Source organism: Euphorbia lathyris, chromosome 9, assembly GCF_963576675.1.
Source record: "Euphorbia lathyris chromosome 9, ddEupLath1.1, whole genome shotgun sequence".
Lineage (NCBI taxonomy): Eukaryota > Viridiplantae > Streptophyta > Magnoliopsida > Malpighiales > Euphorbiaceae > Euphorbia > Euphorbia lathyris.
This window is the reverse complement of record NC_088918.1, coordinates 51,068,468-51,212,646: the sequence shown is the minus strand read 5'-3', so window position 1 is coordinate 51,212,646 and position 144,179 is coordinate 51,068,468. Positions and strand designations below refer to the sequence as shown.

At 37.1% G+C, this 144,179-nt stretch overlaps 6 protein-coding genes across 7 annotated transcripts; 3 read left to right on the top strand and 3 right to left on the bottom strand.

Moving 5' to 3' along the window:
• Positions 1-1,555: 1,555 nt before the first annotated feature.
• On the top strand, positions 1,556-10,828 carry LOC136205776 (AMP deaminase). Its single transcript, XM_065996556.1, has 20 exons — positions 1,556-2,137; positions 2,905-3,077; positions 3,279-3,462; positions 3,872-4,050; positions 4,150-4,201; positions 4,315-4,442; positions 4,534-4,713; positions 4,912-4,979; positions 5,063-5,205; positions 5,520-5,581; positions 6,366-6,479; positions 6,897-7,037; positions 7,944-8,096; positions 8,367-8,420; positions 8,496-8,606; positions 8,703-8,876; positions 8,955-9,035; positions 9,605-9,703; positions 10,274-10,391; positions 10,469-10,828. Exons 1-19 carry the CDS (start codon positions 1,780-1,782, stop codon positions 10,340-10,342), a joined length of 2,523 nt encoding a protein of 840 aa, XP_065852628.1. The 5' UTR covers positions 1,556-1,779; the 3' UTR covers positions 10,343-10,391; positions 10,469-10,828.
• A 31,851-nt stretch (positions 10,829-42,679) lies between these two features.
• On the bottom strand, positions 42,680-46,165 carry LOC136207479 (protein SCO1 homolog 1, mitochondrial). The gene is made up of 7 exons (XM_065998731.1): positions 45,900-46,165; positions 45,605-45,784; positions 45,385-45,475; positions 44,565-44,777; positions 43,932-44,021; positions 43,699-43,831; positions 42,680-42,978 (listed from the first exon to the last, which is right to left on the bottom strand). Exons 1-7 carry the CDS (start codon positions 46,059-46,061, stop codon positions 42,864-42,866), a joined length of 984 nt encoding a protein of 327 aa, XP_065854803.1. The 5' UTR covers positions 46,062-46,165; the 3' UTR covers positions 42,680-42,863.
• An 18,311-nt stretch (positions 46,166-64,476) lies between these two features.
• Positions 64,477-67,526, bottom strand: LOC136207450 (uncharacterized). Its single transcript, XM_065998700.1, has 5 exons — positions 67,310-67,526; positions 66,969-67,049; positions 64,972-65,033; positions 64,832-64,890; positions 64,477-64,741 (listed from the first exon to the last, which is right to left on the bottom strand). Exons 2-5 carry the CDS (start codon positions 67,043-67,045, stop codon positions 64,724-64,726), a joined length of 216 nt encoding a protein of 71 aa, XP_065854772.1. The 5' UTR covers positions 67,046-67,049; positions 67,310-67,526; the 3' UTR covers positions 64,477-64,723.
• Positions 67,527-92,384: 24,858 nt separating this feature from the next.
• Positions 92,385-94,136, bottom strand: LOC136206588 (protein trichome birefringence-like 3). Its single transcript, XM_065997699.1, has 4 exons — positions 93,960-94,136; positions 93,473-93,710; positions 93,025-93,396; positions 92,385-92,947 (listed from the first exon to the last, which is right to left on the bottom strand). The coding sequence occupies exons 1-4, from the start codon at positions 94,108-94,110 to the stop codon at positions 92,455-92,457; spliced, it is 1,254 nt and encodes a 417-aa protein (XP_065853771.1). The 5' UTR covers positions 94,111-94,136; the 3' UTR covers positions 92,385-92,454.
• A 14,965-nt stretch (positions 94,137-109,101) lies between these two features.
• LOC136206018 (bifunctional monothiol glutaredoxin-S16, chloroplastic) lies at positions 109,102-119,614 on the top strand. Its single transcript, XM_065996915.1, has 2 exons — positions 109,102-109,538; positions 119,004-119,614. Exons 1-2 carry the CDS (start codon positions 109,146-109,148, stop codon positions 119,505-119,507), a joined length of 897 nt encoding a protein of 298 aa, XP_065852987.1. The 5' UTR covers positions 109,102-109,145; the 3' UTR covers positions 119,508-119,614.
• A 3,314-nt stretch (positions 119,615-122,928) lies between these two features.
• Positions 122,929-133,121, top strand: LOC136206178 (GEM-like protein 1). Of its 2 annotated transcripts, none has more exons than XM_065997133.1 (4): positions 122,929-123,434; positions 123,532-123,636; positions 129,832-130,103; positions 132,741-133,121. In XM_065997133.1, exons 1-4 carry the CDS (start codon positions 123,146-123,148, stop codon positions 132,918-132,920), a joined length of 846 nt encoding a protein of 281 aa, XP_065853205.1. In that variant the 5' UTR covers positions 122,929-123,145; the 3' UTR covers positions 132,921-133,121. The 2 variants fall into 2 exon arrangements, with proteins under 2 accessions (XP_065853205.1, XP_065853206.1); XM_065997134.1 differs by having other exon boundaries at positions 122,932-123,434; positions 123,535-123,636.
• Positions 133,122-144,179: the final 11,058 nt, after the last annotated feature.

Genomic DNA, 144,179 nt, shown 5'->3' with positions numbered 1-144,179 from the left:
TAGCAACACTTTGTTATTATCCCTAGCCTGTCTAATACCAAGGCCACCCATACCTTTAAGTTGGCAAACCTCCTTCCAAGGAACAATATGAATTTTCCTTCCCTCCACCGAGTCCCCCCCATAGGAACCGCCGATTGATTTTATCTAAACCGTTGAGAACTGGTTCAAGAAGACAACAAGCTTGCATAATATGATTGGGCGCCGCACAGTTCACTGACTGAATCAAAGTAAGACGACCTGCAAGAGAAAATGATTTTGCCTTCCAATTAACACTCTTATAATTAATTTTGTCAAAAACATCATTGAAAGACGTCTTAGATACTCTATCACTATGGAGAGGAATCCCAATATTAATTGAGTTTCACAAGTTAAAAGTGTTATGAATTATTTGAAAGTGTGATTAAAATTCTGGTTACATGTTAGTTTGTCCATACATTTTGTAATTACAAACCAATTGTGGGATAAAAATGCTCTTAACATAGTTTTAATTATAAAATTTGATTTGAAATTATATATGATACTACAAACAAAAGGAATAGATTAATGTTTTTAATTTAAAGGGATAAGATTCAAAAATGCCTCTAACGTTGGTAATTAAGAGCAATAATACTCTTAACGTAAAAAATGGTACAATTAAGGACCTAACGTTGACAACTTGGTTCAAATTTAGACAAACTAACAGATCTTCAATATACTGTTAAAATTTCCGTTTGAATATTTACTCTTCATATCTTGCAGCCCATGAAAATTCTAAATGAATTGTAACCTCATCGATTTACCAAATTTAAATGTTTAAACCCTCACCCCAATCTCTTCATCCACAAAACCTAAGAACACCAAAACCATCCATTTTACTTTTTTTTCTTATTCCACTTCGATTCCTTTGTTGTAATCGATTCCTTTCAAGTGATCACTGAGAAGAAGGAAGAAATTGGCCAGGAAAGAAACCAGCACAATGAAAAATGGTAAAGTTTGATGCTGGGTAAAAGAGAAGAAGAAGTCAGTTAATTTGGACAGTATACTAGTTTCCTGTGTAAGAGCTGGGAAAAGTTTCAAATTAAGAGATGATGAAATTAAACAAAAAAAAAAAAAATAATTGGGCTTTGTAAGTTTTTTGGATTAAGAGATTTGGGGTGAGGGATTTGAAAAGCTAAACTTGGGATTCTTTCACAGATGTAATCCATAGATGTAGAATACGAGGTACAGATAACTTGGGATTCTTCAACTTGATACAAACGGAAATTTTAACAGTATATTAAAGATCTGTTAGTTTGTCTAAATTTGAATCAAGTTGTCAACGTTAATTGTACCATTTAAGTCCTTAATTGTACCATTTTTTTATTGCTTTTAGTTACCAACGTTAGTAGCATTTTTATACTTTATCCCTAATTTAAAATATGATAATAGTAAGTAAAATTCATTGGAATGAAGACTAGATATTTACTAACTTTGAAAAACAGAAAAAGGAAAACACTGGTAGGGATAGCACTAGTTATTTATTTTATCCCGCATTCAAATGTTTATTTTATTATTATAGAAAAGCTAATGAGAGAAACAAGAGAGAGAAAGCGAATATGTCCTCTTGTGTGTTTAGGCTATAAATATGGCAAAAAGCCGCAGTACACACGAACATAAGAGAGCTACTGAGTTTTCCCTCATTAGCTCCACTGTTTCGACTTCTCAGTTAACTCACCTCACCTGTATAAAACAAACAAGCTTCTGCTCTCTAACAAGGTTACTGTATTCTATATACGGATATTGTTGCAGAGTAAGAGACCTATGGATGCTTACACGGTGCATCTAGCCATGGCGGCGCTTGTCGGAGCTTCCTTGGTAGCAGTATCGGCGTATTATATGCACCGGAAAACCCTAACTCAGTTGTTGGAGTTTGCCAAGACGGTAGAGAGAGAAAGAGACGATAACTCGGATGTAGACTCGCCTCAGCATTTGAAGAAGCGCCGTGGACACGGGAAAAAGAAGGGGACCGCATATTATCGCCGCGGCTCTGCCTCCCTTCCGGACGTGACGCTCGTTTCTGGTGGCGGCGGAGGAGTGGATGGAGATGAAAAGAGGAATGGTCCGATGCATGTCGATGGGATTCCGCCTGGATTGCCCAGGCTTCATACTCTGACTGAAGGTACTCCGGAGTGATAAAACTCCGCTTGAATTCACGGCTAAGATATTAATTAAACTGTTTTGTCATGGGAATTGATTCCAGGTATATTCTATTGGCTGGAATTTCTGCAGTGTTGTGTTCCAATTTGCAACTGTTGGGGGTTCTACTCTAGTGGATTGTCGTAGTATTTTTGCTTCATAAACGATGTTGGACTTCCATGATCATATCATGGGTATTCAGGCAAAAGCTGTGTTATTATTCTGCAGCTCAACTATTGAATTTAACATTGCGAATTCCCCTGCTTCAAGCTCTCGTTTTCCTCCCTTTTTTGTTTGATTTGAGAAAAACATTCTGTTATGGGAGAAGAAATATTCACAGAAATTGGAAAGAGTAGTTATTGAGCCACAAAAACTCAAAGCAACTTCCAATCTAAAAGTAAAAACAGGTTGATGTGGGTGAATCCTCTGTTATGATACTTGGGCTAGAACTAGCTTCTTAGAGCATTTTCATCCAAACAAAGGCCATTTGGGAATCCAAAGCTAGGACTACTGATAAGAACAAATTGGAGGTTCACATGAAGTCCATTTTGGCACTTTATAACCAAACACACTATTTCTACCATGAGATGAACTTGTTATAATTGTACCTTTCTGTTAATGCCATATAGTTGTCAGGGCATCACTCTCTTCATACGATTTCGGTTAAACTCAATATGGCCTTAATTTTCTTGTGAGAATGCACAATTGTTCTATTTCTTTCTGATTCAGTGTAACATCTTTCATTTATAGGAAAAGCTACTAGCCTTCCTAAGAGAAGTGGAAGTATTATTAGACCAACTTCTCCAAAATCTCCTGTTGCAAGTGCGAGTGCCTTTGAAAGTATTGAGGGATCAGATGAAGAAGATAACATGACTGACAGTGCGAAGCTTGATACTGCATATCTGCATACTAACGGAACTGTTGTAAGTTCATATGTGCTTATGCTACATGTTCCTTATTTGCACGATAAACAAACCTCTCACTTCTCTTAATAAGCAAATCTCTTTGACATATTCACACGCAGCATGTAAAAGCAGTGGTCATGGCATGATTTGCTGTCATTTTTTGTTTCTTTCTTGCATATTTTGAAGCTTTATATGATTACTTTTGAACCTCTTGTGCAGGGATCCGAACACATTAATTCCATTCCCAACGGGGAGCAGTTGCCTATACCTGCCTCAAGCATGATTCGATCCCATAGTGTATCTGGGGACTTGCATGGTGTTCAGCCTGATCCAATTGCAGCCGATATTCTCAGGAAAGAGCCAGAGCAGGAAACTTTTGCAAGACTTAAGATTGCTCCTCTAGGTATTGACAGCCTTCTATTTGTACTTGTTCTGAAAACTGAACTAGCTTGTGTTGAAGGTTTTATCATACTTTGCTTCAAGTATTTCCAAAAATGCTGTGATGTCCTGTTATTTACTATGCATATCAATTGCAAGATAATAAATTTAGGTATCACAAAGAGAAAGAGCGCATGTCTGTCTATAATGCAACTAGTTTAAGCAATGTTCGACTTGTCCTACCTTCATGAATGATCTTTGTCTTTATTTGTGGTGATCTTTGCTTGGAAATTTCTTTCTTGTAAGTTCACAAGAAGCTTCCAATGGGGTTTCTGTGCTCAATTGGAAACTAATAGTTTGCCCTTTTTCCTTTTTATGTATATTTTAGAAATCAATACCTTTTTTTTTCCTCATTTGCATTTTTCATTATACAGAGGTACCATCTCCTGATGAAGTGGAGGCCTATATAGTACTTCAAGAATGCCTTGAAATGAGAAAAAGATACGTATTCAAGGAGGCAATTGCTCCATGGGAGAAAGAAGTTATTTCTGAACCTGGCACGCCAAAGCCTAATACAGATCCATTCTTCTATGCACCAGAGGGAAAGTCTGACGTGAGTCTGTATATTGGATTGAACCTTGTGGACTGTTACTCCAACTTCATACTTATTTCTTGTTTTTACTCATACTCAAGTTTTCAACTTTTTGTGCAGCATTATTTTGAGATGCAAGATGGGGTCATTCATGTGTATCCAAAAAAAGATTGTAAGTTTCAATATCTCTTCCTTCTTTGTTGGTTATTAGTGATTAATGAAATGCCTCATGGCGGGGATATTATTTTAATTTTAATTTTTCTATTGTTCTTTCTTCTTTTACAGCTAAGGAAGAGCTCTTTCCTGTGGCTGATGCAACAACCTTCTTCACTGATTTGCACCACATACTTAGAGTTATTGCGGCTGGAAATATCAGAACTTTATGTCATCATCGGTTGAATCTTCTAGAACAAGTATATATCCCTCTATTTAGTAGTTTGGTTAGTTACATTGAATGCTTGTTCTTAGTGGATGTGATAACATACTTATTTGAACAATTTTCAGAAGTTCAACCTTCATTTGATGCTTAATGCCGATAGGGAGTTTCTTGCTCAGAAAAGTGCTCCTCATCGTGACTTCTATAATGTTCGGAAAGTTGATACACATGTTCATCATTCAGCATGCATGAATCAAAAACATCTTTTAAGGTTTATCAAGTCAAAGTTGAGGAAAGAGCCTGATGAGGTATCAACTTATTTTCTTGTGTTGGGAGCTATCAAAATGTAATTAGCTTTTTTCTGATAATTTGGCAGATATTCTGAACTTCTTTGAACAACATAAAAGATATATTTTTTTTTCTACACAAATCATTTAAGGTTTAGTTTTTTTAATGCACATAAAATTGAAAAAAAGATTCCTGAACTTCATGTCTCATTTTTTCAGGTTGTGATATTTCGGGACGGGACATACTTGACTTTGAAGGAAGTTTTCGAGAGCTTAGATTTGACTGGGTGAGTGTTAAAAACCTTGTATTATCTCTTGGTAGTGAATTATTTTCTCAGAAGCAGGTTTAACAACAAAATACTTTCAACAGTTATGACCTAAATGTTGACCTTCTGGACGTTCATGCTGACAAGAGCACATTTCATCGTTTTGATAAGTTCAATCTAAAGTACAATCCGTGTGGACAGAGTAGGCTCAGGGAGATTTTTCTTAAGCAGGATAATCTTATCCAAGGTACTCCTTTCTTGTTTCTTCATTGGGATATTGCCTCTGTCTAATTGTTGAAGTTAAAACTAAAAAAAGTAGCTATTTCTTACTTCTTTTTTATTTATTGTTGTTGTTACTGGGTAGAGGTTAGTGGTTGAGTTGTTGAAAATTGTGGTGCCAAAACTGAGTTTCTTTTTTATGTTTTCCATAAAATTTTCACTCTCTTATGGCATGATCATTTTATTTTCACCTTTCTTATAATTTCTAGACTTCTTCTCTTCGGTTGACTTGCATTGTTTTTTTTCTCAATAATATGGACTTCTTTTTTCAATGATGAGCAGGACGTTTCCTTGCTGAGTTGACACAACAAGTGTTTTCTGATCTTGATGCAAGTAAATATCAGGTACTTGCTTTTCCTGCTCAAACATAGTTTTTATTGATAGATATAGATTCTATTTTGTTTAGTAGGTATGGACATCTTGGATTTTCATCGTCAACATTCATATGCATTTATTCTTTTATTTATTTATTTTATAAATTTTATTCACTTCTTCTAGTGGATTTTCCATGACCAGTGGTGAGGTGCTTACATTCATTACCTATTCTTATTATTAATTTGTGACGAACTTTGAAACACATCCAGCATATATTGGTTTGAAAATTTAAGAGTATGCTTTTATTAATTTGTGATCTTGCTTGCTTTTAACCTGATCTAATAACCAATGGAAAGGTAGCTGGTCTAGTCCAGTAGCTCATCTTTTTAATGTGCGAGTCCGACTTCTGTTCCATGGTACAAATGGTATTTATCATTATTAATTTTCACCAGCCTCCTGGCATCAGGCATCAAGCTGGATCCTCAGGAAATATGAAATATGCATTGGTGATATGCTTTGTGACTTCTTGATCCACTGCATTTACATTTATACACTCGTTTTGAACATTATCAACTTTTGTGTTGTGACTGCATACTCTGAATTACTCAGCCACAGGAGACTTTTAGAAGCTCTCATATTTCTTCTTTTCCTATTACAATTGAAACTTACAGTATCATTTGTTGTATTCAGTAATGCAAAGTATTTGTCATGTGCATCAATGCATATACGTCTTGAGGATTCTCTATATCATGTTTGTCTATGGGTGAGCTTGTTGAGGGTTGCTTATTGCTGTATTGATCTTTCTGGCTGCAGATGGCTGAATATCGAATATCTATATATGGCCGGAAGCAAAGTGAATGGGATCAATTGGCTAGCTGGATTGTGAATAATGAATTGTACAGTGAGAATGTTGTTTGGTTAATTCAGGTATCAATATCAATACGGTCAACCTCTGTTTACAGTAGGTTCATGTGTGATAACTGTATTCACAAACAAAATTCCTTCCCACTACTCCCTGATTGATATTAAATGTTATATGATCAGCATATTTTAAGCATGTCTATATGCAACTCAACATTCGTTATGATTCATCAATAATTTGAGTTAGTTATTTCGACATTTATTTTCTTTTTCTTGGACAAAAGTTTTGCAAGTTCCATTGCTTTGTTGAAGAAGGCAGCTAGTTGGAAACTAACTATTTATTTATTTGAAATGCTGGCATCTGGTATAGTTCTGGACAATAATGAAGATGGAAGCTAATTGTTCTGTTCTTATCTTTTGTTGAAGAAACACTTTTAGCCTTCTATTATAGGTTCCTATTGTTAACATCTTGATCCTTTTCAGCTTCCAAGATTGTACAATATCTACAAGGAGATGGGGATTGTGACATCTTTCCAGAACATTCTAGACAATATCTTTATTCCGCTATTTGAGGTTACTGTAGACCCAGATTCACATCCTCAGTTGCATGTTTTCTTGAAACAGGTTTGCTATTTTTGTTTTCTTCAATATTATATATTTTTTACTGCTTTCGAAGGGTGTAAACAGTATGTTTCGTATATTGATTTGCTATGCTTACCATCATGCTTTATTCCCAAACCTGGTACATCTTTGGAGAGCTATCTATAAAGCTGATTAAAACCATGGGAATCGATTTACAACTTCAGATAGACTTGAATGCAGATGCTTCTTTTCCTTTTCCTGCTGCATGTTTTCATTTATTTGTTGATTACATTATGTGGATCCTTTCCTACCCCAACCAAACCGTGTACACATACTTATTACACACACATATGCACACATACACAGAGAGAGAGAGAGAGAGGGTGGAAAGCCTAAAGGCCTGAAAAGAAGGATGGTGCAGGAGTTCATTGCTTGGGAAGGCCTGGAAGAGAGAGAGAGAGAGAGAGAGAGATGCCATCATAATTGAGAACTCTACACACTAATAAGCTAGCAAACCTTTTCATTAATTAAGAAGCATTATTGGGCTTCAGAACTTGCCTTTTTTTCTGCCATTAGGAGGTTCTCTTCGCCTTTTCTAAAAATAAAAAGTAAATTTCGAGATGGCAATTTGAAATCTGACATACGGCCATAGAGTAATAGTGGAAGAGTTTAGTTGACACCATCAGGTAAGGCTGCAAGGGAATTGAGACCTGAAGTCGAAAAGGAAAAAAAAAAGTGAGCTAGACTTTTCAAATTACACATCACTGAGGCTTTAAATGATTTAGGTATTGAGAGTATTCTTTCCTTTCTTCTCCCTTTCATTCTGTAACCTCGTCCTTTATCCCAAATATTATGTGGTTACAAGGTCTGTGCCTTTTTCTTTTTCTTTTTCCTTTTCTCTTCTTTTCTGATTGAATTTATTGACTTAGGATGTCACTGCATTCTCAGGTTGTTGGACTGGATTTGGTTGATGATGAAAGCAAGCCTGAAAGACGCCCTACCAAGCACATGCCTACTCCAGCTCAATGGACCAATGTGTTCAACCCTGCATTTTCATATTATTCCTATTACTGTTATGCCAACCTGTACACATTAAACAAGGTGTGTCTTTCCTTTGAGAACATTCCATACGCTATAAGCTGTTATTTTCTGGGGGTTTATGATGGTCAATTTATCTTCACTTTCTTTCTCAAATTCGTCCCTTTTTGCCATTGTCTTACTTTCTTAACTCAATAGATTATTATTCCAATATATTGCGGAGCACTTCCATTTTCCAGATTTAACTTATAAAACTAGGAATTTTAGTAGACGAATTAGTGTAATTGTTTCAAATACTGTTTGCTCACCATCTATTATGATTTTGTTTTAAAGCTTCGTGAATCAAAGGGCATGACAACTATCAAATTCAGACCACATTCTGGGGAGGTATTAATGAAAGTTCCATTCTTCATGTAAATATCTGAACGTTGAATCCGGGACTTACATGCTCATCATTGTCAGGCTGGTGACATTGACCACCTTGCTGCAACATTTCTTACGGCTCAGAACATAGCACATGGAATCAACTTGAGAAAATCTCCTGTGCTTCAATATTTGTACTATCTAGCTCAGGTAGATATTTTCTCCCCTCTTAGGGTGGTTACAGGTGTTGCAACTTGATTATCTGTTATGATATCTAATAAGCAATTCTGTCTTGTTTTTTGTCAGATTGGTCTGGCAATGTCTCCTCTGAGCAACAATTCCTTGTTTTTGGACTACCATCGGAACCCATTTCCTATGTTTTTCCTACGTGGTCTCAATGTTTCCCTTTCAACAGACGATCCTCTCCAAATCCACCTAACAAAAGAACCTTTGGTTGAAGAATATAGCATTGCTGCTTCTGTAAGCTCTTTTATTACTCCGTAAGGCTTATACTTTTTAGCTTTTAATGTTGAAATGGTAAAAATCTTTTCCCAACAGGTATGGAAGTTGAGTTCGTGTGATCTTTGTGAGATAGCCCGGAATTCAGTCTACCAATCTGGTTTCTCACATGCTTTGAAGGTACGTGCTTTGTCCTGGCTAGGTCCAAGGTGCTAAAATTTGTAAAATCTTCTGGCCCTATATCATCAATGACAATAAGATGGGTTGCAAACCGATATTGAATCGTGTCCTTTTGGCTAATTCTGCCAAATCCTTAGTAATAATGATGGTATGATGATAATGTAATACAAAGATAAGTTTGTAAAAAAATTAGGCAGATGGTTTTGGCTGATTAGGATCATCCCTGGAGAATGGTGAATTTTCTTCAACATTTTGATAATCTGCTCAAGTGGAACAGGCATCTGCTTGTTTAACTGCTGCAATAACAAATTAAATTTGCCAAATCATAAAATTTGATTGCAGGTTTAAGGTTATCGATGCTATGTATTTTTTTTTTGTTCATTTGGAAAATGCTTGTCACCATATGATGATATTAGCAAATGGTTCCATCAGTTGGAGTTGCCTAAGCAATATGATGTTATGAAGTTCCTTTTGGCATTTGAAAGTAATGCTACATTTCTATTGTATCTAGGCGTTTTTGATGGTGTATGCTCTGTTGGCTTATGACAAACTTGTGAATTGTGTTTCAGTCACACTGGATTGGGAAAGAGTATTACAAGAGAGGACCAGATGGAAATGATATTCACAGGACAAATGTGCCTCATATTCGGGTGGAATTTCGTGATACGGTATAGAAACCCTTTCTTAACTGTCTGGTTTTACTTGAACAATTTGGTGCCATCAACATTCACGCTTTAATCTCGCTTTTTTTTTCATTAGCTTATTTTGGTTCCCTTACATAAAAAAATTCATATACCCATATAATTATATTATAAAGACGTATTCAGTCTTTACTAAGAATATTTCAATACAATCAAATAATCTTGTAAAAACATTTTAAACCTAATATTTTCTTTTTGTCATTGAATGTTTGATGGATGTCTTCATGAATTGTTTGTAGATTCTGATCATTTTTTATATTTGGTTATTGTTTTTATTTTTATGTTTGGGGGATTGATGTATTGCCAATGATTGATATATTTTTGTATATCAAGTGAGTATACTAATTTTTTTAATATTATGTTGCATGATTTTAGTGTGTTATAAAGTTTAAAATTTTAAAATTTGAGGAATGAGGATCCCCACGGGAACATGGATAGGGATTCCTCATCTGAACGGGGAAGCAGTCAGCATTCCCACCCCACCCCATTTGCAATGGTGTACAAGGAAGTAACGAATATGATGCATGTGTGGTGCAGATATGGAGAGAGGAGATGCAACAGGTATACCTTGGCAAGGTCATCATCCCTAGAGAAGTAGACAAGTAATGGCAAGTAATTGCTTCTTCTGGAGTCCATTCTATAAAACATTATAAAGGTGATGTAATGTAATCTAAGATTATGTCATCTCATTTTCTGCAAAATTGACATGACATTAATATTAAGCTGTTTCAGGAAGTGAGCTAGCTAGATGTTAAAATTTTGCAAAGGTATACACAACCTCGGGCCATCGAATGAGAAATGGTATGGTTGAATCAACACAACACCCCAAGGGAAGTTGAACAAGGTTACAACAAAGACTGCAAATTTCACACGCTTACTGCATGGAATATACTGAAATATCCGGCTGTGCTGTGCTGTGCTCTGATCTGATGAATCAATATAAATATAAGGTGTAGCTTAAGTTTATATTATATATTATACCTCATATAAAATAATGAATTTTGTGGCGTTAGTCTGTAATCTACGACACTTGAAGAATTTACTATTTTCTTTTATATGAATCGGCTAATAAATGTGATAATTTGGTCTCTAGTTGGTGTTGCATGGGAATCAACAAGAAGCATCTGTAGAATCTTTCTTGGACAATTTTTATTTTGTAATTTTCTTTTCGCAGACAAAAAATTGATATTGGGAAGACAAGCAAGTTTTGGGTTTACTTAGAGAGTATGGTTGGGGGAGTGTAAATTACATTGGTGGTTTACAATTTTTACCATCTTTTATGTTTTGGTGTATAACTTCTAATTTTGCACATAAAAACTATACAACCTTTTGGTGATCTCCCACTGTACAACCGGTAATCTTCCCATTTAAAAACGTGGAATCTATTCCTTATACAATTACTAAAATACCTTTTTATCTCTTATGCAATTAATAAAATGCTCTTATTCCATTCCTTCATTTTCTGCAACTCATTTCTCTCTGTAAGTCCTACTGATATAAACAAGAATTATTGGCACTGCACAAAACAATTTTGGGGATTCCAGTTTTTATGTTGATTCTTATGAGCTTAAGTACAAGTTTACAGTTACTGGCGTTATAACCAAGGACAAGCTCTCTAGTTTGATCAGTATTCCGGTTAAGATTTTATTTATGTGGTTTAGCATTGTTGAAGTGATTCGCGATGATGACGAGCTCAAGTTTTTGGTAAGGATCGCTATTGCTAATTTTGATGTTTCTAATTTCACAGAATCTCCTACTTGTGGATGTGGATTCGACTATGATTTTCTGAATTTCAGGATGATTAAGTGTAATCATAATGTGTTTTCTTCTTACTTGTTTAAGCTACAACTGCTCTTTAAGTTTGTCCCTTTAAAGGCAACTGAACATTGGTTCCACCAAAGTCCACTGGAATCCACCAGTGTCGCCAGAGCCATGAATTTTAAAAAGAATATTGTTGCTGCTGTTGAACATTGACGTGATAAGCAATTGGATCCAAGAAATTGCTGCAGTGAAATGCACTTCTTTTTTATTAATGGAGTATTTGAAAAGAAGACATTGAAAGCTTTTGAGGGAGAGAGAGAGAGGAGTCCGAGAGAGAAAGGGAAGGATAGAGAGTAAAAAGTTGGAGAAAATGAAGGAAAGAGATAAGAGTATTTTAGTAATTGCATAAAAGATAGATGTATTTTAGTAATTGCATAAGGAGCATTTTAGTAATTACATAAGGAGCGAGTTTCATTCTTTTAAGGGAAAATTACAAAATTGGGTGAAATGGGAGACCCATTTACATTTTTAGACCCATTAGCAACCAACTTACATACATAGACTGATTCATTTTGTAATACCCATAATACCCTTCATATATATAACAAACTATCTACCATATCTTCTATCTCTTCTGCTTGCTCTCTCCATTCTCTACAACTCTCTCTCTCTCTTATTTTCATTGAGATCCTTCATTTGAACACCTCAATCCAAGCCCAAACCTTGTCATGTAAGTATTATGTTAGTTTCACATATTTAAATCCCTTTTAACTTGTTGTTGTTGTGTTTTTGAAGTTAGAAATTAGTAAAATTTGTACTTCAAGTTATTTTCGGTAACTGGCGTATTTCGCAGATTACGATTTTTCTTCGTGAAATCGTAACCTTCGAAGTATGGAAGGATATATATACATTTGTGTATGACACGAATTCGCACACATCGCGAAATACGCAGAATTCACAGATATTATGTATGTGCGAATGCTGCGAATTCGCAGATGGAATAAATGCGAATTCTGTGAAGTGTATGCTATTTCATTGTTTGACACATTATTTTTTGGTTTCCTTGTTGTTTATCATTGGTAGAAGCATGTCATCCGACCATTTATTGTGTGTGATTACGTGGAATGGCCGGTGGAAAACCATTGGAAAAGCTATGACATATGGGGGGGGGGGGGGTGAATCGAAATTGCTTCGGATATCAACGGGAATCAGCTTGGAAAGCGTCAAGAGAGAGTATACACTTCTTCTCGTGTTGATCCAACATCATTTGACATGCGTATGACTATGCAGATAACTTACGGTCCAAACAAAGTTCTTGGGGTAGTAGTTCCAATTGTTGATTCAAGTGATGTTGAGTGTTTTTTAGATTATTGTCGGATGAATCCAAGCGATGTTATCCCACTGTATGTTAATTTTGAATCACGAACAATCCAACCGTGAGCCATGAAGATAGAGAATGTTATTTATTCAAGTTGTGATGCCAATTCCACAGCCGAATTGGACACAACCTCTGAAGTAGACACAACCGTTGAGCTCCGAACGCATCGGCTAGGAAAAGAAAAGATCATTAAGTTCAATATTGCATCCAATCCTGGTTTAGATGATATTAGCTCAAATCCGGTTTATCGTTCGGAGGAACAAATGTAAGAAGATGACATTTGGGGTCATTTTGATACAGAGGAAACGGTAAATGATGGACAACCTACCCCTCCGAGACAATCGCATTGCGGAGCTGTTCCCCAAAGCAATGTATTGGCAGAGGATGTAGAAATAATAAGGAAGAGGACTGATCCATTTCGGTGGCCCCTGAGATCCATGATGCACCTAAGTTTACTATTGAAGATAGTTCATCAAAAGGGGTCATCGGTTTAAAGGTACACGACATATTCTCCAACAAACGAGAATTGCAAGATGCACTAGAAAAATACACAGTTAATAACAGGTTCGAATGGAGAGTGTACAAGTCTAACAGGTCCATGTTTGAAGTTAGATGTATACATGATGATGCATGTAAATGGCGTGCTAGAGGTATTGCGATGCCCAATTCAAGTATGTTTAGGCTCCGAAGAATGGATACAATGAACAAACACACATGTTCCAGAGATCAAATGTTACCACATCACAGGCAAGAGGGGAAACGAGTGGCTGGCATACTACTTGCGGATAAGTTTGATATCGAGAATAGAGTGTTTAGACCAAAGGACATTGTGAAAGATTTTGAGACACACTATAAAATAAACTTGTCTTACATGCAAGCTTGGAGGCTAGAAATTGGCCGATAGAAGATCTGATGGGTTCACCAGAAGAGTCATATATGCTGTTACCGGACTACTGTGAGACGTTGAAAGCATGCAACCCATGTACGATAGCACATATTCAAATTGACGATAATGATCACTTTCAGTACTTCTTTATGGCGTTTGGTCCTTCACTTAGAGCTTTTAAAGAACACATTCGCCCTGTTATTTGTGTTGATGGAGCCTTCCTAAAAGGTAAGTATCCAAGACAATTGTACATTGCAGTTGGAAAAGATGGTAATAACCAAATTTATCCTATTGCTTATAGGGCTGGACCAAACGAGAGCAATGAGGCTTGGACTTGGTTTATGACCAAGCTCAAAGAATGTATTGGGGACATAGATAATTTTATCGTCATCCCTGATAGGTACAAAGGAATTGACTATACTCTGAATTTAGTGTTTCCAAATACAATACATGGATGTTGTTGTCAACATTTGAAAATGAACGTGAAGGCTAAATTCAGGTCAATTAGAAAGATAGGCAATGTGTACTGACGAGCTGCTAAAGGGTACATGGTTTCAAATTTTATCGAGGCATTCGCTCGACTCCGGCAGCTACATAGCCCAACAACAATATATCTAGAGCAAGCTGGTATCTAGAAATGGTCGCATGCATATTTTCATACCCGTCGTTATAACATAATGACAACAAACATTGCAGCAGAATCATGGAACACGGTTATGGTTGAAGGAAGACGTTTGCCTATCACAATGTTGATAGAGTACATTAGAAGTACTGTCCAACGATGGTTTTACTAAAGACAACAATCAGCTGGTACATATTTTATATGTTATATCATTTTGGTAATTTGGATGATACATAAATACATTACCTTTATGTTTTCATTTTCAGGAGCACGAGAACATCATCTGTCGGTTTGGGCTGAACGGAAGATGAAGAGTCATGTTATGAAAGCTATACCCTGTACATTCCATGGAATAAACCAACACACATTTCAGGTTGGGGACTGAGGGAAAGGGGGAGTTGTTGACTTAAATGCAGATACTTGCACGTGTAGGAAATGATAACTTTCTCAATTTCCTTGTAAACATGTATGTTAGTTGCATGCGAGAATCGACTCAATAACGCATACCAATGGGTCGATAATTGCTACACCAACAATGCGGTTAAATTAGCTTACGCAGAGTATATCAACCCAGTCGAACCCCAGTCGGAGTGGACAAACTGTGACCCTCCAAGGAAAGGTCTTCCCCCTTTAAGAGGTCCTGCACCAGTTTGACGACCAAGAAGTCAGAACAGAAAACCGTCACAAGGTGAAGACCCAGTGCAAGATTATGTAGCCGATGCGGGAATAGTGGTCATAATAGGTTGAATTATCATCAATCGTTACCAAATACAAGTCAAACTCCAAGTACAATAACAAGTTCACGAAGTTCTAGGACTTCGCACAAATGACGTGGTTTGTAGTTGTGAGGTTTGTATTTGTAAGAGCAATCTTTCTTGAGTTTTGTAAGAACAAGTATCATTGTGATTTGTAAGATTAAGTATTCTTATGATTTTGTAAGGTTAAGAATTCTTATGTTTTTGTAATTTTAAGAATCCTTGTTATTTTGCCAGCTTAAGAATTCTTATGTTTTTCTAAGATTAAGAATCTTTAAGTTTTTGTACCAACAACCAACAACCACTTCGCGAATATTTATACCAGTTCGCGAATTTAAAATCTGCGACTTCGTGAAATCGTGTGTTTGCGGAACAGAAAGTTTTTTGCGAACCCAAAGTTGTTCGTATATCCATATTTAACTTTGCAAATTTTGAAGTTCACGAAGTAATCAATTCGCGAATATATATGCCAGTTCGTGAATTGATATATACACGAATAACATCTTGCACACGATATAGCTGTACAAACAGACACATTTCCAAAAAGACACCCTTCCAACAATACATATTTATACAAATATTTACCACTGTAATAGATACACTCAAAGCTTATATAGTTTACCCTGATAAAACTCAAGTATTACACGAAACCTTAGAAAATCTCAATCAACCGGATCTACTTCAGACACTTGTCTACTAGCTGCTAACAGTTGAGGAAAAAGGCACACCAGCAACCCATAATCGTTCGATCTTGTTCTCTGTTGTGGAGTATCCGGTAGCCTAGTCCATCCTATCCGGTTCTTGGCATTTTGACCCTTCCACCTTATGGTTTTAGCAATGGCAACTGTAAGTACGGCCATGGGCCTCTCTAGTACTTGACTAAGCTTCTCCTCATTGTCATTGGAAAGACAACTATCGTATATGTACATATGCATATTCATTGTCATGAGCACTCCTAATACCCAGTGATTTCCTTTAATGTTGATTGGCATGAATATTTGTTTCAAATCCTTCCATGGTCTCATACAATGTCAACTCTTACATTGATCGTACTGCATACGTGGGTCATATCCATATTCTGTGACAGTTGCATGTACCCGGTGAATTGGCTATCACATGTAGTCCAGTCCGTATCTAATCCATATTCGACCGATTGGCGCCGCAATAAATAAAGGAAGGCATCGATGTGCTAATTCAAGAAATAAGACATATATGACTAAGACATATTCATCAAAAACAAATACAAAATCACATAATGAAAGCAATATTACCGTCCCATCCCAATAAGTTCCGAGAGTCTCAGGTTGTATGAACCACTGGAGTTCCGGATGTAGAGGTTATGTCCCTCTAATAGGCCTTGAAGACTTTGTGTTGCAGAAATTTCTCCAAACCTCATACGTGCACAAATCCGATGCTCTAGGAACTTCGGGACTTGGTGATACGACAAGAGCCATGCTCTGAGATACCGTATTATCTACCTTCTTAGGCACCTTAATAGCCACCTTTTTAGTTGCCTTTTTTTTCTTCCCCTCAGTGTAGGGTGTTGTTATATTTTGTTATCGCTTCCTTTGTCGCACCGCCTTCAATGGCTGAGGCGCATCCTCGATCCTTTGAAGCGCAACACCTCTAGGTACATCGATGGCGGCTTGTGTGTTGTCGCTTAAACTTATAGTTTCTTCCTGCCAAAACATAATGACCGACCACAGTTTAAGACACATTTTTAAAACATTAAATGTATATAAACATCTTAACTCATATACCTGTTCGGGGATCATTTCTTGTGGTTCGGTGTCATCACAGATTTCAATCACCTCTCCACACTTCTCTTCTTTCCTATTATCCTCCCCACATTTATCTTCTTTCCTCCCCTCCTTCTTCATTCTTATACTCCCCACATTTCTCTTCTTTCCTCTCATAAGCTTCCTTAATATCCCTATCAGCCAACTCTTTCTTCCTTGTATCTTCAGCAACGTTCTCCTCCTTACCCACCCCCTTCTAATTTCCCCCACAAAGTCTAAATTCATATACATACCACCTCCATCACGCTCTCCCATCCGATCTGCCTTAATCTCAGCCCTCAACTCCGCCATCAACTCTTCCTTCAACTCCACCCTCAACTCCTCCTTCAACTCCACCCTCAGCTCATTCTTCAACTCCACCCTCTCCCGCCTATTAGACTCACTTAACTCCGATCTCATCTTTCGCACCAACTCATCCGCCAATTAATCTTTAAGTTCAACCTTCAACATCTCAAATCTCTCCCACATCCTTGCATTCCTTTCTTCTTCCTCATTTGTCTGTTCATCCACTTCATTCTTCTTCTTACACCTCTTCTCATTTCTAATTCGCTCCTCCTCATCCATCTCATCATCCTCTTTATCCTCATTTTCCTCATCCTCTTTGCCTTGACTGCCTACAATATTCTCTTCCTCATTGTTCTCATCTTCTTCACCCAGCTCGGACCCCTTATAAGGTTCGAATAACACATCAAGGTCTATGGCTTTCCCATCTAAATAATCCTTGATTGGCGCATACTAATCGCACTTTGCCTCGTCTTGCTCGATAATAAGTTCAAATGCTGGCACATCAGCTGACTGAAAACATGTAAGCAAACTACTCCATAAGCACATATTACTTATATCCAAATCAAACATTAATTATGTACACCAAACATATGTACTTACATTAAAAAATTCGCAGCTTCTGTGAAAGTTATATTCTTTGCACTTATCCACCGACATATACGAGGGTACACGGTCTTCTGTCTCCTTATATAGTATTTATGAGGTGCACGCCATATCTCCAATATCCAAGCCTACAAAGTATTAAATAAACATCAATACAGTTGAAATCTAACATGAAGTAAATCAAATGAATATAAGAAACATACCTGGAATGCTTGTGCCCATGAAGGTGATATGGGACGACCTTCTTCTTCTGTTGTTGCTTGTGGAACTCCTCAAATGCCTTCATCCTTGATGGAACGAATACAGCCCGGTCCATCGTCTTGTACATCTCATCCTAAGCAGGCACACCCCATGGAAACGAGTTAAACATAGTGGGGAAATCAGTTAGGTTGATGATATTGTCATTAATCGTTTTCAATGGATCGGTGGTGAATAGGAACCGATGTATAATGAACAACATAGCCATGGCCACCGCATCATCGTTGTTTTTCTTCGCCCAATTAGTCTATAAGAAGGTCTCAAATATATTTTTGTGATTTATGCTCGGTCTACCTCCGAAGTAGAGATTCCTCAATCTGGTTTCCCTTTTGTAATTACTCACCCGCTTGAAATTTTCCCTTCACGCTGACCGAATTTCACTTCAACCCCATTGATGTTGAGCCACATCTCTCCGTATTTTTCATTTTCCGGTTTGATCTCCCTTGTAAGAACCCCATGGCATAGAGGAGTGGACAAGGAATACATATCGAAGTCCACAAAATGCCTGAGGCATGTTTTCCTCAACATGTCCAACTGCACTGTTGATAATTTTTCTTTCACTTTCTTCATCACCTCAGCATCAGAACAAATTGTGATAGTAGCCTTTGTGTCCAAGGTGTAGGGGTACCTGAAAGTGATGCCTTTGGTACTCTTCCTATCTGTTGATGTCCTCTTCCTCTTTTTGGATTCAAACTTAGAATGATCAGCCTTCAACATCACAAAGTAGTTCAAATTAGTCAAGTACATAATAACTTCGCGAATATGAAATTTGCAAATTGAAAAGCTCATTCGCGAATTAGCATATATGGGAAACCTATCTCATATGCGAAACCTATATCAGATGCCTATGCCAGTTCGCAAATGTGATTTTCCTTCACAGATTGCGATTTTCGTGAAGTAAAATCATATTCGCGAATTGGTCGTTTCTGCAAAATTAAGGCCACAAAACTGATTTTAACTATTTCTAAGTATCATTCTTACAAAACAAAGCTATGAACTAACGATAAACACAATAAAGTTGTAATCCCTACTAATAAATTGCAGGAGAAGTAAAAAACCATAATATAGAAAGAGAAGCATTAAAATCTATTCAAAAAACGCAAAATAACATACCTTCTTGACGGTTCTTGCCATTGGAATCGGTTTGGAAGACGCTGGAAGAAGAAATGTAAAGATTGGTGGTGTTGAAGATGCTCTTGGTTTGAGTTTGGCATTGGCGTTTCGAATTCGCAAATGTTAGATAGTAAGGCGGGGTGAAAAATGCCTAAGTTCTTATATATAATATGAAGGGCATTTTGGGGAAGTGGCCAGGGTATAGTCTATGTATGTAAGTTGGTTGCTAATGGGTCTAAAAATGTAAATGAGTCTCCCATTTCATCCAATTTTGTAATTTTCCCTTCTTTTAAATGGTTAGGATGAAAAATATTGATGACGCACGTTGACTTTGGGTTAATCAGTCACAATTACCTGATGTACACTCTAATGGGAGGTCACCAAAAGCTTGTATAGTTTTGTATGCAAAATTGAAAAGATTATATATCAAAGTGTGAAAGATGATAAAAATTATATACCATGTATGTAATTTATCCAGTTGGAGGATCAATTTGTAATTTGTTGGACACTCCAAGAGTTGGTGCAATAACTCTCGCTAGCTTTGAGCCTTGAGGAAATGCATGCAGTGCAAGTGGAACGTGTGGCAAGGGGTGTAGGAAGGACGCACTTGCTGTGGCACACATGAAGCGTGTTCGACGCTAAAAAAATCTGAAGATTTGGGATTTTCAGTGGATTTCTCGTTTGATTATTGTCTCCAACGTAATGCAAGGCTGCAGAATATACAATCAACTATACAAAATTTCATTTTCTTTAGACAAATGATATATACAACCCTTAGGGTTGTATATAAGCATTAATTCTCCATATATTTTCAATAAAATAAAATAAAATCTTAATTCTAAAGCATTTATTTGTATTGGAAATATAATTAGTTTACTAGTTTTTATGAGTATTTAATAATTTAATTTTTAAGTATTAATAAATTTTATTATAAGATTATCTTGAAAAACTAAATTAACACTAAATATAGTAATTTGTGGGGTTTTATTTACAGCCCTTAGGGCTGTAAATATCAGGACCCTTTTCTTTATTCAAACGGTAAACTTTGGGAATAAAATCAATACAAAAATCCTATTAAATTCAATTAAAAGGTTAACTTTTTCAAAAACCTATAAATACATCTAATTAAGCTCGTAACAAATCACATTGAATTTCAATTTTTTAATATTTAATTTCAAATAAATCCCAATGAATACAGTCAATATTAAACTCTCATAATTTATATTACGTTTTTAGTTTTCTAATAAAATTAAATAAATTATTCATATAAACATTTATTTGATTAATAATAAATATTAATAGCTATTTTTTATTTAATTTATATTAATTCATTAATTTTAGGCATAATACCCACTTGGCCCCTTAAACTATTTAGCCAAATTCAATTAACCCCTCATTCTCCTAAAAACAACAAATAAGTCCATGAACTATTCAATACTCACCAATCAAGTACAAAATGATAGAAGAATGGCAACAACAGATTTTTCCTTTCTAATTCTCTCCTATCTCCCTCTGTAGAATGAAAAGTTGCTTCTTTCACGTCGTCAACTGTTGACGTTGAGTGATTTTTTTTTGTATTCGTTTTTTAGGGTGAATTAAGATGTGGGTTTATTGAATTTCTAGTTTCCATCGTTTTTAGATTAGGGAATTCAATTGAGTTAGGAATTTGCAATCCTTGAGAGCACAAATTGCAAAAGCAGTTAAAACCAAAAAACAGTTATTGGGTTTTGGTGCATACCTTTTCATATGCTTTTCTTGTTATAGTATTTTATATTATCAGTCGAATCAACATTGCCTATTGTTTTATGCTTTAATTGAATCTACAACTGCTTATTTTATTTCCTCCGCATATTCTATGATAATTGGTGAAAATATTTCCTTTCTATGTTTAAAAATCTGTATCAATATGAACGTTTATTGTTTGGGATGATTGCTTAATTGTTTTTGGAACAAATAATTCTTGTGAGAAAATGATTGGTTTGTTCATGTGCTGCAAATATTATCCTGATGCATGCACAAAGACACACATGTAATATAAGAAGCATTCGGAGCTATTTTATATTTATAGATTAACAACAAACAACCTGTATGATTTAGGCATTCTCATATAACTTTAGAAAATGTTAAGAGGAATCTGTCTTTCCTTCCTCTCTTAGTTTTGTGCTTGATTGGTGAGTATTGAATAGTTCAGGGATCTGTTTGCCGATTTTAGAACAATGAGGGGTTGATTGAATTTCGCTCAATAGTTCAAGGGGCCAATGAGTGTTATGTCTTAATATTCTTATTATGAAATATGTTAATTGATTAAAAGTAATGCAAATAAAATATTATATGGTGTGTGAGATGCATTGAATAATGTTGATTGTGACTAACTATAAGAGATGATTTTTGATAGAGTTGTTAGAAATTGATGATATAGAATGGTTGGAGGGTGTGGAACCTCCAACCATTAGGAATGCTCTTAACCTAGTGGTTGAGAGCATACCTATGACTAGGAGGTCATGAGTTCATTTTTCTTTCTTCTTTAATGTAAGCGCATAGTATGTAATTTTTTTTTTTAAAAAAAAAAGTGTGTAAGAAGGGATAATAAGATCGCACGTGTTTCTGTAATTGTATTGTGTATGAAAGAAAATTTGTTGCCTTCATTTCCCTTTCGTTAATTTACTTTAATAGTATTTCTCTTTGCAGGCTTCGTAGTTTGCGAAAATGCGAAGTAAAATTATATGCGGGAAGTATTATCCTGGGAAAAATGTACAAAATAATAAAAAATAGAGTGCCAAGTGTTAGGCAAATTCCGCAAGTGCACGGTTTCGCTTGTAGTAATAAAAGATATCGATCCACAGGGAACGCTGATTAACTACTATAGTGGATTTAACTTATAAATTCGTTTTCTCTTGGTTTACAGAGAGTAAATTTGATTTGTAAAATGGTTTTGTTTAGAGAGAATGATAATAATATTTAAATTATATTTCCTAAGTTTCTATTCCGTGCATATAGCTCGGGATACATACAAATTTTATAAGTTTAAACCCAAAAACACTTTCCAAACTTACTGCAGTTGCATTAGATAGAAATATTTAATCCAATCTCTCGATCCGAGATTAAATAACTTGGATGCTTTTAGATAGATAATTCTAATTCCTCGACTTATCGTAGTGAATTAGAATTAAGAATTAAAAACGAAACAAGTGGATCATATCATACAATTATCTTTTTATGAACTAAATCTCTTCTAACTTCATAAAATGATAATTATGCCTATGTCTTGCTTAAATGGATTTCCCTAGAATATTCATAGAAGCAGTGATAGAATCAGATGATGAACATAGAATAATTTGCATTTTGATTGAATTGTAATTTTGATAAACAAGTGTTTGACAGAGTTAATGATTTGTCAAAAGTAAACAATACATAGAATAAAGACTATAACAGATGAGAGTATAGGGGTTGTGAATCCTTTTACTGTCTCTGTAAGGTTTGTCAGGCCTCTGGGCGTCTTTTTCTTTGTATCTTGTAACTTGTATCTCGAGGAAGTGTATCTCTCGATCTTGCTTCTTTCAATGTTGGAAATAGAAGCTCAGAAACTGTAGAATCTTCCATGCTTTCTATAACTTTTCTATATTCTTCTTCTTTCTTTCTCTCTCTGTATATGTTTATATCAGAAGAGTATCCTTTTTATAGTGGATGAAGAACCATGTATCTTCAAGATGATAACTCTTCAAGTGTTGTCATGGAGAGTCATAACTCATAGTGAAGAAAGATGATGATTCAAGATGAAAGAGATGTATTTAGATTGAAGAATCATGTCCTTTTGCAGTGAAGACGTCGGTCACGAACGAGACAGGGGTGTCACGTTCGTGACTTTGCTTTGCCATGCAAAGTTGACGGATCTGTCTGTCACGATCGCGACATAGGTCACGATCGCGACAGATGGTCTTCTATCTTTTGTGAACTATTGGGCACGATCACAAATGGGACTGGAGCGTCACGATCAGGACTGGTACTTTTGCCCTAATTTGGCTCTTTTCTTCTGTCTTTGATCTGTTCCTTGCTGATATTCCTTCATATTGAGCTTTTAAGTGTTTCAAACCTATCTCTGGAGAAATCATAAACAAACAAGTGAAATCTTTCCAAAACCTATCCTAAACTAAGCTAAATGCATTAATATAAATATGAATATGCATGCATAAATACGTAAATTAAGGACTTATCACCAAGTTTGTGAGAAGAAAGATTTTACGTATATATGAGTCGATAATTAAAAACGGAGTGCCAAGTTCGCAAACTAAGAAAGAAACGAAGAGAGAATGAAGGAAGAGTAAGAAATTTCTAAGTTATATATATATATATATATATATATAAAGGACATTTTGGAAAAATGACAAATAAATAGTCTAGATATGTAATGACTTGAGTAATTGGTTTAAATATGTAAATGAGCCTCCTATTTGACCAAATTTTATAATTTTCTCTTAATTAAAAATTAAAAGAATTGAAATGAACTTCAAGAAAATAAATGGAATTAATAAATGAATATTTTTTTCAATTATAAAATGTTGACTTTGATGAAATTAAATGGTTAGTATAAATTTTCTAAAAAACATGCATGGAATTTAGGGTAATTATCATTAAAGTTTACAAAAGTACTAAAAGGTAAGAAAAAGTTTAATTTATTTTAATAAAATTATTTAAGTTTGATTTTGTTTCAATAAAGTCACTTTGAATGTTTTTTAGTTATTTTTTCGTCGAAACTACTGACATGGCATCTCAACGTCACGTCAGCGCTATCTAACAACAACAACAAAGCCTTAGTCTCGAAATGATTCGGGGTCGGCTAACATTAACCATCATATAAAACCGTGAAATCAAGTCGTGTCAGTGACATAAATTCTCTCCCTCCACTCTGTCCAATCCATTACCATATTTTCCTCAATCCCCAATAAACTCATATCACTCTTGATCACCCTCTTCACAGTTTGCGTAGGTCTTCCCCTACCCCTCACCATTACATCCATTTTCCACTATTCAATCCTCCTAACCGGCGCATTAAGCGCGTTTCGTCTTACATGGTCAAGCCACCTTAGTCGGTTTTCCCTCATTTTATTCTCAATAGATGTAACCCCTACTTTTGTCCTAATTATTTCATTACTCACCCGGTCCATTCTCGTATGACTACACATCCATTTCAACATACGGATCTTCGCCACCGACATCTTATGAATGTGACAGTGTTTTACTGCCCAACACTCCGTACCATATAACAATGCAGGTCTAATTATTGTGTGGTAGAATTTATCCTTCAATCTATTAGGCATATTGGGGTCACAAAGGAAACCCGTAGCACTCTTCCACATCGACCAACCAGATTTAATCCTATGAGCAACATCTCCATCTACTTCTCCATCCGTTTGGATAATAGACCCTAAATACCGGATGCAATCCGAGCCCTGAACAACTCTCCCATCTAGGGTGATTGTCTGTGCCTCCCTACTCCTATCGTTGTTAAACTTACATTCCAAATATTATGTCTTACTTCGGCTCAATTTAAAGCCTCTATATTCCAAAATTTGTCTCTATAGTTCCAACTTCCTCTTCACGCCTTCTTTCGTCTCATCAACCAACACAATATCATCAGCAAACAACATGTACCATGGTATACCATCTTGAAGTGAACTCGTTAGTTCATCCATAACGATGGCAAAAAGAAATGAGCTAAGTGCGGAACCTTGATGCACTCCAATTGTAATAGGGAACTCTTCAGTCTTCCCAACACTAGTACGTACACTAGTGCACACTCCCTCATACACGTCCTTTATGATGTCAATATATTTCCGCGAAATGACTTTCCTTATTAAGGCCCACCAAAGTACTTCCTTTGGTACCTTATCATATGCCTTCTCCAAGTCAATGAAAACCATATGCAAGTCTTTCTTCTTATTTCGATAGTGCTCCATTAATTGTCTCATTAGATGGATGGCTTCCATAGTTGATCTTCCCAGCATAAAGCCAAACTGGTTTTCCGAGATCTTCATCGTCCTCCTTAGCCTTTGCTCGATCACTCGCTTCTAAAGTTTCATACTGTGAATCATTAATTTGATTCGTCGATAGTTGGCACAATCTTGGACCTCACGTTTTGTTCTTATACAAAGGGATTAGGATACTTTTTCTCCATTATGATGACATCTTATTGTTTCTCCAAATTTTGTTGAATAACGTCGTCAACCATTCATTTCCACTCTCTCCCAAACATCTCCAAATCTCAATAGGGATGCCATCAGGTTTTACTACTTTCTTCAATCTCATCTTATTTAAAGCCATTTTGACTTCACCCTTTTGAATTCTCCGCATGCAGTCATAATTTATCATATCGTGAGGGATACTTATATCTCCAAGATCTTGTCTGCGATCTCCACTAAATAAGTCATCAAAATAGGACCTTTATCGTGCATTGATATCCTTATCTCCAACTAGGACTTTTTGGCCCACATCCTTCACACATTTAACTTTTATGAGATCTCGCATCTTCCTATCTCTCATCCGAGCAATTCTATATATGTCTCTTTCCCCTTCCTTCGTATCCAATCTTGTATACATATCCCAATTCACCTTTGCTCTAGCATCTCGTATGACTTTCTTTGCTTCCCTTTTAGTCTCTTTTTAGTTTTCGTAGTTCTCATCACTCCTGCATTTTCCCAATATTTTATAGGATTCTCGCTTACTCTTTACTGTTTGTCGTACTTCTTCTGTCCACCAAGATGTGTCCTTACCCGGTGGCATGCTACCTTTAGATTCCCCTAGAACTTCCTTCGCTACTTCCCTTATACTATGCTCCATCTTAGTCCATATCGAATCTATATCTAAATCCATATTACAAGTCCAAATATCTTTTGTGGCCATCTCATCCACAAATTTTTGTTGGTTCTCCTTTTGCAGTTTCCACCACTTAATCTTAGTCTCCACTTGTGGTGTTCATTTTCTTATACATCTCATACTTCAAAAATCAAGTACCACTACTCTATGTTGGGTTATTGTACTCTCACCAGGGATCACCTTACAATCAATATAACTCTTTCTCCAAGCACTCCTTACTAGGAAGAAGTCAGTTTGGCTCGCATTACCGCCACTTCAATAAGTCACTAAGTGGGAGGTTGTTTTCGTAAACCAGGTGTTCATGATATACTCAAGTCATAGGCTAATGCTTAATTTCTATCTCTAAAACCAAAACCTCCATGAACACTCTCAAATCCATCTCGCCTAGAACCCACATGTCCATTGAGATCACCGCCCACTACCATCTTCTCATCCCTAGGAACCTGTTGCACCACTTCCTCCAAGTCCCCCTAAAAAGCTTGTCTTATAGAGACATCTAATCCTATTTGTGGTGCATATGCACTTATGACATTCACAACCTCATCCCCTATCACAAGCTTAGCACTCATAATTCTATCGCTCTTTCTATACACCGCTACTACATCATCAATATACTCCCGATCAATAAGAATACTTACTCTATTTCTACCCTTATCCTTTCTTGGGGTAAATTACATACGTGGTGTACAACCTTTACATGTTTTTACACTTTGGTGTACAACCAAAAAATTTTCACACTAAAGTGTACAACCTTCTAGTAACCTCCCACTAAAGTGTACAGCCGGTAAAAATGACCGGTCAACGCAAGTCAATGGTGCCATGTCAACATTTTGACCACTATAAAAATCAAACAGTCACACCCCTAATATGGAATTACTACAATATCCCCATGCCTTCCAAATTGGAAAAAAAAGTAGAACCCACACTCTCTCTCCCTTCATTTTCTGTATTTCATCTCTCTCTCTCTCTTTCCATTTCTTTCTCTAACTCTTCTCTCTAAAAGCTTCCATTGCCTTGTCTCTTTTACATAAGAGGTGAAAAAATAAGTAAGAATGGTGAAAAAATAAAAAAAGAATAAACAAGAATCCTGGTTGCAGCTGGATTATACTAAAAGACAAGCTTCATTTGTTTGTTGCCGGAGATAAATCTCACATGGATTTGGGATCAATTAAACTAACACTGCATATCATTACTTGAATTAATTTGTTTTTTCTTCAACAAAATTAATAAACCAGTAAAAAAAGAAAAGAAAAAAATGTTTACCAAAATGTGCTTTCTTATTATGATGAGTTTAGAAAGGGAAATGACATTTTGGTGGGGTACTGAATTAAGCACATGATTTGCGTCATGGAAAGAGTGATTATTTGTATGGGTGGAAATGTGGGAATTGAAAATGTAAGCATGCAACTGCCTGGTTCGTGTGCAGTTCACCACTCTAAATTTGGTCTTCTTCATCAGCTAGACGAGTCCGTATTCTTTGAATTCAGTCTGTAAATGTAATTGCCCCATAAATTTCTAATAATGAAATGGTATGAAAATCAAACCTCAGGTTGTCAAACCGTCGTTAATTATAAGTAGTGTTTTGGGAAAAAGTTTTTAGGAATGATAGAGAGAAAAGTTAGAGAGAGAAAGGGAAAGATAGAGAGATTGAAAGCTTTTAGAGAGAGAAAAAGAGTTAGAGAAAGAAATGGAAAAATAGAGAGATGAGAGGCAGAAAATGAAAAGAGAGAGGAAATGGGTTCTACGTTTTTTTTCAATTTGGAAGGGATGGGGACATTTTAGTAATTCCATATTAGGGGTGTGAATTTTTTACTTTTAAAGTAGTCAAAATGCTGATGTGGCAACGTTGACTTGCGTTGACCGGTCATTTTTACCGGCTGTACACTTTAGTGGGAGGTCACCAGAAGGTTGTACACTTTAGTGTGAAAAAATTTTGGTTGTACACCAAAGTGTGGAAACAGGTAAAGGTTGTACACCACATATGTAATTTACGCTCCAAAACTGAGTACCAAAGCTTATAACCCCAAGGAGCTATCTCTCTGGCATTGGCTCCAACCCACTTGGTTTCTTGTAGGCACATTATATTTATTCTCCTCCTCTTCATAACATCTCCAATTTCAACTAATCTTCCTGTTAAAAGTCTATGTTCCATGTTCCAAAGCATAACCTACTACCCTACCCTTACAATTATCATTACAGTGGACTCAAAAGGCAACTGGAATGTTTTCAATGAAAGAATAGGCAATAATCATTAAAGAAGCCGCCAAAACGCAAGATCCTAGAGCCATTCCCCAGCTGACACACCAGCGCAAACAGAAAAGGCTTTATAAAAACTCTGAAAAAAATACAAATTGGAAGATAAAAACAACCAAGTACACCTCCCACTTAATGGTTTATTACAGAATCCTGAAAGAATGTCTTAAAGAGCAGATAGTGGGACATATAATATCAGGCTAAACGATATCACACGCATGACATCATCACTACTCTCATTATGGCACAGGCCCACGTGTAATTTCAGGGATCTTAAAATGACTGTCTAATTTGGACGAGTCTAATAGTATAAAAAATTTCGAAAAACGAGATTCGAAATGTCGGAAAAATGTATTTTAAAGAAAAGAAATAAAACAATTTTCTCTATCATCTCTTTCCTTTTATTTACAAATTTGTCACCTTCCCCTTTTTAATTATCATCAAAACTACGCAGTTTTGTTATGTCACACAATAAGCTCATTGCCACACCTAGATCCCTTGTCACACTGGATCTCACCCCTCTCGCGCTCTCTCTCTCTCTCTCTCTATATATATATATATATATATATATATATTATAGGGGTGAGATCCAGCGTGACAAGGCCTTAAGTTGTGACAAGGAGCTTATTGTGTGACATAACAAAACTACGTCGTTTTGGCAATAAAATTCAAAAAAAAAAACACGCGTCAATTCTCCTCTGTTCCTCACAGAAAAAACGCGCGAATCAAAGATCATTCTTCAACAAACTTGAGCGATTTTATTCTCTCATAATCATCGATCGATTTCAAATCTCTATAGAGATTAAACTCTGATTTTCTTCTCGGTTGAATTATCGATCGATTTTCTACTCTCAACATTACTGATCGATTCTCTTGACATCAACATTATCGATCGATTTCTCATCTGCATTCATATAATTCAATCTGAATATGGAATACGAACACCAAAATATGGAATCTGAAGACCACAATCAGTGCAATATGGCACACAGCACACCATCATCTCCAGGTATTTTGCTTATATCTGAAACTTTACATTTATCTGATATATATGGATTTGTTGATAATAGATTTATCTGAAATTGATCTGATATATATGGATTTCTTGATAATAGTTGTTCTAAACTTATTCTCAAACTTGAAATTTATCTGATATATATAGATTTCTTGTTCCATGTCACTATATCATTTGTTCCAAAATCTTATATTATTTGTTCAAAGTAGATATACTATTTGTTCCGAACTAATGTACCATTTGTTCTAAGTACATATTTCTCCTTATATATGAAACTTTACATTTATCTGATATGGCTGGATTTGATGATAATAGATTTATCTGAAATTTACCTGATATATATGTATTTCTTGATAATAGTTGTTCTAAACTTATTCTCAGACTTGAAATTTATCTAAGATATATAGATTTCTTGTTCCATGTAACTATATCATTTGTTCCAAAGTAATATATTGGTTGTTTAAAGTGGATATACTATTTGTTCCGAACTAATATACCATTTCTAAGTAGATATTTGTCCTAATATCGATTCTCTTACATGTTTTGTAGATTTGCTTACGCCTAGTTACTCTTCGACTGCAATTGTACCTTACACACCAGAAGTAATTACAAGACTCAGCCCTAATGGAATAAAATTATGGATTCCTAATTGTTCAAATGAGTTAAAACCTGCTCTTGGAATGATATTTGAGAATTATGATAAAGCTCAAGAATTCTACAAATCATATGCATGTGCTGCTGGATTTAATAGTAGGATATCAACTTCAAGAAAGAAACAAGGTGTTATAAAAGAACAATTTTTTGTATGCAATAAAGAAGGTTACAAATATCACAAAAGAAAAGAAACATCTAGTGATATAAAAACCAGAAAAAGGACACTCAGTCGCGTAGGATGCAGAGCTAAAATGATTATCAAACTTTCCGACAATGGAAACTATGAAGTGACACAGTTTAAAGAAGAACATAATCATCTTCTATACACTCCATGATGTGTACAATATCAAAAAGAGGGCAGAAACACGAACCTTCTACTAAAAAAGATGGTAGTTAATAATGCAAAGGTAAAACATCTTCTTCATAATATTTATGCATTATAAATACTAAACTGTTTACTTATAGAATTTTGCTCATTTCATCTAAAAATAAATAAATTCTGATTTGGTTGAACAGATGAATGTTGGTCCTCTGAGAACTTATAGACAAGCAAAGGAACTTTATGGAGGATATGAAAATATTGGTGCATCGAAGATAGATTTTAAGAACTTCCAGAGAGACTTGAAAGCATATATTAAGGATTCAGATGCACAAATGTTTGTAGATAATTTTTAGAAAAAAAGGAGTTATGGAGTGCATTATTTTTCGAATTTGAAGTAGATCAAGAAGGCAGACTCTGTAGAGCTTTATGGGCAGACCCTGTATGTATAAAAAACTACGCTCTTTATGGTGATATGGTCTCATTTGACACCACATATAGCACAAACAGGTACTACATAATAATCTTTGACATAAAATTATTGCTTTCTGTCATTCATATACTGATTTTGCAACACAAAAATTGTCTCATGTTCTTCAAACAGAAAACTTATTTTTATGTCACAATGAACAAGTATAATATGATATTTGGACCATTTACTGGGGTTGACAACCACAAAAAATGTATTACATTTGCATCTTGTTTCGTGGCTAACGAAGATATTGCATCATTTGAGTGGGTTTTTAAAACATTTCTCAAAGTAATGGACAACAATGAGCCGACTTGCTTGATAACAGACCAAGATCCAGCAATGATAGTTGCAATAAAAAATGTTTTTAAAAAAACAGAACACAGATTTTGCATGTGGCACATTATGAAGAAGATGTCAGACAAAATAGGTACGAAAAATCATTCTATGCTATTTATTTCCTATTATCCCATTCAATAAATACAATGTTCAAACAGAATACATGTGTTGTTCCATATCAATACATAAAATGTTCAAACAGAATATATGTGTTGTTCAATACGCATACATTCATTTTATTCTAAACTCTTTTCTTACTAATACAGGAAGACAAATAATGCAAGAAACAGATTTTATCACAAAGATAAATTCTTGCGTGTGGAGTGTAGAATTGGAACCATAAGAGTTTGAACAAAAATGGATGGAAATTATTTTGGAATTCAATTTACAAGAACATGGATGGCTGAAACACATGTATGATATAAGATCTACATGGATTCCTGCTTATTTCAGAGACTCATTCCTAGCGGGCTTAATGAGAACAACCTCAAGGTCAGAAAGTGAAAATCACTTCTTCACTTCCTTCACAAAAAGTCATTTAACTCTCATTGAATTCCTCCTCCGGTTTGAGGGTGCAATGGAAGCACAAAGACATGCACAAGGAAAAAATGACAATGATTCTAAACACTCAATACCTATGACTAAAACACCAATTCCTATCGAAAAGCATGGATCAGAAGTATTTACAAGAACAATCTTCTATGAATTTCAAAAACAAGTGATAGATGCTTCATTTAATTGTGGCGTTGATGATATACAGAAACACACTGACAAATGCAGAATCACTATAAGGGAAAAAGGAAAAAAAACAACACATCAGGTTGTTTATGATACAGAGAACAGTGACACAACATGTTCGTGCAAGATGTTCAATAGAGCAGGAATTCCCTGTAGACATATGGTGCTCGTATGGAAGGATAGAATGCTGCAAAAAATTCCAGACCAGTATGTGCTAAACAGATGGAAAATATTACCAGAGATAACATTGCAAAATAATGTTATAGAAGAATGTGCTAGAACAATGGGAAAGAAAATAATGTTGAATAACTTATGGAGCGAGATTCACATGACTGTGTGTTTGGCTGAAGGGGATGAAGAGGACCTAAATAATCTCACAAGAAACATTCAATCATTGAGGACAGAGCTGGAAGCAAAGAAAAGAAAGAACATCAACAATTCTACTAAAAATCAAGACATAGAGATGTTGGTAGGAACAAGTCGGCCCTCTGAAGTTCTAATCAAAGAACCTAAAATTTCTAAAAACAAGGGAATTGGGATTCAGCTTACAAACAGTGAGAAAAGATTAAATAGAGAAAAGAGAAAGCAATTGAACAATCACAGAAAAAACAAAGGATGTGCAAAGGATGTCACCAATTGTGCAACCACGATATTTGAAACTGCCCAGAAAAAGCAAAAAGATAAGGTAAAATCCCTATGTCTAAACGTTCTTTCCTCTAACAGTATATTTTGTTATTTGACTTCACTTGAAAACCTGAGATTTATTTTCGAACAACTTGTTATTATATGTCTTCATAATACATTTCTTAGAATAATTACTCAAAAAGGCTGTAAAACAACACGTTCCATATAAATATATCATTTGTTCAAAATAATTATATCATTTGTTCCGACTTAATTTATGATCTCGTCCGAGATAATATATGATTTGTTAAAAGAACTAGTGTTTACACTAAAAATATATGAACATCAAAAAAAATATAGCAGTATAAAAAAAGTTAACTTCTACAAAAATAAGTAAAAACATAATAAAAAAATATATCATTAAATAAAAAAAAACACAAAAACAAAAACAATTGTTCACAATAAAATAAAAAAACATTAAAATAAACCATCATTAGGACCCGTAATATCATTGTTATATTTCTTAATCTGGTCCTTCAGATTCATCTTCACTTCCCTCAGCTCCTCCTGCAACTCCACCTTCTCCTCCACTTCTTTCTCAATGAAACACATCATTGATTCACAAAATAAAGATATGAAAGCCTTCATACCCTTCAGCTTCTTTATGATGGAGTCAATAACCCCTTCCATAAAAGTTTCCTCCATATCTTCAATAACTTTAAATAACTCATCAGGAATTTCACTCCGTTCTTTAGATACCAAAGGTTCAACAGGAGAAGAAGACCTCGATCTCTTAGACGAACTGGAACTGCTTCCTGACATATTTCCTTCAATCCAACTTCTACTAAAAAAATACGATCAATAAAGAGAGCAATACTATTTATAGAATTTTATTTAGTCTTTTCAACTTCCTACTATAAAAAACGGTTTCTTTAATTCAAATGATTATCTATTGGGAAACTCAGCAGCTTTAATTTATTGAAACTCTTCAAATTCTACTTTGCCTGCAATGAAACCCGGCTTTTCATTCAAACTAAATGTATATTGGGAATTTCAACAGTATTAAAATTATTATGTATATGAAATTTTTTATAAATGCAAACTAAAATAAATCTGTGAATAAGTCTATTAAACTATTGGTATTATTTCATATATTAATTAAAATTTAAGTAATAATAAATTATCAGAATCAGACATTATTTCCTCATTTATTTATTATTGGAAAGGGGATGAATTAAAATCATATTAAAATAAATCTGTATTCATTTTATTAACAATTACAACTTTAATAAAACATATACCATGTATTATTTATATTGAAACAAAACAGTGATTACTTATTGATCCTTTATTACTAAAACAAATGTAACTATATCATTTCATTTTCTTTTTTACAGGATGAAGCCTCAAAAGCAAACTTAATGATCCATTATATATACTCTTATATTCTACCAACGGTATACATAATTTTTTGCATTCCTTGAACAATATTGTTCAATCCCAATACATATGTTGTTCCTGATTAAATATTACATTGTTCCATCAGAAATAGTTACATTCTTTTTATTTATTTTAATGTGATCTAAATTCATTTCCCATTCCAAGATAATTAGTACTATGGTACAACACAATTTGTTTAATAAAATGATGTTTATTAAATGAATGATGTATATAAAGTGGTTGTGAGTCTAAACCATTGAATATGCTCTTATATTGATCCAAAGGTATACATAAATTGTACAAATTGTTTAATATAACTATATCATTTGTTCCAACTTAATGTACCATTAAGTGGTTGTGAGTATTGAAAAAGACTGTAGACTGAATTCTACCAAATTGTGCCACTTGTTGCACGTAACTATATCATTTGTTCAATTCCATTAACTGTAAAATGAATGTACCATTTGTTCCATTCCATTAACTGTATTGTTCCATCTTAGTACATATGTTGTTCCGGAATAAATATTACATTGTTCCATTAGAAATAGTTGCATTCTTTTTATTTACTTTAATATGATATAAAATCATTTCCCATTCCAACATAATTAGTACTATGTTCAAACACAATTTGTTTAATAAAATGATGTTAATTAAATGGATGATGTATATAAAGTGGTTGTAAGTATGAATCATTGGATATGCTCTTATATTGATCCAAATGTATACATAAATTGTACAAATTGTTTAATATAACTATATCATTTGTTCCAACTTAATGTACCATTAAGTGGTTGTGAGTATTGGAAAAGGCTGTGGATGAATTCTAACAAATTGTATCACTTGTTCAATGTAATTATATAGTTTGTTCCGAATGAATATACCATTTATTCCAATTAAATGCAACGTCTGTTCCAAATGAATTATATCTGCTAAATATTGAATATATTGACATTTGTTAAGAATAAACAAATATAGTTTGAAAAACCTTTTTATATATAAAATTTTATATATAAATTCTAAAGTATATTTACAAATTCTAAAATATATTTACAAATTTAAAATACAAAATATCTTATTCTAAATTTAGTCCAGCTCCAACAACCCATTCTTTTGACTTCTTATCAATTTCTTCTATAAACTGATTTATTGGATTCAAAATAATGCTCCAGCAATAAAAAATTCTAAGCTTTCTAAAATCTTTTCCCTGCAAAAAAAATGATATAATAAAATAGAATAATAGTAATACAAACTATTACATAAAGAATTAACAACATATACCTTAGAATTCTTTGTCAATCCAATATTCCACCCCTTCACACTCTGACCAATGTATGTTTCCATATGCTTCAAAAGAAAAATACCACAATCATTGTGGTTATTGTTGCTTCTCCACTTCATCCTCAGGATTTGCACTTTGTATGCACACATTTGTTTTAATGAAGAAGCATCATTTTTTTAAAACAAAATGAGCATAGGATTTTAACTACAACAAACAAATCAGAAAATATGTTATTACATATACAAAAAAAAAACAAAGAATGAAGTAAATCATGTTACAACATACCAATTGTTCTGGACAATCATCATACTTATCACCACGACTGATTTTTCGAGGGAGTGTCATATTATCCAATATTTCAACAGTCTTCGAAAGATTGTTGACAACAATCAGATAAAAATGTGCATGAGAAATAACAGGGAAAAACACCTAATAAACACCAAAAAACATTAGTATCTCAATACATTTTACAGTATTCAACAACTGTTGTTCCACCATAAAACTTACCAATTCAACATCAGCCAAGTTTTTAAATTTGAAAAAAAGAAAGTTCATTCTGAAGCCTTTCCTTAAAATTATATTCTCTTGATCTACTAGCTCCAGAAAACAGAAGATTCTACAAAATAATCAAAACAACATTTAGCACAACAATTATTTACAAAATGAAAACAAAAAACAAACTTACAAAGTTAGGAAACATACAAAAGCATATGTACTGAAAAAAAATCCTTTCGGTTTTCCATTATATTTATTCAATTCTTCAGTGTTCAAAATTGAACTCCAAGTATCCACAATATTATTGACAATATGATCATGACCAGACAGTGATAAAATCTCCCGTTTATTAATAAAGGTTTGTCCATCACTGAAAAATAAATCACTTCAAAACAAGGAAAAAAACTATCAGTATATGCCAAAATAACATATAAATTCATATAACAAACATAACTTCAACTTCTTACTTGCTTAAATCAGGACTCAGTGCAAATTCAACAATCCTCCTTTTACGACTATCCATGTTATCCATCCACTTTGGATGCCGAGAAATAAATGGAGAACGGAGGTACTTAGATTCCTTAACAGTCCTCCTTACACGACCTCCTCCACCATTTTCATTATCAATACCACAACTCAAAATAATATCTCACAAATCTCGACGTAATTCATTCATCACATCTACATCATAAGATGACCTCCTAGCATACTTATCCCACTAAAAAACATATCATAATTAAAATCATGCATCAAAACTATAACTTCAACATGTCATATATTAAAACTAATTGTTCTAAAAATAAACACCAATTATTCAAAGAAGAAACACCAATTGTTCAAAGAATAAACACTTACAATATTGTCAATTTTCAACACTTTCTCAGACACTATATCATCTATATACTTCATTACATAATAGCCACAACTTTTTGTATCTTTCTGAGATGGAATATTCTGCAAAATAAAATACAAATAACTTAAAAACAAATAAAACAAAAATACACAAATATACATACAAATTAAACACATACCACAGGGCAAATCCATTTTACCAAAACATTCTCATGATAAAAAGAAATAATAGATCTGCAAAACAAATTCATATATATGTCAAACTATTACATTCAATAAATAAAATACATTATAAAAGAGCATTTGATTATTAAACATACTCATCAACAACATATCTCCATTGATCATTTTCCAACCCCAAACGAGATTTCAATGGATCCAAAAGAAAAACACGTTTCTGATCAAGATCAACGACAGTCAAAGTCCAATGATAACTGAAGAAAACAACCACATTAGTAAAACTATAATACATTTTTAAACAAATAAAATAAATCATCAGTATAGACAAATAATGCATACTCTTTGTTTCGCGGTATCAGATACAAACATTTGTTGCCGCACTGTTCATATCTCTATGTCAAAAACTTGATCTTCTCCCCAATCGTATTAACTCTTTCAAAATGATTAGTTATGTTTGGATCAACAAGTGAGAAGTTGATATCCAATCTATCATTATTCACAATCACATCATAAAGGTGCCTATACAAAACAAACACAAAACATATACAGTAAACATGTCATTCAAAAAAAATAAAACAATATAATCACTAATACAAACATGCAATTATAGATAAAAAAAAATACCTCATGTAATACAAAATTGGGCCACACCCTATTGCAGCTAGATCAGCCAATTCATGAATATCCTTCCTCAATATAACTGCTTTCACCGGATGACCAAAAATGTAATCTTCAAACGTGGTAAAAAATGTCCTCCCATGACATAAATAATTGTTAGCCCATCTACACATATCGGCAAATTCATCTAGAACATCTACAGGCAAACACTCCAGGTCTATATCATCATCATCATCAGAATCAGACACCTCTGACTCAATTGCATCATCGATATCACTGGGGAAGATATAAAACAACTCAAATATATAACAAAAAAAAATGTTCCACACATATACAAGAAACGTTCCAAAAAATTGAACCATTTGTTCAACAAATAATAACTTACACAATTTCATCATTACGATCAACAAACTCATCACCTTGATCTTGATTTACACAAACTAAAGCAACAGCTCCAGAAACTATATCAGCAACCCTACAAACAAAATAAAACATCAATTAATCCACAAATATTAATTGACATGTTCCAAAACAAAAAACAGGAATTATGCAAACATAATAAATTACATTTCAGATGAAACAGATTGATCAGCTAAAGACTAGCTTAACAACTCAAATTGAGGAGCAGAATTCATCTTTATTTTCAACCTCAGACCTTCAGATGACCCTACTTTCCCTCTAACTTTCTTCACTACTCCTCTCTTCTTCTTCTTATTCTTCTCCTTCTCTGATCCTCCTCTCTCTTTTTCTAAACCTTCAGCTATCTTTCTCTGTACCTGCTTGTTATATTCTTCATTAACAACATTATATTCTTCCCAAAAGCTAGGCAGATTAAAAAAATCATTATCCTCATCAGATTCATTAGAAAATCTTCCCGAATGCTCACTTGCTGGCATTCGCTCAGAACGCTGGCTCATCCTCTCTTCCTTACTCACTCTGTACTTAGTAAAAATATTTTCAACAAATGTATTCATCTGTACAGGTAAGTCATTCTCGTCAAACATATTTTCAGCTTCATCAACCAATTTAAACATATCAGTTACAGCATTAGCTAACTTTCTAGCCACTGATTTAAATCTGAAAGTGAATTCCTGCATTTATAAAAACACTATTTACTAATTTATCAAAAACGAAACACAATCTTCTATATAAAAGAAAAACACAGATGCATACCATGAAGTAACTGGGACATCCAGAAACTCCTTCTTGAGTATCTTCTTCTACTCATTCTTCTACATGCTTCTTCTTCTTCTTCTCTTCTTCTCTCTTCTTCTTCTTCTTACCTTCAACGTTAGGGCCTTCACATTCTACCTCTACTTCAGATTTCACTAATCTCTTCAATACAATTCCCTTGCCAAAATCACTAGCATTTTCCAACTTAATTCTCTGACAGATTAGAACATTATTCCATACAGAAGTTAGTGGAAAGGAACGTGGCCTCAAATCAACCCCACGTTGCAAACGATCAAAATAACATATCTACAATAAAAAAAATGAGAAAAACAAATTATAAGCAAATACATAAATTATTCAAATAAATTCCAACATATTAAAACAATTACCAGTATAAATGGAAGAGGGCCTGTGAAAAAATATGGATTACAATCGTTCTGGAAAGAACGAACAGAATCTATAAGATGCTTAAAACTAAACCGGCACCAATCCAACTTCGAAATTTCATTCACATTCATGCAACTGAATAAAAACTTATTGTACAATGCCCTATTCTTGTTTGACCGAATGCAAGAATTGACAACAATAACAATGAAGTTCCAAATGAACTCATCACAAACATCCACTTTCAACAGATTTTCCAGCCTATAAAGCACATCTTTATCCTTAGGACTGCCACTATTTAGACCAAAAGACTTCCTCCAAGTCTGTAAAAAATTAATCCAACTATCCCCACTGTTACTATCCGCTTCTTTAATTTCCCTTCCTCCATATGGTAGGCCATAAACACAATGGAAATCCTCTTCACTCAAATCAATCCGATCGTTACCAGGAAGAATAAAACAACATCTGTCAGGATCAACAGAAGTCACAACCTTGCCACAAAACATTGCATTGAGCTTCCCAATATCTAGACACAAAAAACCACCAAACCCTATCTTCCTAATGGCAGCTTTGTGTGTCTCTGGCATAGTTTTAACAAACTTAATAAATGTTGTTGGACGCACCCTCTGTTGGACTAAACCAGATAAATTCTGCTCCATAACAGAATAGGAACTATCTTTCTTCGCAATCCTTCTTTCACAATCACAGTTCATAGATCTAGAAGAACCAACTCATTTCACAACCTCAACCTTATTCCTCTTCAATCTAGAACCACCAGATACTTTCACAACATCCATCTTCTTCCTCTTCAACCTAGAAGAACCAGAAACAACATATTCATCATCTGCTTGTTCTTCAGATGGTGTACTCGCACTGATAACAAAATCAGGATCATTCATATTTTCACGAGCATCAGAAGAACTTTCATCAGCATCAGAACAACTTTCTACATCCTTCAAAGCATCAGAAGAACTTTCATCAACAGGAACACCAATATTTGATGACTTATTCTTCAAAGCATGAGATTTCTTCACAAATTTCTGTTTACTTCCTTCATCACTATTCTTCTCACATACCCTTCAAACATAAAATATAACAAAAAATTAACAACAATACTGAATCAACAAAATACATATATAGTTACAAACAAACTTATAAATTGTTACAAACGAATAAATAAATTGTTCCAAAGGAATACATATATTGTTCGAAACAAATACATAAATTGTTCAAAACGAATACATATATAGTTCCATACAAAAACATATACTGTTCCATACGAATACAAATATTGTTCCATAAACACATAAGTAACAAAATAGTACCTCTTGTCATCATCTTCCATATAATCAGAGTTTATAGCAGCAAGCAACGCAAGCTCAATAACATGCTCACTCGAGCAATCTTTCCTACTAGAAGTAGCTTTCGACATTCTAATATATACTGAAAAACAACAAGAAAACACATATACAAGTCAGAAAACTAACAAATGATAGACGAAAACAAAATGAAAAAATGAAAAAACAAAATGAAATGACGTAGAAACCCTAAAAAATCAAAAATACAAAAAATAAAAACAAAATACAAAAACTAAACAAAAATACTAACAACATGCATAAAACAAAATCTAAAATGAACAAAGAAAATACAAAGAAACTCACCGATATATTCAAAAATACACAAAAGCAGAGCGAAACCTACAGATAAAGTAAAAGTTACAGGAAATGAGAGACAAAAGTGGCACAAAACATTCAACAAAAAAACGAACGGAAATGAAAAAACAACAGACAGAAATACGATGAAAACGAAAACAAAAACATAGAGATACTCACCGATATCTTCTAAGAAACACAAAATGAGAGCCGGAACAAAGTAATCGATCGAAAAAATCCACAAAAGAACGATCGGAAATGATACAGCAATCGGAAAAAACCCAGAGAAAGATCGGAGAAGAACCGGAGAAGAAAGAAACAAGACAAACAAAGGAGATTACAACTATACCCCTGACTTAAAAACTATTTATACTACGCGCGTAAAATTACAAAAATACCCCTCCGTTTTTTACACAATTACTAAAAAGCCACTGTTGTCACACAATAAGCATTGTCACACCGTAAAGAATGTGTCACACCTGATCTCTCCTCTATATATATATATATATATATATATATATATATATATATATATTAAAATCCATACTTTATCTTTTTTTTTCATACTTTATTTAACTTATTCAAATTCATACTTATTCATCTGAAATTTAGAGTTGATTTCATTTTCATGTACGAATTTATATTTTATAACCTCCGGATCATATAAATGATAGTTTCAGATTTTTTTTTAGGTTATATGGTTTATTTTTCACAATTTAGGAATCATAAATTATGGTATAGGGTTTATAATTTAGGATAGGAAAATTTATATATAAATTCAAATCTGAAAAACTATCTACAGTTATATCAAGTTATAATTTTCTATTGTATCAAATCAATAAAATCATTACTTTTAATCTACTTTAAGAATTGGAGTTTATAAATTATGGGTCTAGGATATATTGTCTAGGGTTTAGGATTTATGAATTGGAGTTTAGAATTTTTAAATTAGAATGTAAAATCATACTTTATTTATTATATATGAAAAATAATAACATATTCAAAATTAAGTTTGATAATCTGATTTAGCTGTAGTTTTATATTTAATTATGATATTCGCCTTTTAGGGTATAGGGTTTATTTTTTAAGGTTTGAGGTTAAAATTTTACCGGACGTTTGGTATTCTATTGGGATAGGGATAAGGATAAAGGTTGAGATAGGGATAAGGATAAATGGTTGGGATAAGGATAAAAATATGATAGTCGAGAATTATTATTTAATGTTTGGTACGTGGGATAGGGATGACGATAAAATAATACATTTTACTATTTTAACCTTATTTAAACTACATAACATTAATTTGGAGGATAAGATGGACTTTTCCATCATATTAAAATCGCAGAAGCTTATCTCACCTCCTTATACCACTCCCTCCTAGGTATAGGATTTGAGGGATAGGAGGCTTGTCCCTCATCCGTCTCACTCTTCTATCTCACAAACAAACACAAGATAACTTATCTCGTGTTTTTTATCCTTATCCCACCTCCTATATCCCTTCTCACAAACATCCCATTAGGATCTAAGTTTATATTCTAAATTCTATGGTTCTTAGATTAGGTTTTTTTTTTTAGAGTATCCAGTTCATTTTTCAAATCTAAAGTTTATATCTTAAAATCTAAAATAAATTATTAATTAATGTTTTTGTACAAATCATTTAAAAGTGATAACAGACAGTTTAATTTAATTGGCTACATTTTGGCTTTTTTTTTTTTTTTAAAGGATTACATTTTGGCATTAAGCATTTCGCAGTTTGATATATAGACATAAGAAATACTAGTAAACTACATATACCATATGAATTAGAAACTCAGTAACCATTTTCTCAAAAAAAAAAAAAAATATATGTATCTATATATATATATATATATATATATATAATCAAAAAAATATATAGTAACCGTTTGACATTTGTAGAATAAGTTTTGATTAAGGATCAGTTTATCATTATTGATTAAATAGTAAATATTATTACTATACATGACTTCTATGTAAAGAACCCTAAAGACTTCTGAATGCAATTAATCTCACTACAATGTATCCGCTCAAATTATCTTTTGTTCTTCTTAACCCTTAGTAATTCATAAGTTTTTTACGATTGAATTCAACACATATAATTTAGACATCAGAAATTTCCAGCATGAATTTCTGAGCATATTATTTTCATTATTGTGGGATAAAATGAATACAGCAACAATCACAAATAGTTCGATAATCAGCTACCCAATGTAACAAAACATTTCAGAAAACTTTTAATCAAAATTGAAATCATCATGAGACACCTTGGAGTTTTGAGTATAAACTGAGCATGTAATTTTACTTCTTAGATTTGTACTGCTTTATCTCTTTAATAATACCCTCTGTAAGTGAATCAACATCATTGTTCTTCCCGAAGAATTTCAGAAAATCCATGTTTGGATCCATCAGGTACCTATTCAACCATACAATAATCATAGTTAGATCAGATCATAACATATGGAATTACTACTGTATTGCAGCCTCAAAATTACTAACATATACAGCGTAAATTGAACTAGGAAGATTGAAAAAGCAATTCTACATCAGAAAAACTCTTATTTGCCTGCCCAAGAAACTAAGACCGAGAGCATCATATACTAGAACTGAATACCGTTTTTTTGCATCCATTCTCAGTTTTTCTTTACAATTCACACACCTAATGGCTTTATTTGTCCTTGTTTTAACAGTCATTAGTAATTTGCTTGGATTTTCTATATGTCACTTGTATAAATTTAAAATTTTATGGAAATAAAAATTATTCCTCCAAAGATGATTCTGCTAATGATAATGAGGTGCAGTGCAGGTGGTGGACACTGATTTGGCTGCGCTAGCATTCAATTTCATCGTGTTAGATTTATTAGATGTGCTTGTGATTGCAGCAATACCACCATACGCAGGTACTAAAGGTAGTGCCAATAGACACAGACTACAATACAGGCGTTAATGAGAAAATAAATATATAGAAATTATTCAGTTAAAAGTCAAGCAGCTAGTAAGTTCTCTGCATAAACAAGTGCAAATTCAAAGCCACTAGAATGCAGACATGTATAGAAGACCATTGTTGCAAGTATTACCTCTTAACTTATCAAGGAAAAGAAAATGATAAATTTTATGAATACCAACAGATACATACATGACTATGGAGTGATCAACCAGATAATCTGAATCTTCCTCTGCTGTTTTCATATAATAGACCCGATATGCACGAGCAGCTTTCTTTATTTCTTCTGGGTTGCCAGTTAACCCAACTAATTTTGGATGAAACTCTAAACAAAGGATATAATCACAAATGTCAGGTCAACAACTGGATTACAAGCAGAGCATGGAAATAGATAAGTGTAAACCAAGAGATATGCTAAGAAGCACCTTTGACATATTCACGCACTTGCTCCACAGTATCTCTCTCAGGATCAACAGAGATGAATATAGGCACAATTTCAAACCCTGCCTTTTCCTCTACAAGCAAACAAATACAAGAAAGAAAATAATATAAATATAGCTTTTTGCAACCACAAGATGCTAAAATTTCCATCCGATTCAAGCTGCAAAATGAAATTGTTTTAGACCATACTACGATGCAAAAGGGTTAAAAAAGGAAAATTGCTAATAGTTCACTAATAGCTAAGATCATATTGGACTTGACAAGACAATTAAACCCAACTTATTTTCAGATCCTTATGACCATCACAAGTTTATGATATGAGGAAGTGTTCATCTTGGCTTATGCCATAACTCCTGAACATATTTTTTAGTAACTGATAAGGCTCTTGTTTGTAGTTCTAAGTACCTCTAGACGACATGATAAAAGTGAATTCACTACTACTGCCATCAGTGTCAGCTCTCCCAGAATCAGAAGGCTAAAGCCGAAATCATTAGTTTTAGTCATGGAATCATACTTTTTTCTGTCACAAAATCCATATTTGTAATATTTCATTTGGTGATTATATACCATAAATAACAGTGCCATGAGGCATCATTCACAAACATAAAAAAACTCACTAATCTTATCAACTGCTGCAGCTAGCTTCACCAGCTCATCTGGACAAATGTCTGGGCAGTGAGTGAAACCAAAATATATCAAGGTCCATTTTCCCAAAAAATCTTTCTCCGTCACATTCTTCCCTTCATGGTTGATAAGATTAAATGGACCGCCAATGGCTGCTTTCCCAACAGCAGGTCCTTCTTTAACAGCCTCAGAAGCTTTGTTTATTTCTGTAACAATAAGAGCTTATCAAGACATGAAAAAAGATAACAAAAAAAAAAAAAACAAAAAAGTGACATGCATGCAGCAACTTTAAATGGAGATTTTGTTCCATGACTATCTATTCAATGAAATTGCATTAATACATTCGCTAGATATGGTAGTACAAGCAGCTAAAAAGGCAGTTGATTCGATTTTCTGTCAACACCATCAGTTATCATGAGATATAAGACAGTAATTAGAGTCTTGTAAAGGTGGATGCAACACAGAGGTCATAATACCGTGAGACCAGTTTATCTGTAAAGTCACTTCACCTCATGAAACAAAGTAGATCGTGAATGAAAGACAAAAATACTGAGCTAAATTGCATTAAAAAAAAAAAAAAGACACAAATTTGGGCTTTGCAGGTGTTACTCGTTTTAAGTCGCAAATTGACAAAAAAAAAAAAAAAAAAAACAGCAATCGCACAAGATATACTTCTAAAATGATCCCTAAACTCTGCTTAAAAAAACAAACATTGACCTCAACATAAAAAAATGCATTCCAATTTCCGCATTGATTAGGCAGATAATATATGAACAGCTTCTACAAATGTTCAACTCACCATTAGAACTCTACCTTCAATATGCCGTTTCTTCTCCTTGTCATAGTAAAGGATTATTCCCGCACCAGTTACCATCAACAGAAGAAAACTCAACCAGGAAACAGGCTGCAATCGCAAACACGCAACTCAAGCAACTTATAACGAATCCAACATCTGATTCCATGATCAAGAGTTCTTTCTTAAGGGAAAAGAGAGAGGAAACAAACAGAAGTTCAGAAAGAAGAAGAAAAGTACCCCGCCGCGTACAGATTTTCCAGTATCATTTCCCTGCTGCGAATCGCCAGACTTATCATTTCCATCGGATTTGGTTTCTTCAGATTTTGATGAAGTTCCGGAGCTAGTAGCAGGGCTTGCACTGCAAAAGAATCTCTGGTGTACTGGCAGCGACGGAACTCCTACACCTACAGGTATAACCTAATTAAACGAATTTAAAAGAAGAAAATTATCAATCATTTTGGAACTGAGAAAGAAAAAACCGAAACCGGATTAAAATAGCATTAAGAAAGGAAAAAAGGATATGAAAACAAACCGATCGAAGAAATGGAAGCTTTTGATTCTCGAACACCGAAGTAGATGATGGTGGTGGTTGTGACGGCGACACAAAGGATCTATAATGGCCAAGAAAGCGAGGACAAACAAAACGATGTGCCTTGCGGAATTGATTGGCATGTCTTGATAGAGCAGTGGCCATTGTGGTGGAATGTTACACTCAGACTGGTGTTCGATTAAACCCTACAGAAGGGGTTTGAGTTTCCAGTTCAACATCGCCGGAGTTCTGAAAGTTAAGGGTTCAGATGGGCTTTATTGAGCGCTGGGCTTCTGTATTACCCAATATTTTGGATAGGGCTTTTCTCGGAAATAAAAAGTAGCAGAAACAAAATAAAATAGGATAAATATGATTACCGAGCTTTAAGTATGATTACTGGCAAAATAAAAGTCTTTAAACCTTATAATTTTTAGGGATAATATGTAAAAATATCTTTAATATTAATAGCAATGAGCAATTTTACCCTAACGTCTAAAATGATTCAATTTTACCTCTAATATTGACAGTCAATAACAACTTTATCCATAACAGTAGTAAGTTGGATCAATTCCAGACATTATTATAAAACATAAATATTTTGTTCCTTATTCTGCACAAATTGCATATCAGTTTGTTTTTAAAAAAAGATTTCATATTTTATGTGATTTAATAGTAGAATTGGAGAATAATATTTATAAATTCGGTGAAATATTTTGAATTTTTTTTTATCCAACTCATACAAAAGACAATATATTTTTTAAATTTTCACGTCTAGTTATAATCGGTTACTAATGAATAATAAAATGACAAAGATTCATGACCGAAAAGACAGTTTGATGAATTATTTCTTAAATTGACCAAATTTGACAATATTAAAGATAAAATTGATCTTAACTACCCAAATTAGAGGTAAAATTGTATCATTTTAGAGTTATGGATAAAATTACTCCTGATTGAAAATGTTAGGGATATTTCCGCACATTATCCATCATTTTTAACATAAAAGCCAATATGATTATTGACAGGTCATTATGACATTTGACTTTTTTTTTTTTTTTTAACTCATTTCAAAGATAATCTCATCATCTCTTCGTTTCATTACTTCTTTTCTATCATAGTTTACTATTAAAATAACATATCTTCGTCTCTTCTATCTTTTCCCAAAAAATAATATCATTTTCTTATTTTTTTTCCCTAAAAGATTCTTTTTTCAATTTCTTCCAAAAAAGTGAGATTTTTCTTTTGCAAAATTTAATAGAGAGAGAAATTCTCTCATTAAAATAAAACTTTGAATTGTTAAGAGGAAGGGATTGTTATAGATATAATTCGAATACAAGGACGGATTCTTAGATCACCTCTTATAGTGAGAGGTCTGTTGATATTAGTTGCAATGGAAGAATGAACTTTGATTGTGTATTATCGGTCACGTATAAGCTACACCAAAGTTAATGAGGAAATTAAGAAATTCTTTATTTAATTCCCTTTTGAGATGAAGATCTTTCTCACCTTCAGGACTAAATTCTCCCAGAACGCTAGTTAAACTAAGAAAGGTCCTTCTTTATTTTGGCCTCTATTGTTTGATTATTCTCGAATCCACATTAGAAGACTACTCTTTTAAGTGTACAGATAAATCACGCACACAGAAAAAGACACGAAGATCTACGAAATAATAATGAACGAGTGAGATATAGAGAGGATGAAGGAAGGCGACGACTTTAAGAGAGGAGAAAGGCATAAACTCAATTCTCTTTTACGTTATGAGTTGTGCATCCAGGGTTAAGGCTTGAGTACACTTATATATTTGAGCTAATGTGTTACTTTTAACTCATTTCCTTGACCCCGCTCCATATCCTCCATAGGCAAATTATTTGGCACATGCCAAATTTCTTACATCTCATACTCGTACATGACCGAACATATTCCATCTTATTTCTCTTATTCCCATTTGTATTCGTAAATAGTTCATGCGATCGATATACAAACAAAATTTCTAATGCTACATACTCATTTGAGATATACGGAGTTTTGGCTAACTATATGTTTCTCCTAGACTCCACATCACATCCACACCATAATTTCAATCTTTACATGTTTTTATTTTCACAATTACGCACAAGTGTATAAATATCCAAATGGTGAAAAATAGAACTCCAAGACGTGAATACATGGAAATATTTTCCTCATACTATATTCTATCCATTTCCTAGTAAGAAAACGTAGCATGGCCTGGATTTCCTCTTATTCAAGTCTTTTGTCCTATCTACATATGTGTATCCTCTTACCTGAAGAACTTTGAATCTACAACATAGAGAGAAATTTGCATTGATTTTGAGATACTTTAGTGATAATAGTCTCACTACTATCAGTACACACGTCTCAATGCCAAAATGATAAAGAGATGGCACTATTCACTCACAAGATGAAGCAAATGTTCAGAAATAATGACAAGTATGGCAAAAAGCCATTCAAAAGGTCTAACAAACCTAAATGAGAGTACAATAATAACAAGTTCAAGAAGGAACCCTTCAAGCCTATCACATGCTTTGAATGTTATCAGCTAGGGCACATAAAGTCCAACTGCCCAAATCTCAAAAAGGAGAAGAGACATGGCAAGAAGGCCATGGTAGCCATATCGAGTGATAGTGATGAGACATCATCCTTCGAGAATGAAGCCGCTGAATTTGCTAATATATGGTTCATGGCTATTGAGACTGAAGAACCCAGAGCTGCTAAGATTGTTGGGTCATCCAATAGTTCTAACGAGAAAGAACCTGACTAGAGTATTGAGGTAAGTCCCTTCTCTGTATTTCGAGAACAAACGATTAATGTTATGTGTGATCTTTATTCGTTAATGAAAAATTATAACAAAAGACCAGAGCATTAAATATACAATGTGGTAAGATTGAAGAACTCAAACTCTCAGATATCAGATATCTCCTACAAGATAATACTCGTCAAGATGAGAATTTAAAAACCGTGATGAAATTTGTCACTCATGTCTCTGAGGAAAATAAATCTGTCAAGAAGGACATCACATCAATTCAGAGTCACCAAGTGACTCAAAAGAGATATAGTCACCATCACCAGTACTCTATAAGTAAAGCTCCCATTAGGAACAGATGGAAAACAAGGCGAGAAGTTGTTTGAAACTTCTGCTGTAGAAGAGGCCACACAATTGAGATGTGTTGGCATAAAAATGGCTATTACGATCAGTATAATGAAAGACCTGTTAGAGCTAACCCAAAAGGACCCAAAAATACTTGGGTACCTAAGAAGAATTAATCATTTTGGAGGTTGGCATGAGATGTGCTCAAGAGTCAAAGATGTGGTATATTAACAGCGCATGCTCAAGACACATGTTAGGTGATGAAACTCAATTCATCACACTATAGTGTAAACGAGGTGGAAATGTAAGTTTCAGAGACGATAAGAAAGGAAAGATAGAGGGCTCTGGGTCTATTAGAACCAATTCAACTATTGACAACTTATTCCTAGTCAAAGGTATGAAGTATAACCTACTGAGCGTGGCTCAGCTCTGCGACAAAGGCAGGAAGGTCATCACTAACAGTACGACAAACTCTCTAATCATTATTGGTCTTAGAATAGATAATGTTTTTATGCTTAACCTGGAAAATAAGTTTTCAAAATAAATATGCTTAATCTCAAAGGAAGAAAATTCATAGCTATGGCACAGAAGACTTGGTCATGTAAGCATGGATCTTCTCGCCAAATTAACAAGAAAGCAACTTGTTGAAGGCCTCTCAATCTTAAAATTCAAAAAATATCATTTATGCAAAGCTTGTCAGTTTGGAAAAAAAACACAAAAATCTTTCAAAAGAATAAATCTGATTTCAACCAAACTTCCATTAGAGCTACTGCATTCAGATCTTTTTGGTTGTGTGCAACTGATAGGGGTCAAAACCCCCCTATATTTTAGTACGGTTTTAGAGATTATTTTGTATCTTTTATTATCTTTTTATTTGCTTTAATAGTAATTTATCATTATTTTATCAATTTTAGGTTTTTAATTATTTTTTAGCATTTTATTAAATATTCATAACTTTTGTCAAGTATTTTATCATTTTTAATAAATTAATCTTCTATATGTTATTTTGAGCTTTTATCTGTACCCAAAATTAAGAAATTAACCTACAAAAAATAAATCAAATTTGACTTGGTAATTAAAAAAGATTTTTGGTAGGATAATTAATTAATTTTGGGTGAATTATCTAAATAATATTTTATGAGATTATGTGCAGATTTTTAGAGATAAATGTGGAGATCTTTAAGGTTCAGAATCAAGAGGCTTTCTGACCAGATTCATTGGACTCAGCCTTTCTGACCAGATTCATTGAACCTACTCAAGAGTTCAAATCCAAATAAAAATCCTGCAGAATATTTTGACATATTTTTAGGGATTATCTTTGGGTTTTTGTATTTAAATAATTGGGTTTTCCATCCCCAAAGATTAATTAGTTTTGATTAGATAATCTTTATTAGAGAGCTAGTTTTTCATTAGAATAACTTTTCATTAATTAATTAGTCTTTTGTTAGAATAGTTTTATATTAATTAGTCTTTCATTAGAATAGCTTTTAGTTTTTCATTATAAATAGCTTTCATTAGTTAGTTTTTAATAAATCAGAATTAGTTTGTAATCAGTTTTTATTTTTAGAATAGTTAGAAATCAGTTTTTAGTTTTAGAATTGGTTCATAGTTTTTAATCCAAAGTTTATTTAATAAATTTCTTCCACATTGAGAATAAAATTCATCTTCTTCCATTCTACCATTAACATCTGAGAAACTCCTTTTCATCCATTCCATAAATTTTCAAGTTCATCCACGCCAAGTTCAGGAAGACGGCCGCTTGAGTTGACATGTTTCAAAATAGTATTTTACCCTTTTTACTTCTGTTTACTTTTAGATTCTTCCTATGAATCCTGAATTGGTTTTAACCGTGTGGCAATTTTCTTCCATCTTTAATCTAAATATTCAATTTAGTATAGTTTACATGTTTATGAGTTTTTAATGTCTGCCTAGCATATTGATTAAATCATTCAATAATCCAAATATAATCTAAGTTCATATTGCGAGTCAAATTTGATTCCATGTAATCAAAGAACCTATGAAATTGACAACTTCATAGTTGGTAAGACCCAAATTGCTGAATCTTAAAGTTAGTTTCAGCCTGACAAGGGAATAACGGACTAGGGACCCTAGAAGGATAAGTAGGTTTAATCTTTAAGTATGTCTAAGCCATATTGAATTTCTTGTAATCATAAATCGAATGCTATTAAATATTTGTTTTATCCAGGGGCGGATCCAGCCCAGAGCCCGTGGGGGCCGAAGCCCCCACGGCCATCGGCTCCGCCCTTGAGTGTCGTTATTTTTGTTCCGTGTAGCCACCCCAAATATTAGTATATATTTAACCTATGTAGTATTATCTCAAAAGTTTAAAGTAGATGAGTTGGTTAAGAGTCTTGTTTTTAAAGTGAGAGGTCATGGGTTCAAACCATACCAAACTCATTTTTTGTTTTTATATGAAGTTATTTTTATTATATCTCTTTTTTTAAGAATTTATTATCTCTTTTCTATAAAACAAATCAATTTCTTATTTTCAGATTCAATTTAACTTAATTTCTAAATTAAATTTTATGAAAATTATAAAAAAAAAATTATAGCTAAAAATAAGAATTTTTTTGAAAATGTTACAATTTTTAGCTAACATACCAAAACCATAAAGTTTAAGTGTGCTAAAAGCTTAAGCCATTTGTTTGAGAGGAGGTTAATGGAAGTAAATGGGAGTAATGGAAGGTTAAGTATTGAGTTAACCTTGTTTGGGAGTTATGTTTTGAGCGTAAATGGAGGTTAATGGGGTTAAATGTTTACTTCCTCTAACCTCCAAAATCTAACCTCCAAATTGGGGGTTAATGGGAGTAACGTAAACTTTTTTTAAAATTTCTTGTCTCTGCGGATAAATTTAACTTTCCTTCCCCTCCATATTTAAACTCCCAAACAAGGTTAAACATTTAACCTCATTTACATCCTATAAACTCCCAAACAAGGTTAATTGTTAACTTTCCATTCCATCACTTCCCTTCCCTTTCCATTACCTCCTTTAACTCTCCCCTCCATTAACCTCCAAACTCCCAAACAAAGGCTAAAAAAAATTTCCACCCCCAACAGACTGGACTTCGAAAAATTACTCCCAATAATCGGACTAAAATCAGCCCCCTCGGACGTCGATTCCTGGATCCGCCACTGGTTTTATCGTACCATTATTATTTTCACTTTTGGGAATTTATGAATAGCTTTGGATTATATTAGGAGTAGATTAATTTAGAACAACAATCCTTCAATCTAAACCATCATCGCCTAGATAACATTAGAAGCCTAGTAGTATGGTACTTGTGATATAAATCCTGTGAATTCGATACCTGGACTTGTCCAGATTTATTACTTGATAATAGACCTGTCCACGGGCCCGGGTACCCGCCCGGCCCGCCCAGGCCCGTGTCCCTTGGGCCGGGCTTGGACAATGATAATTGATGTTAGGCCCAGCCCGGCCCAGGCCCGCTAAAGCCCGCCTATTTTTTGGGCGGGCTTGGGATTAATGCAAATAGCACGGGCCGGCCCGGCCCGGCCCGCCTACTAATATTAATTAATAAATTTTTTATATTTATATATTTATATATTAAATATTTATTTTTAAGTATTAAAATTTATTTTTTATAATTAAAAAATTATATTTATATGTTTAGATGGGTTTACATGGACTGGGCTTGGGATTTGATTTTTAAGCCCAAGCCCGAGCCCGAGCCCGCCTAAATTACTAGTGGGCTGGACTGGGCTTGGGCTTAGGACTTTTATACAAAAGCCCGCCTGGCCCGGCCCGAACCCGGCCCAACCCGACCCATGGCCAAGTCTACTTGATAACGACGGGATACACTTGTCCCTTAGTGAGTCTTCGAGCGACAGCTCGGGGCGCATCAGTAGCCTCTGAGTCTGGGCAGAAAAAGATACTCCTTAGTTGTAGTAGATGACTATTCTCGACATACATGGGTCATCTTATTTAGTAGCAAAGATGAATCATTCGAGACATTCTTAGCACTTTGTAAGAGGGTTGAGAATGAGCATGACTTAAAGATAACTCATATCAGAAGTGATAATGGTGGAGTGACCAATGATGATAGGATCAATGATGCCTTAGATGGACCTTCCCACATGGATGATAAGGTTGCTAAAGTGTCTGCCATTTGGTTATCTTCACGGGCTACATGATTGAACTTGCAACTGCCAAACATAGCTTTTCGATCCCAAAGAAGTTCGGAGTATGGTTTCAAACTTTCTTCGCGGACTTCCCATATCTCTTAGACTTGTTTACAAACAAAATATCACGATTTTAAAACTTGCAAACATGGATTTGCGGTTTGTGTAGAGTTTGTAGTGAAAAGATTTGTGAGGTACTTTTTTGGTTAAAAGATACTTGTGGTTTAGTTAATTTGCAAAAATTAATATCTCCAAAGAGCTCAATTTTAGGGTAAATAACCACGATAATTTTTTTACGCAATATCTGAATTTGCAAACTACACAAACCACAAAACTTTGTTGCAAGATTTTAAACCACGGGACTACATTTGCAAAAAAGTCAAACCATAATATTTTTTTTTTAATTTAGCCTTGCAATTATATAAGTGCTAACTGATTCGTTCTCTGTAAAATATTAGATCTTTATTTGGTTTTCTTGGTTCAGCGAAAAAAAGTAATTTTTAAATTTATATAAAAAATAGAGTATTGAAAATAGGAGCCTAGGGCCTATGAAATGTTGTACCCGCCACTAATTATTTGTTATATTAAGTATTCAGCGAGTTGTGGTGGTATCTTAAGGGACGATTCTGGTCGTTCTCTAGGCTCTTTTGCATTCCTTTCTCAGCTTACGTTTGCCGATATGGATGAACTACAAGCCGTTATCGCGGTAATCAAATAGGCTCACTCAAGAGGTTAGCACAAACTTTGGCTTAAAAGTGATTCACCTTACGTTGTGACGGCTCTGCACTCCTGTGCGAAACTCGTGCCTTGGCAACTCCAACTAGATTGGTTTGAATGTCTCTTTCTCCTCACGCTGATGCACACCGTAGTTTCGCACGTCTTCCGCGAGAGAAACCAGGTGGCTGATGTGCTCGCTTGCTTTGGCCCGTACCAGCCCCATCTTTCTCTGGTCGAACTCGGCTCTAGACTTTTGTCATAGTCTTATTAGAGATAATGCTAGTGGTCGAATCACATATTGGTTCGCTTAGTTTTGTTCGATTTTTTATGTTTTCGTTTGTATGAACTTTTTATTTTCTAATTTATAAAATTGGGTCGCGGGTTTGTGGGTTGTAGAGGGTGCCAATCTTGTTGGGATGTCCTGCTTCCACACTCTCTCCTCCTCGCTTCGAATAACAAAAATATTCCTATTGGTTTTTCTTTTAATTCTTAAGATCTTTTCATAAAAAATATTTCAATCCTTTAAAGAAATCTATTTTGTTTATTTATTCTAGAGCTAGATCTTTTCATAAAAAATATTTCAATCCTTTAAAGAAATCTATTTTGTTTATTTATTCTAGAGCTAAGTTTAAATAAATAAAATATACCTTTTCTTAATATAATATCCATCTTTCCTCTGAAGACAAGCGTATCCTAAGATCTAAGTGGAAATTGGCATTAATTGTCACTGTTCTGGGGAAAAGGATTAGCTTCAATTACTTTGCCCAGAGGATCCAGGCTCAATGGGCAAAGAAAGGTAAGGTTACCATCACAGACCTTGAAAATGACTATTATGTCATCAAATTTACAAGGGCTGAGGATTTCAATGCTGTTGTTAATAGTGGACCTTATATTATATCCAATCATGTTTTGGCTTTGAGACCTTGGGTCCCAAATTTCGACCCCCATAATTGCTCTGTAAACAGGATCCTTACTTGGGTTAGGTTCCCAGGCCTACCTCTTGAATATTACAGTGATAGATTCTTGAATAAGATTGGTAGCCTTGTTGGGAAAGTCCACCATGTTGATAAGACTACAGTTGAGGCTGTTAGGGGCAAGTTTGCCAGGGTCTGTATTGACATCGATCTCGCTAAGCCTCTTCTTTCTCAATTCTGTATTCAGAATAAGGTCTTTCATATTGAATATGAAGGTATACACAATATCTGCTATGAATGTGGTATGTTTGGCCATACCTTTGATGGTTGTCCTAGGAAGAGGAAGGTGGTGGAGGAGATGGTGCAACCTATCATAGGTGGAGCTGAGAAGAGTCAGGGGGAAAAAAGGAGTTTTGGCCCATGGATGCTTTCCAAGAGGTCAGGAAGAAGGAAGCCACGTGCTAATGCTACTTCAAGTCATTCGCTGGATATCAGTAAAAAGATGACTTCTCTGCAGATTGCTCCTGAGATCAAGGTCAGGCCCCCAGATATCAAGAAGGGTAGTGAGGCTGGTGTGGATTCAGAATCTGGCTCAGGGTCAAGGTTCGGTGTTTTGTCTATGGAGGAAGGAAAGGACTCGGATCCTTCCAATGAGCAGATTGATTTAAGCATGCCTGGTCTGGAATCGGCTAAGCCTGCCTCTAGTCTGGGTAACTCTATTAATCCTCTCTTTGTCTCTAATGATAATACCAAAGGGAGCTCCCAGTCTCTCCCTTCTACAGGGAAAGGGTTGAGTAATGAGGTCAGTTTTCTGAATCCTCTTGTTGATGTTCCTATTGGAAAAGCTATAGGAGTGAATAAGTTAAATATGAAGAAACCAAAAGCGAAACCTAAAAAGAAACCTAATGGGTTGGACTATTGGGATAAAAGGGGACCTTCTGGTACCTCCTCTAGGCTCTCTGGAGCCCCGAATAAATACTTGATCTAGGGTATGAGCTTGTGTCAGTAGCTTTCCTTTCTGATGGACTTCTTTGTTTGGAATGTTAGAGGTGCGGTGAGCAAGGCAACCCACATTCATGTAAATGATCTCATTAAACAATTTAACCCTTCCTGCTTTGTTCTTCTGGAGACCAAGGTTAGTGGATCCAAAGCAGATGAGGTGGTTAGAAAGTTTAAAAGTTGGGATTGTGTCAGATCGGAGGCTACGGGCCGGGCTGGGGGGATTTGGCTCTTTTGGAAGCCAGGTCAAGTCAATATTGATATTGTTAGTATGGACAGTCAATTCATCCATAGTAAGGTGTGTTACCCTGGTAATAAACCTTTCTTTGTTACCTTTGTGTATGCCGACCCTGTTTTGACTAACCGAAGAAGGCTGTGGGAGATCCTTCATTCTATTAGCTCTAACATGGTGGATGCTTGGTTGGTGGCCGGGGATTTTAATGACATTGCCCTTTTGAGTGATCAGAGAGGAGGGGGTAATCATTATGTGAACCGGTGTCTAAATCACAAGCATAGTATGGATCTTTGCGGGATTTCGGACCTGGGAGCTGCCGGTCACAAGTTTACCTGGAAAAGGAATAGTGTGTTTGTTAGGTTGGATAAGGTGTACGCTAATGTTGCTGCTATCTGTAGATTTCCTGAGGTCAATGTGCTTAATCTCCCTTTCCGTCACTCTGACCATTGCCCTATCCTCATTAAGATGGTTAAAGGTAACCGGCTGAAAAGTAACAGACCTTTTAGGTATCTTGTGGCTTGGGATTCTCACCCCGAGTTTAAGAATTTCGTTAAAAACAATTGGCAACCCCACTCCAATGTCCTCCTTGCTGCTGATGAGTTCAGGAGGAATGTGGCAGGATGGAATAAAAACATCTTTGGCCACATAATCAGAAGGAAAAACAAGCTTTTGAGAAGGATGGAAGGCATTCAACGTTGTTTGGAGGTCCGCTTCGACCATAGCCTGAATGGTCAGCTTAGATCTCTCCAGAATGACTTGGAAGCAGTGCTTAGACAGGAAGAGCTTCTTTGGTTCCAGAAATCTAGGAAGGCTTGGATTAAAGACGGGGACCGGAATACCAAGTTTTTCCACCTCTCTACGATCATTAGGAGACAGAGGAATAGGATCGATGCTATCAAAGATGCCAATGGTGATTGGATTTTTGAGGAGGAGGACATTCGTCGCCTTGCCCTTGATTTCTATAAAGACCTGTTTAAAGAGGAAGCGGTGGACTTGGAGAGTGCCCACTCTGGTACTTCCTTTCCTAGGTTGGGGGAGGAGGCTATTAAGGATGCTTTCCATCTTATTGACCTAAAAGAAATTGATCTGGCTTTCTCCAGCATCGGTTCTACTAAGGCTCCTGGGATCGATGGTATCCCCGCTAGCTTCTATCATAAACACCGGGACACTATGAAAGAGGGCATTTACAGCTTTGTGTTAGGTGTTTTTGGTGGATCTAACGATATCAGGTTGGTTAATAAAACCCTCCTCGTCCTGATTCCTAAGGTGGATAAGCCTTCTTCCTTTCTTCAGATGAGACCCATCAGTCTTTGCAATGTGTTGTATAAAGCTATTACTAAGATTGTGGCTAATAGAATCCGGAGGATCCTTCCGGATATTATTTGCCAGAATCAAGGGAGCTTTGTTCCTGGCAGACAAATGATGGATAATATTGTTATTGCCCAGGAGGTTGTCCATTCCATGAAGATTAGGAAAGGAAAGAAAGGGATTGTGGCTCTCAAACTGGATCTGGAGAAAGCTTATGACAGACTGAACTGGAGCTTTCTTCTTTATAGTTTGGAGAAAGCTGGTATCCCGAAGAGCTGGAGGAATTTGATTGAGAAGTGCATATCCTCTCCTGTGTTCCAGGTTATGATCAATGGAGACATGTCTGATGAGTTCTCTCCCTCCAGGGGAATTCGTCAAGGGGATCCTATGAGCCCCTTCCTTTTTGTTATTGCTATGGAAAGACTGTCTCACCTGATCCAAGAGGCGGTGAGCAAGGGGACTCTCCATCCTGTTTCCATCAACAAACATTGCCCTCATATTACCCATTTGTTCTTTGTTGATGATGTGATGCTTTTCGTGGAGGGGAATGAGGAGCAAATAAATGTGGTGATGGATATCCTCAATTGCTTTTGTGATGCTTCTGGCCAGAAGATTAATATCCAGAAATCTCGTATGCTTTGTTCTAAGAACATGGACAACGGCTTGTGCAGAAGACTTAGTGAGCTCTCTGGCATCCCTCTGACTCACTCGTTGGGGAAGTATCTTGGGGTCCCTCTTCACAGTGACAGGGTCTCCAAAGCCTCCTTTAAAGACATTTTGGACAAAACTAACGGTTTGTGTGCTAGCTAGAAAGCTAATTCTCTTTCCCTTGCAGGCCACCTTACTTTAATCCAATCTGTCAACTGTGCGCCTCCGAACCACATCATGCAAGCCTGTAAGCTCCCTGAGCCGGTTCTTAACGACCTTGATAAGATTAATCGGCGTTTCCTGTGGGGAGAGTCTGGAGATGGGAGAAAGATTCACCTGGTCCCTTGGAAGGATGTCTGCCAGCCTAAAAGCAGGGGGAGTCTTGGTATAAGGCAAGCTAAGGACAACAATAAAGTCCTTTTAATGAAGATTCTTTGGAGAATGTGGCAATGCCCTTCTTCTCTTTGGGTCCGCCTTCTCTGCGGCAAGTATCGGAAAGATAAAATTTTTGGTGGCCCTAAGGAGATAGTTGTCAGCTGTTCCTTCCTCTGGAAAGGGCTTAGCGCTGTATTTGCTGAGTTCTGCACAGGGATTGGCCTGGAGGTGGGTAATGGTAAAGCCATTAGTTTCTGGTATGACACCTGGATTGGTGATAAACCGCTGATAGAAGTGTGTAATTCCCCCCCGCCTAGTGATATCCATCCCTGGAAAGTTGCTGATGTGGTGGACTCGGAGGGAGACTGGATCTGGTCTAAATTTGACACCTTCTTTAGCCTGGAAACCCTCCTTAAAATTAAAGGAGTGAAGATTAGTAATCAAGAGGTTGATAAGGATAGGCACTGCTGGGCCTTGACCAATAATGGTGCTTATTCTTGTAAGTCGGCCTATGAAGCCTTTACCCCTATTAGGGCTGATCCTCCCTCGGAGATTTGGAAGACCATTTGGGCTCTCAAAATCCCTTACCGCATTAGGAGTTTCCTGTGGCTGGGAGTCAAGAACAGGCTGCTCACTAACGCGGATAGGCACAGAAGGCACTTGGCAGAATCTGGAGCCTGTAGTAGATGCAGAGGCCATGTGGAAACCTTGTGCCATGCTCTGAGGGATTGCCCTAAAAGTAAAAAGATTTGGGAGGGGATTCTACCTCACCACTCTCTTCCTTCTTTCATGGCTCATTCTGAGGTTGACTGGTTCTCTGATGGAGCCAGCGGGAAGTTATTGGCCAATATGGAGCACGGTGACATTTTCTTCGCTATTATCTGTCACCAAATTTGGAAGTGGAGGAATGAGGAGTTATTTGCTGAGAAGACTGTCCTTATTCCTGACCTTCTTGATTACTTCTCGAAAAAGCTCTCTATTATTACTAAAAGCTTTGAAGGAGACCCCCTTGCTAGACCTTCCCAGGTTAAAGAGGTTCAATTAGTTGGTTGGAGTAAACCTAGAGAAGGGGTTGTGAAGTTGAATACGGATGGCTCCTGCCTTAGCAATGGCAGAATTGCTGCTGGAGGAGTTCTTCGGGATTCAGGTGGCGCTTGGCTGGCTGGGTTTACCCATAACCTGGGGATGGGCTCATCCTTTTCTGCGGAGATTTGGGGTATTCTCTCGGGTTTAAAGCTTGCCATTCGCCTGGGTGTTAAGAGGCTCTCTGTGGAATCGGATAATTTGGAGGCTATCAATAGAATTTCTGATAGCCGGGCTTTCTGTCTTAATAGCCAGAATCTTATTAAAGCTATTTTGAGGCTTTATCCTGCCTTTGAGGTTTTAAGTTTCTGCCATATTTACAGGGAACAAAACCGGGTGGCAAATCGCTTGGCAGCTGCTGGGCATGGGGGAGTGTTAGGTGTTTCTACCCTTTCTGTTCCTCATACTTTTCTTTTGTCTACTCTCCTAGAGGATAGGATTGGGGTCAGCCTTCCTAGACTGATCCCGGGTTAGTTTTTGTCTGTTTGTTTTCCTTTCCTGTTTCTACCAAAAAAAAAATATAATAGCCTATGTTACTTTTAGACAATTAAAAAGTATATATATATATATATATATATATATATATATATATATATATATATATATATATATATATATACATTTTTACAGTTAATGGAATGATTAAAAACACGGATCACTTTAAGAAAGATAACGACTATACTCATAAGTTTTATTTGTTTATGAAAGACTTAAAATCTCACTCACCTGAGTGTTTTCTCTTAATTTGTCAAATTATGATAAACGGGAGGATGAGACTGGTCTTGAACAAAGCGAAAGCTTGTTCAAATAGAAGCTGACTTCCATATGAACTATGAAAGTGGTTCCATTAAGAAGCAAGATGATAAATATACATGCTTCATAGAACTTGTATATAAAGATTACGTGTAATCTAAATGGAAAAGTTAAAGACAACTTAAAATAGTCTATCTTTATAGCCAAAAGTAGTCTTTAAACTAAAATTGACTAAAGTTGAATGTTTAGACATTCAAATTAGTGCTCTTGTATGGTGTTAATAAGGGACATACGTTTCTTTCCAGAAGAAAGGATAAAGAATCATAACACATGATTACAATATGCTTAGCAACATGCTAAGAAAAGGATACAACCTCACATTTTCCTAGCATGGGATTAAGATTGCAAAACTATGGTTTTTCGAATTTTGTTTAACCTTAGATGACTATTATCTTGTTCTAAAAGTATGATCTTATGTAACTATATTGGAAGGAAAGTGCCATGAGATAATTCGGTCTGTAAGATACTGACCAGACAAGCGAGTTAGATTATGATTGACAAAATAAAATAAGAGGCAAAGATTTCCATATGCTTACATCTTGAGTTCTATGTTTCATTGTTCGAAGATTTATATATTTATGTGTAATTGTGAAGATAGAAAACAATAGAAATTATAGAAATTATAATAGATGTGATGTGCAATCTAGGATAAAACATACAATGTGTTACAATTCATATTTTAATTTGAGATGCACCATTTTTCATCACCACGTGTCATTGTACTTAGTTGTCTTAAGATGCTTTTGGTAAAATATGATTTTTTTTTAAAGTTATACTTAATTAAAAATACTTAGAAATAAGTTGATTTATCTAACTCATTTGACTTGCCTTGTCTATTTCTTAAGATATCATGAAATCATCTTTTATCTCGAATACAAACAAATGTAAGTTTGAACTAAATTTAAAATATAAAACTCTATTTGTTTAACGAAAAATATTAAACATAAATATCTTTCTAATATTCAAGTGTTTGTTTTCTTAAAAAAAAATCAACGAAAGTTTTTAGTTTATTCAACAAACAAAATATATGAAGAAAATGAGAAAAATGTTTTACCCTTTTAAAAATAATAGAACATTTTCCTAAACTTTTTAAAACATTACTTCATTTCTTCTTAACCTTTTGAAATAGTAGTCACCCACTACTTTTGTTTTTGTAGTAACCAAATACTGAAAATATTTTATTTTTAACAAAAAGTTTTCCATTATTCAATATTTTCCAAAACACAAAATTTTCCGTCATACAAAAAGGACCTAAAATATGAGAAATTCAATCTAAAATATTAGTTCATAATTAACTAAATGAAAAAGTACAAAAAATCAACCTCGTGACTCGATCGATTTACAAACATAAACATATACATTAATAATGATTTTGTTTAAAAAAAATAAAAATGACACTCAAAATCAAAGATCACAAGTATTTTTTTTATCTTTGTATATATTTTTTATAATTTAATTTTTATTCTTTTTATATCCAATCATTATCTTACATGTCATTTGTCACTCTTCAAATTCTCTCTCATCCAATTTTCTCTCTCCTCAATACTCACTATCTTGCACGAAAGTACTGATTCATTTTGTCTGTTTGCACTTCATTTCTTATTAAATGAGGTGAAGCAACTCGTTCTCCTTTTTATGCAATTAGGAAGCTTAGTCATTTCCACGATTAAATAATATTTCATTATAGTTATTGCCAGAAGATAGTTCAGTAAATGCAAAGTTTGAGTTCCTCCCTACGGTTAAAAAGGTTAAAAAAAGAGTGAAATTACGACCGCGAGGAAGAAAAGAGATTTTCCGGTGCTGACTTGGATCTCGGATGACGGAATAAGGCGCGACGAGCAGTCGCAGTCTTTCTAGATTCTCTCTCAAGCTCTATCTCTCCATGCAATGCAACTAATCATTCAAAGATTGCAAACTATCTCGCAGACTGTTCAGCTCCAATGCAAGCTAGGCCAACTACAACGCAAGCTAGGCAAACTCATCAGTTTATCATGTAAAGATACCATCAGATTCTCTCAAAACTGTGAAGAGCGTCAATTTCATTAGATTTCTCCAGTGAACATATACTTTTTTTTTCTGTTTGTACCTCATTTAAGAAATGAGATCTAACTTATAAGATAAGATGTAAAAGCATTTCAAAAGACTCTATAAATAATATAAATATTTAACTCTTAGTGATTAAAACGTATCATCTCCAACAATGAATTAAGGAAACATAAAGGGTCCGTTTGGTATGCCGTAATGCAATGTAATGTAATCAAGGTCGTAATGTAATCAAAGTTGTAATGGAATGGTAATGGATAATTCCATTACCATGTTTGGTTGACAATCATGATGTAATGTATTACAATATTTATATTTTCCTAATTCAATGTAATCATAAAATTTTATTTACATAATTAAAATCGATGAAAACCATGAAAAGCACGAAAAATGTGAAAAATCGAATCGAAATCAAATACAAAATTAGATTAACCGAAATCAATAAATTAGTATATAGTTTTCGTTTTTTCTTGTTTTTTTTTACATTTTTCTCGTTTCTTTTAATTTCCATTTTCAACAATTTTCACCGTTTTTTTAATTTCCATTTTGCAACATTTTTCACCGTTTTTCTATTTTCTCTTTTTTCCGGTTTTTCATTTTTCTTTTCATTTTTTGCATTTTTTCGGTTTTTCGCATTTTTTTCATTTTTCTCGTTTTCAATTTTCATGTTTTTCTACTTTTTGAGACGTGAGTAGGGGTATGCATCGGTTCGGTTTAAACCGCATACCGAACCGAGTGAATTCGGTTTTTCGATTCGGTTTTTTAACAATTCGGTTCGCCATCTGTTTTAATTTTAAATGTATTTCGGTATTCGGTTCAGTTTGATAGAAAATGTAAAAAAAACTGAACCACACCGAATTACACATATTTTACATTTATATATATATATATATATATATATATATATATATATATATATATATATATATTACAAGTTTAGTTTTTTTTATTGTTGAGATAATAATCCAATATAGATATATTTTGGAAATATTTTAATTTTGTTGTTGTTGAGGTAAATTTAATGAGAAAATATAGTGAATTTTATTTGTTATTTGTTATTTTTAACTTAATTCGGTTTGTTCGGTTTAAACCGAACTGAACCGCATATTTCGGTTCAATTTTAATTCGATTTTACCTATTATCCGGTTCGGTGTCGGTTTGAATTATTTTGATCATTTCGGTATTCGTTTTTTTTATTCGGTTCGGTTCGGTTCGGTTTTGTACCGATGCACGCCCCTAGACGTGAGATTTGAGAAATGAGAGGTTAGATGACAATGTAATGAGAATTCAAATCATTTTTCTATGTAATGGGGATTACAAGATTTCTTCAACAAAATTTAACTCAAGGTTTTCTCATTCCATTACAATGAAATTGTAATATGCAACCAAACATGGTAATGAGCCTTCAATGTAATGGCCATTCCATTACGAAGCTCATTACGTCTTACCAAACGGCACCTAAAAGGTGAAAAAAATCTCTCTATTAGAAAGACTTATGATTTAAAGAGCCACTAAAAGACTGTTGAAACTAATTTTTAACTTTATATCAAATTTTAACTTAAGAGTCAAACTTTACCATTAGAGATAATCTAAGATAGTGAGAGCATTGAAGAGAGTTGGAGGAGTGAGAATTTGAGAAAGAAGTGAGGAGTGAAAAATGAAATGTAAGATAGTGATTGTTAGGAAACAAGTAAAAATTAAATTATAAAAGAAAAAAATATATTGACAAAATACCTTCTAACTTTTATTGCTATTTTTTTTTTTTTAATCATTACTCAAGGTACATGTTTATCAACTTTTAAACACGATCGACCAAACCACAAGATTTATTTTTTTACTTTTTCCTCAACTAAAACTACAAAAAATAATTAAATTCCTACATACTTTTAAATGTGTGATTAATATAATAATACACAAGTTAATGTGAATAAAGATAATAGCACAAACTTGATCAATAGTCTCCAAAACTTCATTGAACTATGTCCTTAGTTCACTTGTACGATTAAAAGTATTCATATGTATGCATATTTCAATATCTAGAAACCATAGTCGCAACCTTAAAAAGTGAATACAAAATCCACACATCATATAGAATGTCTATAACCATGTGAGAATATCCAAATTATTAATCCACCTTTGTATAGACTTGCATTGCATTCACCCAAATCTTCATTTACCTATAATAACCATTTTTGAAGGCTAGATTAAATATTATTATAGCTTTGCATACCATCACAGCATTATATATGATTAGACAAACCCTTTACTGGAAAAAAGAACCTAACATTTCAAGGCCACCCAGAGAATAATGCCTAGCTCTATCTAACAACTTCGGTCAATAAAATTGACCAGCGTTGACATCTTAACTACAAATATTTCTATTAGTTGAAAGGCGATCCTTGACGGACGGACCCAATAGATCACATTACTGGTTCTTAAAGGACTGCGAATAAAAGAAAAGAAAAAGAAAAATTAGCAACATATCAATGCAGAATAATAATTTAATTTCCAATCAAAGGAGAGAGCATCTTACATCCATATTCTTGGTGATATCTTTCACCTGCTCAGCAAGTTCCTGCTTCTTTTTCTCAGCTGCATTAACATGCAATTAACCACAAACATCGGAACAAAACACACATCAATTCTACTGCAGCTCCAAATAAGAAGACATACCAAGCTTTGAGATATCCTCAATTCTCCTAGATGTTCTCACTGCAAACCTCTGAAATGCAGGACTGAAACCACAAAAGAATTAATAAAGCTAAGTTCTCTGCCATCTCAGTTTATCCACAAATATTTGAATCTAAATATTTAGATCAACCGCTTAAAACTAAAAAATTGCACTGAAAACATGAGCAAAAACAGTGCACAACTAACTCTATTCCATAGATTAACACCCAGGAGAAAAAGGCAACAATGAACAATCTCATTGAATTGCTGATTTTCCAAGGCAAAAGCCTGTGCCTCGATGTTAAGTGGTGCAATAACAAGCCTACATAGTCATCATCACTATTGATGAACGTAAATATACAAAGAACATATCCAAGTACAGATAAGAGCACTTCTCATGCAGCAAACTGTGTATACAGTAAATTGCACAGCTTACATATAAACAAATACTCTGGTAGACCAAGAATGATATAGACAATCATGACTGATAGAAACCAACCAACACTGAAAAGTATATCATTATATTGGAACAATTTACTCAAAATAGGAAAAATAATAAAAAGAAAAGATTTTGAAATATGATTAAAAACAAACAGAAAAAGAGAACTTCCAATTTGAATAGAAGAGAAATTCAAATTGCAAGCAACAGTGCTTTTGGATGAATTAGGAACACCAACAGGAGTACACCAATTCCAGAAACTGATTAATAGAATTTTGTTTAAGGGACAAAAAAAAAAAGCTTCTGCCCCTGAACATGTTAATAGCTGCAGTCATCTCTCTTTACAAGCCTACAGAATCATCATAGGCAACAGTAGAAAAATAAATAAGCAAACATAAAATGACATAAATAAGCAAACATAAATTGACATGCAAGTCGAGCATTCCTCCAGGGAGGTTAACTGAATCCAGCAACGGTCAGAATTTCTAAATTACAAAAACAAAGTACATGAAAATATCATTTATCTATGTTAAAAAGTGGAATTTTTTTTGTATTAATAATCAATGATGCATCCTTTATATAGACACTTAAGCAAACGAAACAAATAGGTTCGACTCTTCCAGCAATGAAAAGAGGTGGTAGCAAGAATATCTAGAAAGGTTCCAACATCATTTGGTTAGCTTTAGTAGTATACACACTGTAGATATTATAACTTGGAAGCTTTGATACTTTTTTTGCTTCAGGGTGCAAACTGATTAGGAATGGACTGGTCAAAACAGCCTATAATGGAAGCTTCATTGACCAATATCCCAAGTCATTGAAGTGCAGAAATGAGTGTTTTGGAACTTATAAGTAGAATAAACATAACCTTTATGTTCCTATCAATATAAAAGTGGTGTCGAAAATATGTGATTAGCAGAACCCCAGAACATAACAAAGGCAATACCACAAGCAGCAAGCTATCATAATTCAGAGATTATGCTCAATTGATTTTGGACATTCTTTAAGTATAGATGAAAAAATATTTAAGACTTTAGTATAATTTTGCATTCAAAAGAGAAAAAAAGGGTATGCAGAGAAACCTAAACGAACTGGGGCAATAATCCATATAACAACTACCAAACCTTAAACTTTACTAATTGGGGTCAAACTTATGGATCCTTCTTCTTTTCCAATCTATCATGTTAAAAATACAAATAATCATTACAAATCTAATATAATGAAATCAGTTTTCAAAGTTCATAAATTAAAACATAAAACTTAGGAGAACATGTAAGACAGGGAAAAAGGAAAGTAAATGCTCTCATATTGAAATTTTCTCATACTTCAGATGCCACAGTGCAATCATTTTTATACTGAGGACAAAAATCAATAAGAAGAAATGAGGATTTTTAGCTTCAATAGAACGAACCAATAGGGAACTCATGAATCCCATTGGTCAGAGAAAGAAGCATTCTAAAAGAAAAACAGCATAGTTTTTATGTTATGTCCTACAAACAATAGTTATAAAAAACAAGGAAAGATCTGTGCGAAATAGGGATTACGCGGATGGCAGCACTACCTGTTAGCAAGACCATTGACCACAACTTCATTCACTAAATAAGAGACCACTCTGTGCATAAAATTTCCACCCGCCATGGTTCTGTTATTTAGAGAAAAAAGAAGCAGATAATCGTTTAGCGTTTATTCATAATTTGTTGACCACCATACATGAAACTAATACAACCATAGAATACAATTAACAAGAGGGACAAAAAAGAAAAGAAAAGGGAAACTACGGAACAACCCTAGACCGCGATCAAATTCAGGTAACCGTAAATTCCACCATGAATAAGAGGAATAAAATAAAACAACTCAAAAGAAGAAAAATCATAAGAATGAGATGAAGAATTCATATCGCACCTTATGGCTCAGCCGTCCGTTTGCAGCCTGTTGCCGGTTAGTGGTGGTGAGGATCGGCGAAGGCGACGAGAAGATGGAAATTGGGGATTGATTTGAGAAGGAATAAAGGGACAAGGAGGGTTAGGTTTCGTGAAGGTTTGAAAATGGTGAGAGAAGGAAAAGGAAAGGAGGCAGATAACACTTGGAATTTGGGTTTGGGAATTGGGTCAGGGACTTGGGCAGCTAAGCATTGAGTTTTCGGAAAATTACACAGAAATTAAAAACTATTTACAATTATGAAAATCGCTTTTATATATTTTATCATGATTTTAAATTTTAAAATATCAGAATATCATAATTTTATTTTTATTTTTATCAAATTTTCAGTTATTCAGTAGTAAAATAAAAACAGTTTTAAAAAAACCACCAAATATGATATTTAAATAAATTTGTTTGACATTTAAATAAATTTGTTTAAGAGTCTGACACGGTTATAAATAATTTGTTAATTATGATCATTATGTAATTTACCCTTGAGTTTTTTAGCAATGTTTAAAAAACGGATAGAATCAAATTGACAACCCATTCAAAGGTTAACGGGTTCAACTAGGTTTAAATTGATTGAACCCAACAATGTCATAAATAATATTATACGTATATATATTAACTAATTTAAATTATAAAATTTACTACATTTTCAAATTTTATTTTTTATATATTATAAAGATAAATTTTACTAATTAATTTAAATGATGGCTTCAAAAAAAAAATTAGTGCCCTATTGGCCCATGAGTTTGCTTACAGCGATCTATTTGCCCCCTAAACTTGTTTAAAGTGATACACATTTCAATTTGTCTAAACTTATAAAAAAAAATCAGAACTGAAAAAAATGCATAATTCGTGATTCTGAATCTTACAAATTAACTTTCTACTTTTTGCACTTTTATAGAGTTTTTATAGATTGAAGGACTTAATCATAACTTTTTAAGTAAGTTTTTTTTTGTAAGCTTAGGAGCTAGGAAAAACACAGCATCAGAAGAACAACAAAAAAAACCAGCAGCATCAAACTAAACACATAAAAGAAAAAACCAGAGAAAACGCAGCTCAGGAAAGGAAGGATAAAGGCCAAATTAAATGGCCATCAGTCTAGGGATACAGGTCCCTTTGAAGTCGTGATCCAGCAGCTCCGCCATGTCAATTGGCGCATGGGAAAGTTCCGTAAGACCCAACGGAAAGGTAGCAGCTCTCCCCGCCAAGAAATCTGCACACCTATTCCGCTCACGGTGTACATGAGTGACCGAAATGGACGAAAAACGTCTTAACAAACGCTGGATGCTCCTCACTAACATCTGCGATGGGTGGTGAACCGAGGGTTCAGCAGCGATAATTTTAACAACCTCTTCACAATTCGATTCCACGATGATTTTGTCCAGTTGTTTACCAAGAGCAATGGTCAACCCCGAATGGATGCCCCAAAGTTCAGCCTCGAAAGAGGTACCCAGGCTTGCATTTTGAACATAGCCGACCATCCAGTTCCCATTCCCATCTCTGATGAGCCCTCCTGCGAAAATTCTCCCTGAACCTTCAGTTCGTGACCCGTCTGAATTTATCTTCCAGTATGACAATGGTGGCTTCTCCCATCTCAACCAAACTTCCCTTTTCTCAATAGCACCATGTTTCTCTGCCATCATACTCCAACATGTCTTATTCTCATCGACCCTTCTTCTAATGTAGTCCCATTTATCATTTGGAGGAAGAAAGTCTGCTTGAAAAATAGATTTATTCCGCCAATTCCAAAGCAAAGCAGTAGTAGTAATAAACACTACCTTCCAGTCCTTAATATTGAAAAAACCATCAGACTGCATCATGCAATTTCTGAACCAGTCCTCCTCGTCCATGGAGAGGAATCGACAAAGATCTTCGGGCCTTAAAATCTCCTTCCAGGTATTCAAGCTTAGCGGACAATCCCGAAGGGCATCACATAGGCTCTCTTCATGTGATAAACACCTCGAGCAGCCTTTATAATTCACCATATGTCTACGATGTCTCTCATTGTTAGTTAAGAGCCGGTTCTGCCAGTAGAGCCAAGCAAAAGTCTTGTTCCTTTGTGGTATTTGAAGCTTCCAAACTGAAGTAAGGTGGGGGCTAGAGATGGAATCCATCTCAGTTTGAATAATATGGTCATAAGCCGCTTTGCAACTATACACTCCAGAAGCCGAGCTGTTCCATCTAGGAATATCTCCAACATTTGGATCCCGTTTAGGTAATATGCATCTCATTCTTAGGAGAATTCTCTCCTCAAAGGCATGTTCGAAAAGTTCCCATCTCCAATTATCATTCTCATCAAAAACATCAGCAACCTTCCAATTTGACATCTCCCCAGCAATTGGAATAATGGCTTCTTCCCTCAGCTTCAGATTATCAAGCCACCTATCATCCCAGAACGAGGTAGATTTACCATCCCCAATACCCCACACAAGGCCATTAACGAAATCATCGAAGACATAGTGCATACTCTTCCATAAATGGGATCTATTTTTTTGCAATTTTCATAGTTCCACCAAAGATAATGTCTTTGTTGTACTTGGACGCGAGAACTGATCCCCAGAAAGAGTTAGGTTCCTTCCACAGCCGCCAAAGGACCTTCATAAGGAGAACTCTATTGCTATCTTTTGCTTTCCGAATGCCCACACCCCCTTTATCTTTAGGCAGACAAACAGTATCCTAAGGAACCAGGTGGGTTTTCTTAGTTGGGGCCGAAGTCCCCCAAATGAACCCCCTGTTAATCCTATCCATCTGGTCCGGGACACCCCTCGGCAGCAGGTTAGATTGCATCACATGATTGGGGATAGCTGAAGTGACTGCCTGAACCAAAGTAATGTGGCCTGCTAGCGATAGAGAGTTTGCTTTCCAAGAGGACAACCTTGTCTGCATCCGATTTACTGACTCAGCAAAAGTATTAAGTTTGACTCATTCATGTAAAAAGGGCACCCCCAGGTATTTACCCAGGCAATCAATGAGAGGGATGTGACAAGTATGGCTAAGACGCCGAGCAAGCCCTGCAGAAACATTCTTAGAAGCACATATCCTCGACTTCTGCAGGTTGATTCTCTGTCCGGACATTTTACAGAACCTCTCCATGATTGTCATAAACTTTTGAATTTGCATAACATCAGCTTCCAAAAACACCAGGATGTCGTCTGCAAAAAATAAGTGGCTAATATCTTGACCATAATTAGCAAGTCTGATCAGCTTGAGAACTTTAGTATTGATTGCTTCTTTCATCATGTGATCCAAACGAGCCATACAGATTACAAACAGGTACGGAGAGATAGGACCTCTGATGCGCCTCACGGTGCAAGGCTCACTAAGGGATAAGTGTACCCCGTTGTTATCAAGTAATAAAATCTGGACAAGTCCAGGTATCGAATCCACATGATTTATTCCTGCAAGTATCGAGCTAATTGGTCTCAGGTGTTATCTAGGCTATGGGGGGGGTTTGAATTGGTTTTGTTTAATTAATCTACTCCTAGTTAAGTTATGCTACTCCTAGTTAAGTTATTCTACCCCTAATTACGTTATTCTACTCCTAATTGATCTTTCACTAATGAATTTACCCGAAGGAACATGGAATGATACGATAATAATGAAGATAGAATTGCTAAGGTAATTGATTAAAAACCTAACCCTAGTCACTTATACTCGAGGTGATTAACCCTACTTATCCTTCTGACGTCCCTAGTACGTGATTCCTTTGTAAGGGTGAAACTAGGTCTAAGACTCATCAATTTGGGTCTCATCAACTAAGAGGTTGTCAACCCCTTAGGCTCTAACTAGGTCAGATTCGGCTCGCAATATGTGCCAACTTGATTTTTGGACTTTTGAATGAGTTAAACCAATCGAATAAAGCGTAAGATAAAAATTAAATCAATAAATCAATATGAACAGAAAAAAACTATAATATTATTAAAGATGAAGAGAAATTGTCACATGTATTCAATTAGCCTATGATTCATAGATTGTATCAAGCGTTTTAAACAAACTATGAAAAGGATGAGAAAATCCCTTTCAGGGAACCTGTCTACCGTTGCAGGTGTCTTCCTAGGACTTAAAGACGGACCTTGAACAATCCTCGGTGGGCGGAGCTTCGGAAGTTCTTCAATGGAGGTTGAAGGAGATGGAGGAGGTGGAGAGGATTCTTCAAGGGTGAAAGCTAAGAAAAATTATAAGAATGAAAGATAAAAATAATTCCTAAGAAATGGAACTATTTATAATGAAAAACTAAAACATGTTCCTAATGGAAAACTAATTAATAAAAACTATTCCTAATAAAAGACTAATTAATAAAAAGCTTTCCTAATGAAAGACTAATTAATAAAAAGCTATTCTAATGGAAAAATAACTCTCCAAATATTATCTAATTAATTTATCTTCGGGGATAAAAAATACAAAAAGCCGAAAGATAATCCCTAAAAATCTGCCAAAATATTCTGCATAACTTTTATTTGCATTTGATGCGCCGAGTGGGTCCTTGATTCTGATCCACCTTTATCTCTAAAAATCTGCATATAATCTCATAAAATATTATTTAGATAATTCACCCAAAATTAATTAATTATCCTACCAAAAATCCTTTTTAATTACCAAGTCAAATTTGATTTATTTTTGGTAGGTTAATTTTTTAATTTTGGGTACAGATAAAGCTCAAAATAACATATAGAGATTAATTTATTAAAAGTGACAAAATACTTGACAAAAGTTAGGAATATTTAATAAAAAGCTAAAAAGTAATTTAAAAACCTAAAATTGACAAAACGATAATAAATTGCTATTTAAAGTAAATAAAAATAAAATAAAAGATACAAAATAGTCCCTAAAACCGTACTAAAAGATAGGGGTTTTTGACCCCTATCAAACCTCCTCACACTTTAAAGCTTTACGTGTCCCCAAGTAAACTAAAAAAACTAAACCCGCAATCACAAGCCATGCTAGAAAACCTCCTGGTTTTACTAGGTGCTTGACACAATTTCGAGCATCTGTAATTACATGCATTCGGAAGTACAAAGTAGAGACACGATATCCAAAAGCCGCATTTCAATTATCACAGGTCATATTTTTAAGAAAAGGATACATGTTTAATTAAACGAGCTTAAGGGGATAGCTAAGTAAAACACCTCACCGTAGGTAGTTCACTCAATTCACACAATTTTGGTGGCTAAAGTGTTTACTCTCGGCTTATGTTCTTGCTTAGGATTACGTTGACTTTGCACGTTCATCTAAGTTCCTCTATTATGCTACATGACTCCGATGATATCAAAAATAGCCTCGAATTAGGGTTGTAATATGGTCAGAAGAGGGTTAAAGGTACAACAAAGGTTAGGAGTTCTAGCGCTAGAAAAACAAAGTTAAAATGGCTTTAGCAAATATGAAGTGACTGAGCTTTTTTTTCTTTCTTTTCTGAGACGTTTTGATCTTTAAGAACTGGGGAACGAAGTTCTCCCCCCCCCCCCCCCCCCTTTCGTTTTTTTTTTAATAGTGATGCTCATTCACCTCTTAGCTTTTTGGCTTGCTCTTATAGTGCCATAAACAAAGAAAAGGCGCTAGAAGAAAACAAAGGCTCAATGTGAGCTTTGCAAAAACTCGGGTTAGGTAATAAACTAAGTGATAGTTTGCAAAAATAAGGGTTAGAACGAAAGAAAAACTACAAGCTATAAAAATACAGGCTCAAAGGGGCTTCCTAGAGTAGATGAAAAAGACAAAATAAGGTAAAGAAAAGGTTAATTCTAATGAGGCTGATTCATCGTTTATCATTTCAAATCAGTGCATGCAGGTTCAACTCAGTATTAGGTGCAAAATCTATAATCTTCCACAAGTCAAAGCATTCACACAAAAATTCAAGAAAAAGAGCTTTTTGATGTTCGCTCTTAGGCTCAAATTCAACTCACAATTCTTTGGGTTTCAATTTTGTGCTTATTAGTTCTCCCCAAGCTCAAATTTATTATCACATGAATTCAATTCTTAAGTTATCTACCTAAGTACTGATTTTAGCATTTCTTCAAAAGTAGGGTCTAAATGCAATCTTTAGCTCATGCGCTTACAGATACAAGGGTTGTGTCCCACACCTAAACTAGTTGTCATGCAATTTTAGATTCAGTTCTCAGTCCCAAAAACAAATAATGAAACTTTAACTTCGGATAGAGAGTACAATTCTTGGGATTATAACATACTAGAACAAACTAAAAACGAAACACAACGCAACACGATTTATTTAATTATTTAATTTTTTTTTTCTGGGAAGAGAAATTTTTTTTTTCTAGCTCGCCGAGTCAGCTCGGCGAGCTGGAGGGCAGTACCCGGGATTTTTTTTTCCAGCTCGACACGAGCTGGCAGGCAGAAGGTCGGGAATTTTTTTTTTTTTGAGAATTTTTTTTTCCCAACTCAATGCGAGCTGGCAGGCAGAAGGTCCGAAAAATATTTTTTTTTAACCCGAACACTGAAAGGGAAGAAAAAGAAAAAACGGAAAAGAAAACTAAGGAACTAAACTAAAAACATAAATTTATAATCTAAATAAAATAAACCTGAAAAGTTTTATTAAAACTTGGGTTGCCTCCCAAGAAGCGCTACGTTATATTCGGTGAGCTCGACATAGAATTCCCTCCTAGGTGTATGCTGACATTCACGTTAGGAATTCAAATTCCTGAATAAATAATCTGTACCTGCAAAACAGATTATCCGTTTCAAAGAATTTTAATAAAAACAAAAGACAAAATTTAAATAAGTTATGAAAAAGTTTAGTTAGCTCCCTTTTTTATTCCCTTGGTAAATCAAAGAGAATGAAAATTTCTAGACTTGGAGCAAAACCGAACTCTTCTATTTTTGGATTCTTCTCTAGAGGCTCAATTTCAACTGATTCCTCAATTAATATTGAAACTTTTGGTTTCTCATAATTAGGGATCAGTTCTTCATTGTTAATGCGAAAAAATATTACCTTATCAACCTGACCTACCAAATTGGGTTCTTTAATTGATTCGTCTGCGGTTGAATCAACTAGGATCCCTTTTTGTATGCATAAATTTTTAATTGAGGCATACAAATCATCATTTGATATTCGTGAATAGATAAAAAGTTAAGCAAATGCGTAACAGACTCCTTATTTCCATTGTTTCTAGCCATTTTCTCAAAACAGACTCTAGTAAGTGCACTAGATACAAGTAATAAAAGATAAGTAGAGTATCGTCTCCTCAGGGATTGATGACCAAATTCTACTAGAAAAACCTTGCAGAACAGGGTGTTCGTGGTGTGTGATTTTCTTTAGTTGAGAAATGATTTGATGTGGTAACAACAAGACTAATTAAGATATTCAGTGTAATCAAATGAGTTTTGATTATGATAAAAAGAGAGAACATGCTAGGCCTCAGCGGAACAGGTTACTTTCAGCCTCTAAACATCCTATTTATTCATGAATAACATAAAGTGAAGTCAAGGTCTCTGTTTTAAAGCTCACTTAAGTCAACTTTCGTGTGTTCTTAAGATTCTAAGATGTACTACAACCTTAAGGGCCCTTAATGTTGGTTCTTTCTTGCATTACGAGCGAAACAACATTTCTGTTTAGAAAACCCTTGATACAATCCCCTAATACTCCTATTTCGGGTCTTGGACGTTTGATAGAGAGTTCGGTGAAGATGAAAGCAGTGTCCTATCATTCATCTTACACTAAGATACATGTATATAATCATGTGAATAAAAACTTTATCAAACACAACATCATATATTATCATTCATTCATAAAAAGGAAAAATAGAAGACTTACATAACCAGCCCTTGCTGGCCAAGCCCGTTCAGTTGACTACTCACTCATAATGATGAGTGAACAACCACAGAAATTGCAATAACTCCCCATTAATGGAGTTAGGTCTCCAAAATAAAGAGAACTCTCGTGGAAGATGAAGTTTCAGCCCCCCAAAAAGTTATCTCTCTCATTTTACAGTAATCTATTTAATTAGGAGGAAAGAAACATAAAAATATACTAAAAAGTACACTAAACAGACCGTTCTGACAGATTATGGCCACTTTAACACTTTAAGGCCCAAATCTTCTTCAACAAGCTAGATCTCCACTGGTCCCACGTCATTGCTTGGCTGTCTTCCTATTCTTTACACGCTATTACCCTTTGGTCTATAGATTTTGCTTTTCTTTTTCCTGCAACGGGCTGTTTGACAGTTGTTTGACAACTTTCTTCACAAAATCTGCAATAAGTGTTCTTTAGTCCTAAATTAATAACAATTAACAGCCCATAAGCCCATTTTTAGTGAAATAACATATGGTTATTAGGGTCAATTATGAACCCATCAAATACCCCCAAATTGAACTTTTGCTTGTCCTCAAGCAAACACAACAGAAAATAGAGGAAAGAACAACAAAAAAGGGAAAAGCAAAGAAAATAAAAACAAAAGGGAATGACATAGAAACAAGGCAATGGAGAAAACATAAGAACAAGAACTGGAACAGATCTAGAAGAGATAACAGACAACAAAAAGAAAAAGCAATAGCAGCAGAACTTTATTAAACTTTCAACTAACTCAACCTTTGATTAGCACACAAGAGCTTGATAACAATGTGGTTAGACCAGATCTAAAACATGCATTCCAATTCAAGAAATTCGTCAAAGCGTACGGTTGAGCTTCAAAATTCAATCCAACAACCTGTATGCCCCAAAGTGCCTCACTAAGGAAGGAATTTTCACTCACTCTCAAATGGCCTTTGTTGCCACAAGGAAGGGAATGGAACTTCACTCCTCAGCTCAGTACACACATCAAAAGGCGATGATTTTGCTTATTGGCCCTTTCTCCACGGATAAAAATTATCCAAACATAGTCAAAAGGTCTTAAACATAGGTTGTAATGTTAGGCTAAGGCTAAGGTATAGAAGTGAATGGCAATTTAAGTGTAAGAATTTTGTCTACATGCAATGCAATTCACCTATACTCAGTTCTCAAAACTTAGCAATTCTGCCTTAACCTAACCACTCTGCACAGCCTGTTTCACAACATTGGCCAAACGATTCTTCAAACACACAAAATACAACCATCCAAACATTTCATTTCAGGCTCAAGATATAAACATGTGTCCTGAAAATGAAAAGACTTTATTCAAACATATTTTTGTTATCTTCTCAAATTCCTATTTGGGATTATTTATTATTTTTTTTTTCTTTTAACCTTAATCAAAAAGTGGTCCTCACACCATCATCATCCCTCAAATGTCATCATTTCAACAATTTTATCTTTATACACTCATATTTTCTCAAAAATGTATTTTTCTTTAACTAGAGCAGCTTGTTCTGAGGCATGAGACAAATTCAAGGCGTTTTGGGATTAAAGTGAAGGGAATTGGCTCCTTTGAGTTGTGTTTTAGAAAGAATAGGCTAAGGCACAAGTTGGTTATCCTAAAAGTGTGAGTGCAATGCACGGGTAAGCTTTTTGTGGAGTGAATTTGGGATCTAAATGCCTTTTTCATCCTATGTTCTTCCAAAATTTTACCATTTTGACTAGGCAACCAAAGCAAAACCTACCTAAAGACAATATGTACTAGCCCTCTCATAAAGAATCAATGCATTTACATGCTAATGTAGGCTCAAGTTCTCACAATTTAGGGCTTTTACATGCACTAGGGCTTAAGGTCCTCTAATTGAATTTTGAATCAAAACCCAAAATTTTCAGAACTTCTATCTTTTGAAAATTGAATTATCACTGGGTTCACCACACACTAAATTTGAGGTGCAAGCATGCAATCATTGATTGGCAATTGAAAGTCTTTTTTTTATATATATATCATTCTGCTGCTATATAAGAAAGAAAGGGAAAGCATAGAGCAAAAAACTAGAAACGGAACATGCTGTTCAGAAACAGAGAACAACACAGAATTTTTAGACATTTAACACAAAGTACTAGGAATTAAGAAAAACTATGAACATGTACTATCATTTACAAGACAGAAAAAGAAAGGGAATGACACAACATTTGGGGTTCGAATGACACACTAACAACCATATCAAGCAAGTGTCTAATTTTGAATTTCCTCAAATTTTGACAAGCTAATTTCACCTTTCCATCACAGTTTTCATCAAAATTTTAGGGCTTTTATCCCGTTCTCACAACAAATATATCAAGATATTCATTTTCTTTCCCCACCTCCAAATTAAAATGTAACATTGTCCTCAATGTTAAACTTAAATGCCATGAGAGTGGACATTTGCAGATTATCACAAGCATGCAGTAGACAGGAAATTAGAAGTAGGGTTAGATTCGTTACCGAAAGAGGAAGACAACAAACACCCCCAAATTAATTTGGTAAAAATTCAAACTCCAACCTAATTTTAGGAAATGAAAGTTTAAAACCTTTGCCAACAAAATTTAGGAAGAACCACAAAATTCAACATTAGTCATGTTAGTGCATAAAAATAACAAAATTAAAAAGGAATTTAACACAAATCTAACTAAGGGATAGATAAATTGGGGATTGCCCAATTAGTTTGCTGCAATTGGTGTTTGCAGCGAACACACTATTCTTTTTGACTCATAGTGGATCCTGGAAGTGGACGGTCTCAACTACTCCTGGTTCAAAAATTTATACAGCCCCATGAAGGAACACCTTGTTCACAATATAAGGTCCAGACCATCTGCACTTCAATTTTTCAGGGAACAGCCTCAACCTAGAATTATACACGAGCACTTTCTGCCCTTCATGGAATTTCTTCCCTTGAATCTTTTTATCACGCCACCTTTTGGGGGTGGGTATATCAGGTGGTTCTTTGTGTGAGGGCCCAATTGTGTTTGGTTGAAGTGGTGATTTTGTTGCTGTTTCTAGGGAACAGCCTGTTCCTAGGGAACAACCTGTTCCTTCACAGATATTCACTTCTTCCCCCAGCAGTGTTTCCAAAGTGTCTTGGTGATAGTCCTGCAAAACAGACGAGGTGTGGCATGCATCCAAAAAATAGCATGTATCATCACTTGAGTTAGCACGCCTCATGGCCTCATTCATCCTAAAAATTATTTCTTCACCATTTATCCTTAAAAACAATTGTCCCTTTTCAACATCTATCAAGGCCCTACCCGTAGCTAAAAATGGTCTCCCTAAAATGATGGGCACATGCAAATCCTCATCTATGTCCATGATAATAAAGTCTACGGGTAATATGAATTTCCCTATTTTAACTAGCACATCCTCCACAATTCCCCTAGGATAACGTACAGATCTATCTGCTAATTGAATCGACATCCTAGTAGGTTGAGGTTCTCCCAAGCCTAGCCTAGCATAAACAGAATACGGCATAAGATTGATACTAGCTCCAAGGTCACACAATGCATTTTCAATATTCAATTTACCAATGGAACAAGGGATTGAGAAACTCCCTGGATCTTTGAGCTTTTTAGGAAGCTGCTGCCTGTTCTGCAGTATTGAGGAACAGTCTCGATTCAGTTGGATCATAGAGATGTTCTCAAGATTTTTCTTGTTGGACAAAATATCCTTCAAGAACTTGGCATACTTTGGCATCTGAGCCAGAGCTTCCACAAATGGAATGTTGATGTGTAACTTTCTCAATGTATCAAGGATTTTGGAGTTTTGCTCATTCAGCTTTTGATTCACAAGCCTTGATGGATAAGGAACAGGTGGTACATAGGGAGGAGGTGGAATATACTTCTCCCTAGGTTCCTCCTGGACTTGAATAGGCTTATGTTCTTGAGCAACCTACCTGGTGGCCTCTGGAACAGTCTGTTCCTTAACAGTTTCAGCTTCTTTTGAGGTACCTGCAACATCAACAACTTTTTTAGTTTTAGTAGGGGCAAAGATTTCTTTACCAGACCTCAGCGTGATAGCCATGACATCTCCCTTAGGATTAGGCTCGGTATTGCTTGGAATGACACCATTTCCCTTGGATGAGCATGAATTTTCCAATTGATGCATTTGAGTCTCCAGATTCTTGATGGAAGCTTGAGTTTGCTTCATGAATTGCATGATCATGGTTTTCAAATCTGGCTCAACCTCTTCTTTAGCCTGAACAGGCTATTTGTACTGTTGCTGAGGTTGTTGTTGGTATTGCTCTCTTTGTTGCTGCTGGTACCTAGGTTGTTCTTGCTGATTTTGCTGTTGTGTCCACTCAAAGTTGGGATGATTCATGGAACCAGAATCATATGTGTTTGAGTACAGATTGGGTGAATTTCTTTGATTGTACCCAACATAATGACATTGTTCTTGGTTGGCTTTGCTCGGTTTAACCCTTGGGCAATTGATATCGAGGTGTGGACCACCACAAAAGTCACATTCATCATAAAATGAAGGTTCACTATGAATGGAAGACACATTCATCTTGCTGATTCGCTTAACAAGCTGTTCCACCTGAGTTGTCAGCTTTGAAACAACATCAGAATCTGAAATCTTCTTCCCATCACTCCTCACCGCGTGCCAATTGTAACTTGTATTGACCACCCTTTCAAAGAGATCATATAGAGCTTGTGGTTCAAGATCTTCAAGGCTACCATTTGCAATGGACTCAATTTGAATTTTATAGGTATTGTTGACTCCATTATAGAAATTCTGAACTTGCATCCACATGAGAATGCCATGGTTTGGTACCCTTCTCAAGAGCTCCTTGTAACGTTCCCAAGCCTCGGCTAACGACTCATTTTCTTCTTGCATAAAACGAGAAACCTCGTTTCTCAACTTGATAGCTTGCCGTGGTGGGAAGTACTTCATCAAGAATGCACTAGCCATCTCTTGCCAAGTAGTTATTGATCCAGGTTGAAGGTTCTTCAACCAAACTCTTGCTTTATCCTTTAGAGAGAAAGGAAACAGCTTTAACCTTATAACATCATCGGCTACCCCCCTATTTATTCTGAAAATGTTACACATTGCAACAAAATCCTGAATATGAGCATTGGGGTCTTCATTGTGGTATCCACCGAACTGAACAACAGTTTGAAGCATTTGTATCATGGATGGCTTGATTTCGAACAGGTTGTTCCCCTTATTAGGCAGCACAATACATGATGAGTGCCCTTCAGTGGTAGGTCTTGAATAGTCTCTGATTCTCATGACTGGTGGATTATTGTTTTCACCTTCTTCTTCTTGAACAGGTTGTTCTGGTTCTCTTCCAGCCATTCTTCTTTGTCTTGCTCGTCTAACTGCTGCCTGGTTCCTTCTACACGTTCTTTCTAACTCAAGATCGATAGGAAAGGTTGTACTATTAAACAAACAGATTAAAAACACCTTGTTTCACAGAAATTTTCAAATAAAATTGTTCCTTTCAATCCCCGACAACGGCGCCAAAAACTTGTTGTCCTCAAAACAGACTCTAGCAAGTGCACTAGATACAAGTAATAAAATGATAAGTAGAGTATCGTCTCCTCAGGGATTGATGACCAAATTCTACTAGAAAAACCTTGCAGAACAGGGTGTTCGTGGTGTGTGATTTTCTTTAGTTGAGAAATGATTTGATGTGGTAACAACAAGACTAATTAAGATATTCAGTGTAATAAAATGAGTTTTGATTATGATAAAAAGAGAGAACAGGCTAGGCCTCAGCGGAACAGGTTACTTTCAGCCTCTAAACATCCTATTTATTCATGAATGACATAAAGTGAAGTCAAGGTCTCTGTTTTAAAGCTCACTTAAGTCAACTTTCGTGTGTTCTTAAGATTCTAAGATGTACTACAACCTTAAGGGCCCTTAATGTTGGTTCTTTCTTGCATTACGAGCGAAACAACATTTCTGTTTAGAAAACCCTTGATACAATCCCCTAATACTCCTATTTCGGGTCTTGGACGTTTGATAGAGAGTTCGGTGAAGATGAAAGCAGTGTCCTATCATTCATCTTACACTAAGATACATGTATATAATCATGTGAATAAAAGCTTTATCAAACACAACATCATATATTATCATTCATTCATAAAAAGGAAAAATAGAAGACTTACATAACCAGCCCTTACTGGCCAAGCCCGTTCACTCACTCATAATGATGAGTGAACAACCACAGAAATTGCAATAACTCCCCATTAATGGAGTTAGGTCTCCAAAATAAAGAGAACTCTCGTGGAAGATGAAGTTTTAGCCCCCCAAAAAGTTATCTCTCTCATTTTACAGTAATCTATTTAATTAGGAGGAAAGAAACATAAAAATATACTAAAAAGTACACTAAACAGACCGTTCTGACAGATTATGGCCACTTGAACACTTTAAGGCCCAAATCTTCTTCAACAAGCTAGATCTCCACTGGTCCCATGTCATTGCTTGGCTGTCTTCCTACTCTTTACACGCTATTACCCTTTGGTCTATAGATTTTGCTTTTCTTTTTCCTGCAACGGGCTGTTTGACAGCTGTTTGACAGCTTTCTTCACAAAATCTGCAATAAGTGTTCTTTAGTCCTAAATTATTAACAATTAACAGCCCATAAGCCCATTTTTAGTGAAATAACATATGGTTATTAGGGTCAATTATGAACCCATCACTACTCCTAGTTAAGTTAGTCTACCCCTAATTACGTTATTCTACTCCTAATTGATCTTTCACTAATGAATTTACCCGAAGGAACATGGAATGATACGATAATAATGAAGATAGAATTGCTAAGGCAATTGATTAAAAAGCTAACCCTAGTCACTTATACTCGAGGCGATTAACCCTACTTATCCTTCTAACGTCCCTAGTATGTGATTCCTTTATAAGGGCAAAACTAGGTCTAAGGCTCAACAATTTGGGCCTCATCAACTAAGAGGTTGTCAATCCCTTAGGCTCTAACTAGGTCAGATTCGGCTCGCAATATGTGCCAACTTGATTTTTGGACTTTTGAATGAGTTAAACCAATCGAATAAAGCGTAAGACAAAGATTAAATCAATAAATCAATATGAACAGAACAAAAACTATAATATTATTAAAGATGAAGAGAAATTGTCACATGTATTCAATTAGCCTAGGATTCATAGACTGTATCAAGCGTTTTAAACAAACTATGAAAAGGATGAGAAAATCCCTTTCAGGGAACCTGTCTACCGCTGCAGGCGTCTTCTTAGGACTTAAAGATGGACTTTGAACAATCCTCGGTGGGCGGAGCTTCGTAAGTTCTTCAATGGAGGTTGAAGGAGATGGAGGAGGTGGAGAGGATTCTTCAAGGGTGAAAGCTAAGGAAAATTACAAGAATGAAAGATAAAAATAATTCCTAAGAAATGGAACTATTTATAATGAAAAACTAAAACTTATTCCTAATGGAAAACTAATTAATAAAAACTATTCCTAATAAAAGACTAATTAATAAAAAGCTATTCTAATGGAAAAATAACTCTCCAAATATTATCTAATTAATTTATCTTCGGGGATAAAAAATACAAAACACCGAAAGATAATCCCTAAAAATCTGCCAAAATATTCTGCATGACTTTTATTTTCATTTGATTCGCCGAGTAGGTCCTTGATTCTGATCCACCTTTATCTCTAAAAATCTGCACATAATCTCATAAAATATTATTTAGATAAATCACCCAAAATTAATTAATTATCCTACCAAAAATCCTTTTTAATTACCAAGTCAAATTTGATTTATTTTTGGTAGGTTAATTTCTTAATTTTGGGTACAGATAAAGCTCAAAATAACATATAGAGATTAATTTATTAAAAGTGATAAAATACTTGACAAAAGTTAGGAATATTTAATAAAAAGCTAAAAAGTAATTTAAAAACCTAAAATTGACAAAAATAATAATAAATTGCTATTTAAAGTAAATAAAAAGAAAATAAAAGATACAAAATAGTCCCTAAAACCGTACTAAAAGATAGGGGGTTTTGACCCCTATCAATCTCCCTGACGGATTCCCCTCGATGGAAGGAAGATATCAGAAGCTTCGCCATTTATCAACACCTGCATAGAATTAGAACTCGAACATTGATTGATAATCTCTCTCTATTTGAGTGGAATACGAGCTTTGTGCAGAGTGTCAACAATAAAATCCCAATCGAGCCTATCGTACGCTTTCTCCATATCAATTTTAATTGCGACCATCCCCTTTCTGCCTTTCTTTGTTCTCATTGAATGGATAACCTCCTGGGCAATAATAATATTATCAGTTATTTGCCTCCCGGGTACGAAGTTAACCTGGGTGGGGGCAATAATATCAAAGAGAATTGATTGGAGACCGTTAGCAATAATCTTGGTAATGATCTTGTAAACCACATCGCACAGACTTATGGGCCTAAATTGGGGGAGAGTAGTCAGGTTAGAGACTTTCGGGATCAGAACAAGCAAAGTTTGGTTGACAATACTCACCGGTTCAGCCCCCTCAAAAACCTTCAGAATAAAATTACATACGGTACCCTTCACTATATTCCAATATTTCTGAAAAAAGAAAGCAGGCAGGCCGTCTATACCCGGAGCTTTACTCGGTTTCATATAAAAAAGAGCTGCCGGAATATCATCTGCAACCACGTGTCTAAACACAGAGTTCAGCTTAGACGCATCAATTTCTGGAAAAGAAATAGATGTATGGAAGACTTCAAGGGGCTGATTCCTATGCTTTTGAAAAGTCTTTGGTAGAAAATAAGAGCGTGATGCCGAATATCATCAAGCTCATGTAACCAATTCCCTGTATCGTCCTGGATCGCTTCATTTTATTCTTCTTTCTCCTGATGATTGTAGAAAGGTGGTAAAATTTGGTGTTACGGTCTCCCTGTGATATCCATTGGTTCCGAGACTTTTGGAACCAAATGATTTCCTCTTATCTTAGGATTACAGTCAGCTCATTAAGAAGGGACCTCTCCAAACGCATCAGTCTTTCGTTAGATCTCTGGACTCTGCATCTTTGAATTCCCGCGAGCCGACTCAAGATGTTCCTTTTTCTGCCAAAACTATTCCCAAAAGTTTGCTTATTCCAAATGGCAACTTTAGATTTGAAGTTGGTTTGCAGCATCCACAGGGTGGTGAGCCCCATGCCAAGACTCCCTAACTATCTGCTTAAAATCATCATGCAACTCCCACGCCATCAAATAGCGAAACGGTCTCAGCTCCTTGTTACCAATTAGACCACATGTTTTAAACAGCACCGGAGCATGGTCAGAGTGTCTAAAGGGCAAGTTGATGACGGCAGCTTCCGGAAACGAAACTCTGCTATTAACATTCCCATAAACTTTGTCAAGCCGAACTGAGAGGAAACGACGACGCCAAGTAAATCTAGCCCCTGAGAATCCAAAGTCTAAGAGACCATATTAATCCATCTGGGCTTTATGATTAATAGCTCTTGTCATGTAGCGGGCACTACCACCCCTCTGGTCTTCCAAAGAGCCGATGTCGTTGAAATCCCCCATTAGAAACCAAGGACCACTGATGTCTTTAAATAAGTTTAGAGAGGGCTAATGGGACGTCAATCAATCTTTTTGGACAAATTCAAAGGATAACTGATGTATTTAGCCTTAAAAAATTCCAATGATATATCTATAACTTAATACAGAATGTTAAAGCTATTTGCTTCTCTCTCTCAATTTAATGACCCGATTATGAGTAAAGATGGCAACAGGTACTGTACCCGCGGGTATCCGATACTACTCGTACCCTGTATAAAAAGGTATGAGACATGTATGCGATCAAAACCATTACCCGTTAAGATAATAAAACGAGTATGAGAATATCCACATGGTACCCGTTACCCGTCATAACTTTTTTATGTATTAAAAATTATCATTGTTTTTTTAGATGTAAGATGTGAAATTTGAACTCCAACCTTTTGTTCTTCAACCATTAAGTGATACCACTAAACTACTTTATTCTTATTCATTAAGGTTCAACTTGTACAATTTTTAGATGGATGATTTAATAAATTTATATTTTGTTAAATTTGTAATATTTTTTGTTTTGTTTATTTATTCTTAACGGGTAAGAGTACCTGCGGATACTCGCGAATTAAATGGGACGGGTATGGGATGCAAAAAATATACTCGTTAGGATAATGAGACGGGTACAAGTAATTAAAAAATAAAGATAAAATTACTAAAATGGGTCAAATGGGAGACCCATTTACATATTTAACTCATTTACTCAACCTATTACATATCTAGACTATGTTTGTGTGACTTTTCCAAAATACCCTTAATATATATATAACACTTTGAATTTTTTAACCTTTCGTCTTTCGTCCTCCCGTCTGATTTTGCAGATTTCACATATTGTGAAATCTGCGAAGATAATGTTTGGTTTATTAGATGATTTCAATTCGCAGGTTTCACAATATGCGAAGTCTAGACGTGTTTTTAACAAAATATGCGAAGTGGTATATAACAAAAAAAAAAGGCATAACAATAAGGAATTCTAACATTAAAATCATAACATTATGAAAATTTACAACAAGATTGCCACAATAAACTCCTAACTAATCATTTCAAAGTCAATGTGACGAATCTGGATGAAAATTTCTCCCTGTATTGGAAGTCCAGACCTTTTGGGATGAAAAATGGAAGTCCGGACCTTTTGGGATGGATGTTTCACAGGTTCCACAACAAGATTGCCACAATAAACTCCTAAACCATCTCAAAGTAAATGTGACCAATCTTGATGGGAATTTCTCCCTGTATTAGAAGGAAAGCCATCCCCTCTGCATCCCAGTACACCGCCTTCCTACGGGATGTTATGTATTCAACCACCTTCAGAAAAATTTAATTGTGTTAGACAGAAAAAAAGGAAGATTTGGCTTCGCGAAATGAGGATTCACGAAGTATGCGAATATAAATGTGCAAGGAAGAGGATGATTTTACTTCGCGAAACGATGATTTCGCGAAGTCTACGAGGAGAAATGTGACATTTTGACTTCACAAACGATGATTACGCAAAGTCTGTGAAGGAAAAATCATGAACTTTTCTCTTCGCATACTTTGCGTAATTCATTTTCGCGAAGTCAAATCGTCACATTTCAGGCTCTTTCTCCTCGCAGACCTTCGCGAAAACGGATTACGCTAAGTGAATTTCTAGAAAAAAACACAGAGAAAATAGTAGATACTTACATTTTTTCCGCCTTTCACTATTAAAATTGTCAATAACCATATGATAAACTGGGAAAAATGATGAAAATAACGTAGAATAACGATTTCTTCGATCCGCATAAGAAGAAAGAAACTAAGAGACGAGCAGAAACAGGAAGATGAATAACCATGGCGTCGTTTTCTAGCAATAGGAAGATGAAGACATGAAGAAGAGAAAGACATGGTGATGTAAAGAAATGGTGCAGATTTCACGAAATATAAAGGAAGAGAGGAAGATCAAAGGTTTGGGGAAGACCAACTATTCGCGTAACCAGGAAGGGGAAGGGGGAAGATGAAAAGGTAAGGGTATTTTGGGAAAGTCATAAAAACATAGTATAAATATGTAGTAGGTTGAGTAAATGGGTTAAATATGTAAATGGGTCTCCCATTTGATCCAATTTTATAAATTTTTCAAAAATAAAAGGATAAGGGTTTGGAATTGTAATTGGCATTACCCGCGGGTACCCTACCTGTTGGCATCCCTAATTATGAGGAGGTGAGTGGAAGTTTGATTTTAAAGGATAACGAAAGGGGTAAAGAATAGATTGAATCCAATTTAGAAATATAGAGATTTTGTCAGAACTTAGGGTTCTGATAATAGAAGAAATAGATTTAGATGAGGAAAGAAAGAGAATTAGGAGGGAGAGAAGAAGATAGAAGAAGGAAATAATTCTTGATTAATTTCATAAGGTTTCTGAGTACAAATTGTTCTCTAAATAGAGTACAATGAGGAGAAACGGTTACTAGTACAGCTGTGACATCACACAGCTGGCCCACAAGGCTAACAAACTCACTAAAGATAAAATAAGATAACAAACAAGCTAGCTGTCACCTACCAATTGCACTAATGACTAGAATAACCTTCATTTAAGATAAATAATGCATAGAGCACAAAGAAATAAAAAACTAACAGAATGACAGGACTTGGATAATTACATATACAGTCTTTTAACTTTATCCTTTCGCTTGTATGTGACAATACCCCATTCTTTACTACATTCTTGTCCCCAAGAATGAAAAAACGCAGAAAACTGAGCAGCAATGGTAGCGTGGTCCTCCTAGGTAGCAGCAATGGTAGCGTGGTCCTCCTAGGTAGCATCAATGGTAGGCATGCCCTGTCTTCGATAATAGCATTACGAGAATTCAAGACCTTGGCTGGTTGAATCACAAACTCTCCTGCCTCGGTGGGGGGCAAAGTAGTAAGAGGAGTAGCAGTAGAAGCATGTTTCTTCTTTAACAAGGACACATGAAACACATCATGTATTCTGCAAGTAGGTGGAAGAGAGAGTTTGTAGGCGACCTTACCAATGCGGGCAACAATCTGAAAGGGTCCATAATATCGAGTAGAAAAATTAAGGGAACTGCGCAGACCACTGTTTTCTAGCGATAAGGTTGCAGTTTTAGGTAAACCCAATCCCCCATGTTGAACTCTCTATCTGTGCGATGTAAATGAGCAAACTACTTCATCCTGTTCTGGGCAGCAGACAGACATTCCTTAATGTGCGAGTTAAGTTGAGTGCGTTCCTGTAACAAGTCTTCCACTGCTGCCACATTCGAAGAGCCTAATAGAAGAATGGGAAGTTGGGGAACAACTCCATATAATGCCTGAAAGGGAGACATCATAAGGGCACTGTGATAGGAAGAGTTGTACGAAAACTCTGCAAGGCTGAGCCACTTGGACCACTGCTTGGGATGGAGAAAACACATGGCACAAAAATAATTCTCCAGGCATTGGTTGAGGCGCTTAGATTGGCCATTTGTTTATGGATGATAGGCGCTACTGAAGTGGAGCTGAGTGCCTAATAATTTCATTAGTTCCTTCCAAAAAACCCCTGTGAAGATGCGATCTCTATCAGAAACGATTGATCTAGGCATCCCATAAAGTTTGAAGATGTTGTCCAAGAAGACCCTTGCTACTGTAGCTGCATTGAATGGATGAGACAGTCCAATGAAGTGTCCTGCTTTAGAGAAGCGATCAACCACTACTAGGATGGTGTCATAGCCATAGGACTTAGGTAACTTCTCAATAAAGTAAGTAGAATGGTCAGCCTTGCAGCGTTGACAAGTGTCACACTGAGCCACCCAAAGCAGTCACAAATTGAGAGAGATGTGGCCAATAAAAGTGTTGTTGAACCCTAGTGAGGGTACCTTTGATTCCATAATGACCTCCTGTGGGAGAATTATGACATTCCCTAATGACGTTGTGCCTCAATTCTGTAGAAGACCCAATGTAAAGTCTGGAATGAAATCAAAGAATGTCATTGGAATAAGAATATGAAGAATGTGACTGCGGTTGGATTGTGAACTGTTGAATTAGGGTAGAAGCTAACTCATCCTTCTTACACGAGGACTGGATGTCAGCCATCCAAGTAGGAATATTCACAGATATGGCTAACAACTGAGTCTGATATTGTTCTTCCCCTTCATGCTGCCTGGATAGGGCATCTGCAACTCGGTTTTCTACCCCCTTCTTATATTGAATTGTGTAATCAAGCCCTAATAGTTTAGAAATCCCCTTGTGTTGAAGATATATGTGCAACTTTTGCTCTAGGAGATGTTTTATACTCCCATGGTCTGTTTTTATGATGAACATAGTGTTCTCCAAATAGTGTCTCCACGTAGTGCAGGCTTGCAAGATGGCCAAAAGCTCTCTCTCATAGGCAGATAACCTCTGATTTTTAGGACTTAAACATTTGGAAAGGTAACAAAGGGGTCTCCCCTGCTGCATCAGAACTGCACCAATCCCTGTGCCACTAGCATCACACTCCAAAACAAATGGTTGGGAAAAATCAGGAAGGGCCAACACAGGGGCCTTGGTCATGATATCCTTAAGTTGATCAAAATCTTTCTGAGCCTCTATAGTCTACTTGAACCCATATTCTTTTCAATAATTCAGTGAGAGGCTTACTGATTGCACCATACCCCTTGATGAATCTTCTGTAGTAGCCTATGAGACCCAAAAACCCTCGTAATCCCTTCAAATTAGATGGATATGGCCATTTCTGCATTGGTATGATCTTAGTAGGATCAGTAGCAACCCCTTCAGCAGAGATAATGTGGCCCAGGTAAGCTACTTGGGAAGTGCCAAAATCACATTTGGACCCTTTAGCAAACAGTTGTTGGTTGGATAGGATTTGAAACACTAGTTCAAGGTGGAGCAAGTGCTCTTCCTCTAACTTGCTATAAACTAAAATGTCATAAAAAATACCAACACACATTTCCTGAGATATGGCTCAAATATCGTATTCATCAGTGACTGAAATGTGGCTGGGGCATTTATTAGGCCAAAGGGCATAACTAGGAATTCATAATGCCCTGTATGAGTCCTGAATGCTGTCTTATGAATATCTGCAAGTTTCATTCTGATTTGGTGGTATCCTGCCCTTAGATCCAGGTTAGAAAATACTCTAGCTCCCCTTAACTCATCGATCAACTCTTGAATGACAGGAATGGGAAACTTGTGCTTAACTGTAGCCTTATTCAACTCCCTGTAGCCTACACAAAACCTCCAAGTACCCTCTTTCTTCTTTACTAGGAGAACTGGTGTGGCATATGGGCTGTGACTAGGTTGTATCACTCCATTAGACAACATTTCCTTAACTAATTTCTCAATCTCATTCTTTTGATGATGAGAGTATCTATCAGGTCGGACATTAATGGGTTCAGTGGTGTTTTTTAGGTGGATGGCATGGTCATGTGACCTTTGAGGAGGTAAGGTTGTTGGTGGTTGAAAAATAGCTTGGTATTTGTCAATTAAGGGTTGATATGTTGTAGGTACCACTGGTGTATGGTCCGGTTGGGTTTATTTTTAAGGTTCCTCCATTTCAGAAACTGACATTAAGAATAGTCTAGAGGTAACTCCCTTCCACCCTTTGGAAACTAACCGGTTTATAGCCTTAAGGGACATGCTCTTAAACTTAGGCTCCCCTGTTAACCCCAATAACTCTAACTGTTTATTGTCTTTTTGAATCAACAACCTGTTGCCCTCAAAATAAAAGGTGATGGGAGTGTGACTCCTCATCCAATCCACACCTAAAATCAAGTCATAATCACCAAGTTCTAACACCCTAACAGGAAATACAAATTTAGTGTGGTGCATTGTCCAATAGAACTCATCACATTTTGCACTTACAGTGAGTTGTCTGCCATTTGCAATTGTTACTGCAACAGATTTGCCATTGAAAAGAGGAAGCCTTGTTGTGGTAGCCAACTTCTGGTCTATGAAGCTATGGGTACTTCCACTATCAATGAGGATCATAATTAGCCTTCTATGTGCCACTCCTTCGAGCCTTATGGTATTGTGATTAACTCCTCCATCAAGAGCATTAACAGATAAGGAAATAGGTTCAGCTTCCTCTTGCAGTTCTTCCCTGGAATTACAGTCTCTGTCCTCCATAATTTCCTCTTCTTCCTCAGGTCCTTCATCCATATTAATCATATGTAGTTTCTTTGTGGCATATTGGTGCCCTGGGAAATATTTATCTCCATATTTCCAACAAGCACCCATAGTTCTTTTGAAGGGTTGAGAGGTTATAGGTGGTTTAGGATTAGGATCTGGTGCTTTTGGTACCATGGCTAAAGAAGTTGATGGTTTATAAGTTGATATTGGGGCAGGGTTCCAGGTTTTTGAGGTAAGGTTTTTCACAACATCGATCAACTCCCTGACATGAGTTTAATGGAGCTTGGCATGTTTAATGGCTGTGAAGATCTCGGCAGGTTGGGTAGCCCTTACTGCAGACCTGATTTCAGGTTTTAACCCTGCGATGAAACTGCTAACATAATAAGATTGCACGAGGGATGGAAACTTCTTCTCCATCTTAAGCTTCAGGGCTTCAAAAAGCTCCTGATAGTGAGCAACTGTTGTTTCTTGCTTAAGTTGAGTCATCTCCTCCACCACATCACTCGTCTCAGTCTCCTAAAATCGCTTGCTAATTTCCTCAATAAACTCCTCCCAACTGGCCCTTTCATTCACCTGGATCTCGTTTTTGAACCATTTATCCGCCTTGCCTTGTAAGTATAGGCCTGCCAAGTCCTTCCTCTTCTCATGAACGACTTCAAATAACTGGAAGTATTTTTTGCACTTGCCAACCCAGTTCTCCACATCTGTTCCATCAAACTGAGGCAAATCACATCTGGGTAACATTTTGTTCAAATATGGTGGTTTCTAGGAGTTGTCTCCTAGCTGGAAAGAGTGAGGAGTGATCAGAATACCCTTGTTAAGGAAGGATGAGGAGTGATTACCAGCAGATGACCCTTCTGAGGAGGTTTGAACGAGTTTGGCCATTGCAACCATAAATTTGTTGAGTTCCAGCAGTGCTTGTTGGGTGGTAAGATGATCCTTCCTGTTTTGAACAAGATCCTGACTAAACAAGTCCATGCGTTGCTGCTGAGCATCGAGCCTATCCACCATTTGAATCTGCATGGTTTGCATCTGCTCTGCAGTAGACTCTCGAATTTCCACAATCTGGGCAGTAATCTCCTTAATTTGCTGATCGAAAATATCCATAGTGTCCTTTTGTGCTTTAATGGTTGCTCTGGTTTTCTTTTCAGCGTTAGTTTCCATACAAGTTGTGATGGCCAAGGACCATGAGCTCTGATACTAATGTCAGAACTTAGGATTCTGATAATAGAAGAAATTGATTTAGATGAGGAAAGAAAGGGAATTAGGAGGGAGAGAAGAAGATAGAAGAAGGGAATAATTCTTGATTAATTGCATAAGGTTTATGAGTACAAATTGTTCTCTAAATAGAGTACAATGAGGAGAAACGGTTACTAGTACAGCTGTGACATCACACAGCTGGCCCACAAGGCTAACAAACTCACTAAAGACAAAATAAGATAACAAACAAGCTAGCTGACTTGGATGATTACATATTCAGTCCTTTAACTTTATCCCTTCGCTTGTATGCGACAGACTTGACTATATTATTAAAATTAAGTTTCCAATACAAGTAGACACATTTTAAAGACATGTGAGTGTAGATTTATAACTTTAGCCAAAACAAACAATATGGAAGGTTAATATTTGTTTGTGAAGTTGAAGTAAACAATTAAAAAAATTGTTTATGTTTTTATGTATACAATTGATGATGAAGAAGTAACAAGTTATAAAGCTACAAATGTGCAAGAAATAATTGATTCCAAGTATCAGGAACACCTGGCAAACACCAGTGTATACAATCTGCATGGTGCAATGGATCATTCTTTTGTTCGTCTGTCAATAACTTGCCTCCAGTCTCAGTGTAAACAGATGTATGAGCATCAATTCTATACTCAGATAATTGAGTAATGTTGAGGATACTAACTGGAACTTTCATTTTTGCAGTTATACTAGCCACCACACTCATCATTCTCTTATCCGATCCACTTCCCCAATGTTTTCTCTTCCTTATTGGCTTTGTTTCGTTATAACATTTTATACCTTTCGTATTGTTCCAATCTTCGCTTCTAGTATGTGTAGGCGACATGGTGGTGAAGAACACACGAGTTTTGTTGGGATTAATGTTGGAGTCTACCCAATTGGCCCATGTTTTTAAGCCTATTTTATAAGCAATTGGTGTGTCTAATTCTTCATATCCTTCTTCTCCATTTGCAAATGAACCCCATCTGCATCCATTTTGTTAACTTTAGAATTAATTAAGGGAAAAGTTGAAATTGTATTTTATTAACTGAACTGAACTTACAGAGTTTTGAGACGGAGACCACTCATCCACCAAACATAAGTATTGAAGACAAGAATGTTTACTCCTGTCCAATGTTTGGCATGTTTCTCTATGGAATCCACTCTCATTATTCTTTTCTTTGGATCTCCTATTATTTTCATATCTGTATTCGATTCTATTAGAAATGGTGCCCAATAAAACTCTATGCTTGCTTCGTATTCCTTTGCTTTGAACACCGAATGACTTCTTCCCCTTTTCATTGATTTCTTATCTTCATCTATTATCCATTCCACCATACATACAAATGACTGCCATTGTCCTCTTTGCAGCGAATCCCCTACGAACATCAACCTCTTTCCTCGGAGTTTCTTAAGTGCTACTTCTGGATTAAATCTACATTATGCATATATGCACTTATTAATTACAATTACAATTACAATTACTCTTTTTTCTTTCTTCAATTCATTACCTTGGCAAACTACAGTCATCCGGCTGCCATTCCCACCGCAGATAATCGGAATCTCGCCTCCCATTTTTAACGCAAGACACTTGCCTATCTAAATAGGGGCAGCTTCTGTCTGTGTATAAAGGCTTCAGTGTTTTGTTGAACATCCACTTTCCACTATTAACACTGCATTCTTCTGGATCGAACTCGAATCTGTCATCCATTTCCCAACTTTTTATTTTCTCTTCTCCACTTTTATCTCCTGTTGTTGGATAAGAAATTCATATTATGCCATAATGAAAAAGTAAAGATAATTTATCCAAACTCCCATACAAAATTTACTAATTGAGCTAATTTTGCTGACAAACTAGTGTTAATTGAATTCTCATAAGCTCTACCAGTTTTGACATGATTTTGAAGTCTAACATCACAATCACAAGCTAAGCTAATTATAAACATGAAATTTGAATAACCCAAAAAGAAGATGAAAAAGAAATATAAGCTTACTTACTTGAGTTATGAGCAGAGTTAGTCTTATTAGGACAAGATTTAAGGTTGAAAAGGGAAGTGGAAGTGTGTGCATATAAGAAGAGAGAAAGAAATGCAAAAGCAGAAACCAGAAGAACGATAATGGGAAGGGGAAGGGGTAGCTTTGGTTTCATTGTTAGCTCAATTCGATAATAGTTGAAGCCTGGCTAAGCTAAATTAATAAGAAAGTAGATTTCAAAAGGTGATATATTTTATATTATGAGAGTTTTGAGTAAGAGTAAAGCTAAAGTCTTTTTTTAAATAAGTTGAGAAGGATACATCCTCAATCCTGCTGCTTGCTTTTCTAAATTATATCCCTAATCCTAAACCTAACCCTAACCACTGTCTCTCTATTACCATTACCATTTATTAGGTAGAGGGAAAAAGGCATTCTTGTTGTATAAGTGTCTTTTGGATCTCTTCCTTTTCATGCTCATAGTGTACCACCTTATATCGTCTTCAATAGAGATTCTTTTCAACTATAATTATTCTAACTATTTAACAACCCAATATTCTACCTTCATTTCTCCTCTTAACTATTATTTATCAATTTTTTAATAATATGTATCACATTTTCATATTATAACTTCTAATTCTATAGTTAGCTTAGGATTACTTACAAGGTAAAACCCACTTTTCATACATATATTCTTTAGTTACCGTTATAACAACAGATAAAATATATGGAAAGAAAGCCCCGGGTCATTAGAACAACAACAAATAATGATAACTCAGAAGATCATGCAAGAAGACAATAAGTAATTATGGGAACTCCTGCAAATTAAAAACCCTCCCGCACCGCACGTTGCTCCTGTGGAATCAGGCAGCACATGTGAAGTCTGCAACACCCTCCCTACAAGAGGACAACTCTCAAGCGAGCATGCCGCCATGAACATTCCACGAATGTTTAGGGTAACACGCAAAGCCCCAATCGAGCAAGGGAAAGATTGGGAGGCCAAGTTTCAAATATTCCTAGACAAGAGTGGAGCCATCGCGGAAAAGGTCACATCCAGCAAGACTCCGTTGGTCCAACACATCATCGAAGCCAGCTCCCCCCCCCCCCCCCCCCCCCCCCCAAAAAAAAAAACTAGAAAACTCTACGACTACCAAATTACACAAGCATAAAAGATAAGTTCGGAAATGAATGATGTAAAACAACGATTGAATGAGCCCCTATGGAGATATCTGGCTCGATTCCACCATATGCAATCCTAGATGAAACCAATAAACTTAAAGGTGGCCATCAACGCCTTAGCTAAGGGGACGGCCTACCAACCCTTAGGTAGAAATGCTACACAAATCATCCCCTTCATTCGTTATGACGAAAACATAAGGTCAGCAGATTATGAATAAAGAGAAAAAGGCAAAGCTAGGAATGAGTACTTTATCGCCTTCACAGAAAAGATGTTGGGAAATAGAACATCATAGGAGCAACGGAAAAACAAATTTTTTTTATTCCCTAATCACATAGGATCTGTTATGCGAATATGGAAGGAGATCTCGCTATGGAATAGGTAATTCATTGGCTCGACACCAAAAGTGCGTGGTGGGAGAGTAGGTGGTGCCTATGGTTTAGTACTTCATGCAGCCCTGGGATGAAGTGGGCCATCTTGGAGAACCGGTCAACTACCAAAAAGATAGAATCATAGCCACCTCGAGTCTTAGGCAAACCAATAACAAAGTCCATTGAGATGTTCTCTCATGGAGCATGCATAGGGTATCGTAGCAAGAGAGGTCGAGAGCAAGTCATGATTTGATTATACCACCCAAAGGTATCCATGTTGATCATATCCCTCACGGAACACTATCTAGAAGATAGGAAAACTTGATGAGAGCAGTTGGAGTCAAAGCCCTTATCACCAAGGAAAGCTATAGATCCCTTTTATGATAAATCGTCGTGCAAGCTTAGTCACCCGATGGAACCGACCGTACGAGCGAGAGATGAGTTGGGAGTTCCACGTATTAGCTTAGCACAGAAGTAGGGAATCAAGGCGACCAGAATCGTTATTTAATATCATAAAAGATTAAGCGTATGTTCTTAACTTCTATATTTGGGGATTAACGAAGAAAGTTATTAGAATATAAATAGGAATAGAGAGAAGAAAGTTAGCTAAATTTTCCTGGTTATTAACTTCTATATTTGGGGATTTTTTTTTCCTCTCTCTCAATTTATCTCGTTCACCATTGGTAAACTCAATTTTCTTTAATTTCTTTCTTGATATGGTATCAAAGCACGCTGCTGCGTAATTCATCTCTCCAGTCTTTTCTTAATATTTTCCATTAACGAATAAATTGCTTCAATTTCTTCTTACTTTATGTTCTTCATCTTTTGATTTTGAAATCAATCGTTCTTATTTTTTGATTCTATGATATCAATTGCGATTTTGTTTCATCTTGTAAGAGATGGCTAAAAGAACTAATGACTCTCAACATTCACATCCACGGAGAGCAAATGTACCGCCTCTGCTGTCGCCTCCACCAGAATATCCATCGATAAATCCAGCTAGCCATTACTATATATATCCAGGTGAAAATCTGGGCATAATGATAGTTGGACAACTTCTTGATGGCAGTAACTACCATTCGTGCAGTAGAGAGTTTCAACGCATTCTGCGTGCCAAGAACAAGCTTGTTTTTGTTGATGGATCTTTGCCAACTCTTGCCTTAACAAATCCTAATCGTGTAGAGCGGTGGAATACAATGATTTTCTCCTACATAACGAGATCAATGATTCCTTCCATAGCACAACATGTTCATTGGTTTGATTCTGCTAGTGATGTTTGGGAGAATTTGAAAAAGAGGTTTGCATAAGGTGATTCGCTTAAGATTGTTGAGTTACACGAACAATTATACAATTTTACTCAAGGATCTTTGAGCGTGACATAATTTTATACCAAACAAATGACCTTGTGGGAGGAATTGATGAACTACAGACCATTGCATGTTTCTTGTTGTGTTCCTCTATGTAAATGTGCTAAAATGTTAGATCATGCAAAGATCTATCAAGAACGGGATTCTGTATCCAATTTCTTAAAGGCTTAAACAATGAGTTTGCAGCTGCAATTAGTTAACATTTTTTTTTCTCTCTTTCTATTTATATTCTAATAACTGGTCGTTATAGTAAAAAGCCTAGTTTAGTATAATAGTTTTAGCAAAACTCACCGTTTTGGTTCATAATTATAATAGGAAGAGATAGCAAAAAGAGAGAAATAAGTGATAGAAACACACAAAGAAAGAAGAGAAGACAATATTTTTTTTAAAAAACATATAAAATAAAAAGGTTTTAAGTAAAAAATCTCATGGAGTTTAATCCTAGTCTTTGGAATTGATTGAAGGGCTCGGATAAAACTAACAAGACCTCTTATATTTAATCAAAACGGGAGAGGATCCTGATCCATATAAGTAGTGGCGGAACCAGGACCCCGAATGACCGGGGGCTCAAACATATCAATAAAAAAAAAATCAAAACGTTAAAAAAAAATCAAAATTAACTGTGCGGTTGACGGTAAATTTTCAAAGTCCAGCCCGTTAGAGCTGGACAATTTTTTTTTAGAAACTAGCATTGAACTAATTGAATATTAAATATGAATTCAAAAGTGTTATGAAAATAAAAATAAAGAGTCCATTTAAAAATAAAAACTTTTAAAAGAAAATGAGGTTGAAGGGAGTCGAACACATGACCTCTTAAATAAAAACAAGAATACATAACCATCTAATCTACCTTTAAACATTAATACAATACTACATGGAGTCAATATAATTCTCTCTAAAATGTTACGAGACACCGTTGTTGAAACACTTTTCCACGTGATTTTGATTTGACAAAATTATTTAAGTAAATGATAAAAAAATATTCTAACACATTAAATTTAAATGCTTTGATTTATTTACACTAATGTGTTTGTTCAATATTGAGTTTATTGATTTATAAGACATTAAGATAAAAAGCCTAAAGGCCCATAAGTGTAAGGCAAGCCCAAGTCAACAGATCAAGACCTCACGGCCCAAGAAGATAAAACGCAATCGTATCAAGTGAAACGACGACTCAACATGAAGAAGGATCGAGAAGCCTTCTAACAAAAGCTTCAAGAGGAAGCTACTGAGTTAAGCGATAATGCAGTCAGGTCAGCGGCAGAACAAAACCAACTTATAGACAAAGTATTTCTACTTTGGGTAAAGTTCAGAAGGCGCAGGAAGCTGTCTGGAAGATTTTGCCATAAATATCGAAACATTCTGTTTATCTGACGAAAAGCTGCTGAGCACTGCCGTAGACAGAAGATGCAAGAATCTCATTGGCCAACGACACTGAGCACGTCCTGAGTGACAACGACAGGAAGCCGTTAGCCTCCAACGGTTATTTCGAAATTCGAAATTACCGGTGCTTGAAGTGTCACTATATAAAGGCCTTTCAAATGCTTCATTCGATGCAGATCTTCAACTAGTCGAAACGCTGACCAAATTCATACTTGAAGTTCTGTGAGAAAAGCAAAGCAAAATATTACACCAATTTCCAATCATTGTGTAAAAGTCTAGAGTGATTTCATTCATCTAAAGTGTCTTAGCAATTGTTGTTTAGGACAAACACTTTATCATTTCTAGAAGAATAGAAAGGAGAAGCTGAGTACTCGGTTATAGTACTCAGCGGTAGTTATAGGAGTGAGTAGAGGTATAGAGGAAGATATTCTTGTATACTCAGCTTCTATTGTAAAAGGTTTCGTGCTCTACCTTTAAAGAGCTCAGTAGAGAATTCAAAAAGCTCGGAACGCGTTCCGGGGACTGGACGTAGGCGGAGAGGCCGAACCAGGATATGTCTGCTGAGTAACATATTTCTAACCCTTAAACTCCTTTATATATTGCTTGCTATAAAACTGAATAAGTAACGAACTAACTCACGCTGAGTTGAGTGCACTAAGAAGCTGAGTTCAGGAATAGACTCAAAGTGCTATCTCCTGACTCAAAGAAAGAAACAGTCTTAGTCACCAGTTGACTAAGCTTGTGTCTTAAAACTACTTAGCGCCGCTGTGTAAACCTTTTCTTAAGAAAAGAAGTCAGCCTTAACGGACAAAATTTTAATTAGTTCCTATCCCCCTCTTGGAACTAACATTGTCACGTTATACGGGACCAACAACCATTACTAAAAAAAAATTTCTCAATTCTCGGGCGGGCGGCCGGGGCTGGAGCCCCCCCAACCCTCCTGGTTCCGCCCCTGCATATAAGAATAATATAACTTGGGTTAATATACATATATGCCATTGTATTTGTCTATATTGTCACATATATCCCTATATCAAATAAACAGCTAAATATATCTTCGTAGTTTTCAAATGACATAAAAAATATCCCACATCACCTCCACCTCACCTGTCACCCCACCTATATCAAATAAACAGTCAAATATGACCTCGTAATTGTTAACGACAAACAAATATATCCTTAATAGTATGATGACTAGAGCAATATAATTATGCCAAATAAGCCAACCATTCGAATAAGGGTATATTCGTCAGTCATTAACAATTACGAGGATATATGTGGCTGTTTATTTAATATATGGACATATGTGACAAAACAGATAAATACAATGGCATATATGTATATCAACTCATATAGTTTTGTGTTTTAAAAGATAAAGTTTATATATAATATAAAAATATATTTTTTTAAATCAGAATTCCTATATATCTAGACTCGATTGCAACAGCTTTTGATATCCAAAAGATATCGGATTCTCCTAAAATTTGAGTACAAAATAATTTTGAGAATCATAATTTCAGGTATGGTTCCTAATATTGGGTTAAACAATATCACATGCATGACGTCATCACTATCTTCGCTACAGCCCAGACTCACGCATAACAAATGCCCAAAACGGTCCTGGCAGGACAGAAACAATTGATGCTGCATAAGTCTAAAGGAGCGGCGGTCCATCACCAAACGTCCAAGTCTTTAAAGTATCAACACAGCAAAGGACCTTATAGAATCCTACGAGATAAAAGATTCATCTCAGGATTCAGAATCCTTGAGGGATACAAAATCCTAACCTTGTAAGGATTTCTAAGGAGGTAACAAACCTTAAACCTAATCATGCACTATAAATACACATGTATAAGTACAAGGTCCGGTACGTTAACTACTATCTCTAAACTAATCCATTTCCTTCCATTCAGTCTTAGATCATAAACTGACTTAGGCATCAGAGCGAGTTTGCCGGACTCCAGCCCCATCTGACTTGCTTATTGTTTTACAGGCTCTAATATGACGTCTGATCGTCATCACAGCCGAGTCACGTGATTCAATTCAGGTAACAAGTTATCAGTTTCGAAAATTTAATTTCTTTAATTTGCATGATCAAAATTATCTTTAAGAAAATAATGACATATATTAGTTACTGGTTTATTTTTTTAATTAATTTTAATTAATCGGCTTGAAGTTGTTTATGTACTTTTTAGGTGTCCATCTTTTAATTAAAATATTATGCAGAAATTAGAATTCCAACTCGAAATTTAGTTTAAGCGATGAAAGGATTTTTTCCTTAGTAGTATCGTGATGTTACTTTTCTCAAATTAATTAACTAAAACATATTTGGATATATATTTTTTCCAATAAATTAAAAACAGTATCAATGATGTGATAGATAAAGTAAAATGACCCTGTACCTATATAAATATTGGTGCAAGGTGAGTGCAGCAAAAGTCAACAGAATCAAAATCACAGTTAGCACTGAAATTGAAAATAAGGATCATATGGGATTATAGTGGAACATATTTCATCATTAATGAACCAATGGTAAGGTAATCTTATATTATTCTATTATATATCTCAATCTGTTGTCCTAGATTTGATTTGATTAAAGGTGTGAAGGATGCTTTCGCTTCAAAAACGGATTTTGCCTAATAAGGTTTTTATCAAAGTACAAAGTTGCTTTCTAATATTAATGGAAGACTTACTGTACCAATCATGGAATTAATAATGATTATTTAGTTATGTTCTGCTGTATTACTTATTACTTAGCTTTAGCCACTCTCATTTTTCATTCTCTTTCAAGATAATAAGATGGAAACCTATTTCTCATATGAATCCGCTTTCTTCTCTCTATACAATAACAAAGCCTTAGTTCCGAAATGATTCGGGATCGGTTAACATGAACCATCATATAAAACCGTGAAATCAAGTCGTGTTAGCGACACAAATTCTCTCCATTCACTCTGCCATATCCACTACCATATTTTCCTCAATTCCCAATAAACTCATATCACTCTCGATCACCCTCCTCCAAGTTTGCTTAGGTGTTCCCCTACCCCTCACCACTACATCCCTTTGCCACTCTTCAGTCTAATAATGTAGAATCCTTGCCTTTCCATTCATTGATAATGTGATATATATACACAAGATATATGTGTGAACATGATAATTACAAATCAATTATATTCCTAAATTACAGCAGAAATATCCATATCTAATACACCCCCGTAGTCGAAACGGGAGGTGGTCGAACGTTGAGACTAGAGCGGAAGTCGTCGAAAAGAATTTGTGGTAGACCTTTGGTGAAAATATCTGCAATTTGATGACGAGAAGGAACATGAAGTACCCTAACCTCTCCTTTAGCAACCTTTTCTCGAACAAAATGTATATCCATCTCAATATGCTTGGTACGTTGGTGTTGTACAGGATTACCAGTGAGGTAAACTGCACTCACATTGTCACAATATACCAAGGTGGATTTACTAATAGGGCAATGAAGTTCAAGAAGAAGATTTCTAATCCAGCAAGTTTCAGATACGACATTAGCAACACCACGATACTCTGCTTCAGCACTAGAACGAGATAAAGTGGGTTGCCGCTTAGCAGACCAAGACAGAAGATTGTCACCAAGGAAAACACAATATCCTGAAGTAGAACGTCGAGTGTCAGGACATCCCCCCCAATCTGCATCTGTATAGGAGACCAAGGAATCTAGTGAAGAGGTTGTGAATGTAAGTCCGAACTCCAGGGTTCCTTTAACATATCGAAGAATCCGCTTGATAGCTGCCATATGAGACGTTTTGGGATCGTGCATGAATAAACAGACTTGCTGAACAGCATAACTGATGTCTGGGCGAGTGAGAGTCAAATACTGTAATGCACCAGCTAAACTTCGATACTCAGATGGATCATGATAAGCAGAACCAGATGAAGCATTCAGTTTTTGCTTAGTGTTAACAGGTGTTGTACAGGAATTTGCTGAAGAAAGACCGGCTTTAGAAATGATCTCAGTAGCATACTTCTTTTGAGACAGAAAAAGAGAGCCGGCGCTCCGAGTGACAGATATCCCTAAAAAATAACTCAATGGGCCAAGATCTTTCATAGCAAATTCGGAACTCAATTTGTTGATAATTGACTCTCGTAGAGCAGTGGAAGAAGTAGCTAGAACGATGTCATCCACATATAAGAGTAGATATGCCATCTCTGCTCCCCGACGAAAGACAAACAGTGAATGATCAGATTTACTGTGAGAAAAACCCATGGTAGACAAGAAAGAGGCAAACCGTTGGTACCACGCCCGTGGTGCCTGTTTGAGACCATAAAGAGACTTTTGAAGAAGGCATACATGATCTGGATAGTTGGGATCCCGAAATCCCAGTGGTTGATGCATATAAACAGTCTCATGAAGATCCCCATGAAGAAAAGCATTTTTTACATCCAGCTGATGTAGTGGCCAACCTTTAGAAAGTGCAATACTTAATACAGCTCGAATTGTTGCTGGCTTAACAACTGGACTGAAAGTATCACCACAGTCTACCCCAACAAGTTGATTCGCCCCATTTCCAACAAGTCTTGCTTTGTATCTTTCAAAAGATCCATCTGCATTAAATTTGTGCCTGAGAATCCACCAACTACGAAGAACATTAGCATTAGAAGGATGGGGTACGAGGACCCACGTCTTATTTTCAATAAGAGCCTTATATTCTTCAGTCATGGCTTGTTTCCAATTAGGGTCTTGTAAAGCAAGTGAGGGATTAGAAGGAATAGGAGAAATAGTGGTGGTGTGTAAGTTGAGCTTTCTTTGGGGTTTGAAAATTCCAAGTTTAGCTCGGGTTGTCATAGGGTGAGTCGGTTGGGTTGGGTTGGGTTGGCGTGTATAGGATCGGGAGAAGGCGGGGAAGTGGGCTGTTGTGGGGAGGTGAGCTGTTGTGGGGAATTTGTGTTTGGGCCGTGTTGAATTGGAGAAGGAAAGGGACTGTCGAGAGGAGAAGGGGGAAGTGCTGGGCTGTTTTGGGAAGATGGGTTGGGACTGTTGGGCCGTGGTGAAACTGGGCTTTGGTTAGGAGTGGACGCATTAGTGGGGAAGGGAATAATGGGTTGGGTAGGTGAGTTGGAAATAGAAGAAATGGGAGGGGAGGCCGAGACATGTTGAGTGGAAAATGGAAATTTGCTTTCATTGAAAATAACGTGACGAGATATAATTATTTTCCGCGCGGAGATGTCGTAACACTTATAGCCTCGATGATTGGATGGATATCCAAGAAACACACATGGAGAGGACCTAGGTTGAAGTTTATTTCTAGAGGAAGAAGGGACAAGTGGGTAACAAAGACAACCGAAAGTGCGTAAGTGAGTATAAGAAGGAGTACGATTGTAGAGAATTTGAGTCGGTGAAAGAAGACTAAGATTTTTGTGAGGGAGAATATTTAAAAGATAGGTCGCATGAGCAAGAGCATGAGGCCAGAAAGAATGAGAGCAAGAAGCATGTGTTAGAAGAGTGCGAATTATATTATTGATTGTTCGAATCGTTCGTTCAGATTTACAGTTTTGGGAGGAAGTATGTGGACATGAAAAACGGAATTGCATACCATTATTGTTAAAAAAATCATGAAAATGACTATTGTTATACTCACCACCATTATCACACTGAAAAGTTTTGATATCTTTTTCAAATTGAGTACGTACGTAATTTCGGAATGTGAGGAACACAGAAAAAACTTGAGATTTATTTGCTAAGGGAAAAGTCCACAGAAAATTAGAATAATCATCTAGGAAAAGAACATAATATCTATAGCCACTAGAACTTAGAACAGGAGATGTCCATATATCACTATGAATAATATCAAACGGCATTGATGACATATTTTTAGAAGCATAAAAAGGCAATTTAATATGTTTCCCAAGCACACAAGAATTGCAAATAGAAAAATCAACATTTTTAGGACAAGAAATAAAATTATTAGTTCGAAGATTGTCTAAAATTTGAGGACCAGGATGGCCCAATCTATTGTGCCAAACTGAAGGAGATAAAACAGAAGCATTTAAAGCATAAGAAGACTCTGAAGAGGAGGATGTGACTGGATATAAATCACCGGTGCTATTACATCTCATAATAGGGATCCCCGTGCGCAAGTCCTTCACAGAGAAACCAACAGGATCAAATTCAACGGACACATTATTATCAATAGCAAATTTCCGCACAGATATAAGGTTTTTGATTAATCTAGGGGCATGTAAAACATTGTTCAATTCTAGGGTTTTGTTGTTTGTTTTTAAGGATGCATTACCAAGACCGATAACAGGAATACAAGTGCCATTACCTACTACGATACTCGTGTTAGGACTCTTATTTAAATAAGATGTGAGTTTACCTCCATCCCCGCTCATGTGAGAAGTGGCGCCGGTGTCCATATGCCAAGGTTCTGCAGGTGGTGTGATTGTCAAGGTGTGCATAGCCGCCTCAATGTTTGTTGGAGTGTAATACTGGGCCAGATGGGCCTGCGGATGGGCTCCCAATATGCCTGGCTGGACTGCAGAAGAATTGTTATTAAAAACAGGCCCGCGAGTTGCACCATGAGTTGCACCATGTGAAGAATTGGGCCAAGAAGGATAAGGACATGGGGGATAGGCCCATTGGGGCGCCTGTCCAGTCCATGGCCCGTACCCCCATGGCTGTTGTAAAGAAACAGCCCCTGACCAGCGAGGACCGCTATTTTGCTGCCATCGTCCGCCTCTGCCCCGTCCGCCTCTGCCACGGCGATAATAACCCCGGCCACCGCGAGCAGCGCCAGAATTTTGAGGGAAAGAAGGCCGAACGTGATTTGAATATGGAGGAGCTTGATTCGACGGGGACTGTTGGGCGATAGTAACGGCGGCAATTTCAGATCCGACGGTGGCGGCTGTGCGTTTTTTACGGGCAGATTCTTCCAATAATAACATGGACCTTGCCTTTGTGAAATTGGGCAGAATGTCATTGTGGCGAATTTGTGTTCCGATTGTCTCGTAGGCGTCAGTGAGCCCCGAAATTAATTGAAGAACGAGACGATCGTTGGATACGGCAGCCCCGACGTTGCTTAATTGGTCCGAGAGGGACTTCAAATGTTGGCAGTAGGCAGAGATATCATCAAAATTTTCAAGTCTAGCATTGGACAGTTCTTGTTGTAAATAAAGGGCTCTTGAATTTTTATTATCGGAGAATTGTTGTTCTAGGAGTTTCCAAGCGTCGGCGGCTGTTAAATTTGGTCCGATGATACTGTTGAGAAGGTCTGAAGATATGGTTCCATAAATCCATTGCAACACGATGGCATCAACACGAGACCATAAACCTGGATTCTTTGCTTTCATAACCGAAGAAGAGGTTTCCGATTTATCGTCGGTTTCAGGAAGGATATGATCAAGAACTTGAAAAGCACGGGCATGTGTTTTAAAAAGTTCAGCCCAAGTGGTATAGAGGCCTTTGCCGGATTCGAGAGGATCACGAATAAAGGAGGTAATGTTGATAATGGAGAGGGCCGGATGAGTTGGTGCGGCGGCGGCACCATTGTTTTGTTCATTGTTTGGCATGGTGGCAGTAGAGTTTTTAGGGATGAAGAACGGCAGAATGAGGAAGAGAGAAAGAAGAGATTTGGGTGGGATTAGGGAGAGAAATTTTAGGAGAGAGTTTTTAGGAAAGAAATTAGGCTCATGATACCATAATAATGTAGAATCCTTGCCTTTCCATTCATTGATAATGTGATATATATACACAAGATATATGTGTGAACATGATAATTACAAATCAATTATATTCCTAAATTACAGCAGAAATATCCATATCTAATACAGTCCTCCTAACCGACGCATTAAGCGCTCTTCGTCTTACATGGTCAAACCACCTTAATCGGTTTTCCCTCATTTTATTCTCAATAGAGGTAACCCTTACTTTTGTCCTAATTATTTCATTACTCACCGGATCCTTTCTCGTATGACCACACATCCATCTCAACATACGCATCTCCGCCATTGACATCTTATGAATGTGACAGTGTTTCACTGCCCAACACTCCGTACCATATAACAATGCTGGTCTGATTGCCGTGCGGTAGAATTTTCCCTTCAATCTATTAGGCATGTCGGGGTCACAAAGGAAACACGTAGCACTCTTCCACTTCGTCCAACCAGATTTAATCCTATGAGCAACATCTCCATCTACTTCTCCATCCGTTTGGATAATAGATCCTAAATACCAAAAGCAATGATGCTTGAACAACTCTCCCATCTAGGGTGATTGTCCCTGCCTCCCTACTCCTATCGCCGCTAAACTTACACTCCAAAAATTCTGTCTTACTTCGGCTCAACTTAAAGCCTCCAGATTCTAAAGTTTGTCTCCATAGTTCCAACTTCCTCTCCACGCCTTCTTTCGTCTCATCAACCAACACAATATCATCTGCAAACAACATGCACCATGGTATACCATCTTGAAGTGAACTCGTTAGTGCAGAACCTTGATGCACTCCAATCGTAATAGGGAACTCTTCAGTCTTCCCAACACTGGTACGTACACTCATGCATGCTCCCTCATACATATCCTTTATGATGTCAATATATTTTCGCGAAATGCTTTCTCTCTATATATATTTTAAATTCATCTAATTTTAAGCAATTTACAACGTAATTTAAATTAGGGAAAATTACACAGAAATTCATGTTTTAAAAACAATTTACAACTCTGTCAAATCGTAATTTTAGATTATGTCAAACTAGTAAAATCAATACTTTTAATCTATGAAATTTTTTTTAGGGTTTATGATTTATGAATTGGAGTCGAGATTTTTTAAATTATGGTGTAAAATCATAATATATAAAGAATAATGACATATTAAGAATTAAGTTTTATGATATGACTTAGTTGTAATTTTGTACTTAATTGTGATATTCATGTAAATGACCTTTTAAATTAACTCAAAGTGATGAGACATTTGGGCCAGGGCCAAATCAATGCTTAATCACAGTTGACCAAGGGTCAAGGGCAATTTAGACTTATTATTCCTAGCCAAAGTTTATAAAAGGGATCAGGTGACATACGGGGATCATATATATATATATATATATATATATATATATATATATATATATATATATCCCAGTGCAAGTCAACCGAATCTAGTGTATCGTTCAGTCTCAACACCTTATCATTTGGTGTGATGAGAATGGATAGATTAACACTGCAAGTCCTTCAATTCATCTGAAGTAAAAAAAGCAATCAACTGATGGGGTGCGAGCCTTGTCCAGGGTCTCCTTGATACTGCTGCTTTCCATACGTTTACGCTTCCTCTCCTCATCAAGGACTATGTCTTCATTTTCATTTTCCTTATCCTCCCCAGCTGTCCCTGAATTTTCAAAATTGATAGGGCTGCCAACAGCTATGTTACCTGAGGAGAAGGTTTTATTGCGTCGGAGCCTCATTATAGTATTTCCTTTGCCTACAGTATTTTGCCCAGATGGGACTTCAGTCATGGTCGGGCCACCGGGATGAGTAGGTAGCCCTCCCTCAGTATTGCCGGAACCCGTTGCACCCTTCAAATTGGGAAGATCCCTAGCATTCCACAGCCAACGGTCGGCACTTTCATCTCCACCCTGTCTCCGTGGAGCACGAAGCCAAGTCCCCCATTCCCTTGCTAACGAGCTCTTCTCACTGGCCCCGTAACAGGAACAATAAGATTTAGTATGATCCAAACGGCCACAGAGGAAAGAGAAGCTCAGGATTCTCTCGTACTTGAACTGGACTACATTCCCACTACCCATACTTATTTTTATCTTCTTCCAACGCTTCAGTGGCACTCTTATATCAATTTGAACCTTCACACGGATGTATGAGCACCATGTGCCCGTATTATTTTTCTCATCGTACCCCACATATTCACCAACAAAGTTCCCTAGCATTTTACCAGCGCGATCAAACATGAATCCCATCGGGAGGTCATAAATTCTGACCCAAATTACAGTGTGATACAGCAGAACCTGGGATGGGATTATACCACATTGCAGCCGGTGCAGGATAAGTAAGCGATTGTCGTACGTCCAAGGCTCCGTATCGAGGACCCGGATCAAATCAGCCTCAACAAAAAAATTGAAATAGGAACCGCTGATCAACAGCTTCCTTAATGCAAATACCTTTCTCATGATGCCATAGCGTAGCCATACGCCGTTTCATACTCAGCGGATTGATCGGGCTCTCCGAGATGAATCGCCCAGCCAGAGACAGATCGATAAATTCTAGGCAGGGATCTTCGTCCGGGGCGGCGAGATCGAACTCCTCCTCATCGTCGTGCAAGGTTAAAAGGTGGTTAACTTCGGCCATTTTTTGAATGAAGGAAGCTCTCGACAAGGAGAGAGACGGCGGTGGGACTCTTGACCGGTGGGGGGAGAGAAAACAGGGCAAGGCGGCGCTCTCGACCTAGGTTAGGGAGAGAAAGAAAATAAAATAATAATATGTTTATTATTAAAACATAGATTAAATGGTAATTTTGGTATTTTAATTTTTTTTAAGTATAAGAATTAACCGGATTGAAGCTATAGCGTCATCATTCACTGGAATCGAAATATCTGCGAGATCCGGGTCATAGTTTGTATCAATAGATTGTTGAGCCAATCCCGTAGATAGAAGTAGCTAGACGATTCATTTCGATTCCTGAGGGATTGAGTCCTACAATGCTGTCTTCCTTGCTGGCTTCCTCTCCCAGCTTCTTATTGACTCAAATATAAAAACTAAAGAATTGATAAAAATAAAAAGTGAGGCACTAGTTAATTATTTATAAAAACAAATGAGTTAATTAGTGTATTAGATAAAAGAAAAGTAATTATTTACCTTATTATTATTATTATTTTATTTAATCCCCATAAAAATAAAAATCTGTTTTCTTCTTTGTTATGTTCTCTGTTGTCTTCGATGGCCGCCATCAACATATCTTCACTGCAACTGCAAGCCTCTCCTTCTTTTCGCTTATTATCTTCATATTCTCCTCCAAATACTAACAGCCTTCAATTTTATTCACTCGCTAAGCCCTCCATCCCCTTTCCCTCCATCTCTTTAACATCCTGCAATGCAATTAGACCTCGCTCTTTAATTATCACTGCCGCCGTCAGGAACCTCTCGGAGACCGACTTACTTGCTGTGCCGTTAACGGCGGAGGATTTCTCTAAAAAAATTCCTGCGGAATCGGGTGTTTATGCTGTGTATGATAAGAACGACGATCTTCAATTCATCGGTATCTCCAGAAACGTAGGAGCTAGCGTCCTTTCTCACCTTAAGTCCGTGCCGGAGCTATGTTGCTCAGTTAAGGTACGTTTCTGTTTGTTCTTTTCAATTATTTGCCTCTGTAGTGGTTGTCCAGCAATATGAATTTCATGCTTTCTTGATATTATGACGAAATTTAAATACCTAAGCATAATGAAATCTGCATCTGAGTTACTTTCTTAATTGTCGATTTGATGGATAGTGCTTTTTATGATGTGTAAGCCGCTGAAGGAATGTTTGTCTTGGATGCCTGGCCTTTTGTGGCTATTAATTGTGGAATTTGTAGTTTGGAAAAAAAAGTTATACTGGAGTTTATAGTTGAAACTGTAGGACAGTCTTTTTACTTATCGATTGTGAGAACAATTTAACTAGTGTAGATGGTTATAATGGAGAGACTTTCTTTCATGAATCATTATGATTTTGTTGTTGGAAAATAGGTTCAAGTAGGGTTGGTTATTAAAATTTTCTATAGAATTTGGGTAATTGGAAGACTTTTGGAGATTATAGATAGAGATTATTACGCCGTTGATATATGAAAGTGATTCCTTTGAGGGCATAATTTTTTTTTTCATTTGGATCTCTTCCATATTTAGATTTTAGTGTAGACAAGCTTGAGTTTTGAAAACATTACATAGATACCTGAACCTCGATAAGTTACCAAAACCATACTAACAAGTGTGGTTTGAAAGTCTTATTGTTTACATCTTAAGTTGTTTCATTCAAATGCATGAAGCTTTTTGAATCAAGTAAAGTTTGGATGTTATGTTGATAAATTTCACATGGAATATTTCTCAACATTTCTTATTGATTTTCCTTGATCATAATAGTGTAAAATACAAACCTATTTATAAGTTAAAATACTCCTTTAACAACTAGGAAAACTCTTTGCTAATTACAACACAGTTTCTTGTTTTCCAAGGATTTCCCTGACACTCAAACTCCAATTGCAAGGGTGTTGCGCACTTATGAAGTACTTTAAAAAAGATATGGATACAGGCTTCCTTAAGATCGATAGTCTTAATTAGGAAAATTCTCCTAATCTTAATTAGGAAAATTTCTCATATCTTAATACCCTCCCTCGTGAAGATCGCGAATACCAACTTGCGGAAGGAGAAATTCAAATTACGCTTTGCCAAGGGCCTTGGTAAAAAGATCCGCCAATTGCACCTTTGTAGGAACATAAGATGGAGCAATGATAATGAGACTATCAGTGATGGCATCTCGCACAAAATACTTAAATGTGCTTTGTCCTCTTATGAAACACTGGGTTCTTTGCTATATACAAAGCGGATTGACTATCGCAATACAACTGCGTCCCCCTTTTATGTTGTACTCCAAGATTACCAAGCAATTGTCTCAACCACTTCAATTCACAGGTGATGGTGGCCATAGAACGATATTCAGCTTCTGCTCAAGAACGAGAAACCGTATGTTGTTTCTTCGTTTACATGACACAAGTGAATAACCAAGCAACACAAACCATCCACTCAAAGAATGCCAGTAAGAGGACAACTGGCCCGGTTCGAATCACACCAACCTTCAAGCTTTAGAACACTATCAAAATGCAACAAAATGCCTTGTCCTGGATTCTTCTTCAAATACCGAACAACACAGAGAGCTGCTTCCCAATGTTCTTGTCTCGACTATTGCATATTCTAAGACAGAATATGTACTGAATAAGCTAGATCGGGGTGAGGGACATATAGATAGATCAAGCGCCCGACTAACCTTCGACATTTCTCCACATCTTGTAACACCTTTCCATCTGCCAATGCTAGTTTGGGATTCTGCTCCACGAGGGAAGATGCAGGCATTGCTCCCAACAACCCTGTTTCAGATAAGATATCCAAAACATATTTTCGCTGACACATAAATATTCCTTGTGCATTACGGGCTACCTCAAACCCCAGGAAATATTTTAGGACTGTATGAATCTGGAGCTTTTCAACGTCGCTAGTTTTGCAAACCAAGTTAGTATTATTATTTTTAAATCCTGGAGGTCACGTCATGTAAACCTTTTCCTCTAGAACACTGTATAGAAATGCATTGTGCATGTCCATCTGGTGAATGTCCCGGTCTTTTATTGCTGCAACTGCAAGGAATGTACGGACTATCACTATCTTTGCCACAAGAGCAAATGTCTCGTTGTAGTCAATTCCTTCATTTTGACGATGACCAAACTTAACCAATTTCGTCTTCAATCTCTTCCATTTCCCATTCTCATCATATTTCTCTTTGAACACCCACTGACAACCAAGTGCCTTTTTCCTTGGAGTTAATTTCTGCATCTCCCAAGTACCTTGGTACTCAAATGCCCGTATCTCATCAGCCATTGCTTTGCGCCACCCTTTAGGTTTCATAGTTTCTTTGAAGCTTTTCGGCTCTATGTTAAGGAGAGGATGGTGAAGAAGATGAAGGCGCGGATGGACTTATTTTTTGTATGGTATGTGTCACAAAGTCACGCGATCTTCCCATATCATCTTCATCAACCTCTGGTGTCACTGTAGCTTGATCTTCTGATGTCTCAGTTAGTATATCATTGCCATCCATGGGTATCTCATTTGGCTCCACAACTTCATTGTCACTCCGGTTTTCCACATCAGTATTTGGGGAACTTTGATTGGGATTGGGTATAGTTTGATTCTCTTGAAAAGGGAACTCTTTCTAAAAAAAATTTGACATCTCTTGAACAAAGTACTATTGTGTTTCCAAATCATATAACCCTCAAACCCTTCTTTCCAAACGGATACTCTAAAAACACACTTAGGATCCCGACTTTCCAATTTATCCTCCTTGCTACGTTAGTTATGCGCATAACGTAGACAACCGAACACGCGAATTTCTTCATAAGAAGGAATTTTACCAGACAACAATTCATAATGTGTTTTATTATTAAGGAGAACAGAAGGTGTTCTATTAATTAAGTGACAAGCTGCCAATACACATTCTCCCTAAAAATCTAGCGGCATATCAGAACTAGGGTTCTGAGTAAGAAAATTAAGGAGAATAGAAGAGAGATTTAGGAGGAAGAAGAGAGAAAACAAAGAAAAGAAGGAATAGATTTCATTAAAATTCTGCCTGAGGAAACAGTGCCACACTCAGCCTCTAAATAGACAAGTAAAAACAAATAGTTTGTTAGCAGCAGGTACAACTGTACTAACAAACGCACTACCAAACAAAATAGCTAACAACCTAGAGAATATATTCTCATAGATAGGCTTTAGGGAATTAAAATGGCCACCCAGTGCCAACAATGCAGAAATAATAGAACACATAAAATAAAAATAAGTAACTAACTTAACTAACAAGGCCAATTACTTATTTAGTCCTTGAACTCTTCTAGTACGTGACAATGCCCCCCTCTTGAATGCATTCTTGACCCCAAGAATGGAAGAACTTTTAGTTGGTTGTGACACTTCAGATAAGGACAATAGGAATAACCTAGAGGTGACCCCCTTCCATCCTTTTGAAATTAACTGATTTAAGGATTTAAGAGACATGACCTTAGGTCCATGAGTGTCTTGGATGCCTTTAAGCTCCACGGGATGTTGATCCTTGTGAATTAGTACCCTGTTGCCTTCGAAGTCAAAGATGATAGGGGTATGGTACCTCATCCAATCAGTGCCTAAAATAAGATCAAATTCTCCCAAATCCAGAGTGCTTACTGCAAATGCAAACTTGGTATTGTGCAAGTACTAGGTTAATTCCTCACACTTGGACTTGACTAGGAGTTGTCTGCCATCAGCAACGGATACATCAGCTGGTTTGACCCTGATCAAGGGTAACTTAACCTATAGAGCTAGCTTGTGGTTAACAAAGCTATGGGTACTTCCACTATCAATCAAGATAGTAATGCCCTTCTTTTGCAGGGTGCCTCTTAATTTGAAGGTTCCAAAAGCCATTCCTCCATCTAAAGCATTAATAGAGAGATTTATTGGCTCCTGACACTCCTGTGTTACTTCAGTCAAGGATTCATTCCCAATTTCTTCCATAGGAACCTCTTCTTCTATCTCTCCTTCTAAGTTCATAGCATTTAACTTTTTGGTTGTGCATTGATGGCCTGGGTAGAACCTATCTCCACACTTCCAACAGACTCCAGAGGTTCTTTTAAAATTGGTGGGGTTTGTGTTTGGTTTAGGGTCTGGTGGTTTTGGAATTAGGGCAGTTGAGGTATTGAGAATGGTTTGAGGTATAATAGTAGTCATTGGGGTAAGATTCCAGGGTTTGGGATTGTACAGGGATCTCAGGTTTCAAGCCAGAAATAAAGCTTCTAACATAGTATTCTGAGTTGATAGTAGGAAATACCTTCTCCATCTTGAGCTTGAAGCCTTCAAACTGCTCCTGATATTGTAAGACAGTAGATGTATGTCTTAAGTTAGTAATTTCTTCTACCACATCTTGCACCTCTGTGTCCTGGAAATGTTTGGAGATTTCATCAATGAAAACTGGCCAATTGACTGCTATATTCTCCTGGATCCAATTCTGCTTTGCCTTGCAAATACAGCCCTGCTAACTCCACTTTCTTCCCTTATGCTACCTCAAATAGTTGGAAGTACTTTTGACATTTACTAACCCAACTTTCCACATCAGATCCATCAAAATGAGGAAGATCACACTTCAGCAGCATTTTGTTGAAATATGGACTCTTAGCACTAGTTTCTCCTGGTTGAGTCATTGTGGGACCATGGCCTTAGATGCCATGGTTTTAGGAGAATGAGAAGTTACGGGTCTTTGAAAGGTTGTGCATGTTTCTGGGTTTGTTTGGATCACTTTAGCAATGGCTGCTACTGACTTATTGAGCTCCAACGGGGCATGATCCAAACAAATGGAGTCCATACGGTGTTGTTGAGCTGCATGAACATCTAGTAGCTGAGCCTACATAGATTGTAGTTTTTCCGCCGTCAGCTTGGCCTTTTCCACCATCTGAGCCGAGAGAGCTTGGAACTGTTGTTCAAGCGTAGCCATCGTTTCTTGGTAAGCTCTAGTAGCTGCTTGGGTTTTCTTGTAATGATTATTTACCATACAACATAGACCAAGGAAATGGAATCTCTGATATCAATGTCAGAACCCTATCAGAACTAGGGTTCTGAGTAAGAAAATTACGGAGAATAGAAGAGAGATTTAGGAGGAAGAAGAGAGAAAACAGAGAAAAGAAGGATTAGATATCATTACAATTCTGCCTGAGAAAACAGTGCCACACTCGGTCTCTAAATAGGCAAGTAAAAACAAATAGTTTGTTAGCAGCAGGTACAACTGTACTAACATACTCACTACCAAACAAAATAGCTAACAACCTAGAGAATATATTTTCTAAGATAGGCTTTAGGGAATTAAAATGGCCACTCAGTGCCAGCAATACAGAAATAACAGAACGCATAAAAATAAGTAACTAACTTAACTAACAAGGCCAATTACTTATTTAGTCCTTGAACTCTTCTTGTACGTGACACGGCAACTTCCCTTGAAATCTCAATGCCATCACTTAAAATGTATCGATGTTTTCGTTCAACTCTCCCATTTTGTTGAGGAGTCCCAACACATGAAGTCTCAAATAAAATTTCATTCTCCAAAAAATAATCATGCAAAGAGTTAAACTCAGTCCTATTATGACTACGGACGATCTTAATATCTTGTACAAATTGGCGTTTAACCATAACAATAAAGTTAAGAAAAAAATATATTTAACTTCAGTTTTATTACTCAACAAATAAATCCACACTCTTTTAGAATAATCATTCACAATTGTGAAGAAATAATGAGCCCCACAAGACGAAAATGTCTTATAAAGCCCCCACAAGTCTAAATGAACTAGTTCAAACATACGACTAGCTTTATTATTGCTAATGGAAAAACTACTTCTAGGTTGCTTTGCACGTGGACACACGTCACAAGCATGATTATTTTTTTACTAGAACTACTCACAGCCGGAATCATCTTCAGTGCTTTCTGTGAGTGCCCCATTCGTTGATGCGAGAGATCGAATGAAGAATCTCCATCCACAGCCAGCACTTCACTTGAGTCCATCCTTATGTTCACCCACTCCAATCACCTTCCTCGTCGATCGGTCCTGCATAACACATAATTTGTTAATGAACTAAATAGCGCAATTAATCTCATCAAAAAACTAAGTAATTTGGTCTGCTTGGGTAGACTTCCCATCTGGTAATCCCAATGATGAGTTTTTCACCTTTCTAACATCAGTCAATAAAGTTATATCACAAGTAACATGATTTGAAGCACCTGTGTCAATAATCCAACACAAGTCTTCACTACCATTCTTACCATGGAGTTTATCTTTGTTTTTAGCAACACTAGATCCTTCATCTGCTGCTCTGCCTAATGAGGCTTGCTGCCCATTCTGGTCTCTCACCTTATTTGCTCGTACAGATGGTGCGCCGCTTCCACGACCGCAGCCTCCACGAGCACCACCTCTCCCATTTGTAGCTCCTCCATGTCCTGGACCTCGCCCACCTTGTGGTTGATCTCCCCACCACTCGAGAGAACCGATTAACTGAAAGCATCCAGTTTCATCATGTCCGTCTCTATTGCAGTGATTACCGAACTTGTTGCGATTATCCACTCGTCACTTGCCTCGCACCTCACGTTGTACTTTGAATGCTACTACATTGTCACGGTCATCTTTTGGTGTGGATACCTTCTCTCCACGCAATCTTTCTGCTTGAATTATTTGTTTGTAGGCTTTGTCAACATTCGAGATTGGCTTTTGTGCCAGAAGATGTGATCTAATAGATGCATACGCACTGTCAAGGCCGATAAGAAAGTGATGCACATAATTTTCCTCCTTATCTTTATCTGTAGGCTTCTTGATCGTCTCATAATTTTATTTTCGCCTTTAACGAGGTACGAACCGCCCTCGCCCATTCATCGTAGTTCTCACCACGAGGTTGAATCGGTGTAATAATATTCCATGGACCATCACTTGATCCGAGATGGTACGTTATGTCCATCTTTGGCTTCTCTGAGTTCTCTCCTTATTTATCCGTCATCGAGAAAACATATTGTTCAGGATGATAAGTCACGAAAAATTCTTTGTGAATTTAGAGTTTGCTCAAAGCTATGATACCATGATAAATTTCACATGTAATATTTATGTAATATTTCTTAATATTTCTCATTGATTTTCCTTGATCACAATAGTGTACAATACAAACCTATTTATAAGGTAAAATACTCCTTTAAGAACGAGAAAAACTCTTTCTTTAGGTACAACACAATTTCCTTATTTTTCAAGGATTTCTCTAATCTTAATTAGGAAAATTTTCCTAATCTTAATTAGGAAATTATCTCCTATCTTAATATATGTTGAAATCAACTTTTTGTTTGTTATTTTATTGGGGAAATTTATCACCATGAGATCTCAACTTGGAATTTATATAACCATTGAGAATAGGTTTTCCAATCTTTGTTTCCGACATTTATTCTAACCTTTTGAGGAAACTTTGGGTTCAAGTGAGTTGAAGGTAGAGATCAGGTACTAGATGTGTTTATAAAATTTCAATAGAGAGAAAATTAGGAAGAATGGGAAATGTCTTGGCACTAGAAAGGGTAGTGAATAGTGAGTACCTGTCATGCATATAATTGAAAATAGAGCATCAAACATCATAAGAAAACTCGTAAGACTCGGTTAAATGGCTTGGCAAAAATGATCAGCATGACAAGATATTCGTGGAGAGTCAATTTTTATGCTTTTAAGGTGCGGCCTTGTACACTGTCCCTCATTTAAATAAGGGATAAGGTACCAAAATAGGCCTAAGGTTTTTGGGAAAGTACCGATTTAGGCCCCACATTCAAAATAGCATCAATATAGGCTTAACGTTTACAACATAACATCAATTTAAGCTTAACGTTTACAACATAACATCAATTTAAGCTTAACGTTTACAACATAGCATCGATTTAGGAATTACTAACAGAACGTGACACGTCATCCATTAAGTCTGTAAACTCAGCGTCACGTCACATAAGGTATCAAAATAGGTCTAAGGTTTGTAGAAAGTATCAATTTAGGCCTCACGTACAAAATAGCACCAATATAGGCTTAACGTTTACAAAATAATACGAATTTAAGCTTAACGTGTACAAAATATATCCAATTTAAGCTAAATGTCACAATTAATCATATTATATTCTTTTTCCTATTAACTTTATATGTTATCTTTTTTATTTAGTTCTATTTTCTTATTTATTATAATACAATTAATTATTATTCTTGCCCATTAAGACCTTATATTTGTTTTTCATCAATGATTCCATGACTCCTAAATTCCATGGGCTCATGTAATACATGCAAACTAAAAGTAATTGAATATCCACAAAATTTCGAACACTAGTTAAAATGATGTTGATACATGACCATATTGGCACACAAAATATCAATTGTTAACTGACAACTCATCCAAAATGTTACCATACAGCCACACAAAATCCAAGGTGCCTAATATCAGTTCCTTAATGTGTACCATGCTAGAAAAATAAAAATATTTTTTTGATATAGCTTAAATTGGATATATTTTGTAAACGTTAAGCCTATATTGGTGCTATTTTGTACGTGAGACCTAAATTGATACTTTCTACAAACCTTAGGCCTATTTTGATACCTTATGTGACGTGACCCTGAGTTGGCAGACTTAATGGATGACGTGTCACGTTCTGTTAGTAATTCCTAAATTGATGATATGTTGTAAACGTTAAGCCTAAATTGATGTTATGTTGTACACGTTAAGCCTATATTGGTGCTATTTTAAACGTGGAGCCTAAATTGGTACTTCCCCAAAAACCTTAGTCCTATTTTGGTACCTTATCCCATTAGTTAATTGAACTCCTTAGGTTGTGGAGGCTAATTTTCTTGATAGGGTGTGTGGTATTGCGGAGATGTTTCATATGATTATTGACATGCATGGCTACAAATGTTTTATACATTTGCCTGAAGTGAGAGGTTCTAGTTAGATGCCAAGACAAGAAAACATTAATACGGCGTTGTTAGAATGTCATAATTCAAAAATCTGAGAGCATTGAAAATTTAGAACATCATTATCTTGGAAAGTTCATATTACTTGAGAAAACCAATTTTCTCAGCTGATATTTTCAAGGCATTTTTCTTCAAAAGTTTTCCAACTAAATCATGTCATTTACTATTTTACTATTCCCTTTTCATTGATGTTTCAGATAACAAATTTGCAGTTAATCTTTTTTATATGTGTTGAAATTGGAAAGTCTATAATTACAACAGTATTTGTGAGAAATTTCTTGTTTCTCTAATATTGAATATGCATTGTAGACTGGTGTTTTACAATTCTAAAGTTCAAGTTTTAATGTTTGTATCATCTAGGATGGTCTTTAATTAGTTTATTGTGATGAAACCCACCCACCAAAACTGAAGCAAAAAAGAAAAGGAACAAAGTTAACCCAAAAAAAGAAAGATAAATTGATAAAAATCTATTAAATATATACAGCGTTGGTTTGAATTTTATATGAAATATGTGTGCGTAGGTAGGGGTAGTAGATGAAGCTGATAGGGATACACTGACCCAAGCGTGGAAATCATGGATGGAAGAACATATAAAAGAAACTGGAAAGGTTCCACCAGGCAACGAATCAGGGAATGCAACATGGATGAAGCAGTCAGGGAAGCGTAAGGCTGATCTACGGCTTACACCTGGGCGTCATGTCCAATTAACAGTTCCATTGGAGGAACTGATCGAACGATTGGTGAAGGAGAACAAGGTAGTGGCTTTTATAAAGGGATCAAGGAGTGCCCCATTGTGTGGATTCTCTCAGAGAGTAATTGGGATTCTGGAAAGCCAAGGAGTAGATTACGAAAGCGTAGATGTACTTGACGAAGAATATAATAATGGATTGAGGGAGACACTTAAGAAGTATAGCAACTGGCCTACATTCCCACAAGTGTTTGTTGATGGTGAGTTGCTTGGAGGATGTGATATCTTAACCTCCATGCATGAGAAAGGTGACCTTACTGCTCTGCTCAACAAATAACAGAACCAATTGGAATTATCATTATTGTATCTTATGTTATGCTAAAAACATGTCTGTTATCTTTCACGTGGTTATCATTATAAATGAGATTTGGAGTTGATGATGCATTGTTTTTCAGGCTTTAGCCTCAACTTGGTAAAAAAGAATTGATTCTCTCCCTATTTGTAAAATTTTTGCTAGCTCCTTAAATTTACTTAAACTGATATGATTAATTTCATAAGTTCGCGTGACAGTATAAGAGAAAAATTGGATAAATTGAAATGTATATCACTTTAAGCAAGTGTAGTGTATACTAAAAAATCACTCTATAATCAAGTTTAGAGGTTAATATAGTGTATTTTTAAACAAATTCAGATGACCAATATACATTTTAACTTTAGATTTCATGAAAATAATGTCAACGGATGCAATAAATAATAGCTTTAGACCACATGGAATATATAAAAAGGAGATGAAAAAAAGGCATTAATAGGATATGAATGATTGGATTCCATAAAGCTATAAATGTAATAGCCAATTTTTAGATATGTCGAACAAAATTCATGCTTTAGAAATATAAGACATATCATAAAAATATTAAGTAAAAATAAAAGGATTTTATTTATCGTGACATTGTCAACAACAATAGTTATTTCTGGTGTTTTTTATGTTTACTTTTTGTTTTTGACAAAGTAAGTTTTACTTTGACAACCATCCAATGATGGAAAAAACAAAGTAATGCTTACTTTCTCAAAAACAAAGTAAGCATAGTCTAACCCGTTACTTCTTGGTTTTGTCTTTTAAAATTGAAAGTTGACATTTTTTAATTTTTAAGTCGAACTAAGCATTTTGAACCCTCAATTCGGTTTAAACCTGTAAAATAAGAGAAGTAAAAATTTGAGAAATTTATATATAAATTCACATTTGAAAAACTATCTACAATTATGTCAAATTAATAAAATCATTACTTTTAATCTATTTTAAGAATTGGAGTTTATAAATTAAGGGTTTAGGATATATTGTCTAGGATTTAGAATTTATAAATTGGAAGAAGAATTTATAAATTAGGGTGGAAAAACATACTTTATTTGTTATATATGAAAAATAATGGCATATTCACAATTAAGTTTGATAATTTGATTTAGTTGTAATTTTATAGTTAATTATGATATTCATGTAACTAACTCTAAAATTTGGTCCATATATATATAATAAAAACTAAAATATCACATAGAAAATCAAAATAAAAGTTTGGATACATTCCTTAGCACTTCAGAAGCTTCCAAGTTTAAAGCATATTTTGCTAGATAGTGAGCAATAAAATTGGCCTGCCTTCTCACATGCTTGAATGTTATGCGATCGCGCCTTTAGAAAAAATTTTAATATCTTCGCAGATGAGACTCAGTTAATTTAATACCATGCAATTAGAGTTGAGGGTTGTGATAAGAGTTAAGGAATCATTCTCAATAATTAGAGAACGCGCGGTCAATGGCCAAGCACATCCCCTGCAACACAGCCAGACCTTCTGCAATTTTGACAGTAGAGCATCTGAAATTAGGGATACCAGTTAAGACCATTGGAAGGTCTTTACAATCACGGATAATTACCCCGATTCCACACTTAGAACCATTTTCCAAAACCGTAGCGTCATAATTTAATTTAAAAAGACCAGCATGGGGGAGGCCAACGCTTCACATCTATCAGGACTAACCTTAAACTCATTCCTGAGCTCATCCCCACGATTGATAATCCAGTTCTCATCAAAGCTTGGTTGGCCACATACAACATGATTATGGTTGAACCACAATAACCAATAAGTCAAGAATAACATATGGATATGAAAGAGAAAAGCATGTTTATTATCAACCACATCAATTCACCTGCTACTTGTGCTGCTGCTGATGATCTCAACTTGAATTTTCCCATATTAATTTATTTATCATGTGTTGATCAAAGCTCAACTCTGCACAAAGCCATTGTTGACCACATGTGAAAGGCTTTTGGGACTTAGGGATTTTTCCAAGTAATCAACCATGACATTATATAGAAAGTGAGAGTGAATGCGTTTAGAATGAGAAAATAGAGAGTGGGTGAGTGTGTTTAGAAAGAGAATGAAAATAAATTAAAGAGAGATGTGAGAAAAGGAGAGAGATGGTAAATTTGATATTTTGTTACGAGGTTTTTTTGTGTGATAATTAGATAATAAATTGGTTAATTTATAAATAAATAAATATAAAGATAAAAATAGCTCTTTACCATTTGACTTTTTTTAACACTGTTAATCAGTTTGGATTGTCTTTGCTAACGGAATGAACTACAATGTACTATTTTGTAAATTTTTAAACCACATACTTTATCTTTGAAAATGACTCAAACCACAAGATTTATTTTTGTACTTTTCCCTAAATTTTGTAATACTTTAAACTAGATTTAGATGTTTTAGTTATGCATGTCATTCAAATCACATTAAACAACATGTCATCTGACACGTAGATCCCCACGTCATATAATTTTTCCTTACATGTTATGTCAATCCCTAAAATAACTTTATAACATTGACTACAAATTAACTTTACCCTAACCCCTAAATTAGAACGTCTAGAATACATAGATTATGTCATTTTTTTTTCTCTCTACAAACATCTTCATAGTAACATCTTCATCGATTTCTCATTTTTTATTGCAAGAGGAATCGCGAGACAAATTAATTCAGTTAGTTGTGTTTTTTTTTCTACCAACAATCGTTTTAGTGTTGTTGGGACAACTTTCACCATGGAACATATTCTTTTCTATTTGAAAAAATGACAACCCTTATCTTTTCTGCTTTTGATTACCTAACTTTTTTTCCTTTGTATTTATATGGTTCATTCACATGTTAATGCGCATTATCTTACCACTTTCATCGATTGAAAATTTCTACCACTTATATCCAAGAACATAACAAAATATTTAAGAAGAAGAATTTTATTATCGAAAAACGGAAATATAGAAGAGTGCCATTGTTGAGATCAGGAAAGCCATCTCGAATGGATTGGAAGTGCTCGATTTATTTCGAGCGAAAAAAGATTTCAAATCGTGCCGATTCCTCAGAAACCTTTCTTCCACGTGGAGAAAATGAAATTTGGATGGATTCGGGTAAATGAGGTTGATTATCTTATTTTAATATTAGGATAAAATTAGTTTAGGAATTAATGTGGTAAATTTATTTTGGGTAAGAAAAAATCATATTATATGGCAATTTATGTCAGAGGTGACATATGACCAAACGAAATCTGAATGACATACATACCTCGTGTCAAAGTTTTTTGGCGAGGTACTTAAATATTTATTAAAAAAAAAAAAAAAATTTACACTTACAATTAGCATGAACAAAAATCAAACACGTCTTCTTAGTTGTTACTGGCGTATGCTAAATTCAAAAGAAAAGAATCGAACCCCAATAGAATATTCTGGAAATAAGAAGTTTGACCTTTTTTTGACCAAGAATAAACTTGGGACCGTTGGGAAATGGGTGATGCATAAATCCAATAAATCAATCTCTCAGATCAAACCATGATGTCCTTCTGAATTCGATCCTTTCTATAAGCTAGCTAGACTTCAAAACATACAATACAACAAATCTTTTGCTCCATTTTAGATTCGAACAAACAGAGAAACTCATGGAGCAAAGTCATAGTCAGCCGACGGTCGATCAGACCAAGGAAACCAAACCAATTTCTGCTGACTCCCACAAAATCCAAGACAACAGTCCTCATACTACGGATTATGCTCCTTACCCAAAGCTCGATCCCAACGACGTTGCTCCTCCCTCTGAGAATTGGGCTGACGTTTCCATGGCTCCTCCTTCTTCAAGTCCCGCTCCCATCTCAGGAGCTGCTGCCACTGTTATGCCTGCTGAATCTAATCCATATGTTTCTCCGGCGCCTGTTGCCCCATCTTCCTCTAAGAGTAAGCTTTCTGAATCCTAGGTTTTCAGGAATATGTTTGATTCTAATTGTCTTCATTTGAATTGAATTTTGCTTTTCTCCAATGAATTCAATTTTAGCAGATACTATGGGACAAATGAAGGATGTGCTGGAGAAATGGGGAAAGAAAGCGGCTGAGGCGACCAAGAAGGCTGAAGATCTTGCTGGCAATATGTGGCAACACTGTAAGTATTTAGATCATGTTCCATTTATCAAATTTATTTTTTACCCTAATCGTCTAATCTTGTGCACTAGTGGTTACCCGCTGTTGTGTTCTTTTTTTATGTCTTCCAATTTGAATTAAGTATTACTTAATCCGCTTTCCGCAGTCTCATACATTCCTGCTTCGTCATGCATCTTCTCATTCTCTAAAATTGATATTTTGCAGAACTGGATAAATGATGATAGTGTTGATTTTGATAGTAAATCAACCAAAGAAGCCCTTTACTAGCTAAACTAGGAGTGAATCCTAAATAGAGTTATAAAACCTTGTTGTCAAAGAGAATTTATGTTTGATTGATTAAAAGATGACCATCCTTACAAAGTTTGCGGTTTAAATATCCTTCTAACATAAAGACAAAGGACAATAAAGCCCTCACTAGTAAATAACAAATAACTAGCTAATAAGGGGTAAAGTAGAGTAGAAAGGATAAATGACAAAGTAGTAAATAAGCAATTACAGTGGCAAAACAGTAAATAGAATAAAGTAGGATTATGGTAGGCTTGTCTCCTTGGTGAGGGATTTCACAGCGTGTGGTCTGTCTGACACACCGTGTGGCTGAAAACTCAAGCAGCTAGAACGGTCGCACAGGGATCGTCTTCGATGGCCTCCCCAAATAGGTCACACGACGTGTGAGGAAGCCGCACACCATGTGTATTGTCACAAAATTTCTAGGAGCTTCAGCAAGCCATCCATACGCTATGCGGCCTTTTGACACGTCGTGTGATCACGACGTGTGGATCAATCTTCATGTCCTCCTTCATTCAGCACCCTGCTCACACGATGTGTGGCTGATGTTACACGCCGTGTGAGACCTTCTTCCATCTTGGTTTGACTTCTTGGAGGAGATGCTCGTACCATTCTCCCTTTCTTCAAAGGAGCTGGACCCTTGACTCCTCCTTAGTAAATTCAAGAGACCGATCTGGCTTCTATGGGCTTAGATCATGTACGATGAAGGATGTTGTTGACATCTTCCCTAGCCAATTGGGGAGAGCCACATGATAGGTATTTGCATTAACCTTCTTGCTTATCTTATACGGACCATACTTTCTTGGTCGAAGCTTGCTACTTGGTGTGCTAGCGAGCCTTTCCTTTAGGTATACCATCACCTCATCCCCGACTTCGAACTGAAGACCCTTCCGGTGTTCATCAACCTTTGCTTTCAACTTCTTGTTCCACTCTTCAAGGGTTCCTTGACCTCTAAGTGCATTTGTTGGTATTCGTTAGTAAGGTTGTGGGAGGTCACATTCTTTTTCTCGCTCTTCGGGAGGTCTACAATGTCTAGAGTATGGTTGGGTCTTTGTATATACCACTTCGAGAGGTGACTTCCCGTGATCGAATGTATGACTATTATAAGCAAACTCTGCTTGAGACAATACCAAGTCCCACATCATTGGTTTGTCCATACATTTGGTCCTCAAGAGGTTTGCCAAAGTATGGTTGACTGCCTCGGTTTGTCCGTAAGTTTGTGGGTGGGCGGTTGTGCTAAAATTCAAGCTAGTGTCGAATAGAGTCCACAAGGTACGCTAAAAATGGCTTAGGAACTTTGTGTCTCTATCCCAAACAATACTCTTTGGAACACCATGCAATCTTAGGGCATCCGTTGGTTTTCCGGCACAAGATGAAATGTGCCATCTTGGAGAATCATTCCACCACCATAAAGATAGAATCCATGCCCCGTTGTGTCTTTGGGAGACCCAATACAGTCCATTGACAAGTCCTCCCATACGGAGTCCTGAACCGGTAGGGGCATGTGTAAGCCAGAATTAGTAGAGTGCCCTTTGGAAGTTTGACACTTGTAGCAACACTCTACAAAGTAGGTCATATCCATTCTCATCCTTGGCCAAAAGTATTGGGAACTAACCGCTTCGCAGGTCTTGTCTTGCCCAAAATGGCCCCCTAGTCGGCTTCCCCATGAAGATCTCAGATCACTTTCTCCCGGATGGAGGTGCATGGTAAACACAGTTGGTTGCCCCGCATGAGGTACTCATAAGTAGGTGATACTCTCCATCCCCGGGGTTGACCCTTACAATTTTCCCAGATGGCCCCGAAATCTGGATCCTCTTTGTAGACCCTTCATGCGCTCAAAACAGTCTACCTCAAGAGCCAATGTCTTTAGGAGTGTCACCATTTGCCTTAGGGCATCCGTTACTTTGTTTTGTTGTCTAGTCTAGTGAATAAGTTTGTAGGGAAACTTATCCACAAAGGCGGACCATTTCGAGCGCATGGAGCTCCTAAGTTGCTTCTAACTTTCCAAGTATTTAAGGGCTTGGTGATCGGTGTAGAGAATGAACTCTTTTCCCACAAGGTAGTGCTTGCATGTCTCTAGAGCCCGAACCTTACATAGAACTCTTTGTCGTATGTAGCTCGTTTCTGCCTCAAATCGCACAACTTCTCACTAAAGTATGCTATCGACATCCTCTCTTGCATCAATACTCCGCCGGCTCCAACTCCACTTGCATTGCATTCAACTTTAAACAGCTTATCAAAATTGGAAAAAGTTAACACCAGAGTCGTGCTCTTCACCCCACTTGAATCTCCTCCCTTTCTTTAAGCATTTGGTTAGGAGTGCTACAATGGCGCTGAAATTCCGGATGAATATCCACCACATTCTTCGGTGTTGGCCATTCCCGAACAACCATAACCTTCTCTTCATCCATCTAGATTCCGTCTCCACTCACTACGTACTCAAAGAAGATCAATCTCTCCATCACGAAGTCATACTTCTTTGCATTGGATACAGTTGATGCTTCCTCATCAAATCTAACACCACTCTCAAGTGCTTCACATGTTCATCTAATGTTCGGCATGAATAAAAATGTCATCAAAATAGACTACCACAAATTTCCCAATCACGGGATGGAACACTTGATTCATTAGCCTCATGAAATTACTTGGAGCACTTGGTCATTCCAAACGGCATCACTTAACCATTCATATAGCCCATGCCGAGTCTTGAAAGCGGTCTTCCACTCATCGTCGCCCCGAATATGAATTTGTTGGTAGCCACTCAAGTCAATCTTCGAGAAAACCTTAGACCCGCTAAGTTGATCAAGCTATAGGGAATTTATACCGAATGGTGATATTATTGATAGCCTGACTATCAATGCACATACGCCAAGATCCATCGTTCTTTGGTGTGAGTAATGCTGGAATCGCACAAGGACTCATGCTCTCCCTCACATAACCCATGACAAGTTCTTCAACCTTTTCCCTCATGATCTCACTTTCCTTAGGGCCCATCCGATAGTGTGGGAGACTTGGTAGGCTAGCTCCGAGTACTAAGTCAATATGATGTTGGATGTCCTGTAGAGGTGGTAGCCTATAAGGTAACTCTTCGGGAAACACTTTGTACTCCTCAAGCATAAAGTTCACCTCTTCCATCACTTCTCTCTCTTTCTATACCTTCGGCTTTCCACTTACCTTTACCATCACCACATAAACCATTTGACTCTCCTCACGTTCATTGATGAATGCCTTTTGAGTAGGGCAAACGGTTAATGTAGTTTTCTTCATCGATTTGGGTTCTCCCACCATGGGTGTAAGCACGTACCTCACCCCATCGCTCACAGACCTATAGGTGTTCCTCTTTCCGGCATGGGTGGCATTCCTATCAAATTACTATGGCCTTCCCAAGAGTAAGGGGCAGGCATCCATATCCACCACATCGCAATAGATCTTGTCTTAATACTCTCCGATGACAGTTGGGACCTTTCACTGTCGGGCTGCCCTCAATTCACCGATGCTTTTGATCCATCCAACATTGTAGGGACTAGGGTGTGCTTCCACAATCAAAGCGAACTTCTGAACCGCGACATCATTAATGATATTTTTTTGGCTCCCACTATTGATGATGACATTACACTTCTCCCCTAGATAAAGGATACGAAATAGGTGTTGCCGTTGATCCTCCTCAACCCGGTTGGAGACCAACAATTGTCGAACAACGTTAATAGCATGAGCATTATCATACTCCCATCATCCTCATCATCAATTGGTTCACAAAATACACCATCATCCTCTTCATAATCATCTTCAAACTGCTCCACTACATTGGCACTCCTCTTAGGGCATTCGTTTGAGTGGTGTCTCGACTCGTTACAATGGAAACACTTGAATGGTGCCGGCTTGATGTAGGGGTTGTTGCCCCTAGGAGGTGGTGGTGCTACCCTATAAGGCCTCACATCCCACATTGGTGGTTTTCCCGCAATAGGAGTTTTCATTCCACTAGCCCTAGCAACTTGCTTGCCCTTATCAACCGCCTTCTAAGCTTCTCTTAGCGGATCATCACCCTGTACCTCCGATAAGTATCCTGTGTTCTCACACTCAATTGTGACTCGGTCTTGAGAGCTAAATTCCGAGCGTTTTGCACCAGAATTACCATTTGTGTACCAATTTTTGTCTTGTATGTTGTACCGTATCCCTCAAGGTACCTAGAAGTCATTTGACTTTCGGTTTCCGACAAGTTTGCCATTGCCGAAAGTTGCAAGAATTCCGAGGTATATTCATGGACACTCTTAGCACCTTGCGAGCACCCATGATACGAGCTATAGATGTATTATTCATAGTCTTGTGGTGGAAACCGCTCCCTCAACAACGCCTTCATCCGAAGCCAAGATCTAATCGATTCCCTTCCCCCTCTTCTTCTTTCTTCCCTTACTTGATCTCCCCAAACCGAAGCTCCTCTCTTCAATCGATAGGCTACTAATCGGACTTTCCGCTCATCTGAAATACCGACATATTCAAAGAATCTCTCCACCTTGGATAACCAATCTAGGCACCCCTCTATATCCAAGCCATCTCGAACAAAAGCAAGTCAATTTTAAGCTTGAAGGCGTCATTCCGATCGAAGTTTCCAACATATCCACCCTTAGCATGCTCAACAATATCCACATGTCTATTACCAACTACACCAACATTATCAACATTTTCATCATTTCTACTATATCTAGCATGCCCAACATCATCAAAATCATCGTTATCGTTATCTTCATTATGAACGATGACATAGTTCGGTCTCCTTACCTCGTGAGCTCTAGGGCATGCTTGATGTGGATGTTATGGTGTTATATTCTGCCCTGGTAGCGGTGAACGTGGTGATGTGAGTCGCCTTTGTGGTTGTGGTATCGGAATCTCCTCATTCTTCCGATTAGGACCTCCGGCGGGTTGTGGGTTCGTAGCCCGCATCTCTAGCTTGAAGTTTTCTATGGAGGCTCGTATTTGCTCTTCGAAATGTCTTTGCCCTTCCAGTTGAATCCGACTTTGCTCCATGATGAGCTCTCTAAGTTCTTCAAATCTTTTGTGTGTGGATTCCATTGATTCTTGCGGTACTCTCGGTTGAACCATTGCCAAAATGATTCTCGGTTAGGAAAACGATTGGCTTGATACCAACTAATACGGATAAACGACAATAGTGTTGATTTTGGATCGTAAATCAATGAAAGAAGTTCTTTACTAACTAAATTAGGATTGATGATCATCCTTACAAAGTTTGGGGTTTAAATACCTGCCCTGAAATAAGGAAAATAAAACCCTCACTAAGGTTACATTCCATAACTAGCTAATTAGGGGTAAAGTAGGGTAGAAAGGGTAAATGGCTAAGTAGTAAATAAGTAATTACAAAGTGGCAAAACAGTAAATAAAATGAAGCAGGATTATGACTGCTTTTCTCCTTGGTGAGGAAGCAATCCCACACGGCGTGTGGTTTGTCTGACACGTTGTGTGGATGAACACGGCGGGTGAGGAAAGCCATCGACATGCAGTATGGATCAATCTTCATGTCCTCCTTCATTCAGCACCCTGCTCACACAGCGTGTGGCTGATGTTACACGCCGTGTGAGACCTTCTTTCATCTTGGCTTAGCTTCTTGGAGGAGATGCCCGCATCAGTAGAGTGCTTACCTTTTCCTAGAGGAGCTGTGTGCTTTTTCTTCATTTATAAGGAGGTCCTTGTGTTTGCTTCCTGATTCTGGATTCATTTTCCATACGGAACAATTTTACTATTGACTGCTTCTCCACTGTTTGAGTTCATAGCTATTAGGACGAATAATTCCTCTCTTCATTTTGAGAGTTGGTTTTAGCTGATATTTGATATTTGCATGCTTAATATACTTTTGCTAAAGTTTTTTCAGCTGATCCAATTCCTCTTTTACTTCAATCAGTGAAAACAGGCCCTAGCTTTGCTGATGCTGCTGTGGGTAGAATTGCTCATCAAACTAAAGTTCTCGCGGAAGGGGGCTATGAGAAGATTTTTCGCCAAAGTTTTGAGACAGTTCCTGAGGAGCAACTTCTAAGAACATATGCATGCTATCTATCCACTTCTGCTGGTCCAGTTATGGGAGTCTTGTATTTGTCAACTGCAAAGCTTGCATTTTGCAGTGACAATCCTCTGTCTTACAAAGCTGGCGAGGAAACTCAATATAGCTTTTACAAGGTACTTACATCATACTTGTTAGTATTAATTTTGTTGTCTCAATATTTTTCATGGTAATCTCGTGTGCCACTCTTGGAACTGCAAACCCTTTGCTAGTAGGGCCATAGAAGATGAACTTAAGGGTCTGCTTGGATGAAAGTTTCGTAAGGTTCATTAAAGAGAGGGGAAGGGAGCGGAAGGGAAGGGAGGGGAGATTAGAGAACCTCTAGATCCCACCAATTTGGTGGGACTGAAATTGGAGGTTTTTGAACCTCCATCTAACCCTCATTTGAACTTAAACTCCTTCCCAAGCAAGGTTAAGCAAGGTTAGAAAAATAACCTCCATTTAAACTCCTTCCCAAGCAAGGTTACATAAATAATCTCCCTTTAATTAACCTCCACTAACCTCAATCCAAGCAGACCCTAAGTAATAAGTAAGATGAACTCTGATTTCTGTGCATGGACATGGCTTTAAGTTTTTTCTTATTCATTTTTGAAATTGAATTAGTTTCTCATCTGATGATTATTGGTTCTTTGCGTAGAAGAGGATTTCATTGATTTCTGTGAATTTCATTTTTAGAAGCAATTGGTTGCTTGCGAAAGAAACATTTTTAACTTGAGAAATGCTTCTTAACCTGCCTATTTTTAATATTGGGTTAAGGTGCAAAAATACCCCTAACGGAGCAATTTTACCCCTAACGTCTAAAATGGTGCAATTTTACCCCTAATGTTAGAAGCCAAGAGCAATTTTACCCCTAACATTGATAAATTGCGTCATTTTAACAGTAACAAATCACAACATATGTTGGGATGTGAAAAAAAAATTAAAAAAAAATCAAAAAAATATACTGTCTTTTGTACGAATTGGACAAAAAAAAAATTCAAAAAAGTTCACCGAATTTATAAATATTAATCTCCAATTCTATTATTAAATTATAAAAAACATGAAATCCTTTTTTTAGAACGAATTGATATGCAATTGGTGCAGAATAATAAACAAAAATATTTGTGTTTTATAATAGTGTCTGAAATTTGCCCAAATTATCAACGTTAGGGGGGTAAAATTGCTCTTGGTTACCAACGTTAAAGGTAAAATTGCACTATTTTAGATGTTAGGGGTAAAATTGCTCCTGACCCAAAACGTTAAGGGTATTTTTGCACCTTAACCCTTTAATATTTTATCAGCACGCCTGACACTGCAACTTCATATTCTATAATAATTTGTATGAAAGTTTTAGCTCATATACTTTATTCTGCCAGTTCAACTGAAATAGTAAGCATATATGTGCATGAGATACTTTAGTTTGCAAAGTGAGACTGTTCATGTCTCTAAAAACTGTGATTTAAGAGAAGTGAATAAGAGATGAATGCATTATTTGAGTGATCAATTGGTAGAAATAAGTTGATGTCATCATGATAAGATGCAGACACCTATGATGCACGGAAACGGAAACCGGGAAACGGAAACCGGAAACGGAATTTCTAAAAAACATAGGAAATGGAAACGTGGAGAAACGTGCAAATATTAAAAATATAGGGATATATTTATAAATATTAAAAAATATAATAAAGATAAAAATGAATAAGACTACAATCAATCATCTCAAATTCTAAGGAAAAAGAAAATTGTATGAAAAAAAGGTAAAATTTTACAATGATTAAGTTAATTTGCTTTTTATATGAATATAAATTTTTTTACAGTGAATACAAAAGTTTGTCGGTTGTCATCATGCATGTCCTTCAATTAAAAAATAAATAAAAAGTAAATAAAGAGTAACATTCGTCAACAACATAACCAACCACTTCGAGAAAGAAGAAACATAAAACAGGGAATAAGAAACCAACCAGAAGAAAGAATAAAAAACAGGAGAGCTGCGATGAATACCTGATTTTTTTCTCAATTTCAATCTCAATAAGATTCAGTAGTTGCAGTAATTAAGTATGGTAAGCTGTTTACATTGAATTAGATTTGTTACTTTTGAAATCAATTAAATGTTTCAGTAAACATGATTATGGATGGATTTCAATTTTCTCAAGTCTGAATCGCAATAGATACGAACTGTTTGAAATTAGGCAGTGAAAAGTTTTTTTCTGATGGAAACGCGTTTCAATTTTTTGTTAATTTTCGGGCACGTTTCCGGGCGTTTCCGTTTCCCACATCTCTGGGAAACGTTGAAACGCAGATGGATGAACGTTTCCGTGCTTCATAGGCAGACACATAATATTGTTACTGCAGAAGAGTCAGTAGAGACTGCTCAGATCTTCCAGAATTAAATTTTGATATGCAAGTATTTCTTGACAATCAGTGTGTAGACCAGAGTATAATAGTCCATGCCCATTTTGTTAATTTCGTACTTTACTAGTGATATTTGCAAAAAAAAAAAAAAAAATTATGTTGCATCATTATGCACTAACTACTAAGTTTAATTGAAATCTGTTGACCCAACTGGTAAGTGCTAGTAAGATGTAAGAGAAGATCCGTCTGTTTATGCTCTACAGACATACATGTTCCTTGTAGAATATTCTCACTTTAGGGGTAAGTTGGGAGTGGCTTGATTAAAATCTTGCAAAAGTTCCATGATTAGTGGGAAATTCATTGATGTGAGATGGGTAAAACCATGCAAAGTTGCTTAATTTGTGATTGATTGATTTTGGCAGGTTGTAATTCCATTGCATCAGCTAAAGGGAGTGAATCCATCAACAAGCAAGGTGAAACCTGGAGAAAAATACATTCAGATAATATCAGTTGACAATCATGAATTTTGGTTCATGGGCTTTGTACACTACGATAGTGCAGTGAAAAAACTTCAGGAAGCATTGGGCACCCACAACATGTGATGGCACTCACTGCATTTGGACTTGTAGATATCAAAACCTTTCTGCTCATACATTTTCGGTGTATGTATGTTGCTTTTTCTCCTGGACTTGCTGTAATATTCTTTTGGTTTAATATACATATATTCCCTTATATTCGTCTATTGTAGCACATATATTGGTCTGTTTTAGCACATATATTCCTATCAAATAAGCAGTTAAATATGTCATCGTAATTATTACCCACTGACAAATATACCCATATTTGAACTGTCAGCTTATTTGGTATGACTCTTTTAATCTTGTCATTAGACCACTAATACAACACAATTAACAATAGGGAAAGATTACTATTTTCATGGTGGTGAATATCTTTCTAGTGAGTTTTTAGATTATCTACAAGAGAATGTGATTCTCTCACAGTACAACGGTGTATTGGAAAGGAGGAATCGCACTTTATTCGATATGTTGTGTTCTACGACGGGGTCAGTAATGTGGGTTTTGAGTCCTATAGACAATTGTTGTAGAATAAAATGTATTAATAAATGAATTGTTTGTTATCTTAAAAGTATTTCCAACAATCTCTTAGTGACCCCTCAAATTACTAAGAGTTCATTCTATTAATAGAGAGATTCTCTTCACTCTTGGTGACTTCTTATTTCATTTTTTTTATTAACAATTTGTTATTGAGTAGTTTCTCGTATCACTATTGGTAACTATAACAATAATTAATATTTTAATGATAAAATACTAAATAATGAGTGAATATAAAGAGTATTGTTGGAGATAATGTTTTAGTCACTCTTAAATCAGTAAGAGTTCAATTATTTATATTATTTTTAGAGCATACCAATAGTCTCTTGGAGATGTTCTAAACAAGTTAAAATAAAAGAAATATCAAGTTTATAAAAGTAATCATAAAGTGTTCATACAAGTATGAAGTGAGATCAAACTTTGTTATTCTAATTAATTAATTGATTAACTTAAATTGCCCAAAGTCAAATATTATGTTTAAGGGGTTAACATAATACTGCAAAGACTTGCATGTAAAATGTCTTATGTTCATGAATAGAAAACTGATCTAACAAGCTTTAGGTATTCGGATATCTAGACAATTGCATGGATCCGGTGAAGGAATTCATTAGGATTGGTGATCCGACTTGAGATATCAGGAAAAATGGATTTATCACATGTACTATCTCAAATGTTTAGTAGGTGATGTCCTTAATACTGAATATAATCTTCGAACTACTTCTGATGACCTGAGAAAGTAACAAACATTTAGGAAGGGGCCGGATTCTGTCGAACTCTCTCTTATGCTTAAGTCAGTGAAGTACTGGAAATTACGAGATAACTTGAAAGATGATTGATTAAATCAGTGAATGAATGACGTACCTGAGGCTCAGGTTTTGAGATTATTTATAGATAAATGAATACCTGAATAGTTTATACGCTTTTACTCGTGTCAGTTTTCTATTGGCTTCAAAAAAATTTATATCATTTCGCATTTCATAGGACCTAAGAGCGTGTCTTTGGGATCCGGGATAATTATTGGTCCACATGTCCGTTTTAGGCAGCTTCCTATAGATGATTTCCTGAATACGTTCTAATCTGGGAATGCGGAATAGTGATCCGGGGCTCCGTCGATGAGGTCTTGCCTTCTCGTGGATCGGCCCTGCGCGGGGATCGGTCCCTGCGGATAGTCCGAAGATTAAGACAGTTAGTGATTCTTAGAGAGCTTTTCAATCTAATGTGAATATAGTAGAGAGGTTATGAGTTACCCGATCCGTGCTTCTTCCTTTAATGGCCTATTTATACTGGACAGACTTGGGCCTGGGGGGCCTTCTGCTTCTCGAACCTTGGTGGGCCTCTTGGGCCTTGAGGTGACAATCCGAATCAAGTAGTCCCCCCCGGGTAGATTAACCGAGTATTTCATGTGAGGAGACATTAGCTTGAAGGGGTTTTCTGTCCTCTTTTAACAAGTGGTGGACAGCTGGGCGGAAAGGTGCCCGATTTCCCCGCTAGAGACCGTTCAGAAACTTTGCATGCGTTGTGGATATCAGTGCATCATTAATTGCCCCTTCATTAAATGCCCCTGCATGCGCCGTAAAAGACACCTTGGACACCGTGCTCTGCCGGCGCCGTCGCTTTTGGCTGGCTATAAATTGCAGGGTAAACCCTCTTTTTCGGTTTACTTTGCCAGAATATTTTCCCTCTTTTATCTTTGTTCCGTCCCGTGTTACTTTTGAAGCCGCTGTTTTTTGCCGATCGCTTCCTCGGAGCCGCCGTTCCAGTCACGCTTGCTGGGTAGCGGACATATTAGTTTGACGGAGTTTTGCAGAACCTTCCTTACGATACTAGTCGTAACCGTTTGCGAGGTCAGTCGTGCCTCTAATATCTCCTTTCTTTCGCTCTTTTTCTTTAGTTGTTTTATTCTGGGGAGGGGGAGTATGTCAGAGGGTTCTTCACGGGGAGCCCTAAGAAGATTGCCGCCCGTCACACCGGGTGATTTTACGCTGCGTGACGCTTCACGAACTCGGGTCGTAAAACGGAAAAGGCAAGCGAACGCGGGAGAGGAGAGTGCTTCTGTAGCGATAAAGAGGAAGAAAATCCTAGAGCGTGCTCCGCCTAGTGTCGAACGGCCGCTAGGGGGAGTTGCAGCCGGAGTTCTTGAGGTAGTGGTGGTAGTACAAGAGGGCTTGATTACCGAACAACATCCCTTGGCTTCGATTTACGAGGAGATGCGCCAGAGGGTATGGACTCGTGCCGCGGGGGTCACTAATATTGATGGTCGGCGATTTGAGGGAGTGGAGCGGCCAAAAAGGCCAGAATCTTTGTCAGTCGAGGATGCGCATAGTATTATTGTGGCTGGGGATTTGGCCGCTATTTCTGCGGTGTATCGATTGGGGAAGCCTTACGAGTTGGTCGCGCTTGGGGAAGATATCCGTGCTCATCATGCGGGTGGCGCGAACGAGCTTATCGTTTACGAGGAGCAGCTTGAATCGGGAATGCGCTTGCCCCTACTTCCCTTTTTTGTGGAGGTTCTGAAGGAATATGACTTGTGCCCTAGTCAGATTCATCCGAACGGGTGGAGGATGATGATGGCCTTCTACTCCTTATGTCGGTTGACTGGATATCGGGCAACTGGACTGGTATTCCGCGAGTTTTTTTCGGCCGAATAAGGGTCCCAGATCTCAACACGTTACCTTCTCGCACCAAAAGTTCAAGGTGATTGGCGGGTTGAAGGATAAAGTTCATGAGTACAGGCACCGTTACTTTTTGGTGCGAAAGCTGGACGACGACTTCCCTTTCCGAGTAGTGTGGAACGAGGAGCCCATGGATCCCAGCCGTTGGCTAAAGACCCTAGAAAAGTTGCCTTTTGAGGAGCGACTAGTGTCATACTTGAAGGGGCTCCCGACAGATAAACATCGTAAGCAGGACGTCGACGAGCTTGTGCGTCATTTTCTAGCCGCCGAGTACTATATTTGGAACCAATGGCGAATGGCTCAGATATTCGGATGGACAGCAGCGGATTTTGAGAAGTGGAAACGTGGGTACAATTTCAAAGCCGGAGAGTTAGCGGAACTAGAAGCGATTTCTGTGAACGTCGCTGTTGTAGGTGAGGGGTCGGGGTTGTGGGTTTTGTTCATTTCTTTCAATGTGTTGTTCCCATGTGATTTATGTCTTCTAAAACCTTCCGTTCTTTCTTGTCGTGCAGGTCCCGGAGATCCCCGCGTCAGCATGGACTTTGATCCAAACGAATTTGGTGTTGGCCTTGATACTGCGGAGGAAGCTTTTGCTGTTGCTTCTGGATCCCTGGCGTCGTTTTCTTCGCTCGAAGATGCGAACCAGGTGGTTCAGAGCATGGGAGGCATGCTCTCGGTGCATGAGGACCTCGAGGTTGCTGGGGACATTCCGCAAGGGATGCCCGTGGAGGATCAGGAGGCCGAGGTGATGGCTGTGGAAGAGGAGCAGGCTGAGAAACAACTTCAAAGGCCCCTTACCCGGAAACGTAAGAAAGACAAGGGTAAGGCCGTTGCTGGGATGGAGAGCGACCAAGTTCATGCTGGAGATGATGTTGGTGGAGAAGATGACAGCTCGAAGCGAGCGTGCACCGAGGGTGGTTCTGACCTCGGAGCAGGGATGATGGATCGCGTAGGCGATCATCCGGAAATGATGAAGAGAATGGACGTGAAGATTGCCAAGTTCCGTGAGTATGTTATGGGCTTATCGGTTCATTCGAATATGGCGACATCGGAACTAGCTTGTGCGATGGCTCGCGTAGCTAAGGTGCCCGGGGAGGTCGTCCGAATGGACGGCATGTCCAAGATGAACCTTGGCGTGGAGACCCTATCGGCGCTTGGTGTGGTAAGCTCTCTTGATTTGTTCACCTGAATTTGTTTCCAACCACTGTGCACTGAGTTGTGCTTTTCTGACGCATGCCATTCAAAACGCGAACACTATCTTTGATATGTGCGTTAACGATGAGAACCTATTCCGGGATATGGAGCAAGGCCTGCGGAACACGGTGAAAGAGCTGGAAACTGCAAATGGGAAAGTTGCCGCCGCCGGGGAACTGTTGGAGCGCCGAGAGGGTGAGATTGCTGTGCTGGCCGAGAAGCTAAAGGTGGAGACAGGGGGCAGGGTAGAGCTGGCGAAAAAATCCAAACTTGATGCCGAGAAAATTTGCTCTTATAGAGTGATGCTCAAGTTTGCCACCCTGTGGACTCGTCGAATGAAGGAGAAAATCGACAAGAGAGCCAGGAGAGCCGACGCACTGTCCGAGGAGAATGAAAAACTGAGGCGAGAGCTTGAGGCTGCTCGGAAGGAAGCCAGCGAGCTGCGCGCTTTTGCAGGTCAGCGAGAGGAAAAGCTGATCAAAATGGATAGGATGATGCTGATCGCGGCTGCTCACTCCGCCGGGTATGACGTCCATCCGGAGGTCATATTTTCTCCAAATGTGTACGATAAGGCGGCCCAGGCGAAGGCCGTAGAGTTCTGTGCTCGTTTCAAGAAGAAGTGATTTTAGACTGTTACCTATTGTTTTTGTTTTTCAAAGGTGTAATGATTCCTGTACGGTTGGTATCTTTGTGGATCTTGTGGCAGTAATGTGATCATCACTTTGCATTTTGATTTGATCTGAGCTTGCATGATGTGTTTTTCAAGTCTTGTCTTTCTTTGCTATAAATAGGAGTCGATTTTTGCTTGCGGTATTCGTTCATCTGGTGCTGCTATTTTAAGCACTTCAAATATCTACTTGCTCCTCTTTTTTACTTCTAGCTTCGTTATCATGTCACTCCGGGATGTCGTAGATTCTGATAAGGTGCTCGAAGTTTAGAAGGCTATATCGGCAATGCCTCATCCCTACGTGTATTGTCCCCCTAGGGATGATCACGAGCTGGACAAGAAGGTGCGATATGCTTCTCCTGTCTGGACGGAAAAGTCGAAACGGGGAGAGTGAGAGTTCCGCACCCTATACTGGATCCGCGACTGATTCATGCGAAGTTGTTATCAGCGCCTTTTCTTCTACTGAGAAGAAAGTATGGTCGCAAGATGGGATCGGGTTCCTGAACCCTGATGAGTCGGTGGTGCCCGTGACAAACCCTCATCCTGCCTGGGTTAGGCGGCTGCTGTCCGATGAACTAGACCGGGTGATGAACCTTCCTCTTGTGCTTGAAAACCGTCGGTTTAGGGCGCCATGCTTCGCCGAGCCGTCCCCATGGGGCGACGTTCGTCGATCCGGTGAAACCTCGCAGCGTAGTTTTTCTTGAATTCTCGAGACAGGGATTCCTGGGGCCTATACCGACCGATCCAGCACACCGAGTGACTCATGTGGGGAAAGCATGCTTGTGCCATAGGCAGAACGGGCATAACACCGACGAATGCATTGATTGGCGAGCCGTGCATCAAGCTCTTATGGACGCGGATGCCATCCCGAATCCTGACGGTATCCGTGCTAACCTCGAGTGATGGCGATGTGTTTGATCTGAAGTGTTCCGTGTTTTGGCCGTTGTTGAGGCCTTTCTTCTGTTATGGACTTGTGTAATGTTTGGCTGGGTATGAAATATAAGTCTATGTGATTTTGCTTCTTCGTGTATACCCTGAAATTTTCTTCCTTATTAAGCGTTTAACATATTTGTTTAGTGCTTGGTTAACGGGGCAGGATAATGTAGTTATAAAAATGAGATTGTTTTTGCGGTCAGGCAACCGTCAGAGGTGCGTGACATGCCTATGGGATAGCATTGTGATGCTTTTGCAGCGGAAAGCGCGTCGTTGTGTCCGCTTTTTAGCAATCAATAAGAATATGAGATTATTGGTCGATTTCGTGGGCGACCGAGATGCTCGGTAAGCCCTTTGGATAGCATGTAGATGCTCTTACGGCGGAAAACGCATTGTTGTGTCCGCTTAATAGCAATCGATAACAATATGGGATTGTTGGTCGATTTCGTGGGCGACCGAGATGCTCGGTAAGCCCTTTGGATAGCATGTAGATGCTCTTACGGCGGAAAACGCGTTGTTGTGTCCGCTTAATAGCAATCGATAACAATATGGGATTGTTGGTCGATTTCGTGGGCGACCGAGATGTTCGGTAAGCCCTTTGGATAGCATATAGATGCTCTTACGGCGGAAAATGCGTTGTTGTGTTCGCTTAATAGCAATCGATAACAATATGGGATTGTTGGTCGATTACGTAGGCGACCGAGATGCTCGGTAAGCCCTTTAGATAGCATGTAGATGCTCTTTCAGCGGAAAACGCATTGTTGTGTCCACTTTATAGCAATCGATAACAACATGGGATTGTTGGTCGATCATGTAGGCGACCGGGATGATTTTGCGGTGCGAGGGCCGAAAACAGGGAGTTTGCTTTCTATTCTTGTCAGGGTGAGGTTTCTTAACAAAACACAAAGAAAAGAACGAGAAACTTTTATTGATGATCTTCCTTACAAGCTATTGATAATACTTCTTCAATGTCTGGATATTCCAGCTATTGTCATAGACCAAACCGTCTAAAGAGGCGATCTTGTAAGCTCCATTATGGAGAACGGTGTCGATCTTGTATGGTCCTTCCCATGATTGGCCGAGCTTGCCCTGAGCCAATGGGGATTGTGCAGCTGCGGCGTCTCTAAGCACAAGGTCCCCGACTTGAAAAGTGCGAGGGCAAACTCTCCTATCGTGATAACAAGCTATGTTCTGTTTATGGGCCGTGATGTGCAACAGAGCATTGAGGCGCTCTTCCTCTAGTCGGTCGCTAGCTTCCGCAAGCTCCGCGTTATTGTCAATCTCTTCGAAACTGGTCTGTCGGGGGGAGCAAAGGATGATTTCAGACGGTGCCATTGCTTCTGCTCCGTAGGCGAGGAAAAAAGGAGTGCGTTCTGTTCCTGAGTGAGGGGTAGTGCGGTATGACCATAATATTACCGCAATGTGGTCGGGCCATGCCCTGCCTTGGTCGGAGAGGCGCGTTTTGATTCCTCGCAGGAGCGTCCGGTTGCTTACCTTAGTGAGGCCGTTGCTCTGAGGGTGCGCGATCGAGGTGTATCGTCCTCTGATACCCCATTCCGCGCAGAAATCGCGGAACTGGCCGCAGTCGAACTGTCTCCCATTATCTGTGATGAAGGAGTGAGGGACCCCGAATCGGTATATGATTGCTCGTTTGAGAAAACCGATCACGTTTTCTGCTGTTATCTTGGCAATTGCTTCAGCCTCGATCCACTTGGTAAAATGATCGACCGCCACTACAACGAAGCGCTTTTGAGCTAGGGCCATCAGGAAAGGGCCGAGCAGGTCAATGCCCCACACCGCGAATGGCCAAGGTGTGATGATGCCCTTGAATGGAGCCGTTGGGGCGTGATGACTGTTGGCGTGTAGCTGATATGCCTGACAACTGCGAACTAGTCGTGTTGCATCGGAATCCATGGTCTTCCAGTAGAGCCCCTGGAGTCGGGCCTTCTTCGCAATCGTTCTGGCGCCCTGATGTGAGCTACAGACGCCCTGGTGAATTTCTTTTAGACAGTGATCGCCTTCTTCCTCGGATATACAGCGCAACCAGGGATGAGTGGCAGATTTTCGATAGAGTAAGTCTTCATGCAGTGCATAACGCCAAGAACGTCGGACAACGAGGGACGCCTGCGTCCGATCCGCGGGGAGCGTTCCGTCCTGAAGATATCTGATAATTGGACTTCTCCATCCCCCTGCCGCGGCATCTGCCGGATCGATTCGTAGCGAGCTTTCTACGCGAATGGCCGGGGACCCGCTGACCTCGATGAGGGTGTTTGGCTCATTATTCTATTCGCCCGCTGCCAGAGCGGCGATAGCATCCGCTTCCTCATTCTCCTCTCGTGGTACCAGTATGAGGTCAAGGGCTATTCCTTTCGTTTTGAGGTCGTCGATCAGGGATGTGGCGAGGGCTAAGTATTGGCACATCATCGGATCTTTTGCCTTGTAGGTGCCGCTGACGTGGCTGACAACGAGCTTTGAGTCTGAGTATATCGTTAGCTGTCCGTTCACTATGGTTTTCGACAATCTAAGAGCTGCGATCAAGGCCTCATACTCTGCCTGATTGTTTGTGGTTGGGAAATTGAGTCGGATGGCGTACCGCATGTGGAGATTATTGGGTCCTTGAATGGCTATGCCATCACCTGCCCATCCTGGAGCGCAGGACCCATCTATGCTCATAGTCCAAACGTCGCTGGCACGAGCTGTTGTCTTTGGGTTGGTGGTAGATGAGCCGGTGAATTCGACGATGAAGTCGGATAGTACCTGAGCTTTGATCGTCGTGCGGGGCTCAAACCGTACGTCAAACTGGGATAGCCGAATGGACCAGTTGGTGATTCTTTCGGAGACCTCTGGTTTTTGAACGGCCTTTTTCAGCGGGTAATTGGTTCTGACCACAACCGTATGTGCTTGGAAGTACGGTCTCAAACGCTCCGATGCCTGAGTAATAGCGAACAGAGCTTTTTCGACTTCGGAGTATCGGACCTCGGCTCCCTTCAATACTTTGCTCAGAAAGTAGATTGGGTAAAGCTCCCCCCCTCTTCCTGAGTTAAAACGACTCCTACTGTTTCATCGGCAATGGTGAAGTATAGGTGAATATCCCGCTCTGGTACTGGCACCGACAAAAGCAGGGGAGTGGCAAGGAAACTTTTGATGGCATTGAACGTAGCCTGGCAGTCCGCAGACCACCTAAAGGGATGCTCCTTTTTTATTGCTTTGTAAAAGGGCAAACACCGCTGTGCCGAGCAAGAGATGAAACGCCCCAAAGCGATGATCCTTCCGTTGAGTCTTTGAACCCCTTGCAGGTCACGCGGTGGCTCCATTGCCAAAACTGCCTCGATCTTCGTGGGGTTAGGCTCGATCCCCTTTTCTGACACCACGCATCCCAGGAACTTGCCGCTGCGAATTCCGAAGAAACATTTCTACGGGTTCAGTTTAAGGTTATAGGCTCTGAAAATCTTAAACACTTCCGCCAAATCTTGCGGGTGGTCGCCTTCCTCGGTGCTGAGGACCACCATGTCATCGATATATACTTGCACTGTTTTGCCAATGAGATGTGCGAACATCTTATCTACCAATCGCTTGTACGTAGCTCCCGCATTCTTTAATCCAAATGGCATGACATTGTAGCAATACGTGCCTTCGTGCGTGATGAAGGAAGTTTTTTCGGCATCGGCTGGATCCAGAGGGATCTGCTGGAATCCGGCGATAGCATCGAACTGAGACAAAATCTTGCGTCCAGCAGTTTGATCGAGGAGCTGGTCGATATTAGACAGCGGGTAAGAATCCTTGGGGCAAGCTTTATTAACATTCGTAAAATCTACACACATGCGGTACTTCTCGTTGGCTTTCTTTACAAGTACAACGTTAGAAAGCCAGTACGGATAGTTAACTTCGCGAATAAACTTTACAGCTAGGAGCTTGTCAATCTCTGCTTTTACCGCGATTTGCTTGTCCTTTGCCTGCACTCGCATCTTCTGTTTCAAGGGTTCGACGGAGGGGTCGATGCTTAGCTTGTGCACTGCTTGATCAGGTGAGACCCCCGTGATGTCCTCGGTGCACCAGGCGAACATGTCCGAGTGCTCTGATAGGACGGCTTTGATTTCGTTGGCCAAAGGGGACGCGAGTCTGGTTCCGACCTTTACGGTCTGGTTATCCCCGAGGACACAGTCATCGACCGGCTCAATAGGCACGGGATTGTACCCTCTTACGTCCATCAGACCGTCCTCTAGGTAGAGCGCTGTCCGGGGCTGAGTTGCCTCCCACTGCAATCTTTTGGCCAACATGCGATCACCCTAGATGGCGATCCTTCCGTGCTGAACTAGGAGGGTCAAGCACAAACCGGAGATATCAATAGTGGCTCTCAGGGCAGCCAGCAGGGGCCTTCCGATGATGGCGTTATAGGCCAGTGGGATATCGACCACCACCCACTCTGTAGTCTCCTCGGTTTCCTCGACTCCTTCGGTGAAAATAGTAGGAAATGTGATAACTCCCTTGACCGGGACTTCGATCTCCGATAGGTCGACCAGAGAGAAAGTTCCGGCTCTGAGGGCAGTGTGAGTATTCTTCATCGTGCGGAGTGTCGTCCAGGTGAGCAGGTTCACCGAACTTCCCGTATCTATCAGCACCCGGTGCGTTTTGAAGCCGGCGATGTTGACAGTCACAACAAGAGCCTCCGAATGGCTGGTTCGGAGAGGTGGCTGTACCGTCAGGGTTTGCCCGACTGCCTTCCTTTTACGGGAGCTCTCCGGTGGTGCAGAGAAAGCTGGTACCCCCTCCCTTATAACGTGTATTTCCCCATGGTACCTCGGCCGTTTTGGCTCCTCTAGTCGACCTGGTTCCCGCTGCTTCGGGCTTTGCTCCCTTTGCCTGGCCGCCTTTGGTGGAGCGCCCTGCTCCTTGATCCGCTCGATCTCTCTTTGCAGCTGATAACAGTTCTCCGTGGAGTGTCCGGAGGATTTGTGATACTTGCAGTACTCTTTCTCTGCCCGGGTCTTGTTCTTGTCGGCGGCCGGAATTTGCTGTGTGAATCGGCGAGGCTGGCTCTGAGCAGCGTAATGTACCTCCTTGCCATGGGATCAATCTCCCCTACGCTCCATATTTGCCCGCTCGGTCCGAGCCGGAAAAGGCATTGGGGCCTCCTTGCGAGCTCGAGCTTCCTCACGTGCCTCTGGGATCAGCCGGCCTTTCTCCTGCTTGTGCGTGTCTCCTCTGGCCTTATCCCTTTCTGACTCTTCGTAACCGGCAGGCCGGTCACAGTCATCGTACCTGACAAAGGTTTGCGTCATGGTC

Coding starts and splice junctions, on each gene's coding strand:
- LOC136205776 (XM_065996556.1), top strand. CDS start 1,780: ATGGATGCTTACACGGTGCATCTAGCCATGGCGGCGCTTGTCGGAGCT. Junction 3,078..3,278: donor TGCATACTAACGGAACTGTT/GTAAGTTCATAT, acceptor CCTCTTGTGCAG/GGATCCGAACACATTAATTC. Junction 4,714..4,911: donor TGAGGAAAGAGCCTGATGAG/GTATCAACTTAT, acceptor TCATTTTTTCAG/GTTGTGATATTTCGGGACGG.
- LOC136207479 (XM_065998731.1), bottom strand. CDS start 46,061: ATGGCCACTGCTCTATCAAGACATGCCAATCAATTCCGCAAGGCACAT. Junction 43,832..43,931: donor AGTGCGTGAATATGTCAAAG/GTGCTTCTTAGC, acceptor TCCTTTGTTTAG/AGTTTCATCCAAAATTAGTT. Junction 42,979..43,698: donor GTTGATCACTCCATAGTCAT/GTATGTATCTGT, acceptor ATGGTTGAATAG/GTACCTGATGGATCCAAACA.
- LOC136207450 (XM_065998700.1), bottom strand. CDS start 67,045: ATGGCGGGTGGAAATTTTATGCACAGAGTGGTCTCTTATTTAGTGAAT. Junction 65,034..66,968: donor GTCAATGGTCTTGCTAACAG/GTAGTGCTGCCA, acceptor TTGTGGTTTCAG/TCCTGCATTTCAGAGGTTTG. Junction 64,891..64,971: donor TGAGGATATCTCAAAGCTTG/GTATGTCTTCTT, acceptor ATGTTAATGCAG/CTGAGAAAAAGAAGCAGGAA.
- LOC136206588 (XM_065997699.1), bottom strand. CDS start 94,110: ATGAAACCAAAGCTACCCCTTCCCCTTCCCATTATCGTTCTTCTGGTT. Junction 93,397..93,472: donor GATGACTGTAGTTTGCCAAG/GTAATGAATTGA, acceptor TGCATAATGTAG/ATTTAATCCAGAAGTAGCAC. Junction 92,948..93,024: donor GGTCTCCGTCTCAAAACTCT/GTAAGTTCAGTT, acceptor AAATGGATGCAG/ATGGGGTTCATTTGCAAATG.
- LOC136206018 (XM_065996915.1), top strand. CDS start 109,146: ATGGCCGCCATCAACATATCTTCACTGCAACTGCAAGCCTCTCCTTCT. Junction 109,539..119,003: donor AGCTATGTTGCTCAGTTAAG/GTACGTTTCTGT, acceptor ATGTGTGCGTAG/GTAGGGGTAGTAGATGAAGC.
- LOC136206178 (XM_065997133.1), top strand. CDS start 123,146: ATGGAGCAAAGTCATAGTCAGCCGACGGTCGATCAGACCAAGGAAACC. Junction 123,435..123,531: donor TGCCCCATCTTCCTCTAAGA/GTAAGCTTTCTG, acceptor ATTCAATTTTAG/CAGATACTATGGGACAAATG. Junction 123,637..129,831: donor TGGCAATATGTGGCAACACT/GTAAGTATTTAG, acceptor TACTTCAATCAG/TGAAAACAGGCCCTAGCTTT.